We start from the raw sequence: 144,179 nt of genomic DNA on the forward strand, positions 1-144,179 counted from the left end.
TGGAATCCAGCCAATCGGCTGTCGGTCTGCGAAGAGTGGACGTAGGCTTGAATCAAGCCGAACCACTATAAACTGAGTGTTCAATTCTCTCTTTCCCTTACTCAGTCTTGTGATTGAATTTTCAACTGTTGCAAAGTCTCTAATTGTTTAAATATCGTGCAAACATCGAGAAATTTTTGTGTATACCTATTCACCCCCTCTAGGTACTCGTACTAGCTATCTCAATTGGTATCGAGCCTCGTGTTCTTACTTTGTTTGAAGTGTTTTACTTCGTAGTAAAAGATCCATGGCTAGTATGCTAGCACCGGGGCGATGGAGGGGCAAAGCAATACCAGACCTCCCTACTTCGATGGAAAGGATTACAACATCTCCGGAAGAACAAGATGAAAGCTTTCCTACGATCAAAGGATCCTCCGGAATGGGACGTAGTGGAAAAAGGAATCACTCCCGCTGCTGCATCAAACACCGAAAGAGGAAAAGAAACCGTTGAAACCAGCGGAATGTCTCAAGAAGAAATAAACAAGAGACAAGCACTCGATGCTAAAGCAATTTATTCTTTATATTGTGCTTTGTCACCAACTGAATATAACAGAATATCTTCTTGTGTCACAGAAAAGAAGTCTCGGGACAGGTTACATATCACTTATGAAGGAACAGACGAGTGAAGGAGACCAGAATTAACATTCTTCTTGGTCAATATGAATCCTTCAAAATGAAACCAGGAGAATCTATAACCGACATGTTTAGTCGTTTTACGGATATTGTCAATGGTCTTGAGAACCAAGGACAAAAATTTCTGATCCCATGAAGGTGAACAAGCTTCTACGTGGACTCTCCAAGGATTGGAATCATATAAAGACTTCAATAAGAGAGACGCAAAGAATCATGCCATTATCTCGTAGACGAACCGATTGGAACTCTTCATCTTACGAAGTGGAACGAATCAATGAAGACGAAGATCCAAGAGGTAAGAAATCTATTGCACCGAAATCAAATGATGATTCGATGATGCAGATTCTCAAGATGATATGAATGATGAGGAGCTCGCCCTCATGATAAGAAGATTCAGAAAACTGAATAGAAAAGGCAGAAGGTTTATCCCAAAGAAACAAAGTTCTCGAGACAGCAGACCAAGTCTCGGTTGATGATGAGGAACCAAACAAAGAAGTAGTTTGCTTCGAATGTAAAAAGAAGGGACACATCGGACCCAACTGTCCTCTTCGAAAAGAAAAGAGGAAAAGCTGAGAAATTTCGAAAAGCTCTTAAAGCCGAAACCCGGAGCGATACGAGTGTGAAGAGAGTGATGAGGAATATGCCAACCCGTGTCTAATGGCGCAATCGACTCGGACTGATCGAGACTCGAGACAGTGAATTTGAGGTAAGTAATTATAAAATCCCTGTCAAAGTCTCTAAATATATTAATGAGTTATGTTTTAGTCTTAAGACTTCTCTTAAAAGGATTTCCGAACTTAAAAAGGAAAACTCAGTTTTAAAACAAAAGGAAATCATTTTAGAAGAAAAGGTAAAAAATTTAGACTTGAATGTTTCTACTCTTAAAGAGAGTGAAGACAATCTTTCAAAAGAAAATGCTTTCTTAAAAACTGATTTATCAAATATTTCAAAGAAATTTTCAATAGGGTCCGAAAAACTTGAAAAAGTTCTTTCAATCCAAAGACCTTACTTTAATAAGTCGGGTCTAGGTATGACAGAAGAAACAATCCATTTGATTGATTTTCCGAAAGTAAAAGAAAGAATTAAGAAAAGACCATCGAGAGAGGCTTATAAAAATCATTTCAAAAGAGTTTTTGTAAAGCCTGTAGGTCGAAATGCTTTAAGGTGTTCTAAGTGTAACAATCGATCATTTTGAAAAAGAGTGTCCTATGGTTTGGAAGCCCGTGAAGAGAGTATGGCCTAATAATGCTTATCCTACTAACACGAAAGGACCCAAGAAAATTTGGGTACCAAAGAAAGCTTGAGACTCTTTTTTGAATGCGAGTCTCTGTCAAAAAGAAGGTAAAGTGGTATCTTGACAGCGGATGCTCAAGACACATGACAGAGACTCGAGTGTTTCATAAAGCTTATTAAAGTGAATGGTGGAAAAGTTTCATTCGGAGGAAATAGCAAAGGAAGTATTGTGGGATTCGGAATTGCGAAAATTGGAAATCTCACAATAAGCAATGTCTCTCTAGTGGAAGGACTCAACTACAATCTACTCAGCATTAGCCAATTGTGTGATACTCGGTTACAAAATCTTCTTTCAAGAAGGCATTTGTTCTGGAATTAGCAAAGATTCGACTCGAGTCTTTCATGGGTCGAAGGCATGGAAACATCTACCTCCTTGATGTAAAGCCAAATGAAGAACAATGCTTAATTTCAATTCAAGATGAAGCAATTCTATGGCATAGAAAGCTTGGCCATATCAACAAGAAGCAATTAGCCAAAATCTCTTCAAAGCAAAACTTGTTCGAGGTCTACCTAAACCGCCATACCAAAAGTCTGACTTATGTACTCCATGCATTCCGGAAAGCAGGTAAGAAATTCATTTAAACAAATAAATCATGTATCTACTAATCATGTAATACAGATTGCTTCATATGGATCTCTTCGGACCAACAAGAACCCGAGCATTGGAGGTAAGAAATATTGTCTAGTAATTGTAGATGATTACTCTCGTTTTACACAGGTATATTTTCTAGCAAACAAATCAGAAACCTTTTCGTACTTTGAAAAGTTTGCTAAAAAGGTTCAAAATGAAAAAGGATGTGCTATTTCTAGTATAAGAACAGATCATGGAAGTGAATTTGAAAATCAAGATTTTACGAGATTCGTGATAAATCTGGTGTTAATCACATGTTCTCCTCTCCGTATACTCCAGAGCAAAATGGAGTTGTGGAAAGAAAGAATAGATCTCTTCAAGAAATGGCTAGAACACTTTTAATTGAAAGTAAAATTTCTTCACGATTTTGGGCTGAAGTGTTTCAACCGCTTGCTATATTATAAATAGAGTCTTTTTAAGACCTATTCTTGATAAAACCCCTATGAATTGTTCAAAGGTAAGAAGCCTATTGTTTCATACTTTCACGTGTTCGGTTGCAAATGCTTTATTTTGAAAAATGCAAATGATCGAGTTGGTAAGTTTGAAGAAAGATCAGATGAAGGCATCTTCCTTGGATATTCTACATCAAGCAAAGCCTACAGAGTCTACAACAAAAAAAGCCAGTCTGTGGAAGAATCAATGAATGTCAAATTCCAAGACTCAGTGCAAGATGAATCCAGCCAGACTCAGTACGATGAGACTGAATCCGCTCTAGATCTTCAAATGTCTACATCTCAAGAAGCATCTCAGATTCTGGAAGTTCATCATCAAGACGCTCATGAAGAATCAAATAAAGAAAGAGATCATCAACCTGGCAACTGGAAACACAAATCCAGTCATCCCAAAGATCTTATTATTGGCGAACTTAATGAAGGAATCCGCACCAGATCAAAAAGGCATGAAGAATCTAGTGCTGTGGCTCTCATCTCTGAAATTGAACCAAAAAGCATAGAAGAAGCTTTATCTGATGAAAGCTGGATCGAAGCTATGCAAGAAGAGCTTAGACAGTTCAACATCAATGATGTCTGGGAATTGACATCTAAACCAAAAAGGTAAAACATTATTGGAACCAAATGGGTATTCAGGGAACAAAATGAACGAAAAAGGAAAAGTCGTACGAAACAAAGCAAGGCTCGTGGCCAAAGGGTATACGCAAGAAGAAGGAATAGACTATGACGAGACTTACGCACCCGTTGCAAGGTTAGAAGCTATTCGTCTATTACTTGCGTTTGCTTGTTACAAAAATTTCAGGTTATTCCAAATGGACGTCAAAAGTGCTTTCCTAAATGGATTTATCCATGAGGAAGTTTATGTGGAACAACCGCCTGGATTTGAAGACCCAAAGAAGCCGGACTCGGTCTTGACGAAAAAGGCTCAGATGGTCTAAAGCAAGCACCTCGAGCTTGGTATGACAGATTAAGTAAGTTTTTATTACAAAATGGTTTTGTCAAAGGTAAAGTAGACACTACTTTGTTTATCAAAAAGGAAAACAAAAACTTTTTACTTGTTCAAATATATGTTGATGACATTATTTTTGGATCTTCTAATGAAAGTCTTTGCAAGAAATTTTCTAAGTCTATGCGGGATGAATTTGAAATGAGTATGATGGGAGAATTAACATTCTTTCTTGGACTCCAAGTGAAACAAATGAAGGAAGGAACTTTCATCCATCAAGAAAAATATGCGAATGATCTTGTCAAAAGGTTTGGATTGGAAAAATGCAAAAAGATCGACATACCAATGTCATGTTCTCGAAGATAGACAAGGATGAAGAAGGGAAGAAAGTAGATCAAAAGCCGTACGAAGCATGATCGGTTCACTTCTTTATCTTACCGCTTCTAGACCTGATATTTTGTTTAGTGTTTGTATCTGTGCTAGGTTTCAATCGATCCTAGAGAATCACATCTCGGTCGTGAAACGAATTATCAAATACGTTGCTTCATCTTCAAGCATCGGTCTTTGGTATCCAAAGAGGGAGACTTTAATCTTCTAGGATACTCGGATGCAGATCTGGCCGGTTGCGAATCGATAGAAAGAGCACTTCGGAACTTGTCAACTACTTGGAAACGAACGGTGTCTTGGTTTTCGAGGAAACAAAGCACCGTAGCTCTTTCAACGACGAAGCGAGTATGTAGCTCTTGGAAGCCGCTGCTGTTCGCAAATTCTATGGATAAAACAACAAAATACAAGACTTTGGCATTGAAGACTCATGCACGAAATCGATGTGACAACACCGGTGCTATAAATCTCACCAAAAATCCAATCCTTCATTCAAGAGCAAAGCATATTGAGATTCGACATCACTTTATTAGAGATCATATTCAAAATGGAGAAATCTCGATTCAATTTGTTGATTCAAAAAGTCAACTAGCGAGACATATTCACAAAGCCTTTGGAGAAGAATCAGTTTGACTTTATCCGCTCAAGACTCAACATTTTGAAGCTTGAAGAAGTTAAAGTCTAGAGACTCACCAACTCTAAGACTCTGATCTCTTAGACTCTAAGTCCTGAGACTCAGACATTCGTGGATAAAGACTGTAAGTTGTATTTCATCTAAAAGGTACTAATTGTCATTTAGTCACAAAGGTACGATCTTTTATTTAATAATTTTGGCGCTTATCGATTTTGAAAAGAAGTAATCGTTCACTTTCCATTGCACCGATTGAACTTCCCTTTTCAAAAACTAAGTTATATATATATACAGTTTTTTCTTTCCCCAAATCTTCAAAACCCTAAAAAGCACTCTTCTCTCGATACTGTTTCTACTCTTTGTTCATCGTCGAGAAAGTGGTCATTTTTCTTGGGAAAGCAAGTGAAGGAATCCTCCAATAGACAAAGAAATATGTCGTCTTCGAGGAAATCATCAAGAATCGCAAACAGGGGACCACAAAGAATGAAGAAGGGACCGACTCATTTCGATCTCACTGAGGAAGAAGACTTATCTGGTCAGCGACAAAGTCCGATTCGCTCTCCTCCACGTCATTCAGCATCTCCTGCCCCACAAAGTGCAAGTCATAATCTGGAAGAAGAGATAATCGAGGATGCCGACCAAAGAAGAGTTCAAAAGCCCTCCTTTTTGTATAAACTTTATCGTGCATTGAAAAGCACAGTACTCCATTGAACTACATAGATGACTTCCTTAAGGACAAAAATTATGGGAATGAGTATCTTTTCAAGAAAATGGAGGAATGGGAATTGCCCCAAAAGGAAAAGCGAGGAAGCTCTTTAACATTCCAAGAGATCCTCGTATGCCAGGACAAAATCTGATTGACGCGAATGATGATGACAAAATGTTCCTTGAATTTGAACCTAGAATGGGTGTGGCGGCAAAGGCGAAAGGAAATCGGATGGATTTGTTTAAATCCAAGGATCAAGAAAAAGTGTATTACGGTGCCGTTGAAAAGAGGGGTAATCAACCCTAGAAGTGTCGATTTTGACTTCCCGGATTCCATCAACTTGAACCTAAGAGAGAAGTTGAATTTGCTTCAACTTGAGACTTTCTGCTCGACTCTACACGGGTATGATCATCGGCCGCTTATTTCTATTCAAATCTTAGCTTTTTGGATGCGAATAGAATTTCATTCATGTTCGAGACAAAGTCTATGTGGTAGATGTGAATATGTTGGCGGACATAGTTGGAGTTGAACGGGGACGCTATCTCCCAATTAAAGTCTCACCCGCTCGAACTACTCGGATCTTGTCAAAGATAGGGATGTAGATAAGAAAATTATCTATTCCGAATGAACGCTATCAACATTGTGCTTCACAAGATTGTGATCAATTGTCTAAGACCTAAGTCTACTTCAAAGACTTCGTGTCTCTTTCAAGCAAAGTTGATGTATGCGATCAACTCGGGATGGAAGTTCTCTCTCCCGCACACTATTCTTTTCCATATGTACGTAATCGTGTCAAAAGACAAAGGACAATTGCCTTATCCTGGTCTGGTGACCAAGATCTTCAGACATCTGAATATTGAACTGCCACATACTTTTTGTGTTCGACCGTGTGATAAGATGGTGGTAGGGCTGAAAATGTTGATGAAGATGCGTCTGCAAGAACTTTCTAAGGCAATGGAGAAATTCAAAGTGAAATCTCCAAGTCTGCTTCAAAAGGGAAAGGAAAGAAGGTCATTGGTGCTTCTTCGAAAAAGAGGAAAAGAACTCTTATTCGGAGGATGAGGATGAGGATGAAGATAATGAAGATCCCACTATTCCAGCAGACTACAAGAACAAAACGTTCTCAGTGTCTTATTCGATTTAACTTCAGCGAAAGCGAGAAGAAGAAGAACAGAGAGAGAAGGAGAAAGAAGTTGAGGAAGAAAAAGAAGAAGTAAAAGATCGGTCCTGGCGATAACTGAGAGAAAGGAAATCAAGAGATTGATCATCACTCTTCCCCTTTCGATGTCCTAGAGACAGGGGGAGTTAGCGAGCAAGAGAGGTCTCCACCTCATGCTGCTGAAGATCAAAGAAAATCTCCGTAAGACCCGAAAGACGTTCGGAGTCTCTCAATTGCTGAAGAAGATGATACGACGATTCCAAATCTGCGGATCGTTCGAAGCGCCATCGTCGCACACACACCATCTGAGAAAGCCAATGCCGCATACACGACGGATGATTACGTAGATCTTCGTAGTATCATGAATATTCTTCTGAAATGAGTAACCGTAAATATATATTCGGACTCGTGAAATCCAATCTTTGAAGCATGCTGGACAAGCATCTTCGATCTCTCGGAAGATAAATACAAAGACCTCGCTCTACAACTTCAAGCCAATGCCAAGAGAGAAGAGGTAGCTCATCCGCGAGAAGATCTCAAGAAGCTCGAAGGAGTAGTCCAGTCCATTGGGGATTTCCAGATCGTGCGCATTCCCAAGCAGACATGACTCCTTTCTCACCCTCTTTTTAATGATGACAAAAAGGGGGAGAACCAATTTGAACAAACAACATTATTTTAAAACTTTATTTGACTTTTGTGGTTATGTTTATTTTTGAGTATGACTTGAGAACTTGAACTTGAGTGTTAGACTGAATTGGTTGTGGATTTTGATGCTTGACTGGTTGCATTTATATCAAGTATTGTTACATGGTATTACTCATGAAAGACTAACCAATTTGCTGTGGATGCGAGTCCGGTTGTTTATTAATCTTTATGAGTTAGCCATATTGCTTGAGAAATGTTTTTGCGGTCAAAGTTGTTCAAATCTTCAAGAAAGTTTTGTCACCATCAAAAAGGGGGAGATTGTTGGAGAAATCTTTCCGAATATTTTGAAGCCGACAAAACATTTCTATCGATCCCAAGTCCGGATATCGATAGTTAAAGTCTCAAGATTTTATAGTCTCAAGACTTTGTTATCTCAAGACTCAAGACTCAAGACTCAAGACTCAAGACTCAAGACTCAAAGTTATTCTCACTGACAGTCTTTCTAATCCAGTGTTGAAGGAAATCCAAAGTCGAGGTTTATGATTGAGGATTTGATCCTATCCTCTGCGGATAGATTCTTTGGTTGGATAATCATTTCGGATTCTTTATATCTTATCTAAGAACGATTGAAGATCCGATGGTCGACAAAATAATCTTGGATTATTCTATTCTTGGAAACCGAGATCCCGATTGTATGGGCGAACAGATTGATGGGCTATCATCGATTCCTTATATAGCTCGGATGATCTTCTTGATTGATTCCGTCCAACGGGTAGATTGGAGGAATTCCTTTGGTAAGTGCCAACGGCTATGATGGCATGAAGGAGTATAAAGGAAGACGTTCTAGTTGTTTTAAGAGTGTGATCGATAGAAAAATTCCAGAGTCCAAGATCCTTTGATTATTAGTTGAGACTGAGCGAAATTGTATACCGAGAGTGTTTATACTTGGTGACGCCTTGAGCAAGTGTGGTAGATCATCTACACCTAGAAATCAAGGAAGATCAACACCGTAACAACTCTTTGATCATAGTGGAATCCAGCCAATCGGCTGTCGGTGCGAAGAGTGGACGTAGGCTTGAATCAAGTCGAACCACTATAAACCGAGTGTTCAATTCTCTCTTTCCCTTACTCGCTTGTGATTGAATTTTCAACTGTTGCAAAGTCTCTAATTGTTTAAATATCGTGCAAACATCGAGAAATTTTTTGTGTATACCTATTCACCCCCCTCTAGGTACTCGTACTAGCTATCTCAATGATGCTTGAAATAAGCCAAAAGCTCAAGGAGCCTCCCACTGTGGCTGTCACTGGAACATCCACTCCGGTGTCGACGGAAGGCATACACGTTGTTGATCCCCCTGGGAAAGAAACTGCTGGGGAGGCTCCTTCTGTCACGCCAATCATTGTCAATTTGGATCCCCCTCCGAAGGAAAACCCAACGCCCCGTCTAAGTGAAGAGAGTGAAAAACGCTTGGCAAAGATGGAAAAGCGACTGTGTGCCTTGCAAGGTTACGAGCTGAAAGAAGCTGATAGGTTGTCTCCATACACCAAGATGAACTTCCCTGAAAACTTCCAAGAACCTGAGTTCACAAGAAAATATGACGGAACGGAATGTCCCAAGACCCACCTCAGATATTACATGAGGAAAATGGCTCGCTATGCTGACAACATGCCATTTCTCATACACACATTTCAAGATAGCTTGGAAAGCATTGCTCTAACGTGGTTCATTGCGCTGGACATTGAAGAACTCACTAGTTGGGAGGATTTAACCAACGAGTTCTTGCAGCAATACCGGTTTAATACCGAGCTCGCCCCCACAAGAGAAGAATTGACCCGTATTGAGAAGAAGAGGAACGAATCATTCAAGGCCTTTGCGCAAAGGTGGAGGACCATGGCCTCACAAGTGAAGCTGGCCTTGAATGAGAGGGAGATGAAACAATTGTTCCTTAAGACATTACCCCCGAATACTTCCAAGGGTTAGTGTTCTCGGGTTGCCGACATTTTCGCGGCTAGTTGAGGTAGGTGAAGGAGTCGAATGGGCAATGGTCGAGGGAAAGATTTCAACCGAAGGCACGAAGAAATTCTGGCAAGAAAAGATAAGGAGGCCGCAGTTGAAGTAGCGCTTGTGCAGAGCCGCCTTTCCTCGACCGTCCTCAACACTGCGCATAAGCCCATAGTGGTCCAAGGTAGTTCGTCACGAGCATATGATAACGTCAAGAGGCCTTTTCGAAAAGATTTTCTCCACCGCCGCGCTCATTGTCAAAGCTGTTGCCCATGCTCCTCGAAAAGAGGATGGTCGCGAAGGAAGTACCAAGGGACAATCCCCCGAGGTTCACCGGGTTCGATATGAACAAGACCTGCGAATACCACATGGGAGAGAGGGGGCATGATGTAGATGATTACAACGTGCTGAGATATAAAGTTCAACAGCTTCTAGACAAGAAGATCTTGACTTTCAAGGAGGCCTAACCTAATGTGCAACAGAACCCTCTACCAAATCATGCAGGGGGAGTGAACTTAATTTCCAAGGAGACGCGGGCGAGTCAACAGCCTCTAGTGGTGGATGCTTCCAGGTTGTACAACTCCTTAGTGCTGGCGGGATATTATGAAGGTCGGGATGATGTGACTCCAGAAGAGAAGTTGAACCGCGTTCGCAAGATGGTAGCCATGGGGGTAATCCGACACGGAGAAGAGGAGGAGGGGGTCGTGTCCATGATAATGCCATCATCATTCCGCTATTCTTTCTGTAAGTTTGCTTGTATATCTCGGGCAAAGAAGGTTATGCCTGGAATTTCGAAAACCCCAGCTTTATATGAGGAATGGGTGATAGCTATGATAACCCTAATAGTGATTGAACTACCTGATGAGGAGCCCGCTGATGATATTAAGATGGAAATCACTGAACCCATGGTGATCGACCCTATGGTCAAGGAGATGTCGGCAATTGAAGTCACACGAGGGAACGCAACGCTAGTCACGATAGAATTGCCACCTTGGGAGAAAGATGGAGTGATAGTGTTGAAGAATCCTCCCAAATTCGATCACAAAGCTGTACCTTTGGACTACGGAACAACTGAGGTGGACACTGTCACGCGATCAGGCCGCTGTTACGCCCCTGATAAAGGAGTAGAAAAGAAGGCCATGACCGAGGAGGAGGCAAAGCAATTCTTGGCCGTAGTAAAGTCTAGTGAGTTCAATGTGGTGGATCAACTGCGGAAGCTGCCAGCTCAAATCTCCCTCTTAGAATTATTCAAATCTTCCGAGAAACACATGGATATTTTGCTTAAAGTCCTTAATGAGGTGCACGTGCCAGAATCAATCGATGAAGTCCAATTGAAAGAGTTTGTTGGGGCCGTTCTACTAAAAGACCAAATCTCCTTTACTGATGAAGATCTCCCCCCTGAGAGCCCTAATCATACCAAAGCGCTACACATTTCGGTGAAGCATGAGAGCACGCTTGTTTGCAGAGTGTTGATCGATAATGGTTCGGCACTCAATATATGCCCGTTGGCTACGCTCCACCGTCTTGGCGTTGATCTTGGAAGAATTCATACTGGCAAGTCAACTGTGCGAGCTTTTGACGGGATGAAGAAGGAGGTGATAGGGGAAATTGAACTTGAGCTGCTGATTGGCTCTGTACTTTTCCAAATCCCGTTCCAAGTGCTAGATATACCAAGCGCTTTTAATTTTCTACTAGGGAGGCCATAGATCCACACGGCAGGTGCTGTTGCCTCCAGCCTTCATCAGAAAGTACGATTTGTGGTGGACAACAGGCTTGTCACAGTCCATGGAGAGTCTGACTTCAAGATCTACCACGAGACAGCCATCCCTTATGTGGAGCCCGAATGTACTGAGGAATCCAGCTTTCAAACATTAGAGCTGGTGTCTGTGATTCATGTGCCTACGGGCTCTTTCACAAGGACTCCCGAATTGTCTAGGCCAGCTATAGGCATGGGGAAAATCATGCGGCAAGCGGATATAATCCTGAGGAGGGTCTTGGATCGCATGGCCAGGGTGTGCGAAAACCCATTGAAGCTTGTAAAAACTTCAAAAGAAAAGGCTTGGGATATATCGAGAAGCGGGGAGGCCATAACAACTGAGGAGGCCGTGGAAGGCATAGAGGCCGAGGTGGCCGAGGTGGCCAAGGAGGCCGAGGCGGGTACAGAGACCAGAGTGAACGCATTGCCCAGACTAAAGAGGACGAGGGCCATCAAAGCCCGTTTTCCCTATTGCTGGAGGAGACGTTTCCAGGACCCCCAAGGATGTTATTCGAGGAAGAGGAGAATATCTATGGTGTGACCGAGCTATTCGAGGAGGATCTCATATGCACCATCCTGGCGTGCGAGGAAGCCGAGTCCTCTGAAGTCATGGATGTCCCTCCAGAGTAGGGCAGCTCTTGTTTAGCCTAGTCTTTCGTTTTATGTCTTATCCCCTACGCGGGATCTCGTAGTTTTCCTTTCTTTATTTCTTGTTTTCGACATTTGTAACGTGAACTTTGGTCAACCCCGATCTTGAGCCGTTGGTCGAGGGTGGTGTGTGTTAAAATACGGCATTATCTTTCTTCATTCAATAAAATAGACACATGTTTTATTGAGGACATGTGGAAGCACATCAAACTAGCCCTATGATGGTCGCTGAGGCCTAGGCCTCCACATGCTCCCTTATTTGACTGTCTTGCAAGAACGAGGAAATCCGAGGATATGAGGACGAGTTCTTGAAATTTTTACAAAAATACTTCAAAATTTTTTCGAAAACGACATGCATCGTCTTTGTTGTCGACATTACTCTAACTCATTTCATTGCATCTCAGGCATTACATTATGCATAATCATGATAAGGACGCATGTGACTCAGATGTGCATGAAGAAAGTCCCTCAGGTTCTGATGACACCGACGACGATGATCAGAAGGGGATCGAGCGCGAATGGAATCAACACGAAGAATCGAAGCCGTTGACTAAAGAACGAACAATCACCATAAATTTAGGTGATGCAGAGAATGTCAAGGAGGTAAAGATCGGAGCATGTCTCTCAGAATCAGAAGCGGAAAGGATGACTAATCTCCTAAAAGAGTATCAAGATGTGTTCGCCTGGACATATGCCGACATGCCGAGATTGGATCCTGAAATTGTGGAACATGCTTTACCAACGGATCCCAATGTGCCACCTAAGAAGCAAAGACTCAGGAGAACTAAACCAAAGTTGTCCAAGAAGATTGAAGAAGAAGTGATGAAACTACTGAAAGTAGACTTTATCAAAGTGACTCGTTACCCTAATTGGGTAGCAAATATTGTGCCTGTAATGAAGAAAGATGGGCGAATCAGGGTGTGTGTCGACTATCGCGACTTGAATAGAGCAAGTCCCAAAGATGACTTTCCGCTCCCCCATATCGATGTCTTGGTTGACAGTACGGCAGGATTTGAGTTATTCTCCTTCATGGATGGTTTTTCCGGATATAACCAAATTCATATGAAGGAGATAGACAGGAGCAAAACATCATTCATAACTCCTTGGGGAACTTTCTGCTATAAAGTGATGCCTTTTGGTCTAAAGAATGCTAGGGCAACGTATCAGAGGGCTATGGTCACGTTATTCCATGACATGATGCACAAGGAAATCGAAGTATACGTCGACGACATGATTGCGAAATCGAGACATGGTGAAGATCATGTTAAAGTCTTGCAAAGGTTGTTCAAACGTCTTCAGAAGTTTAAGTTATGCCTCAATCCCGCAAAATGTGTCTTTGGAGCGAAATCTGGGAAGCTATTAGGATTCATGGTTAGTAGTAGGGGCATAGAGATTGATCCGTCGAAGGTTAAAGCCATTTGTGATTTACAACCGCCGACTACCGTCAAAGAAATCCGCAGCCTGATGGGACGGCTTAATTATGTGGCGAGGTTCATTTGTCAGTTGTTTGAAACGGCGAAGCCATTCTTCAAGCTCATGAAAAAAAAATGCAAAGATTGAGTGGAATACTGAGTGCCAGGGTGCCTTTGAGAAGATAAAACATTATCTCACTCATGCACCAGTCTTAGTGCCCCCACTTCCTAAAATTCCCCTGATTTTGTACTTAACCATACATGACGAGTCATTAGGAGCTATGCTAGCCCAGAAAAGACCAAATGACGGGAGAGAATGCGCAATATACTACTTGAGCAAGAAGTTCACTATTTCCGAGATGAATTATACGGAAGTTGAGAGAACTTGTGTCCCTTTAATTTGGGTCTTGCACAAGTGCTACGGCAAGTATACACTTCATCACCGAATCTTGTTGGTGACTCAAAATGATCCTATCGGTATCTCCCGGAGAAGCCTTTGGTTGGCAAATTGGCCAAGTGGCAAATCTTAATTTCGAGTTTGACATTCGAGCACGGGACGAAGTCTCGGTAAAGGTCGAGCCATAGCGACATGTTGGCGAAGATTCCGAGAGGTATAGAGCATCCGATGAGTATAGTGATGTAGAAGAGCAAATTTTACTTGTATCAAACGATAAATGGACAATGTACTTTGATGGTGCGGTTAACTTAGCTGGGTCGGGTACTGGGGCAGTTCTTATCTCCTCGGATGGACAACATTACCCCGTCGCCACTAAATTGACATTCCCTTGCACGAATAACATTACTGAATACGAAGCATGCATTCTCGGCCTCCAAGCCGCTGTTGATATGAAAATTCGAAAGTTACAAGTTTATGGTGATTCAGCCCTTATCATCTTACAGACTGAAGGCAAATGGCGAACACATGATTCTAAATTGATTCCGTATCATGAGTTCCTGGGGAAGTTGACGGAAGAATTCCAAGAAGTATTATTCGAATACTTACCAAGGTCTCAAAATCAGTTCGTTGATGCCTTAGCTACCTTGTCCTCGATGTTGCAAGTAGTTGGAGGCTTGGACATTGAACCATTGAGAATTGAAATCCTTAGGCGCCCGGCTTATTGTATGACGGTTAAAGAGGAACTAGATGGACAACCTTGGTATTACGACATCTTGAAGTATCTACAGAAGGGTGAATTCCCCGAAGGAAGTGAAGCAGCGGACATAAAGCATTTGATAAAGCTAGCATCAAAATTCTTCACCAGTGCAGATGTCCTCTACAAAAGGTCCTTCGACTCGACATTGCTAAGGTGTGTCGATGCTAAAGAAGCCGATCGGTTGATGAAAGAAATACATGAAGGAGAGTGTGGCCCCCATATGAATGGACACTTCTTGGTGAGAAAGATCATGCGACTCGGTTATTATTGGCTGACCATGGAGTCTGACTACATTCAGCACGTACGACGGTGTCACCAATGCCAGATTTATGGAGACAAGATAAATGCCCCTCCGATTGAACTTCACCAAATGTCTCAACCCTGGCCCTTTTCAATGTGGGCAATTGACGTGATCGGGCCCATTAACCCTAAAGCTTCAAATGGGCATCGATTTATCTTGGTGGTGATAGACTATTTTACCAAGTGGATTGAGGCCAGCTTGTATGTTAATGTTACTGCCAAGAATGTGGCAAAGTTCATTCGTCGTGACATTATCGCTCGTTACGGGGTGCCGGAGGCGATCATTACTGACAATGGCACTAATTTGAATAACAAAGTCGTGGATGGTTTGTTCAGTGAGTTTCGAACTAAGCATTTGAACTCATCACCGTACCGTCCTCAGATGAATGGAGCAGTGGAGGCGGCGAACAAGAATATAAAGAAAATATTATCAAAGACCGCTGAAAATTATCGTGATTGGCACGATAGGCTCCTTACGCGCTAATGGCATACCGAACTTCTATCCGAACCTCCACGGGGGCAACTCCTTTCTCACTGTGTACGGGATGGAGGCAGCTTGCTGTTGAAGTTGAGGTCCCTTCTTTAAGGGTCCTTTCCCAATCTACGCTCAATGAGACTGAGTGGATGCAGCAGAGGCATGAGCAGTTAAACATGATCGATGAGAAGAGATTGCAAGCTATGTGTCATGGTCAGTGCTATCAGAGACGAGTTGCAAAAGCCTTCAACCGAAAGGTGCGTCCCAGACACTTCGAAGTCAACGAGCTGGTGTTAAGGAAGGTGCTTCCGATCATACCAAATCCTCGTGGAAAATTCACCCTGAACTACGAAGGGCCATATGTCATTAAGAAGATTCTTCCTGGTGGTGCCATGATTTTAGTTGAAATGGATGGCAGTGAATTGCCTAAACCTGTAAATGCTGATGCAATCAAGAAGTACTTTCCATGAATGAAATCAAGGCCGAGGGGTCACTTCATGCACAATTCAAGTCGCATAGCATCATGCATAGCATTGTAGATATCGTGCATATGTTGCATACATGCGTGTCTATTTGTGTTTCAGGCACCCTACCGTCTAACGAGGGAATGGCAAGGGAAAGAATTGACTCAAGAATCCATCAAGTCTTCACACAACAGGTTGAATGTTTCTTTTGAGAGGTAAGTCGAGACGATAAAAAAAGAGGGCAAAACAAAACAAAACAAACAAACAAAAGAATAAGGACAAAAACAAAAATGCATGACATGATTCGCATGACCTATTCTCTGGTGTCACTATGCATGCTTCACGTCTGCGACCCTCAAGAAAAATGGCTCGTAAAAATGAATTTATTCGGGCAAAAGAGTGAAAGGTTAACCATGCCAAACAAGAAGTACTTAGGATGAAGAAAGGCAAGCCCATTTCCAAACACATCCTCCAGACAATTTTGAGAGTTGAGTGAAAATCGACCTTCTCTTAGGACGAATGATTCATTCGCATTGAGCACAAAGATCAAAATGATAAAAGCGTTCCCTTCATCAATCCCAAGCATTGCACTAATCTCCTGTTATCACTTTGGGCCGAAAAAAAAAAGATGATACTTCAAAGTACCATTGTCAAGAACAACCCTACATTGGGGCAGCATAGGAGGTTATGATCATGTTGTAGAACGAAAGATTGAGAAAGATTCTATTACTTTCACTTGCATCAATCTTCTGGTGATAGCTTCAGAGGAATTCTCATTAGAGCTTGACTCATCCCAAGGTGAAGAAGAGCATTTCCTTCTCTACCCAAACACTGATATCCATTGTTTTAACTAATTTGGGCCTGATTATTCATTTCTGAACCTCGAGCGGTGATCATCTCCCTTCACTAGGGCAAGGCATAAGAATTGACTAAATATAATTGACAGTCACGAAAAATGTGAAAAGTATCTCGAAAGTCATAAGAGCTATAAAAGTTCGTAGAAAAAAAAAGTTCGACAAACTAGGGGTCATGAAAAAGCAGTGTGCCTAGTAAAAGCAAGGTCAATGCCCGTAAAAAAAAAGAAGCCAAAAGGCTGCATCTTATGTGAAAACAAATTATCAAAGTCCAAGTGCCTGAGTAAAAAAATCATCGCAAGTGCAAAAGAAATTAGAGAAGAGCAAACCTCCATACAGAAATGGTTAATCAAGGGACTTTCGAGATGCGCTCTGTTTCAAAAAGCCAAGTGACTTCGAAAGATCGAATGACACGGTCATGATGCTATGATGATCACTGACTCTTAAAACCCCCTTGAGAATTTTAAGCCTTTCAAGCCTTTCCCGAGCCAACATTACAACCCTCTTCCGAAGTCTCTTCTGATTGGGATGGTTCGAGTGAAAATGAGAATGCCACAAAGAAGCTATTGCTTGAAGAAGTGGAAGTAATCATATCTTGTCTTATCTTTCAAGTTCTCGACTTGTAAACCCGACGAAGATAGCAACAAATGTTCCCCTATTGGCCTCAAAGCAATAATTCCTTTGTGTAAGCCCTAAACGAGCCTATATTGCGGTCCTTTCAAAAGACCTTTTTGATCGATCATATTGTGCTCATCGCGAATGTTTCTGAAAGCCTTTGATCCGGGTTATGTGAGATACCCTCAGCAACCAGTTATCTCCCACATGAATGGATGGGATCAAGCAGCCATTTTATCGAAAGTGCATGAGAAGCCCTTTCTGACTAAGAAGCTCTAGTTTGGCATGCTTAATGAACCTTTTTCATGAGTCGTGACCGTCTTGATAAGAGCTTGACTCCTAGAGAATTTGATGATTAATGGTATATCCACGAGCAAGATGACAATTTTGCGCCACGTGACACTGATTGAAATCAAATGTTTTTCCAAAACAGTTGGACTTAGCTTGATTAGTTGGTTCAATTAATGTTACAATATTGCCAATACGTCTCTTGATGACGTCTCTAATGACATTCACTCAAGTTGAGTTTGACAGGATTCCTTAGTGAAGCCATGCAGTTTTCGAAGGGTTAGCGGGTGCCTCCCTAAAAACCAAGGGTTCATGGTCAACCTTAAACCATATCATCTCCTTATGACCCGGTGAGCTTCTGTAGCCCGGAGTCTTCCTTCTCCCCATTTTTATGACCCAGTAGGCTTTCCGTAGCCCGGAGTCCTTCAATCCCCTTCTTATGACCCGGTGGGCTTTCCGTTCCGCTCGAGTCCTTCAACCCCCTTCTTATGACCCGGTGGGCTTTCCGTAGCCCGAGTCCTTCAACCCCCTTCTTATGACCCGGTGGGCTTTCCGTAGCCCGAAGTCCTTCAACCCCCTTCTTATGACCCGATGGGCTTTCCGTAACCCGGAGTCCTTCAACCCCCTTCTTATGACCCGGTGGGCTTTCCGTAGCCCGAGTCCTTCAATCCCCTTCTTATGACCCTATGGGCTTTCCGTAGCCCGGAGTCCTTCAACCCCCTTCTTATGACCTGGTGGGCTTCTGTAGCTCGGAGTCTTTCTTCCTCTTATTGATAAGACGTGCTTTCATAGTTATGAGACCATTCCATTGACCTGATACATGCATATGCATCAAGGGTTTCTTTACCGCCGAACTAATTTAGGTGTCTTCTGTCTTTGAAGGCAACCTCTTCGAGGCTACATTCAAAGAGGGGCAACTGTTGACACCTAATTTTTCAACTAAATTAATTAATTTAAAATAGTATTAAATGTTGGGAATTAGTCACAAAAGAAAATTAAAAATATATATTATTTAATTAAGTTATTAAAAAAATAAAAAAAAAATCGAATGAAATCGGTCGAGTCGGGCCGAATCCGCCTTGGCCCGACTCTCGCCCTTTCCTTTTCTTTTTCTTGCGCCTAGCCCGGCCCATTTCCTCATTCAGCCCAACCCGCAGCGAGCTGGTCGTCTCCCCCAAACCGGTCTTGGCCACAAGACTCCGCAAAGAGAAAACGAAACGAGCAACAACGAGAGGAGCGGGGATCAGTGGCAGGTGAGCGGCGTGATCCGCGAGTCGGGGGGCAGTTCGGCCGGCAAGCTGGCAACCGCAGAAGCCATGCGCGCTTGCTGGCCGGGCATAAAAACCGAGAGAGAGATAGAATCATAGGAGAAAGAAACACCAAAAAAACACCGGAGGCGAGAGGAGCGAGAGAGAAAGACCGAGGGGTGAAGAAGCCAAACCGGAGGCAGGAAGCTCGAGGGAGCAACTCGTCGTCGCCAGAGGTCTGTTCGTCCGTCCGTTCTCGCTGCCATAGCCCTTCCCCGAACGAGGTTAGCCTTCGAATCCCGCTGCCCCATTTTTGGAGAATGGGGCCGGAGCTCAAGGTCGATCGGTTCGCGTGAGCTCCGGTCCATGTCGCTTTTGCGCTTTGCCCCTATCTTCTTTATACATTATTTTCAAAGACTCTTAAAGCGTATTAGATGCTCGGTTGAGCTGAAATCCTTCGAATTTGGTAGCGCCCAGTAGCTATTCGACAAAATGCCTCACTGAAAGTGTCGAATCTAGCCCTCGACCAGTTCGGTTTTTGGTTTATTTTTGCATTGCTCCGGGTTATATTGTCGTCACGAATCATTCCTGTCGTTTTCCTAGCTTTTCGGTAGATTCATTCGTGCTGTTTGGTTGAGATGGAGCGCGCGCCTTACCGAGGTCTACCCAACGCCTCTCGGAACGCCGGCTGACTAGCAACCGGCGGTGCTCGGCGTCGGTCGAACAGAACCACCGACGCCAGGCGGTGGCCCGGCGACTTCATATAGGGCGCCAACACTTGCGGCGTTGTCGGCGTCGGACCCGGCGCGGAGGAGCCGCGAAGCTTCGGCGAGCCGCGGGCCGGGAAGAAGAAGGCCCGAAGAGGATGCCCTAAGGAAAAGGGGGCGAAGAAAAAAATAAAAATAAAGAGAGAAAAGAAAACACAAAATGGCTGAAACTAAAAAAAAAGGAAATGGGCTTCTCTTTGGGCTATTTTTTGTTTCGTGGGCGAATGGATTGGGCTGAAAATAGATATTAGAAAATGGACCCTCGGTGGGTGAAGTAAAAATTCAAGATGGACTTTGGGCCGAAAATTGCCTTCATTTCCTTTTCTTTTTTTAAATTCGTGTTTTTTTAGTGGGCCGAATCGGATCGAGTCGATGAACCCGACCAGGCTTTCGCCCATTTTTTTTAAAAACAAATATTTTTTAATTAAAATTTAAAAAAAAATTAAAAAAAAATCGGAAATCCTTTTAAAAAATCAAAAATTTAATTTTTTTAGAGAATTAAAAAAATCAAAAAAAAATCAAAAAATTAAATTCAAAAATAAATTCAAAAATTCAAAAATTTCGAAAATTCAAAATGATAGAGTTTGGTTAGGAAATGTTAGGTGTTGTCGTTTTCGGTGTAATTATGCATTTATTTTGATTACATCGCATGTTTAGATTGTATATCTTGTTATGTTCAATGGTATGTGTGTAGACTTATGGTGATTAGGACATTATTAGCTATGATTATTGGTGGATGTGTTTAATGGTATGTGTGTAGTCATATGGTATGTTTAATAGTACATGTTTAGATTACACTCGTATGATCACTTTAATATGTTTGTGGATGAGTAAAATCAATTCAAACTCGCTTGACAAAAATCATTTTGTTAAAATGAACAAGATTAGGTACCGGAAGGGCATTAACTCACCAATTAGTGTAATCATGTCCCCGACCCTAGATTCTCTAGTAGCGTAGGAAGTGAGGTACACTCACATGCCTCACTTGGTCTCTAGCCGACCCCAATAGGTTAGTGGCGACTCCTTTTTGTAAAATTCATAGAAAATATCCCAATGTCACGCGGGGTATGGGCTTGGGAGAGCCCACACCTAATCATGGGCCGGAGGCCCGTCGTTTAAGTAATACCCCTAAACCTGTTCCCTCCCCCCGAGAGTAGGTCGTGACACCACTGTCGCTTTCTCTCTCCACGTCTTATGACTTTGTTTGTTGTATAGTTTATTCTAAAAATGAAACCAAAAAAAAAAAAATTTGTTGGAACTTAGAAGCGACCTCAAAACCTGTGCTAGGTAAGTTTCAAGTTCTTGATTTTAACGGGTAGGTTTCAGGTTCCAAAAAATGAGGAACCTATACCCGAGGGTAGGTTCTAGGTTCCAAACGGAACTTGTGAGGAACCGAGAACCGCTCACCCCTACTAGTAGAGGCTCCTCCTGCGAGAGAGAGAAAGAGAAGCATATGCCGTTGGCCACCACCGCCGAGTCGTCTTCTTCGCAGAGATACAACCCGGTGCGTAGCGCCGACTTCGTGTTTCCAGGTTGATGGATTCGGCATGTCTTGGTTACAAGCTTCGTATTCAGCAGTCTTGCGATCAGTCCGACTCCGCGGCGTCATCGCCCCGCTTTTTTTTCTTTTTCTTTTTTTTGTCTTTTTTCAATTGCCTACGTATTGTTTTGTAAGCGCCCAGTCGGTGGCTCGCCTGATGATTCGTACATACATTCGGGTTGCTGAGCTCGGGCTGCTGGTGGATGAGTGCAATTGTCGATGAGCTCGTGGTTGTACTTCAATTTGTCGCCTTTTTTTCCTGTGCGGCAGAGTGCAGTTAGGCTCTGTTTGTTGTTACTGATCAAAACAGTAAACAAGAAACAGAAAACCAGAAGCTATAGTTTTTGATTGAGGAAGAGAAGCACAGAGAAAACATAACACAAACTTGCATACGTCAGTTTTCTAAAGAAATTGTCAAGTACAGGACAACTTAAACAAAAACAATAACTGCTTACAAATCACACACACACGTGCAACATATAACTGCATCTAAACGTGCTAATTCACTTCCTAGAAAATAGCAAAAACACTAAATGCATAACTAAATGAACTTGGCTGTTTTTAATATAAAAAAAAAAAAAAAAACAAAGGAAAACAGAGGAAAACATGACAGAAAACAGCAGCTGAACAATTCCAACAAACTCCTCCTTGGATCGCTTGCTGCTGCATTCCTATTTTCTCTCTTAACAACTCAAATCTTCCACTGAAGTGGTTTTGTGAAAATATTTGCAAGCTGATCTTTAGATCTGCAATAGACCAACTTAACTTCGCCACTTTGTTGCACCTCACGCGTAAAAGAAAAATTTGACTTTGAAATGCTTGGTTTTGCCATGGAAAACTGGATTCGTGATATTGCTAAAGCAGCCTGATTATCCACATTAACTTCAATGCAATCATTAGAATTCAACCACAGATCCTTCATTATCTTCTTCAGCCACAAAGCTTGATTTGCAGCTGCAGTAGCTGCTATGAACTTAGCCTCTGCTGTGGACTAAGCTATAATCTCTTGCTTTTTGGAAGACCAAGAGAAACAAGCAGAACCAAAACTGAAACAATATCCAAACGTACTCTTCATGTCATCTACTGAACCGGCCCAGTCACTATCAGAAAATCCTTGCAAATTAAACTTCTAACATTTCTTAAACTTCACACCAAAGAACAATGTTCCTTTGAGATATCTCAAAACCCTTTTTGTTGCAAAATTCAAATGTAACCGACTAAGACTACTCATAAACCTAGATAAAACACTCACAGCAAATAGAATATCTGGTTTGGTTGTTGTAAGATACATGAGACACCCAATCAGACTTCTATACATAAAAGCATCTACTGCATCTGTTTCATCATTCTTCTGCAGCTTCTCTTTAGCAGCCATAGGAGTGCTTACACTTCGACAATCTTCCATCTGAAATTTCTTTAGAATTTCCTTCATGTATTTTTTCTGACAGATGAAGATCTCATATGAAGCCTGTTTGACTTCCAGACCCAAAAAATAAGCCATCTTTCCTAAGTTTGACATCTCAAAAACTGCAAATAGATCTTGCTTCACCTTCTCTATCAATTCCATATCATTCCCCGTCACTAATAGATCATCTACATAAAGTGACAGAATTACAACACTGTGATTCACCTTCTTGACATAAAGAGTGAACTCACTTAAGCTTTTTACAAAGCCAAAGTCTATCGATCTATCTTCCCATACCAAGCTCTTGGAACCTGCTTCAATCCATATAGAGCTTTCCTCAACCTGTATACACTCTCTTCTTGGCCTTTGATACCGAAGCCTTCAGGTTGTTCAACAAAAATCTCCTCCTCAAGCTCTCCATCCAGGAATGCAGACTTGACATCTAATTGAAATATAGGCCACCCCTTCTCTGCTGCAATAGCTAACAGTAGCCTTATTGTATCAAGTCGTGCAACAGAGCAAATGTTTCATAATAGTCTACTCCCCCATATTTGTGCATAGCCTTTCACCACCAGTCTAGCTTTGTGTTTATTAACAGAACCATCAGGATTAAGTTTTGTTCTAAACACCCACTTAACCCCAATCACATTCTTATCAAATGGTCTGTCAACAAGCTCCCATATGTGGTTTTTCTGGATCATTGCAATCTCCTCCTGCATTGCTGCAATCCACCTCTGATCCTCCTTAGCTTCCACAAAGTTAGATGGTTCGAGCATTGCCACATTGCTTCTTTCATAGATTTCAGCAAGTGACATTGTGCCTCTTACTGGTAAATCATCCACACTGTCTTCCAATCCATCTATAACTTCATCAATCTCTACATCTGTTGCAAGTTGTTTTTCGAATTGCTGCTGTTCTGCACTATTTCCTTCCATCCAATTCCACTCATCTTCCTCTAGAAAAACAACATCTCTACTTACAATCACCTTCCCTGTCATAGGGTGAAAAATTCTGTAAGCCTTTGATTGGAGACTGTACCCGATGAAGATTCCAAGCTCTGCTTTCTTATCCAGCTTGTCCCTCTTGACCTCAGGAACATGAGTGTAACACAAACACCCAAAAACCTTCAAATTTTTCACATAAGGTTTAACACCATACCAGACTTCAAAATGTGTTGACCTCTCTAAGGCTTTTGTGGGCAACTGCTTCAATAGGAACACTACGATTAGCTGCTTTAGCCCAGAACTTCTTAGGTAACTTCTTCTCCCGCATCATACATCTAGCCATCTCCATAATGCTTCGTTTTTTTCTCTCACCGACCCCATTCTCGTTGAGGTGAATAGGGAGCAAAGAACTACCGCACAATTCCCGCTTGCTCACAATTCAACTTAAACTTGTGAACAAAGTATACTCGAACCATTATCAGACCTGAGCATTTTAATTTTCTTCCCACTCGATTCTCAACTAAGGCTTTAAACTTCATAAACACATCAGCAACTTCAGACTTGGCTCGAAAATAAATCCAACTCATCCTAGTCATATCATCAGAAGGTAATGAAATACCTGCTACCATTGAGAGAAGACTCAAACATAGGTCCACATAGATCTGTGTGGACTAATTGCAACTTCTCACATGCTCTCCAGCCTCCTCTTTTGAAAGGAAATCTGGCTTGCTTGCTAAGAAGACAAGTTCTGCACTGTGGAAATTCCTCCTCTAAACTTGGCAAGTCATCTGCCAAGCTATTTCTCTGCATAAACGACATGCTCTTCCTATGAACATGCCCAAGTCTTTTATGCCATAGCTCTGCATTTTCTTCTTTGCACTTTAAAGCCATTTGTTGCATCTCTTGTGGCTTGAACATGAAACTCTTGTCCCTCATTGGGATTATTAGCACTTTTTTGCTACCTGCATTATTAATAAGAAATTCCTTCCCTTCGAACTTCACTTTATAGCCCTTCTCAACTAATTGACCAACACTTAACAGATTCTGGTCAATGTTTGGCACAAAAAGAACATCACCGATCAGCTTCACCTCCGATTTCCTTCAATAGCCACTGCACCCTCCCTTACACTTCGATATACTGTCCGTTGCCAATTCTGACTCTGGACTTGACTGACCTGTCTAAACTCCTAAACAGCTTCGAATTGCCAGTCATATGATTAGTACAACCACTATCCACCAGCCATGCATCATTCCCAATAGAAGATTTAGAAAAAGAAGCTACAAACAAGTGCTCTTCCTCGCCATTCACCGCTACTCGTGCTTTTCCCCGCTTGCTGATAATTTTTTTCTTTGCAGATGGCTTCCATGTGACCCAACTTGTGACATCTTCTGCATCTAGCATCAGGCTTTCTCCAACATCTCAAAAACCGATGATTAGTTCCACCACAGTATTGACAAGGCTTTTTGTTCATCTTCCATTTGCTAGACCCACCAGAATTCCCTTCTTTTGCTACAAACTTGGAGTCACCAGCATTTTCTCTGGACTGAATCCTTTTCTTCCCTTTGCCTCCATCATTTGACTTCACTTTAGCTTGTAGTGCACCCTCTACAAACTCTTCTCTTCTCATCAGTCTTCTGTGCTCTTGTGCCTGCAGAGCATTTAACAATTCTGCAAGCTTTATATCAGGTAAGTCTCTTGTATTTTCCAGAGATGCTATGGTGGCTTCGAAATTCTCTGGAAGAGACACCAGGATCTTCTAAACAAGCCTTTCATCCTTCAAGTCAGTCCCTAAAACTCTGATTTTTCAGAGTTTTATCAGCTATCCCCACTAGCCTATCAGAGTATTCCTTCACTGACTCAGACTCTTTCATCTACTGTCTCTCAAATTCTCTCAAGAGATTCAGCACCTTCATACCTCTTATCTTCTCATCTCCTTCATATTCTTCCTTCAAGAAGTCCCATATGGCCTTTGCAGAGTCACACTTCATAATTCTGGTAAAGATGGTAGGCGAGACAGCAGCATACAGGCAAGATTTTGCCTTGGCTTTTCTTGTGGTTCTCTTTTATGAAGTTTGATTTGATTCATGGTCGGATTATTTGGAAGTGGAGCAACTTCATAATCATCCTCCACAGCTTCCCATAGATCATGACCCTCCAAAAATGCTGTCATCTTAACAGCCCATGCTTGATAATTCTCTCCAGAAATACTGGAGAAGCCATCGCAGAGAAACCACTCGACCTGTCTCCATCACCCTTTAACTTCTTTACACTTCGATACCTGCTTCACTTCATAGTCCCTCAAGATCATGAATGCTCTGATACCAATGTTGTTACTGATCAAAACAATAAACAAAAAACAAAAAACCAGAAGCTATAGTTTTTTATTGAGGAAGAGAAGCACAGAGAAAACAGAATACAAACTTGCATACGTCAGTTTTCTAAAGAAACTGTCAAGTACAGGACAACTTAAACAAGAACAATAACTGCTTACAAACCACACACACACGTGCAGCATATAACTGCATCTAAACGTGCTAATTCACTTCCTAGAAAATAGCAGAAACACTAAATGCATAACTAAATGAACTTGGCTGTTTTTAATTTTTTTTTAAAAAAAAACAGAGGAAAACAGAGGAAAACATGACAGAAAACAGCAGCTGAACAATTCCAACACTGTTCTCTTTGATGTTCCTTCTCAGGGTTGAATATGAGAAGAGTCAAAATTTGCCCGAATCCGATGCCTATCGACTAGTAATAGTTAAAAGGGATTGTAGTTGTCGGGTTGTCGCTCCATTTGCAAAGCTCATTCTCAAGGACTCTTTCAGTTGCTTGCGGAGCATCCCGATTGTGAATTGTGATTATGAATTGGATAGGATACACTCGTGAATTTTCACCATTTTGTCCTTATTCCGTTGTTTGCTGCATGTAGCTTGACAAATGACTATTTGATGGTGCAACCTTGAAAACGAAGGATAGCTGATATTTGTTGTTTCGACAGTGAGTGCAGAGAAATGGGCGGGGAAGAAGTCGAGGCCATCGTTCCCGAGTCGGTATTGAAGAAGCAGAAGAGAAATGAGGAGTGGGCATTGGCTAAAAAGCAAGAGCTTGAATCCGCCAAACAAAAGAATGCTGAGAACAGGAAATTGATCTACGATAGGGCAAAGCAATATGCCAAGGAGTATGCCGAGCAGGTATAGACATAGACATAGACACTAGTTTTCATAAGGTTGTTGGACAATTCTGTGTTTCCAAACATGGAGCTGACCTTTGGGTGTTGGCTTTCCAGGAAAAGGAGCTAATTCAATTGAAGCGTGAAGCAAAGTTGAGAGGAGGATTTTACGTTGACCCGGAAGCTAAACTTTTGTTTATCATTCGCATCCGTGGGTATGTCTTCTGCGTCTAACAAATATGAATATAACACATTTTTCCCAGAATTTCTTATGCGAGTATCTTTCACTTTCAGTATCAATGCCATGCACCCAAAAACAAGAACGATCTTGCAGTTATTAAGACTAAGACAGGTAATCTTTCCAAGTCTTGAATCACTTATTGAGATCAGTCTTTGCATTGCCGGAGGCATTTGAAGAAGTTATTTCTCCACTGAAAGAGCCTTACGTGAAGGCTCGGTTGTTGTCATGGCTTAATTTGATTTGATGTGGTTCCAGCGGTTTCTTTTTTACTAGAATCTGATTGTCGATTGGTGTTTGCTACTAAGTAATCTGTTTTTAAATGACCTTTCTATTCTTTTGGCTATAAAGTTTATCTCTTATTGTGCGGTGGCTAGAAGCAAAGTGTTTTTAATTAACAAATCTATTTGTTACCTTGTCTTGACTTATTTTTCTTTGTATATAGATCTTCAATGGGGTGTTTCTCAAAGTCAATAAAGCAACCGTGAACATACTTCACAGGGTCGAACCCTATGTGACTTTTGGGTATGTGGTTCTCTTCCATAATTTGGATTAAGATCAATGTCGCCTGTCAGGCCACTGAGTGAATATGCTTGTTTTCATATATCCTAACTTGAAGAACGTGAGGGAACTGATATACAAAAGGGGCTACGGGAAGCTCAACAAGCAGAGAATTGCTTTGACGGACAACTCCATCATTGAACAGGTCCATTTTTGTTCTTATCTCATCTCGTGCCTTATGACGTCTATGCTTCTCCGGACTTATGAGAGACCTGGTTCATTCTTTTCGGTGAGCAGGCCTTGGGTACTTATGGAATTATCTGCGCGGAAGATCTCATCCATGAGATAATGACAGTGGGACCTCATTTTAGGGAAGCAAATAACTTCCTATGGCCCTTTAAGCTCAAGGCACCACTGGGTGGACTCAAGAAGAAAAGGAATCATTATGTTGAAGGTGGAGATGCTGGCAACCGTGAGAACTATATCAACGAATTGATCCGAAGAATGAATTAAGCTTTTTTATACCGTGATCAAATTCAATGTGGAATTTTGAACGTTTGGTTGGTTTTACGTCGTTTTTGAGTTAAGACTGCTCAGTTTTGAAATCAGAGAGTCTCAAGTTTGGAGATCCTATCCTATGACAATTGCGATACATCCTTTGCTTTGCTTTTGGCTGTTACATGTTTTCCTTAGTCCTTAATGGTAAGTTGCAGATGGTTTAGAGGATTAGAACTGGCACACAATATATCGGAGAATTATCGTGCTGAGTACATATTGGATGGTTTTCTTAGCCGCGACAGGATGCTCTTTGGTGGCCTCATCTGTCATCCCCAATTTCACGAATCCCTTAACTGGGTTTATTGACCCTTTTGCAAGCTTGCCACCAATGTGTGCATAAGCATGACCGACTTGTTCTTTGTCCTGATGAGACAGACCAAAGAGTGAGCATTGCAAAGTTCTCATTGCTTGCGCTAACAAATTCACGAAGCCATCTTGTGGTAACCAGATTTTTGGGTACATTCTCTAGCCGTGATGAAGTGTGGGAGAAAAATCTTCAGCTCCTTGCTAGTGCCTGCTGCCTAGTCTTCCGAACCATATGCATATAAACCGCTAATTCCAGAATTTATGCCGTCACGTATAAGCTTTAGTCAATATTAAGTTCAGACTGAGTAGAAATTGTTTTTTCGGTTCTTGGTTTTCTGCAAGAAAATTTCCCCGCGGCTAGCTTTGTTTCTTTTTTAATCTTTTCTTTTCCTGAGTAAAAAGGATGGGGGCGGCAACACTTTTTTGGTGTTACCATAAAAGTTCCATTATGGCGATCGAACATTTGATTGGAGCCCTTGCTATAATGCATGTTGAGTGAGCTTGTCACCACCGCTCCACCAAGTTGCTAGTGTGCTAGTGTGAGTAAAGTCAAAGTGATTTGGGGATTTAAACGAGTGACTTGAGATCCAAATCATTTGATAGTAACCCCTAAATAATTGTTAGCGATCCTCGTCAGTGATAGGATAAGTATAGCTATCACTTGAGTTTTGCTTTCAAAAAATCTCTCAATATATTTTAATTATTTTGGGGCAGTTGTGATTTGGATTTGACATGTATATTTCAATTTTTGGTTTTGTTATAGTTTATAATGACGACCGACAAGCATACTCAAATACATAATAGTGTGACATTTGATTTATTTCAACATGTACTCATGGTTCTTCACTAAAAAGAGCAACGGACTAATTACGAATTGTTGCGCTTAAAACTACACAAAAAAAAAAAAAAAAAATATCTCTGTTTATCCCATCACATACGCATTCGAATTTAGATGGTCAAATGTAGTCAAATAAATTAGAAATGCACAAATAGAGACCCTCTCCAACAAATAATGCATGATTATTCTACAATCCATAACTTAAACATTCCAGAGTTACATATGCATTATGACGGGAATGTGAACAGATTATAGTGACATTAACGAGATAGATTAGCCATAAATTTCCAAATCTAGTAAGAGAGATAAATATGATCACTCACTATGATGATTTCAAAAAAAGATAATGTCTCAACTTTCTTCCTTTTTTCGTGAAGCTTGGACATGAAGCAAAGATGCACGGATGAGAACGAGCTTTAACTTTCCCGTTGCTTTCATGAAGTTTCAACATGATCCAAAAAGCTAAGCATGAGTCATTAAGTTTTAATGTGAACCAAAATTACAAAATAGAAGAAAAGGGAGGATAACTTTTATATTATAGACATTAGAAATTCTTTACACCTTTATCTAATTTCTACCAAAGTGAGATCTTATCTTGTTTTGGATAGCTCCAAACTTAAGACGAGAATGGAGGGGGAAATGTCCAATCAGTCTTAAGTTTATTGCACATATGTTAATTTAAATATAATTTTCTTAATTTTGTCAATTTAGTTTGAGATATATGTACAATATTTCAATATAATCATTTCAACCAATTTTTAAAAGAAATCATCGATATAGCAATGTAATACATAACATAAGGCAAGTAGCGATAACTAAATTGAATTTGTTTCCATACAATAGGCTGATGAAATAATCATATCTTGAATACAAACATAGTATTGCTCTTTTTTACTTCGGCTCTGTTACACTCTTTTTGACCTTTGTCTCTTTGAGTGTTTGTTTTTTGGGTCGATTTTAAGTACAGTTGATTAAAGCTTTCAATGTATTCGTACCTTTACTAAAAAAAAAAAAATAACATAGTATTGCTCTCTAAACAATTTGTCAAATTTTTTCCCCTTTCTCTTTATAATGATTTACTCGTGCTCAAAATATCACAAGAGAGAACAGACATCAATCAAGGAGAATCGCATAACATGAAGTGAGCCAAGAAACTTCAAAAAAGGGCCCAACTTTTCTTATATTTCAGAAAACCCTATAAAGGGGAGGAGAAATCCCAGCCCTCTGATTTCATCAGCTTCACCACCTGCATCCGGCAGCTGCGCAACTCCCCTCTGGTTTCTCTCGTAAGCAACCGTGTTTACCTCTTGCAAAAGAAGCCATCTTGCTCATTCCATTTCCTGTCACTGAGCTGAATGGCTGATCAGTTTGCTACCCTCTTTGGCTGATCAGTTTAGTTAACATACTGGACATGAAGGTGATTCTGGCAATGCGGGTGTGAAGGAGGAGCCTTGCCTTCGATGCATCTAGGGAAGGAAGGCTGTGAAGAAACATGGACGGGTCTCGTGGGGGCGATGATGGGATGGATGGTGGGGATCCGACCCACGATCAGCATCCCATGCAACCCCACTACCGGCATCATCATGGGTTGCGGGCGCAACCGCATTTGAGCAATGGGAATGATAAGAACGATGATCACGATCAGGCGGCGGCGGCGGCGAGGGCGTTGAAGGGAATGTCCCCTCTGACGCCGGGAACGATTCGGACAATCGCGGAGGAGGCGATGATGCGGACCAGCTCACTCTTTCTTTCCAAGGCCAAGTTTATGTTTTTGACTCCGTGTCGCCCCAAAAGGTAGGGACTTGAGCCCATCCCTTGTTCCCTTTTCCTTTTCGGTTAGCCTCTTTTGGTCTGTCATGATGAGGCTCGGTTTTCCATGTTAAAATAGCCTCGTGTAACGTTTTTCGACAGACGATGGTCCTTTGTGACTGCACGTGTTGAGCAAACATAGAGAGGTTGCGGTTGTTTTGCCTCTTGTTCATTCTTTATTTGGTTAAAATTTGAACTTTGAAGTAGCTGCCGTGGTTGACATGAACTCTTTGGATGTCCAAAGCTAAGAACTTGTAGTAAAAGAGAAGTCCGAAACATTCTGGCTAATGCCGTCTTTGACAGCTTGTATTGGAGTTTTTCTGCAGTAGCATAAGCATCCATTTTCATTAAGCTGCCATCTGTTCTATAAATTCTTGATTGAGGTCATGCATTAGTTTCTTTTGCACACTTCAGGTACAAGCAGTGCTGCTGTTACTTGGCGCGAGAGAAGTGACGCCTAATCCACCTGCAATCCCAGTAGCCACCAACCAAAACCAAGTATCAGAACTTGTCCGAAGAATACTTATTTTAGCGGTCTGTCGCCTTTGACATTAATGAAGCATTTTACCAGGATCTTATGGGTACTCCTCAAAGGTCGAATGTCCCACAGAGGCTGGCTTCACTGATTCGATTTCTTGAAAAGAGAAAAGAACGAAATTTTGACAAGAAAATTCGCTATGCAGTCCGTAAATAGGTGGCACTTAGGTATGACACAATTTTTGATAATTTTTTTTATTGTTACTTTCTCTAATCTAACTTTTGGTAGCTGGCCTCAGATTATTTTCACATGCAGAAGTAACAATCCTTCTACCTTTCCTACTGTCTTTTCTGACATGGTCTTAGGATGCAAAGAAATAAGGGTCAGCTTTCATCTTCAAAATCCAACAATGATGAATCTTCTTCAGCTGTGACGACATGGGAATCAAACCAGAGTTGGGGACCTGAGAGTAATGGATCCCCGCATCAAGAGATCCTGTAAGGTACGAGTCTGTAATGTCGTCAGTGTCTGGTGTCTATAATAAAAGATCATGCCTCTCATCCCTAGAAACAGTAACACCCGAGGATAAGAAATTTCACATTGAGTCTGATCTCTGGACATGCATACCATTAGTTTCCTGAAGCATGATAAGGTACTCCATAGAAGATACTCCTCTCATTGGACAACTGAATTAGGATGGGGTTAAGTGGTGAGCTTGCAGCTGTCTTCAGGTATTAGGCTAACCAGAGCTTCTGCTCTTCTCATTGATGAATGGAGCAAGAGTGGACTCAGAAGAAGAAACATAAATGTGAGAGAATTAAAGAAGAAACACAAAAAAAAATTATGTGAAAAACCCTTCAAAATGAAAAAGGAAAAAATCACGGTGTTGCACACGACAATCTTTTTACTATCAATATTAAGTTACAATTACAAGAGAGATTCCCTTATATATAAGAGGAGTTCAGGGCGTACAAAGTTACAGTAGAAATTCATCTATACCCTTTTTACATAATTTTTCTCTATCAGACTCCACGACTTTGTCAATCTCCCACTTAGAGGCTGACAGTCTTTCATAATCTTCTCTCGTCTTTATGACCCAAATTGTTCAAGTGCAGTGGCACCTTTTTATCACTAACCATGGAGGCCAATTAAGACAACACACAACCTCAGTTTCTCCATTAGTGACACCCTTGGTTAATTTATCTATTGGATTCTTTGCACCAAGGATTTTCTTCAATTACAACGTCCTAGCATTTGTCAGCTCAAATATATGATACTTCAATCAAATGTGCTTTGTTCTTGAGTGAAATACCAGATTCTTTGCTAGACAAACAGCACTGATAGTTATTGAAAAGAACACTTCTATCCTTCTCCTTGCTTATCTCTTTCAGAAGATTCTTCGACTAGATCATCTCCTTATTAGCTGTAGATACAACAACATACTCTGTTTTAGTGGTTGAGAGGGGCACACAGTTCCCAAAGTCTAGACATCCAACTTACTGTAGTGCCTCCTAAGCTAAATACATAACTGAGGTGCTCTTGCTATTGTCCATGTCAAAACCAAGATCTGCATTGACAAAGCCTTGTGACGTCACATTGTTTCCATGAAACGTGTAATATCTAAGGTGCCTCTTAGGTATCTTAGTAGTCACTGAGCTTCGCAATACTTAATTCTTGGATTAGCCATGTGTCCACTCACAACTCTCACTAGATGAGCTACTTTTGGTTTGGTACAAACTACACACCACAACATACATCAAACTGTTGACAACTGACAGATAAGACACCTTAGCCATGTAATCTCCGCTCTTGATTTTTCTTTGGTGATTGCTCCTTCGAGAGGTTGAAGTGACTTCTTAAAGGACTTCTTATGGACTTCGTATTCCAAACACTGAGCTTGTCTACCGCTTCCTCAATGTACTTTTCTCGAGACAACTTTAAAATTCCTTATGTTCTATCTCGCATGATCCTCATCCAAAAAATTCGATTTCTACTCCCAAGTCCTCCATGAACTCCTTTGGCAATTGCTAGTTCAGTTTGTTGATCTCTTTCGTGGTAGGTTGTGTAATGAGCATATCATTCACATACAACGTCAAAATAAATGTTTAGTGGACCCATTAACACAAATAAATGTGTCAAATTTCCTGTACCACTTCACTCAAGTTTGCTTCAAATCATACAAACTTTTCTATAACTCACACACATAGTTTCTTTGCCGGGAACTTGAAAACCTTCTAGTCGTACATTGTAGATATCCCCCTCCAAGTCACCATATGCAGTCTACGCATTAAACTATTCTAGATGTAAATTCTCAGCAATTCGAATACTCAATACTAACCTAATAGTGGTCCACTTTACAAAAGGACAGAAAATCTCTGTGTAGTGAATTCCTTTCTTTTGCAAAAACCTTTCAGTACCAATCTTGCTTTGTACCTCTTTCTGCCATCGGGTTCTTCTGGCTCTATACACCCACTTTTCTACAATGCCTTCTTACCATCCAGTGACTAAGTTAGCAATTGTAACATGTTCTTCTTGAGTGAACCCAACTTATTCAACATTGTCAACTTTCACTTAATAGAATTTATATCTTGCATTGCTTCTGAAAAATATTCTGGTTCCCAAGCATCAGTCAAAACCATCACTGGATATGGTTCTGATTATGACCTTATTAATTGCTTCTCCCTCTACCTTGAGTACTAAAGGCAGTGCCCGAAGATTCACCATACTCTTTTCTGTGAATTTTCATACCAAGAATCAAATCTCTCTAAAGCTTCAACCTCTTCTGATTTGACGAACTAATCCCCACAGTCATAGTGTGCTTCAGCTGAAGTAGAGGAGATAATGGAATCGAAGCTTTTACCTCATCATTGAATTTGATTTCCATTGAACTCAATTAAGTCGTGATCACATTAGATTTGTTGATGTGTAATGTCACAGAAGCACCTCCATCAATCTTTAGATTGAAGAGACAATGCATCAGATATACCTTGTTTAAGGCAGCTTCTTGTACATGTTGCAAATTGCTCGTCAATTCAGCTGTCGTCTTCTCATTGGCAATGTTGAAGGCAATGTCCGACGCCAGCATGAGACAATTACGCCTAGGACTTGCTGATCTAACAATTCCCAGTCTTCTTGCTTCATCAATTCTAGTTTTACTCTCAATGGAGACTAATGGAGGTTCTTCTAATACACCAGAGTCCTCACCGTTGAGTTGATCAATCTTCACCGTCCATTCGTCCATCTTCATTGCTTCTGCTATTCTGTTGAACCAGAGCTCTAACTACCATCTATTAAGAACGAGAAATGTAAAAGAGAAGAAATCAGAGAAGAAAACACACAAATTTTTACATTGAAAACTCTTCAAAATCAGATATACCATTTTTACAATACTTCCCTCTATCAGACTCCACAACTCCATCATCACTAAATTGCCTTAAACTCACACTTCATAATGGGAGATAGTCTCTTTGTTGCTGTTATGTCAGAGCCATTATTTGAATGTTGTATTGGCTGTTTAATCGTCATAATCTCCATTAATACTATAGAACCAACAAATATTGATGTGTCAGATTCTAACCAGCCTTTGGTAAGCTAAACATAATGATACTTACGTTAGAAAGTTACTCAAGTTAGTGCAACCTGTGTATACTTATGACAAGTGATCTAGAAAAGTTTGACTGTTGCGAAGAATTTTACATGCATAATTTAACAGAGTTATGCTGACTATTCCGCAATTTGAATTGACCTGTTCATGATAATTAATGGTGGATTATCTCATAACTTTCTCAAAGTGGGAGCAAATTCTTTCTCTAGGATTTAATCTAGGGACATGGGAGAAGGGAGGCGTATGTGCAGTCCCTTCTGATTCTTGAAGCACTACCTTATCCGAACAACGGTAGCCTGTTAGCTCTTCATGTCTATATGTTTTCATGATAGCTTAATTGCTGCCATCAGGTAACATACATTGCATAAGTTGAGCCTTGCATTGCATTTAGTTTTTGATAAATCTAATGCTTGTCTGAAAATCTGTGCAGATGTCATCACTGTGGGATTAGTGAGAAATCTACTCCTATGATGCAACGTGGCCCTGAAGGACCAAGGACCCTTTGCAATGCATGCGGATTGATGTGGGCAAACAAGGTGAATGCTAGAGTCTAGTTGTGATGTGGTTTTGAGTTTGTTCAAATCATATTTTTCCTGTTCTAATTCTCAAGATACAATGTAAAAAATGACTATGGCACAAATACCATGTTAGGAAATATTTTACTGCTATAAGATTTAGTATGTTATAGCTGATCCTGTTTAGAAAATTAGGTGATCTACTTGATTTTGTTTATTTGCCACATTGGTGAAGCAAAGATGACTGATGCTGTTTGTGGTAATGGTATTCTTTTGAGACTTTACCATTGGCTAGGGTAGACACTAGACACTATGATATTGTTTGGGAGGTGTTGGTGCAGTAAAAGTGATGCCTTAGATTCGTATATTTTATATTAGTATCCGCATGTTCACTTGCAATTACTTGACTAAGTTTTTGCTTTTTTAACGAGAAGAAATGTCTTGACTTGTCTCTATGGCTTTTCAGTCTAAAAGATTTTGAAAGGCATATGCTTACTGCAGAAATTTCTTAATGATCTTTAGGGAACTTTAAGGGATCTTTCGAAGGCAGCCCACCCAGGTGGACAAGTTTCTTCCTTAAACAGGAATGAGGTGGGCAACCAGTTGCTGCTTCTGCTAAATTATCCGAGTCCTTTAGAGTTGTTGTTTTTCTACTTGGGGATTGTGTTCACTTGTTAAATCTCCTCTCTATGTTGATAGATGCAGAGCGCAAATCTGGGGGCTGATTAAGTGGTCCTTAGAATCACCGAAAATGCTAGTGATTCATCATAACTACAGTCCTTGGCCCAACCAGCAAAAAGATAACGATGGTAGACAATTTGAGGGAGCACACTCGGAGGTTTATAAGGGCGCGCATGAAAAAATTTCTGTTTTTCGATTTCTCTGTTTCTCTGTTCCCTAGAACAGGTTTGGAACAGAAATGCATTTGGTAACGCAATTTGATTTCTCTATTTCTGAAACAGATTTCTATTCCAGAAATAGAGAAATTGAAGAAATCAGAAGCTGAAATTTTTAACTTGTCAGTTTCTGAAATAGAAATCAAAAACTAAAATCAAACCATATAAAAGAACCTTGTGCTTTCTTACTAACTTAATTCACTCATAACCACAACTTTACAAATTATTGCTAATTTTCTTTTTCTTATTTTGCTCGTGTTTTTTTTTTGTATTTTTTTTTGCATTTTTTTTTATAACTTCCTCTTTAGGATGAAAGGCAATCGAATGGGTCCTCAATTTTCAAAAACGACCAAAGTTCTTAAATGCTTACTTAAAAACAATGGGGCTCTTTTCTCTTAGAAAAGGCACACGCATGGCCAGTTGAAGAAAAAATTCTTACGTAATAGATGAATAAAAAAACGTGCCTAGAAATTTAACCTTATTTTTTTACGGATTCAAAATTCTTGCAAAATCAAAATAATTAGATTGTTACACAATCTTGAATTTTAATTTGAAGGCAAGAGATTCAAGAGAATCTCTCTTTGCTATGCAAGGGCCATTAATGGTTTATTGAGCAACAATAAAAAAAAAATTAGGGATGAGCAACTGGACTAATTCAATTCAAGAGTCAAAATAAACCGACCTTCCTCCGATTAGTTCCTAACCGTAAACGTTACTTTAAGGTAGAATTCTCATATATTCATTTACACCATTAATTTTATTTTATTGATAATCTTATATAATACTAGTTTTTAATAAAATGACAAGGCTGTATAGACGCCATTGATGGCACCCATATTCATGCTTCTACAGTATTTATCTGAACCTACGTAGGATGAGCTTACAAACGATACATTGACCGAGGAGGGAAATCAAATAAATACGCTTAGGAAAACAATTGCTAATAAAATGGCAAGGGATAATAATATGCCGAAAATTCTATGAAATTGTATTTTCAATTTTTGTAATATATTAGTATTATTTTGATTATTATTTTGTATTTAAGGATTTCTTATGTTGTTTTAATATTATTTCGACTATTATTTTGTATTTGAGGAATTCATACGTTGTTATCTAATCAATTTCTATTCCTAGAAATAGAAATTTTGTTCTGTTATCAAACGGATTTCTGTTTTAAAAATATAAATTTTGAATCGTTATCAAACGAGTTTCTTTGCTCAGAAACTTGTCTGGGGAATAGAAATTAAGAAATTGATTTCTGGTCAAAAATCAATTTCTGTTTCAGAAATTTTGTCATGCGCAGCCTAAGAGACTTCCTTTCTGATGGTGACATACTCAATTTACTGCGTAGGATATGTCCTTTCTGGCTTTCCAGATGGATACAGGTCTTGGGAAATTTCGCCATACGCTGGCCAAGCAACTGCTGGGTTTTGGGATGGTTTTCCTGTTGTTAGGTTTCAGAGGAACTGCAATTTTCCCTCGTTTTGTAAATCTTGACCTAAACTGTGTATAAATAAGCGAGATGGTTCTTCGCAGTCTTATCTAGAGTTTTATTACTCGAAAGTGCTCTTTTGTGTTGAATGGCTGAACAATAATGTTAATCACTTCCCGATCCTACGCATTTACTTATAATTCTTGATCTCTCGTTCTTTTTTATTGTATATATTCCGAAACCAGCTGGATGAATAGTTTCTATCTGACTGTTTTATTTTTGTAGTTATCTCTAGTGTGGAAATGTTTGGATTTGATCCTTGGAACTTCAATTTCATAGGTCAAGTTTTACTACTGAGAATATTTATATAATGCTTGCAATTGACCCTGTCAGTTTGTTCTCAATTGAACAGAGAAGCAAGAAATGAAGGACAGCCTAAGAATATTTAGAAGCCAAAGCAACGGCATCAGACTTTTGTTAGAAGATCAACTTTCTTTTTTTGATTTTTTTGCAGCCATTATGAAGGGCTACTTGACACCAAAATAATTCAAGTCTTGACTCAAACCACGTAGTTATCTCGAATTCGAATGGGCATTATCATTTTTAAATCTAAGAAGCGAATATTAGTCCTAAGTGCGAGACCAAACATGGTTTCGACCAAACATGATTTGATTACCCATGTCTCCAATATTCAGATGGGCTTGTGTTTCAGAGAGGCTAACAAAGTTGCTGATTTGATCGCTACGACTCAGATAATTTGTCTCCCACGAAATTGGCTCTCTAGCCCACCAAAGCTTTATGGGTGTTGCACTGTTCTGTAATGAAGCTTCTTCAATGGGCTCTTTTGCTATTTCGAATAAAGTTTTATTCCGACCAAAAGAAACGAACAGATGTGAATATCAGTCCTTAAACATGGGATGGAACTCCATTGCTGATGGATTTCATATGGCCAGAGAGGGTAAGGCCAATTTGAAACGGATTGACGTATTCCAGACTCTTCACGTGCCTCGGACATCATCAGTATTAACTGATATGATCAGGTGGGTCACATTTCCTGGCTCATCTCCTGTTCAGAACATCCCCGGTTCGGCCCAAGACCCAGGACTCGCCGCAACAGTAAATCGGACTCAATCGATCCCCCACCACGACAAAGTCGGCTTGAAAAAGAAGCGATCAGAGCTAGGCCCAGAAAAGAGGGAGAGGGACCAACTTGGAGCTGCAAAATCCACAGATGCGCTCCTCAAATCATGCCAGGCCTCTTCCAATTTTCCTCTCGCCAAAAAAAAAAAAAAAAAAAGGGAAATTGAGAAACTCTACTTTATGGGGGGTATCGTCAGATCTTTCTCATGAGCGCATTATAAATTCTGTCTCTGTCCCCGTTTCCCTTGTCTACACCTGCCCCAATATCTAGGGGTGAGCGGTTCCCGGTTCCTTACAGGTTCCGCTTGGAACCTGGAACCTACCCTCGGGTACAGGTTCCTCATTTTTTGGAACCGGGAACCTACCCGTCGAGAATCGAGAACCCGGAACCTACCCCATCACAGTTCCGGGGTCCTGGTTCCAGTTCCAACAGTTCTTTTTCTAAAAATCTTTAGTTAAAAAAAAATGAAAATGAATGCAGCAATAATACACAAACTGTCATTCATCGAAGATAATATAACATAAACAGCAAACAGCATTTTAGAAGTAATAAACAAACTGTTTTTACACTCATAAACAAACTGTTTTTACACAAAAGAGCTCAATCACCTCGGTGTCAGCTTCTTGCTGCACATTTTTATCCTGGTATGCTTCATGAGTGGACTCATTTCATTCATAAACTGTTAAATCAGGATTAGAAGGAAGAGCCGGCTGAAGAACAGAAGCAGCTACACCCTCAGCAACATTTCAAAGATCTTGCTTGATGAGATCCTCTGCCGACCTTCGAAGAGAAATTAAACAACCAAAAGAAGCCACTTGACAGTATCAATTTGGTAACAGAAGATGCACATGATTCAGAATTAAGTAGAAGCACTCTCCCATATAAATATATTAGACAACACAAGCTCACCTTATGATACGCTGATCCTCTCGCCGACACCCAAAGTAGTTCAGGACAGCAGAAGTTAAATAGCGCCCATAGTAGTACAAGAGAGTATTGATGGCATCCTGGAAGGTATGGCTCTTAGCTGATCAAACTGTGCATTGACAGAATGAAGCTTCTCACTTAAGATCAATACCTACAGTAGTACAAGAGAGTAATTAACAGCAAATTAATCCACCAGAAAATGCATGTCCCATGCCACAGAAACCACAGTGTAAACCTGAGTATCCTAATCAAATCGATAAGATAACGGGAAGCCGAAGTCCTCTCTCTCTCTCTCTCTCTCTCACGTGTGCACGCGTGCCCAGAAAGAACCTGAAAAAGCAAATCCCTCTCACCAAGCACAGGAAATTCATACCAAAACAGAGAAAGGTAAATCTCCAGCAACCTTATAGCATTAGACATGTTACAACATGAAAGAACAGAACTCCTTTATGCGCAGAATGATTCATCAAAATCAGCACCATACATGTGGATCTCAATTTTGTTCTAGTGCAATGCAAAAGTCCCTCCAATTGCTTCTTTAAAACAAGAAAATAAAAATGGTGAAATATATCTGTGCTAGGAGAAAATTCTTCTTAACAATATCTTATTTAAACAGCAGTCTCCAAGGCCCATACGAGGCTTAATCATGAAACATCTCAAATAACTCATAAAGCATTACAACAAACTTACGTCCTTTCTATGGAATCTAAAGTCCTAAAGCATTACTTCTGTTTTTCTACCCAAAAAAAAAGTCCTAAAGCATCTCCAGCCTCACCAAATTAATGTTATATGTTTCAATCTAAATAAAGAGTAACTGACAATTAGTTTCCTTAAAAATCATAATAAGATGAACACACTTTTTAACAATCATTTTCAAAGAAACAAGCGAGCCAACAAAAACAAGCAAAATTTTCATGTTGTGCTTATAGATAGCCGCCAATGTGATCAATATCAAACAGCATGAAGAAACTACACTATCCCAGCCCGATGACAAATCCTCATTCAAAAGTCCCCCAAATATCAGCACAAAAAGATTCTCTCCACAGCCCAACATCAGCCACAATAGAGAGAAGGTGCCCAACAATTCATCAACATTGTGCAACACTTCCCATAAGTCAACCACAGCTCTCACTAAGCAGCACGAACAATATCAATCTCCACGCAACATAACCAATCTAGAGCCTAAAGCGGATTCCACATAAATCCCAATTCCCAAGGAGAAGCCGGAAGAACATAAAACTCACCCATCTTGCGAACATTAACCTTCCGCTTATTGGGCTGAGGCTGAGCAGGCGCATCATTCGCCTCGCGAGCCGCTCTCTTCGCCAAGTTGGTCTGATGCCTCTTCCCCTGCGTGTGCGCCAAGTAGTTCCCCTCGTTGTTGTGCAGCGTCAAGCAAAGCTTACACTCGTAAATCGCAACCACCGAAACAAGCCGGTGTCGTCGTCGCCCCGTAAAAACATCAAATTGACGTGAAAGCCCGGTTACGGGGATCGATTACGAGGGGGAAAGGAAGGGGAAGTCTCGAACCTGCCGAGGTGGTTGTGCATGAAGTAGGGGTCCTTGGCGAGATCGATGGTCTCGAGGGCGCGGCGGCGGAGGCGCTCGCGGCGGTCAATGGCTTCGTTCTAGGCGGAGGCGGCGCCCCCGCTCCCGGGCTTCGAACCTCACTCCCGATCCATTCTCTCGCCGTTATTGCGGCATCGCGGCTTTGGGCACGGCCGGGCGCGACTTCGAGTCACGGCGAAGGCAGAGCAGTGGCGTCGCGGGCTGCAGGCGAGGTGCGGCGAAGGCAGCAGTGGGCCGAGCAGGAGCGACGTCGGGGCATGGCGAAGGCACGGTAGAGCAGCGGCGTCGCGGGCTGCAGGCGAGGCGCGGCGAAGGCAGCAGCCGGCGGAGCAGGAGCGACGTCGATGCGGGGCGGGGATGCTATTTGGTGGCGTCGAGCAGAGGGCGAAGAGAGAAACAGACTCGTGGGTGAAGCAAAGCAACTTAAAAGAGGAAGAAGAAGAAGAAGAAGAATGGAGGGTTTCGGCCGAGAGAGGGGTAAGAGGAGAGAGAGAAGAAAAGAAAAGTAGGGGTAGGGGGCGGGAAGTGACGTGTGAGAAGGAAAAAGAAGAGAAAAGAAAGGGGAAGGAGGGAAAATCGAGAGGGAAATCACGCGGGGGAAGGGGGAAGGGGAGATTTAGGGTTTTTTTTTTTTGAATTTGACCGGTTCCGGTTCCGGTTCCGGTTCTTGTTCCAGGAACCGGAACCGGAACCGAGAACCGCCGGTTCCTAGGAAAAAGGAACCGGGAACCGGAACCGGTCACTTCAGAACCGGGAACCGAACCGGACCCTCCTCCGGTTCGGTTCCGGTTCCCGGTTCTACCCGGAACCACGCTCACCCCTACCAATATCTAAATAAACAAGAGAGCACGTGTTGAAAATATAGAAAATTTGAGAAACCCTCTCGTCTGCCACAATAATAACGGGGCCTCAAAAATATAAAAAGCATAAAAAGAAGAATCGAAAACACTAAACAGGAGATCACGTGATGGACCCGGAATTCATATGACCATCTGGTCCACGCCTTTGATGGATGTGTTGATTGATTAGTGATCTCTGCTGAGGTCTTGTTGATCCACCATGGGTTTCCTTCTTCCCCTTCATCAATCAAATTGACGAAGAAGGTTGAGCAGTCTCGGTCCTCTAACTCCCACTGACATTTTTCTGATGGATCGTTTTTGGCCTGTAAAATATTTGAGCAGGAAGGGATAATGCCAGTAGACAAGAAGTCCAAGTTCCTTGATTCAGGAGGTTCAAAATATGAGAAAGTCATCGACTACTACATATGTTCTCAAAGTGACATTTTTGTACCAGCGATCTCAGGCTTGTTTTACGCCAATGTAGCCGGTAACAGGATTGCATCTGGAAAGACTCAGATACTTGTTCCAGCTAACATTGAGGGTTCGTCTGCATCAGCCGCCAATTATATCTCCACCTACGTTTCGAAGAAGAACCATTTGGCTTATTCATGTTTTTGCTAGGTCTCTGTAAAAAAAGAAGCCACGAGACAGAAGGAAGCCCTTCAGACATGGTCTTTTTCTGCGTGTGCCTCATCATTTTTTCTATAAGCAGAGAGAATGACTGGTTATACTGTATGGTCCCCTACAATTGTACCAAGATACCCTTCTGAGGTCTTTGTTAAGGTGATTTATCAATATGATCTTCAAATATTTAATGATTCCCAATGACTGTGCTCCAACTCTATACGATGTGCCAGAGCCTCTTCCGTGGTTATCTCTGGCACCAACCATTATGTGATTTGAAATAGAAAGGGGACTTACAAGATGCCATTTCTTCGATTACTTGGGAGTTGAGATATTACCAAGGATTGTGCCATTTCAGAAGAAATAGCTGGAGCGTAGGGCCTTGCAATCTGACCGGATTAAACCATCCTCGAGCTTTTTGAATACTTCATCTCTCAAAAGTCAAGCTTAGCCCTACTCTTACTACAAATCTTCTTACCTTAAGATTGTGAGGGCATCTTTGCTCATCCGGAAAGGCCGGTGATATTTTGATTCCCTCACGCATCGATATGTACGGTGTAGCTTATGTTCATCCACTGGTTTGAGTCATGTATATGCTTTACTTTTGAAGCAAGTCGAGGTCCGTATAGCTAGAATGAAATAACTATTTCACGTGACTAGCAAGTAGCGACTCGAAGTAGCTTTTATTTTGTACATATTAGTAAAGAAATAGCACTCCCGTTGTAGGTTAAGGCAATCTCTTGATTCAACCTTTTTTCTCTGGCCATGGCTAAAAACTCACATCATGAAATGCCTCTGGGTGGAGTTCAAATATGAGCGTCTGCCACACTTCTGCTTCTCCTGTGGAAGGATCGGACACTATGCTACTGACTGTCTTGAAATTCCATACGCAACATCACCCTGGGCGTTGAACAAGAAAGGGCCATATGGACCCTGGTTAAAGGCTGAAACCAAGTGACCACGGCCCTACCGGGATGCTTTCTACGGCAAATTAGAGGAGTTAGTAGTGGAAGAAACTCTACCGGTTCCGTCATCTGAACCAGGGGAAGGGAAATCCCTTGAGCAAGAACCAACTACTGATATGCAACTTGTTGTATGTAGCAAGAAGCGACCCGAAAGCTGTTCAGAACAGATGACACATCCAGCAAAAGTTCCTATAGCAGGAGAAGACAGAGACCGAGGAAAACAGGTTATAAACCTTGAAACTCCAAACCCACTGTTATTGAAAATTGGTAAAAGTAGTAAGAAGACAATGAAAGTTCATAAAGCAAAAAAACAAAAATGCATGCCAGAAATATCATCTCTCATCCCAGATGATGGCGATCTAATGGAAACCCCAGTGAATCTGATACAGGAAGGACTAAATTGGGCTTTGGTGGCTAGCCCTAATAAGCCACCACAAAAGCCATGAAAATTGTGAGCTGGAATTGTCAGGGGCTGGGTACCCCCCTGACAATTCAAGAATTAAGAGCTTTGATAGCTCTCGAAAGGCCCAATTTACTTTTTCTTATGGAGACGAAAAATACAGCTACCAAGGTGGAAAAAATTTGTAAAAAGCCCGTTCCAGCAACGATACTTAGTGGAGCCAACAGGTATAGCGGGGGGATTGGCAATTATGTGGCAAGAGGAAATCAGTCTAAAGGTGCAACACAGTTCTAAACACTTCATTGATGTACAGTGCATCGATCCAGAAAGTAAACAGAAAATGCAGATTACCTTTATACACGCATCCACTGATTTTGGAGAGAGGATGGCATTATGGCAACTACTGGGAACCCTTAAACCTTCAGCTTCCACTCCCTGGATCTGCATGGGAGATTTCAATGAGATACTGTATATATGGGAGAAAGTTGGGAAAAAGGAGGCAGATAATCGAAGAATTGCAGCTTTTAGAAACATGATTAACGATTTATCTCTGATGGATGTCGAGAGCCATGGATGTGCATTTACATGGGCTAATAACAGGGAGGGGGCCGAGCTGGTTAAAAAGCGACTTGATAGAGTACTATGTAATATAGAGTGGCGAATCACCTTTCATGAAGCGAAAGTACAAGCCCTTCCCTCGCTATCGGATCAGACCACGCCCCTAATTCTTCAACCGTATCCTAAAGTACGAAAGAAAGAAACAGCTTTAAATTGGAAACGTTCGGACCGAACATGCAGAATATCGTAGTTATCAAGCAAGCCCGGGAAGATAAATCAACTCAACAATCTCTATTTCCAAAGAAGTTAGGGAGGGCATCGAAAGAATTAATGAAGTGGAGCAAAGAAAAGTTTGCAAACGCCTATATACGAGATCAAAGAGCTTAATCAAGCTTTACAAACAATCACGAATCAAAAAACTCAGCACACAAGCAGACAGAAAGTGCAGCAGATTATCAGCCAAATAGCCACATTAAGAAAACAGGAAGAACAATTCTGGGGAATGAGATCACGAATCAAATGGCTACATTGGGGAGACCAAAACACCAGATTTTTTCATGCCACGACAATCCAAAGGAGACAAAACAATCGAATTACCATGCTACAATTAGAAGATCAAAGCTGGTGCAGAGAACCAACAAGGATACAGCAACACATCAAAGCTTTCTATGAGAATCTATACAGCTCAGATGGTCCCCGACACTACCAACCGATCCTAGACCAATGTCCCTCACCAATAACAGAGAGGATCAATGAAGAACTAGTGGCTATACCTCTATGGGAAGAAATTAAGGAAACAGTTTTCCAGCTGGGAGCTCTCAAGGCTCCGAGCCCGATGGCTTTCACGGTGTTTTCTATCAACAATCATGGGAAACTATTAAGACCGACTGTTGAAGCTTGTACAGAGTTTTTCGAGACTCGTGTTCTTGACCACGACTTAACCAAACACATATCGTGTTGATCCCAAAAGTCAAAAACCCTGAAACAATCAGCCAATCTGAGACCCATTAGCATGTGTAACTTCAGCTACAAAGTCATCTCAAAACTATTAGCAAACAGACTCAAGAAATGGCTGCCACTTATCATTGAACCAGAGCAGGGAGCTTTCGTCTCGGGGAGGCAAATCCAGGACAATATTTTCATAGTCCAGGAAGTTCTGCATCAGCTGCGCATAACCAAAAAGAAGACAAAACATTAGGCGATTGTGAAGCTTGATATGCAGAAAGCATACGATCGTATCGAATGGGATTTTGTGAGAGATCTAATGTTGCATATGGGATTTGATGTAAAATGGGTCTCCCTAATTATGCAATGCATAACAACAGTCTCTTTTAGCTTAAAGATCAATGGCGAACCAACCTCTCTCTTCCATCCTTCGAGGGGACTCAGACAAGGGGATCCACTTTCACCCTATATCTTCATCCTCATATCCAATGTCTTAACCTGGATGATGAAGAAAGCATTAGCAGAAGGCACACTCAAAGGCATACAGGTAAATAAACATTGTCCTAAACTATCACATTTGCTGTTCGCCGATGACGTTATATGTTTTCTAGATGGAACCATTACAGAGTAACAGAACCTTCACCTCATACTAAACCAATACTGCTATGCTACGGGACAAGCTATTAATTTGAATAAATCAGGGGTTTATTTCAGTGGGCACTGTCCAGAAGTCCTGAAACACAATTTGGCGATGGAATTGAGAGTCCCTATCCTACAAAAAACAGGAAAATACCTGGGCATACCGACTGAGTGGGGCCAATCCAAAAAAGAGATGTTTTCGTGGATCCTGGCCAGAGTAAACTCTAAGTTAGCAGGACGGAAAGAAAAAATGCTTACAAAGGCAGGTAAGGAGGTGCTAATCAAAAGTATCGTGCAATCCTTACCTACCTATGCCATGTCCATATTCAAGCTGCCAGTATCGATCTATCGAGCTATAGAACAACGTATTGCGTCTTTTTGGTGGCAGAATGGTGATGCTAAAAGAGGCCTGCATTGGAAAAGCTGGGAAATGTTAAAAACTCGAAAAGATGCAGGGGGCATGGGGTTTAAGGATCTGATTACCTTTAACCGAGCCATGTTAGGCAAACAGGCCTAGCGATTAGCTTCCTCCCCTCAAGCCCTATGGAGTAGAGTGTTGAAAGGGCTTTATTTTCCCAACGGAGATATCTGGCATGCTTCTAAGTGTAGTCGACCATCATGGGGATGGCAAAGTATCCTGCTGGGCCGCGACACTATAAAGAACAAGATGAAATGGTCAGTAGGGGACGGGACATCTATTCGCATAAAAGAAGATAGATGGCTGTCACAAGGAGTAATTGGTGGGGCAGTAAACCAAACTGAGCCTAAAATTGTGTCTGAACTGATCAATCCAGAATCAAAAGAATGGAACCAGCAACTTATATACCAACTTTATGAAGAAAAAGTTGCAAACGAGATCATCGCCATTCCCCTTACCCAGCAACCACAGAAAGACACGATTATATGGACAGGGAACAGCTCAGGACAATATTCGGTCAAGAGCGGCTATAACAAAGCAAGAAAATCCACCAGCAATACAGATCAGAATCGGCCCTCCTGCTCTTTCCAACCACCACGCACCTTATGGACACAAATGTGGAGTCTCGAAGTGCCCCCAAAAATTCGCTCCTTCCTCTGGAGTATCTGCCAGAACGCCCTCCCGACGAAGGAAAACCTATTCATAAGGAAAATTGTTAGTGACCCTCGATGCCCTATCTGCTGTTCGAGTACAGAAACAACAGAACATTTGCTGTTCTTTTGTAAGTGGACAAAGAAAGTCTGGCAAGACCCAATTTTTGCAACGATCAAGCCAGATCATAGCCTCAAACGCACGGATCAGTGGCTTACAAGTGCCTTTCGAAGAGACATGAACTCACCCGAGCGCGAGCTGGTCAGTCTGGTTATGTGGAACATCTGGAAGGCGAGAAACAACCGGATCTTTCGTGCACAGGAACCCCGACCAGCGGATCTGCTGCTTGCAGGCACATGAACAACAAGATCGTTCGGCAAGAGCACATCAAACGAAGTGAGTGATCTCCCAATCGAAGCAAACCTGGTCCATGGAGGCCTCCTGAAGGGCAAAATTTGAAGATGAACGTAGATGCATTGTGGCGACCCGGCGATTTTCTCTGCTCTGTCGCCGGAGTGGTACGCGACGCGGATGGTAGGGTGATCGAAGGTTTGCGGCCACGGCTAGGGTTTCCTCCGCAAGTGAAGGGGAAACTCAAGCACTCTTACACGATTTCGTATATGCACGAACTCAACTCCAAACACATGCGGGACTTCGGAAACCGAACAGGAAAGTGTTTCATTGAAAGCGATTGCTCTGTGGCGGTAGACATGGTTATGGGCCGGGCCGACCCTCCATGGGATCTAAAAGAACTCGTTCAGAGATGCAAGAATGGGCTTCAACAGGACAACAATATTATGGTGACCTATAGTCCACGCCACACAAACGCAGCGGCAGATTGGATAGCACGGCATCACCAACTAAATGACCTTCCTCGTAATTGGGTCTCTTCTCCCCCTGGCTCCTTATGGAATATTTTATGTGCAGATCTCTCACCTTCGGTGGTTTGTAAGACTCCTATTTAATCAAGTAATAGTCATTCCTTTGTTGACCAAAAAAAAAAAACTGACAAGCGCCCAAGTCAATGTCCTTTTCTTGCTCGAGGGAATGCACTCGTCTTGGTTTTACCGTTATATCTCTCTAAGTATACAATGCACCTGCCTTGGTATGATTGGCTTATCAACTTTCATCATTTGGAGGAATTTGTGTCAAATTGCTTCCATTTCCTCACCACTTTCCATACATCTGCTGAGGATCTTTCGAAAAAGTAGCCGTTTTCACCTTCCATGTTTGCATCAGAATTCTAAAATGACCAAATCATGAGATGGATCCTACGATGTTCAGTCTTAGCATTATATACAGTAGAAGATCTACATGGTCCCATCAGAATCAGAATTCGGTTGTGATTTTCTGGAGACTTTTGGTGTGCAAAATCTTTTGAGAATCTCAAATGTCGAGCTTTAGTAGATGTGCCGGGTGCAATTATCTGAGAAGAAAATGTCCTCAAGATTGCATATTGGCTCCTTATTTCCCTTCCTCGAATCCACAAAGATTTGCTTGTGTCCATAAGATCTTTGGTGCCAGCAACGTCACTAAAATGCTTCAGGTCAGTTCATATGCTTTTTGAGTATTAATCCCCAAAAAACAAAATGTTCGAATCTCTCTTTCATACAAGGCAATGTCTCAATGGTTTGTCGACAACTTCTTCAATACAGCTTTTCCATATATTTCATAGATAGTTTAGAAATGTTGGCATCCGTATCTCTAGTGGTAATTATGCCGCGCGACCAAGTTTTCTGGCTAAAGAAAAATGAAATCAAGTCGCACGTATTGAACATGCAAAAGAGTGGTAGTATATTTGCTGCTTTTAGTGTACTAAATGAATATGGTACTTAAACAGAAGCTCACGGAAGTTAATGGTTGTCCGTTGTTTCTCTAATGATATCGTTCATGCTCGAAATTCCGGTCATGTACTTCAAATTAACTAGTCCTGTTTGCCGTGGGAGAGGATAAAGGAATCTATAATAGCACGAAGGTGGGGGATCCTTCCTGCATCTCTTTGAATAACAATTTGTCCATTTGTTTCATGATTTTTGGTGATTAATTGTAATTCCATGGCAATGATGGAGCAGCAAGTCCCGGGCATTTACGGGCGGAAGCAGCAGAGTGCATTTCATATGAAGCAACAGCCAGGGTTCAAGACCCTGTCTATGGATGCGTTGGAATCATCACTCAACTGCAACAACAAATCACGCAGATTCACAGTGAGATAATGAAGATTAAGGGTGAAATGGTTGCCCATCGATCTGCACACCCACAACACCTCCCATCACCACAGCCACAAGGTGAACCTTCCTGGTTCAGTTCCACTCATCGGCAGGAGCAGGACAACTTTCAATCGGACAAGCATCTATCTGGAAACTTCTAATCTAGTCAAATCGATGCATTCTGTAGTTTCTCTCTATGCATCTTCGAACTGTAATCAATTTTGCATATCTGGTAGCAGAGACCCGGTTTCCTAACTGCATCATCGTATGGAAGAATAATTCCTGCATATGTCAACTTCATCTTGAAATCCCATCTACCCTCGGATTCTGAGAGCACTGATCCCCCAACTTTCGCTGTCTACAATACATCATCAGCTTGCACACAAGTATTCAGATATCATCTCGTACAAATTTGACTAGAAATTGTACAGAGAACCCTCAGCACAGACTAAACATGCATCTCGCTCCCACTTGCTAAGATGCCAACACACATCTTTTTCAGGTTGTATTTGTATAGCTTCATAAAAGATACTAACATTCCGCAGTCACGGAGCACCTCCATCCCTTGCAACTGCAAAAAAAATCAAGTCGGGTAAGCAATGCGGTAGATTCAGCTAGGCAAGCTCTACACTTTGCACTTATAAGCTTCTTATTTACACATAGTGGATAGTACTACTGTGACAGCCTAGATTTTTGACCCGATAATTATAAATGGACCGGTATGGGCTTAGAATGTTGAAAGTGGACCATATGACAAGCCCGCTGGGCCGTAAGGAAGACATGAACTTAAAAATTTAATGGTCCGTGCGAAGACAACGAGCGTGGGCTTGACAAGGCAAATGATGGGCTATAAGTTGGGCCAAGCATGGGAATGGCCGAGATTGAACTCGATAGAGATGGTTTAGGGCTGGTGGATCATGAAATGAGCCCAGTGAAATCAATAGTGCGTATGTGAGGCTCGAATCGAGCGGAAAGGACTCTACTTTTATGACTAGAATTTTAAATTAATCATGTACGAATTTGACTTAGGATCCTATTAAAAATTTACGCGTGACTATAATCCTTTGAACACTAATCTTAGTGTTTTCTTGTGATTCTTTCTTTGTTTTCAGTCATAGATTAATGTTGAGATATTAGCGTGTTAATTAAGCTCATATGGGCTAATAGACCCTCGTAATTTTAAGGGGACCGAAATTTGTGGGGTTCGGGACAAACCAAGTGGAAAACATTCAAAACAAATTATTTAATCATGACAAAAATTAGGACTTAACCCCAACCTTTCCCATGAACGCCAAGTGTAGTGCATGAAGGAAATTTCATGCAAGAAGTAGTCTACTTCATATTCTCAAGGTCTTCTTTAGTACCAAAAATCTTCATGGGAATCACCACACCATCATTGCCTTCTATCATCATTGTTCTTCATCGGGATTCATAACTAAATCTACAAACATTCTTATAATAATTTCCCCCCAGCCCACACACTCCCTCCGACCCACATTCTCTCTCTCTCCATTCTCCTTCTTCCTTTTCTCTCCCTCGGCTCAAGCAGAACAGCCGCTCGTCGTCCCCAACGTCTTCCTCCTCGGTTTTGAGTTGTGGGGGCTGTTTCTTGGAGAGCGAACAGTGAGCAAGCAAACCCGAACCACCAGATAAGGAAACGGTGGGGTGCTAAGCTCGACTTACCCGTCGGTTGTTGAGAGAGGTGCGGATCGAGCAGGTCAAGAGCGATTCTTGTTCTGATGATTTTGTTTTTGGCTCATTTGGGTTGGTCGCGGGGTTGAATGGGTACTCAGTGACTTGCATGTGAGGCTCATGGACGGTTTGGTATAGGTCAAGGCGAGAGGGAAGCTGTGGTTCGTCGTTGCTGGGTTGGACAGTCAGATGAGTTGTGAAATAGGTTTGCATGTTGGCTTGGGGAGGCCGTGGGTTCGGTCATGGCTTTGGGTGAGATTTTCGAGTTGTTCATGAGGAATAACTAGTGGTCAAGGCTCATTTTGGTGTTGTGCATGTGTGGTCGAGGCTCAAAATGTGGTTTGTAAGAGAGCTAAATAAGTAGGAGTGGCCAAATGTAGACTTTGGAGTCCACGGGTGGTCTATTCGGGAAGGAAAGCTCACAGACGTTGCTGGTTTGTGGATTTTCTGTCATCAAATGTGCTAGTATTTGGACGAACTTGTCTCCTTAAAGTTGTTCTAAGAATCTTAAGCTACAACATGCCATTTTTGTGGAATTTTCTTGTAAGAGTTGGCTCGTGTAGGAGCGAAAACTGGTTGAACTAGTTTTCTGTCATAGGTTTCGCATCCAAGGCTTAGTGTGTTCTGTGTTCTTTTTAGAAATTTCAAGACACTTTAGGTCTTACTCATTTCATGAAAGTCGTAAGGCACATTCTTGGGGATAACATAGTCTGACCTAGTCTGAATTCTTGTATATGTTACATAGTCCTCTTGTTTAGACTTTTGGCGACCCTTTGGAAGTCTTGTAACCTCTCATACATTGCTAGTTGGTGTGTGTCTATATATATATATATGTCTCTCTCTTCCTTAAATGACCACGAGTTGTTGTTAGTCGAATCTCATGTGTGCGGTGAGTGAATTACACTATAGATTGTATGTACAAGTATTGGGTTTTGGTTTAGAGTGGTTTTGTGCATTGAGTGGATAAGCATGCTACTATGATGTTATAATTTTAATGTGACGCATGAAATGTGTGAAATAAACTGAATATAAGATATTTCCATCAATTTTGTGATACCAATGATGCCCCTAAGGAGTGGGATGCCCATGCCATGTGATTTTGAATGTCTCGGTTGAGTGAGAAATCGGGATGTCTCGAAATGAGATGTCATTACCGTATGATTATGGAATGTCTCAGTTATGTAATATTGAGATATCTCAGAGTGAGATGCCCATGGTAAGGAGTCCATGGAAGTCCGGATAAGAGATTCCAAAAGTGACTCGATCAAATCGACTTATGATCCCATGGGAAACCAATTCGAGGGTGGATATTGAAATACATGATAAACTAATTTCACTTAGCATGTGCATTTATGTGTGGCTTGCATCATATCCCAATTTTGGTTAGTTGCATGAAACTTGTCTGCTGATATGGGTATGCTTTGTATGTGGTGAATTGGAATATGAATCTAGGTGACAATGAAGTGGTCTATGTGATGATTTTGATCTAGTCTATGTATAATGTTATGTGTCACATCTTACATTTCCTTAAAGACTAATGGATTATTTAGTTTAGGACCTATTGTTTTTTTAGTGGGCATTACTCATTCTTTTATCTTTTTAAGATTGTTAGAATAGATGTTGCCCCAATGGCACAGTACGGGATCATGACTTACATAGACGTATTTTTCCGTGACTTGTATAACCCTAACATCAAGATGACCTACCCCCAATACGAAGCCACACTTTGGGTGGACGATGGATGTGTCAACTGGATATCGATAGGTTTGAAGCCCGGTTCGTAAACCACGAAGGGGAATTGTTCAGTCCTCTTCAATTTGGCAATGGCAGATTTGGCGTAGGGACGGTGGTGCTCAGAGCACTGAGTTCCTGTGGCAGCTGAAGACTTTTTTTTTTTTTCAAAGACGTGGATTAGTGTAAAGAATAGAGAAGCTAGGCTCCCTTTTGACCTACTTTCCCAGGCTAGATGCGTACACCTTTCGGCGATGTCATGTAAATATTTCTTATGTATGCGCTGTACATATAAGCTTCCAGGTCGATGTAAGGTAGAAGCCAGTATGACTCTCACAGGAAATGAAACGATGCACTTTCATGACCTTTGGTGTATGTTATAGTTAAATGGTTGATAAGGTAAAGACAGGATAGGACAATCATGCCTTAGAAGAGTCCAGGACAATGTAATATTCATATTATACATGCCAATCAATTAGGTCAGAATACCTTATCATAAATATTGATTAAGACAGCCCCTATTGTGGTACTAATAAATAGCTTCTGCTTGCGTATATTCATATTATACATGCCAACCAATTAGGTCAGAATACCTTATCATAAACATTGATTAAGACAGCCCCTATCGTGGCACTAATAAATAGCTCCGCTTGCGTTCAGTATATGACATTGCCAGGCCTTACAACCACTGCACCTTTAAGTTCACTTAACAATTGGCACGAAGGCTAAACAGATACCAACATAATGCCAGATAAATATGAAAAAGGACCATCTACCATGTCTGCTGTCTAGAAAAGCACAAGGCTTCACGCCATGCACAAGGACCAACAAGAACAAATTTCACCGTTTCAAGCACGCCTTAAACGGCGGAATGGCCTAACAAAGTACTTCGCTAGAGGAGTCTCGGGAACCGGAATGAATTTCCCGACTATAGCGAGTGGCCAGCTGTTCGTTGACAATAAGATATTCAGTGAAATGAACAGATATATAGTTAATTTTACTGAGAAAGCAAAGACGATGAACTGGAATTCAATTATCTAGCACGAGAAGGACAAGTGAAATTTCCCAGGTCCCTAATGTTAAAAACTCAGGACAAAAATTTTAAGTTACTCAAAATTGGCCTGTCTTAAATATTTATTAACTTCTCTGAAGCATGTCCGAAATAGTAAGAAGAATGTTCAATCTCCATCCTAATGGTCTACAATCACCGAGCTTTTGATAAAGCCTATGAAGAGAATAACATCCCAAGCTAATCCGTGCAAGATTTTGACAAATAATGCATTTAAGATTTCGACACCTATACTTCGAATACCTTCCACTCTGTGAACTTCATTGGTCAGACACATACACGAACTCTTATCGACAGATTAAGGAATGGAACTTACCTGATAAAGCCGATCCCTACACACACCAGCCACTGCTTCCAATCCAATTTCACTGTTGTAGTGAATTTACCAAGGAACTCGATAATGATTATCTAGAAAACAATCAAAACCGCACTATCAGTTCACAGTATTATCTGTATAAAAATAGTGAAAAAATGACACAAAAATGCCACCCACTTGAATTATTAAGGTAATTCCTACAATTCCCATGAACAGGTGGTTTGTAGTTACTCCACTGAACACATTGATTTCATCAGGCTTCCGAGCATTAAACTCATTAAAGATCTGCAATCAATAACAACCCACCAATTTGAGCTTTATGGCTAGAAATATAACATATAACAGAAAATCAAGATAGCAAATGCCATCCTAATTATTTTCCCAAGTTAAATGGTAAGTATAAACCAAAGGAGTTAAGAGCATGGAAGTATCAAACTGTCGGCATACTTACTTGACAAAGGACAAATGCATTAAAGATCACAGAATTCTTCACCATGGTAGCGTGTTGCGTACTTTCATCATTCAACTTAAGTATACTTTTCCCCGAGAAATTCAGCACGAGAAGTACGCAAACTTGATAAAATGCCTGCCAAAATAAAAGTTAACTTCAATGTAGAAAATCAATATTATCAAAAGACAAGTGGAGAGAAAATATACCTGTATGATTAAATTTCTCCACATAATGTTGGTTATGAGGGGTTCCCTGAAAGAAAAAAAAAGTGGACATCAATGAATAATCTGTCAAAGTAAAAGTCAACCCAAAAAATATATCCCTAAGTTTTTCCTGCTAAGCATGTTGTTCTCCCTTTTTGTGCACCCATTTGCACATTTGACACCCCCAAGCATCTCCGTGTGTAGAACATATCTTGCAAAACCAAAACGACATGAATTTCCTTTTTCTTAATAATCCAAAAACACAAGTGTAGTGGCCCTGGCTACCTAGAGACTCATGAAACATCCTGCAAGTCCCACGAAACAGTTACATCCAGGCCTTTAGCATGGTGAATCACCTCATTGCCAAATGTGTGTACGCTTATAGAAATGACTGATAAGCTATAAAGCACCAACACTCTCCACGAGCCTTTATGTCGTGTTGAACACTTCAACACGTGTCCGACACTCTCCGACATTCGGTTAACACATGTCGCAAAATTTGACATCTAGTCAACTTTCCCGACACTCAAGTCGGAATTCGACATACGAGTTTCCAACACGTGATTCCAATATCGAACTCAATTTTAAAAATTCAATAAAGGAAATGTTAAAATATATATATGTGAAAAAATAAAACATAATAATTAAAATAATAAATGGAAAAAGAAAAAAAAAACTTAGTCTTCTCTTCTCTTCGACTCTCACTTCCTGTGATACATAATTCACCCCATAAGTTTTTTTTTCTCATCTTCTAATATATCTAACATGCAAGTCCAGAATATCAATTACTTATTTTTTCTCCAAATTTTATGAATTATTGAAATAGAGTTGAATTTGTCAAATTGAGATAATGAATGATATTAATAAATGACGGATTAATGTTTTTAGTTTTTAGTGTATATTGATTCTAGGCTTTTTTTTTATTATTTATTTATTTATGAATTTGATTCAAATTAATTTGATTGAAATAATTATAAAATGATAATTTATTATGTATATATAAAAATATATATTTAATATACAACGCGTCCCAACACGTCGGAATTCTCTATTTTTCGAGAAACAATGTATCGGCGTGTTGTGTCATGTCATGTCGCATGTCAATGTCAGTACTACTTAGCTAACAGGTGCCACGGCAAACATAAAGCACTCAGCAAAAAATTCAATATCCATGATAATAAGAATGATAATTTAAAATCAGCAAGAATAAAAGGTTCAACCATAGCAAAGTCCAAAAGCGCTGACTAGTGCTTTGCATATTGCCGCTAGGACAAAGAAAAGGTACGTCACAACAAATTGCCAAGAGCAATTGTCTTTATCAAAATTCTCAAAGGGCCTCTTTTTTACCCAAGTATGGCACAGCATTGACCGGTAAAATAATATTTTTCAACAGTTTATATGCGGTTCAGACTAAGCAAGAGTACCAGAAGGCATATTACATGAAACACAGAAACTGCCAGATTTTGCATTTCCCTGTTTATTCATATGTAACAGCATATTGGAATTGGCCAGAGAGAAAACCTTCGACCAACTGGAGTTCTATGCATAAGATGATCTGTTGGAGGTTCTGTAGCCAAGGCAAGTGCTCCAAGAGTATCCATTATCAGGTTAACCCACAGAAGCTGCATTGAGAAGAAAGGCATAATGAGCACCATAGGTCAATAAACTGCATTTCCAGTCAAAGGAATTAGTCAACGGCCATAAAATAGAAGTTAAAGGAAATAGTGACACCTTGTCAAGTTGCCCCTTATAGTTGTTCAACAAATTCCATATTTATTTGCAATAACAGAATCAAATACCCAAAAGACAAGGTCTCCTGGTATGCAGAAGAAACAACGTCGATTTGCACTAATCCTACAGTTCTAAAAAGAGAATAAGCATCCTTTTCCTTCTGTCCATTCTATACACAAAAATTTCAAGGCACAAGGGAATTGTTCATCTCATACATGTGAGAAGGAAAACGAAAAGGAGTGCTTTTCACTTTATAATGTAGGTTTAGGAATACCAAGGAAGTAAGCTTCCCTATAGCTAGAACGCGAGACGCTAGCTATGTCAGTCAAAGAAAAATAGCAAAAACCTCAACGCATCCTGTGATTCTGCTTTAAGGCTCATAGTGGTATGTCGACTAAAACAGAAGGTTTTGAGATGGATGAGTAGTAGGCATAATGCTGAGGGCCTTGACTGCCTGTCAACCTCAAATTTGACAGCTTCTTTCTTGTCTATCCTTCCCCCTATTTCATACCCCAATTCCAACATCCAAAATTTCCAAAAGAAGCAACTTTAAGGGCTAAAAATTTATGCAGTTCTGACAAATGTTACTAGTATGGACATAGTTCATGGTAAATAAACAGCAGAGCTACAGACCTGCACTGCATTTAAAGGAACATCACCAGACGATATCGATGCCACAACATTGATAACCAGTGCTGCAACATTGACTGTCAGTTGAAACTGGATAAATTTCTGAATATTTGCATATACAGAACGGCCCCATCGCACAACCTGCCCAGAGAAAATGGACGTGATATATAATAAATTTGGTGTCCGCCTAGGTTGAAAAGACTTGAAATTAACTCAACCATAAAAGTCAATCTAGGGCCAAGAACAACTATAGAAGTTAATCTTTTGAAATTCTAGACAAAGTCCTCCATCATATTCCTCAGCCTATTACACAAAAGATGTCAAAATTACAATATTAAAAAGTTATCTGTTGATGTAATAATTAAATCAGCCAAAGTACAAAAATCTCAATAAGAATTACTAGATGTAAATATACAACGATCAGCACTCATTCATATATAGTTGAAAGTACAGGTGCTGAAAACCAATAGGTATAGCAGTCAAAAGAAACCAGTAGTACAGGGACCCCATTTCTGTAGCTGAAGATTGTCTCAAAAGCACATGTAGAGGAAGGTGCTCTTACCTTGCCATTTCAGATCTATGATGACTCAAAGGCCACATTTAGAGATGAGAACACTGTAATATTTACTGCGGATAACCTATGCTAGTATCCTCAGGCCAAGAGTGAACATTTTGCTAACCTTAACGACAGAAGCGAAATCATCATCCAAAATTATGATGTCTGCACTCTCTTTCGCAACTTCTGTCCCTTGAATGCCCATGGCAAGACCAATATCTGCCTAAACAACAATATAGTAAAAATGCAATCACTAAGATAATAAATTACTGAATGAAACAGAACATTTCAAACTCAATAAGAAAGTCCCACACAATAATGCACCGAGATGCAAGAGAGGCAAGATTAGGATTAGATCAGATGACCATATTCATCTGTATAAATTCTTCCACAGAGAAAAAAGACCATTTCACACCAATCAGTTGTCCAATTATCCTAATTATTGTTATGGAACATACTTTCGTTTTATAGAACAGGTATTCACCCACATGGCTTAAAATTTATCATGTTTTAGACCTCATCCAACTGTTATCATCTCCCAAACTAAGAGCCAATAAGCAGCAACACACTGGCCCATAAATGACATGTTTTATCTGAATATTAGTACATGATTATGTATGCAAGCATGCACGCAGGCTTTTTACATCAAGTTGCCTGGTGTCAAACCTCATGAAGAGCAGGAGCATCATTGGTTCCATCTCCTGTTACAGCAACAACATCGCCTCCTTTGCGTAATGCTTGCACGAGTAACAGCTTGTCACTAGGAGAAGACCGCCCCATCACCTAAACACGAATATGGAGTTAAAATGCCCTTACAACCTTACTAGAGAATCTATGAAGTTATCCATACCGTTATTTCTTTCGCACGTTGTTCTTGGTCCTTCTCAGACAATGCACGAAATACACTTCCTTCAATAACATTAGGTTCAGAGAAATCATCGCGAGGACCAAGTATTCCACACTCGAAAGCTATCGCTTTTGCTGTTTGGATATTGTCTCCTGTTACCATGCGCACCTATTAAACCACATGTATATGGTTACATTAGGTCTCACCACAATTAGGTAACTGGCACTTATATTCATTAATTAAGGATCTCATTCTTCATGTATACAAAGTACAGATATCCTATGCCATGATATATCACTAGCTTTGTGGATCAGGAAGGTGGACCACCGCTAGGCCAAATCTTGTTTCTTGCGTGATTAGTGACAGAAATACTCAGGGTTAAAGAGTTCTCTTCTGATCAATTAGATAAGGGATTCCCAAGAATCCAGATAATATATGACACTCCTAATTTTAATAAAGCGGCCATATATATTAGACTTGCCTTGACTCCAGCTTCTGTGCAAACTTTCACAGCATTTTTGACCCCTGGACGACAAGGATCCTGCAAGTGACATCACAGTCAAAAAAAAGGCATTGAAATTAGGGATGAGCGGTTCCAAGTTCCATATAAGTTCCACCTAGAACCTAAAACCTACCAATTGGAATAGATTCCTCATTTTTTAAACTTGAAACCTATCCTACATACAATACATTGAAACCTGTGAACCTACCTATCACAGGTTTCAGGGTCAATTCTAAAGTCTACTTGGATTCTACCTATATTATTAATTGAACGATACAGTGAATTATCACATTTAATAACTATCACTTATTGCTACAATTCACTTATGAAACATTATCATAAAATGAAAGCTCGGACTAGTGATTCCAAATTATGCACTCATCATCGGACGTAGCAAAATACCGTAGGATCACATGAAAATATAGACCAAGAAAAACAAAAAAAAAACTTGCTCCAAGTTCTAAGTTTTAGGTTCTAGGTTCCACTAATTTAGAATCTGGAATCTACCCGTCGAAACAAGTTCTCCAATTTTTGGAACCTAAAACTTACCCTACATACTTTTAAACCTAGCCTACAGATTATGTACTCATCATCGAACATCACAAAATATCACAGGATCGCGTGAAAATATAGATTAAGAAAAACATAAAAACTTGTTCTAGGTTCCAAGTTCCACCAATTTAAAACCTAGAATCTACCCATCGAAATAAATTTTTGGAACTTGGAACCCACCCACATACCTTTGAACTCGGAACCGGACAAGTTTCCACAAGTCCGGTTCTCGTGTTCCTAGTTTTATCTTGGAACCATGCTCACCCTAATTGCATCAAAGTTGAAAGCTATAGAAAAGTTAAATCTATTAAATGGCATGCAAATGTGCATAAATATATAACTACCTAATCGACAAAGGATGGAAAATCTAGATTGGAAAAGGCAAAGTGATAAGCTAATGATATGATTGTATATGCTATGATATGCCTACATGGTCTGGTTCCCACCAAAAAAAATGATGTAACAATACCGAAAACAAAGCAATGGGGCTACATGGTAACGTTCTGTTCTTTTTTTGTTCCGAGGAACAGAAAATAAAAAAGTGTTTCTTTCCGAGGAATGACTTTGAACAAAAGAACACATTTTGTAACATTTGTTCCTAGAATAAAAAATTAATAGAAACACGTTTGGTAAATTTTTTTTTTTTTGTTTCGTTTAATTTTTAATATTTTTATTTATTTTTCATTTTTCCTTTTTTTTTTTTTTCTTCTTTCGTCCGGTCACCGCCTCCGGCGACCGACCCAGAAGGGGCCGACAACCTCGCCCGGCCACGGCGAGGCTCGCCGAGGCCACGACGAGCTCGGGCTCGCCCGATCCGACGAGGCCGAGCTCGCCCAACCATGGCGAGGCTTGGCCTCGCCGGGGCCGACAACGCTCGCCTTGCTAGATCCGGGCGAGCCCGAGCTCGCCCAACCAAGGCGAGGGCGAGCCTCGCTGGGGCCGGCGACCCTCCTGGCGAGGTTGCCGACCCTCGATGGCGTCGCCCAGGCCCTCGACGGCCGTCGCCGGCCCTCAACGACGGTCGCTAGCCATGGTCGAGACCGCGACCGGCCAAAAAAAAAGAAGAAAATAAGAAAAGAGAAGAGAGAGACACTAAAATTGTTTCTAAAACAATAAATAACTTTTATGTTTCTTTTTTTTGCTCCAATTTTATTCTCGGGAACATAAAAATAAAAAAAGTGTTCGAAACGAAAACGAAAACGTTTCTATGCAGCCCAATATTTCTACTATTAGAGTATAAGGATAAAATAGTCATTAGGAGCTTTAGAGTTTATTTTAGGGATATGTGCAATACAAGTCCTAAAATTTACAAGAAAAGAGCAATCGAATCCTAAAACTTCTCAAATTGGTTCAATTGAGTTTTAAAATTAACACCTTCGATTTATTAACGGAAAATACGACGTGGCGCCGACGTCATATCTTAAATAAATTTATATTTTTCATGTGGCTTTTTAAATTATTTTTTATTCAAATTTTTTAAAAATTAGATTTAAAAACTAAAAATGAAAAACTAAAATTTATTTAAAAAACAAAACTATTAAAAAAATAAAGAAAATGTCACCGGTGGGCATTTACTGCTGCGCCGCCGCCCCTCACCGGAGGGGCCGACGACGATCGCCGAAGGAGGCGAGGCCGGGCGAGGCCTCATTGGCCCTAGGTGAGGCCCGACCACCCCGACAAGTCAGGCGAGGACGCCCACGGCACGCCGGCCCCGTGAGGGCCGGCGACCTCGTCGCCCTGCGGGAGGCCTCGCCAACCCTCGCCTAGGGTCAGCGATGCTCACCTAGATCTGGGTGTTTCGATTCAGCTCCGTCGCACTCCTGATGCCATGCCCCGACGCTGTCTAGATCTGAGTGAGTGGGTTCCGGAGAGCAGGGGTTTCGTCGTCGTTGCTGCACCGCATTGCTGCCAAGCCGTGCCGCCGTAGCCCCAATGCCGTCCCCGCCGGACATCGTGACCCTTTGCGGTGGCTTTGGGCCCACCGTTCCAGACGTCCCTACCGCCGACCCTGACGCCATCGCCGCACCGAACTACCGTCGCCGCCCGGTTGCCACTAGTGACTCCACCCGATCCAACGTCGGGGACGCCCAGATTTAGGCGTCCTCGCCCGACCTGGCGAGGGTGGCCGGCCCTCGCCTGGGGCCAGCGAGACCTCGCCCGAGCAAGGGCAAGCCACCCCGCTTAGGGCCGGCAACCGTCGCCAGCCACTCCGAAGAACCGTCGCCGCCCACTCCGACGATGGGCGATGGCGGAAGCACCACCGGTGCCTTTTTATTTTTTTGCACGGTTTGTTTTTTTTAAATAAATTTATCTTTTTATTTCTGTTTTTAAATCTAATTTAAACAAGAATAAAAATAATGTTAAAAGCCAAGTGTATAAAAAAAATCATTTAAAATGCCACGTCAACATTTTCCATTACTGAGTTTGACGGTGTAAACTTTAGAACTCAATTAAACCAATTTAACAAATTTTAGGAGTCGATTGCACTTTTTATAAGTTTTAGGACGCAATTACACTTTTCTTATGAGTTTTAGGACTTGTGTTGCACATATCCCTTTATTTTATTTATATATATAGAACATTACTAAATGAAAAACAGCAGTTTTCTCTCATATGATATCAGAGCTTAAGGCTTAACCCTAGACGCCAGAATAATCGCCGTTGCCACCATCGGTCACTTGCTGAAACAATTGCCGTTACGGCTAGGTCTCCATCGTGTGTCCTTTTTCTCACACGCTACTTTTCCTCAAGGGAGTTTTCCCTCTCGTGACCTTATGCGATTCGCGCGGCTCGCTCAGCCTCGTGATCGCACGGCTCCCCGGTTGTGGCTCATTGCTTACTGATTTTGGTCATTGGGATGCTAGGTCACCTCCAGTGTTGATGTTTGGGTCACTGATTTTTAGTCATTGAGATGCTGGGTCATTGATTTTTGGGCCGTTCCCGTTGATTCTTGTTCACTCAGTTCCCTGGCGCGATTCTCATGGATGCTGGTCGCTGATTTTAGTTATCTCCAGCGTTGATCATTAGTATTTGGTTGCTGACTTCTAGGCGGAGGTTTGCTGATTGTGATTTCTGGGCTGCTGTTTCTTGGTGATATATTAACAATTTTGTTACGTTATTGATTTGTTTGGGCCGAGTTATTTAAAGAAAGCTATTGCGAGAATTTTCTTCTTGGTTCTTGGAGAATGGGTGATACTTCGAGGGATAAAAGAGAGAATGATCTGATAAAAATCATTCTATGATGACTACGATTATTTCTTCATCCAATAGAATTACGATAAAAAACTTGAGGGCAGTTCTAACTTCCATAATGGAAGAAAATTGTGAAGCTTGCTTTGACAGATAGGAATCAACATAGACACTTAACTAAGTCTAAACCCAGAGATGATGAAACTTGGGACTTTATAGATGCATGTATTATTGGTCAAATATAAAATTCTATGGAAAGTAATGTAGTTGCTTTAGTAACACATATTGACATAGTTAAAAGATCTGTGGGAGTATTTGGATGTGTTATATTCTTGTCAAAATATCCTATTGCGGATTTGAGTTATCGCAGAAGTTTAATTGATCTGAAAGGAAAGGATGCTCTATCACACAATACTTTGCGAATGTTATTCTCCCAATTTCAACTAATGTTCAGCAAATGCAACTTCAAAGAGAACAATTAGCTGTGATAGGATTTTTAGGAGGTCTAGGCCCTAAATATGAAACTGTTAAGTCTTAGATTCTTGGAGGAGAGATTGTTGCGTCACTCATTGATACATTTGCACGGGTTCTTCAAATATCTCATGAGTCTTCTCAGGGTACATCTATGATAGATAGTTCAGCTCGTGTCCCAATCTAAAATTGGCAATGGTATTAGGGGTGATGAAGTCATGGAGGATATGGTGGACATGGTGGCCGAGGGGGAGGCCGAGGCATAGGAATAGGAAGAGGCCAAGGTTAGCAGAATAATAACGGACAATCTTATATGTTTGCCGATACCTCGGGGGCCACACAAACATGTCATTATTGTGGCAAATTTGGTCATATTCAAAAATTTTGCTACAAATTACATGGAAGACCAAGGCAACAGCAATAGTTTGCGTACACTGCATCTAGTGCTAATCCTTCTCTACAATCTTTTGAAGGCAAGGTAATTATTATGTCTGAGGAGGAATTTGCCTGATATAACCAATTTTAGATTTCATAACCTGCTTCTTCCACTGCTAGTTTGGTTCAGACAGGTAATGCCACTACATGTCTTTCAACTGTTTCTCGTCCTTGGGTCATTGATTCAAGGGCTCTTGATCACATGTCAAGCCTTTCAAGTATATTTTCCTCTCTTACTCCATCTTCATCTATAGTTACCTTGGCCGATGGATCATCTACACGTGTTATGGGGGTTGGCACTGTCCACCCAACTCCTTCATTGCCATTTGTCCTCAATGTTTTATCTTCCACAATTTCCATTCAACCTCATGTCAATCAGTAAATTAACCAAAAAATTTTAGTGTTCAATGACATTCTATTCCAATTCTTGTATTTTTCAAGATTTGGCTACGAAGAGGACAATTGTTAGAGGACGAGAGGTAGAGAGGTTGTATGTGCCGAAAGACACTCCATCAACCGCTTGCCCTAGTGTTACATCACTACATCAGATTCATTGTCATCTTGGTCATCCTTTTTTACATACTCTTTAGAAGTTAGATTCTAATTTTCGTTATCTTTCTAGTCTAGAATGTGAGTCATGCCAACTTGGCAAATTATATCGTATTAACTATCCGCCTAGAGTCATTAAACGAGCAGCATCTCCCTTTTTGTTAATTCATTCAGATATTTAGGGTCCTTACTGTGTAGTTTCCAATTTAGGTTTTCGATATTTTGTTACTTTTGTTGATGACTACTCAAGAATTATTTGGTTATATTTAATGAAAAGTCGTTCAGAATTATTTTCTATATTTCATGCATTTATATCTGAAATTCATACTCAATTTGGTGTACATGTTAAAGTTTTGCGTTCGATAATGCTAAGTACTTTTACGCACCATTCTCGATTTTATGACTCAACATGATATGATTCATAAATCTTCTTGTCTTGATACACTTTAATAGAATGGTGTTTCTGAAAGAAAGCATTGACATTTGTTGGAAATTACTAATTTCATGTTATTTGAGATGAAAGTCTCTAAAATCTTTTGATTTGATGTTGTTCTAACTGCTATCTTATTAATCACAACCCTCTTCTATATTGCGAGGTGGCATCCCATTGTCTATTTTGTTTCCGAATAAGCCATTGTTTGTCGTACCACCTCAAATTTTCGGTTGCGTTTGTTTTGTTCGTGATCATCAACTTGGAATATCAAAACTTGATCCAAAGGCCATCAAGTGTGTGTTTATGGGTTATTCTCGTACTCAAAAGGGATATCATTGTTATTCTCCAACATTAAGAAAATACTTTATAATTGATGATGTCTCATTTTTGGAATCTACTTCTTAACATGATGTTTCAATTATTATGCCTACATTGGATGAAGACTTATATATGACTACCATTCGATCTACTACGTCAATAGTTTCACCAGTATCTCCACAGGAACCGCCTCCTTACTAGATTTATACTCGACATCTTCAAGTAGCTATTCCTCCCCCCCTTTCTCCTATCGCTACTACATCATCTTCTACGTCAAATCCGTCATTAGACTCTTCTCCTATATCTAATCTTTGATCTTCCTATCACTCATCGAAAAGGTACACGAGATTGTATTCAACATTTTATTGCAAATCTTATCTCTTACTCTTCTATGTCTCCTTTTCGGTCATTTTTATCTACTATTGAACATCCTATCCCTAAGTCTGTAGCTGAAGCATTACAAAGTTCTGACTAGAGGACAGCCATAGAAGAAGAATTAAAGGCTCTTAAAATGAATCAAACTTGGGATTTGGTACCTCTTCCTTTAGGCAAAACTACTATTGGTTGTCGATGAGTGTATGCTGTGAAGGTCAATCCTGATAGTTCTCTTTGCTTGTTTAAAAGCGAAACTTGTTGCTAAAGAATATGCCCAAGTGTATGGGGTTAATTATTTGGACACTTTTTCTCCTGTTGCCAAACTTACTTCTGTTCAAATTTTGATCTTTCTTGCTGCCACAAATAACTAGCCCTTATTTTAGCTTGATATTAAAAATGCGTACTTGCATGATACTCTTAATGAGGAAGTTTATATAGAGCATCCTCCAGGATTTGTTGCTCAGGGGAAGGGGGAGTCTGGGAGACTAGTTTGCAAATTAAGAAAATCTTATATGGTTTAAAGCAATATCCACGAGCATGGTTTGAAAGATTTTCTAAGGCCATACTTTCTTTTGGAATATCGAGATGTGAAAATGATCACTCTTTCTTTTATAAACATTCAAGAGGAGGCAAACTATTCTTGATTGTATATATTAATGATTTTAACATCACGGGAGATGACTTGGTTGGTATAGCTAAGCTAAAGATCTATCTTCAGCACCAGTTTCAGACTAAAGACTCAGGAAAATTGAAGTATTTCCTAGGAATTGAAGTTACACAGTCAAACAAAGATATTGTTTTATCACAACGAAAATATGTCTTGGATTTGCTTACTGAGACAATTATATTGGGATCAAAGTCTCTTGATTCACCTATAGAACAAAGAGCTAAACTGATCGCTGAGAATGGGGAGATCTTTGATAATTTCGAGAGATATAGAAGACTAGTGGGTAAGCTGAATTATCTTACCGTTACTCATCCAAATATTGCTTTTCCAATCAGTATGGTAAGCCAGTTTGTCTTCCTCCCGAACATCTCATTGGGACACAGTTATTTGTATATTGCAGTACTTGAAGAAGACTCCAATGAAAAGGATTATTTATCAAAACCACGGTCATAGCAAAGTTGAAAGATTTTCTGTTACTCGCTTTAGTGTCGAGTCAGAATATAAAGCCATGGCACTAATGACGTGTGAATTACTATGGATTCAATAGTTATTGACTAAATTAGGTTTCAAAGCTTCAACACCTATGACCCTATGGTGTGATAATAAAACTACAATGCATATAGCTTCAAATCTCATGTTTCATGATAGAACAAAATACATTGAGGTCAATTGTCATTTTATTCGAGAGAAGTTACAAAGTGGATTGATTCTTCCAAGTCATGTTCGAACTAGTGAGCAACTTGCAAATATTTTTACTAAACCTTTGGGTAATAGAAGGATAGATTATATTTGTAACAAGCTGGGCATGATTAATATCTATGCTCTAACTTGAGAGGGAGTGTTTATAAGGGTAAAATAGTCATTAGGAGCTTTAGGATTTATTTTATATATACACAACATTACTGAATGAAAAACAGCACTTTTCTCTCGCATCGACCTTGAGGTACTCATCCGAAACTGCCAAAGTCCACTCACATGGTGGTACATACTCCAAAACATATATTCAGAAAACAATGCAAAGGGAAGATCCCTGTATGTAGAGAGATAACTGTTTGTGCATACCTTTATACCAACAATTGCCAGCAAGACAAGGTCATCTTCAGGGAGCACCCATTTGTCAAGACTCTCCTCATCTGCTGGAACGCTGTCAAGATCATGTTTCCTACAAGCAATGGCAACACAACGCAAGCTTCTTGCCGCCATCTCATCAATAGCTCGCTTGAAGAAATCCTGCAACAATAGGAATTAAAAAGCAAAAGTAACCAATGAAACTCCGTGCACATTTCATTGCTTTAAACATAAAAAGGTAACATATGGATAAAGCATCACTATTAATCCTCCATTCTTAAGCAATAGAATGATGGAACGGCTATTTGTCCATCCAACCTTGTGACATGCTTTCATAGAGCACAAAGGCAAAAGCCTAAACGTTGTTACTAAAGCATCACATGAGATATCGAACAAACTACTAGTCTGAAGCTACCCAAATAAATTTTCTCGCCACTCCATGACATGCACAGACAGGCTCAAAAGTAGCTCAATTTATGCTGAAACAAGATAGAAAATTTTGTTACATACACTAATCCACGCTAGTCATTTACCCAATTAGACAGCATCTACAAAGAAGTGACTTAGTAATTGATGTAAGAGAAAATGATGAGGTAGAACAGCAAATATAGGTAGATCACAACCAGAAGATTAACCAAAACTTGTCTTCCCCATACCGTAGTAACTTAATGTATCAACTTGACTAAGGGAAAAGGACCCTGTTTCAACCTTTTCATTATCGATGGGTTGGAATTGACCATTTGAGTCAACATATCTCGTACAAGAATCTAAGACCAGTTCTGCTGCTCCCTTCCAATGTATAAAAACTTCAGAGTTATTCTGCAAAAAGACAGGGATGATGGAAATAGAATCTCAATAGGTGAGTCACAAAAGTAAAACCTACACTTCCAGAGATTTCAAAACAGCATCTAGTTTCTAACAGACATCTTGAACAACAACTTTCATAAGCAAATTTTTATTAAAAAAAGCAGGAGAACAGACTCGTGGTTTCTCTTAATCTCTAGATCTAGATACTGAGTTCCCGATTGATGCAATCTCAAACATGCCTAAACTCAAATGCACAAGTCAAAAGCACAAAACAACATAATTTGCACCCCACTAGCTCCAAAAAGCCAGTATACCCAATTTGCAGGAAAACAAGTCTCTTTGGTCAAAGAATTGTTGTGCCATTTTGGCTCAGGAAAATGTCATGTCTTTTGTTTCACAAAGGATCATGTTCATGTTGTTAGATTTATTGATCAGAATGTGACAACATTTTAACAAAACTTGCAAAAAGTTACAGTATCTAAACTCAAATTCACCTGATTGATTAATCAACATTAGATAATTACTAGATCAAGTGTTTGTACCAACATCAACATCACCAAGGATCATGTTTATGTTGTTAGACATATTAATCAAAATGTGACAACATTCTAACCAAACTTGCAAGAAGTTACGTTATCTAATCTTGAATTCACCTGGTTGATTAATCAACTTTAGATATTTACTAAATCAAGAGTTTATAGTAACATCAACACAATCCAAAAAAATATAACTTAATTGATGAGTTTTGGTTACATCAAGTGTTAACCGCACGATCAAATGCAATAGACTCGAAATCCTAATTCTCCCAAATTACAGAATATACCAATATTATGAATATAAACTCGTGAACTTGAAACAATAATTCTGATTTAGAAGAGTCTAAAAACACCATTGTACACTTCATCAGTAAGTTTTAGAATTGCTAATGACATTAGGATGGAAATAGTACTGTTAGTGTTGGAATAACTAAATATTAAATCACGCCCTCATCTAATGGCTTAAGCTTTTAGAACAATCAGCAGTCATCCCAAAAATCTTACATGGTATCATAGCCGGAAGTCCTGAGTTCAAATCTTTCCAAACCCCATTTACCTCCCCAATTAAATATGTCCATGTTTAGTACTAAGCAAAAATACTAGACTAAGCATGAGCCCAGAATCTAATTCATTCCACCAAAAAGAAAGAGAGACCAGATCAAGTGCTCTTTCACAAACGAAGAAAAAACATGAAGAACTGTACCATGCTGGCTAGTATAACTATAACAAATGTAATCATACAGCAGCTGATGGAAAAAAAAAAATACTAAATTTTCTCATGTGTTGGATGAATGAGAAATATTATTTCTGCTTTTCAAAAGGCAAAATCAATTTCTTCTCTCTTATATACTCTTCAAAGTTTGTGCTAATGAGTGCAATAGTTGCAGAAATGCCTCCTCAAATGACAATAACTCCACGACTAAAAGAATTTCTACATAACCCCCCCCCCCCCTGGCTCAATAGTCATATCTGAAAAGCACCTCATGCCACAAGGCCTGACATAATCCCAAGGGAAGATATTTCGATGCTTTAGCCAGCTAACATTCCTGGATCTATAATATTTGAGAAAAAATAAGGAGCAGGAACCACACACAGATTACCAAGAACAAAGGGTAACATCAATTAAGGAATACCCTTTTGATGGCAACACCTCCGCATTTTTGCGCGAGTTGAATGGGACAACACGGAGAACTGTAGACTCTGATCTGCTTACATCAAACTTCATCCCCAACTGCACCATAAATACAGACAACCTCAACAAACTCCCAAGTAAAGCATAGCAGAGACAAAAACTAAAATGCTAAACATCAGTACCTTAACTGCCCACAAAAGAATGGCTTTTTCTGTGGGTGATCCAGAAATCTCAACATCCTCTCCACCCTACAAGTAATGAGCTTGAATATATCAAGTTTGCTGATGCAAAGTTACACACGGGATGCTATCTCCTCTCTAGACTGTTCCTCTCTGGTTATTTTTTAATTTCAACTCAAAGTAAATTTGGCAAAAGGTCCCTCTCAAATACTATACAGCATGAGGAAAGCTTCATTTCTCTAGTACAATAATACTGGCCCCTCTTAAATCAATCTACATACAGACAACAGAAACGCTGTAGCATTTTCAAGAAACCCAGACCCAGAACGAAACATTAATCAGCTGTCAATGCTTCAGTTAAAAAATAAAAAAATAAATAAAAACCTTTAATTTTGGCTAAAGAAAATGAAAGCAGAAGGATGTTGTTGCAAAGTAAAATGGAAAGCCATTGTCTCATAAGCACTTCCAGAAGCAAGCATAAATCTTTTTTCTTCACAAGTAATGAAAATCTAGCTCATGCCCATATCACAGTTGTAGGACTTTCTTCACTTACATGAACAATATTGCTTCTCCAAGTCTCATGTATAAAAACAGGTTTTTCACCAGTCATTTCAATTCCAGCTTGTTTAAGATTTAACAAATGTAAGCATGTGTTTGTCTGTCGACTGGGCAACACTTCCTATCATGTCATTAGAGTAAAACCAGACATGATAAGCTAAAGGAAAGCTCCACAAAAGACATTAACGGAACAAGGAAATGGGACAAATTGAAAGACGATATTGCAAGTTTCTCCCAATTCCTTCTTAACCCAGCAAATTATAGCTAACACCAGAAAAACAAGAAGAGAGAAGAATAGTCATAAATGATTGGCCATATTTGAATAATTATTAAAGTGAAAATGACAAATAGAACATGTCAAAAAAGTTAAACAGCCTGATAAAATTCACAAGCAATGATTTTGTGGAATTAAACTACCTTGAATAAGGGGGAACATCTCATTGTCTATTACAACTGGTTCCAGATAAATAGCCATACCTTTGGTACAAATACATTGGCTTGAGTATTTTGTGCAATACCCTCGTGTAACAGAGATGTGACCACTTCATGCAATTTTGAGGAGTCATTTGGCGGATCCAATTTCTTTTGACCAGCATAAGCTTCAACCACTGTCATCTACAATAACCAAACTCCATATTAATCCTCATATTATACATGATAAGGAAGCTGAAGATTACTCAAAATGTTCTGATCATCAGAGAACAAAAGTGTGAGATTTTGTGGCAATAACCAAACTGCATATTAATACTCATATTATACATGATAAGGAAGCTGAAGATTACTCAAAAATGTTCTGATCATCAGAGAATATAAGTGTAAGATTTTGTGGGACTACAACCAACCGTTCTAAAAGCTTAAATTGTTAGATAAAGGCGTGGTTTAATATTTAATTATTCTAACACTCTCCTTACACTTAGTCTGGCCTTTTTTGCCTAGTACTAAGCATGAAAATTTTAATTGGAGAGGCAAATGGGGCCTGGAAAGATTCGAACTCATGCCAGCTCTAATACCATGTGAGATTTTGTGGGACCACAACAAACCATTCTAGAAGGTTAAGCTGTTAGATGAAGGCATGATTTAATACTTAATTATTCTAACAAAAAGAAAGGAAGAGGAACACAAACAACCCCTGCTCCCAAAAAAATAATGAATAAATAAATAAAGAAGCAAGAAAAAACTCACGCATACACAAATAAAAAATGCACCCTAAAGGTAAAGGAGGACAAAATTTTGAGGAAATAAGCAGATGGCGTCAAAAGAAGGATTCCAAAGCTAACCTGATTTAGGGTCAATGTCCCAGTCTTGTCACTGCAAATGGTTGTAGCTGATCCCATAGTTTCACAGGCTGAGAGTCTACGAACCTATGGATATAATACTGTTTATAACTGTACTATTGAAGCAGCACTCCCATCTATAATCATTAAGAAAAGGAAAAATCACTAGTGTCCCAGGGAAATTGGACTTGCCAGGGCTTTGTCAGCCATCATTTTCCGCATCGAATACGCCAATCTGATATACAGAATCAATTGTGCAATAAACAGTAGTGAGAATTTAAAATACTAAAAGTAAAAGGGGAAAAAGAGGAGCGACAATCCCTTCTTGCTGATAAGTTTCTATATGTCTAATAGCAATTCATACTTACGTCAAGGTTACAGCCAAGGGAAGTCCTTCAGGAACAGCGACCACCACAATAGTGACCTGAATACAGTTTGTCAGTGAAGTAACTAGACAGAAGTAATGTATATACATATATAGATGTAGAGACAACTTGTGTATAAATATGAGTGTATTGATGAACAAAAGAAGAACGAGGCATTGTACTTACTGCAATAGTAACAATCTTAATGATGTCATCCACAACATGACTGATGCTGGTGTGTCCCTTAATAAATTGGACATTTCCATAAGCATCTTCTGTATTTCCGGTAAAGTACCTGAAAACTCATATCATATTAAAACCAGAAAGTTTATGAAAACTTGATATTTCCCAACTAAATTAAGAAATTTGACAAACTATAACTGACCTCACCACAAGGATTACAAGCACAGAAAGAGCTACTGCAAGACCAACAATGCCTATAAATGTTGCAACACCATTCAAGCGCACCTAGTGAAGGACATTTAAAAAACACATTAGGATGGGATACAAGTATATTAAAATAAAGGGATTGCTAATTTGCTAAATTAGGATAAATGCTAGAAAACCTGTAATGGGGTCTCTTCACCAGTATCCTCTGAGATACTTGCCATTAACAATCCCCATTCAGTATTGATTCCAACACTAGTTACCTGAAGACAAGTTAAAGGTCAGAAACGAAAAAAAGGAAGACCTGAAAGAATATCTAGTGAACTTATCTTAGAAACATGAATGAGATGATAGTGCAAACAGAACCTACAAATACCACATGCCAGTAGCACAATAAGAAGGCAGGTACATTACCCAATTCTAAGATAAAATAATTGTTATTGCAAGTTCAAAATGGTTCAACAACAATAAAAACAGCAAAATTGTTTCTGCCCAAGCTGGCCCATATATTTCGGTTAAATCAGCAAATAGATCTGTTTCAATTCATTAGTTTAACTGAAAAACAATCTTCACGGAATCTTGTGTAATAAATATGACTCCGTCTATCATTCTATGGCACAGGAAATTGCCCACGCACACAAATCTCACTCGCATGCACACGCGCACTAATGCACGGTGCACATACAAAGTAATGATCAAAGTGACTGCTAATGATGAAAGGGTGAGAAAAAAGGCACTTGGTCTGGCTTATAAACACTACTAGAACCAGTAGATGGAAATGCAAGCAACAATAAGCCACAGCAAACTTGTAGTTATAAGTAGGGGTATGCGCTATTTTGAGCATATTGTTAATAAAGAGGATGATATCTGACCATTAAACAGACTAAAAAGAATTTATAGGGCAAAGGACCCATAGTTAAATCAATAGTCACCGGACAAAGGAGACTGAAATTCATTGCAGACCACCTTGGCCAGTAGAATGAATAAGATTGGCAAAACAGATGGTACTTGCAACAACTTCCCCCAAATGAAATCATTAATAAAAAAAATTGTGAAATATGTCATTAGGTTGAATAGATCTCCAGTTAATTCAATAGCTTGTAACTTTAAAGCCAAGACAACATTGAGAATCTGGCACTTCAACAAACAGCATGACTTGTCAATCCTATTCTTGACCAAAATTTTCAAACTTCTACTTGTAACAGATCGAGGGGAAGCCCGAGAGCTTGGAGCTCCAGAATGCAGTAAAGAAAAATCTGCAAAACTAGTGCAACGCCCAATTCATACTGATAATGTGAGATTCAGAAAAGCTTTACCCACTCTGAAGAAACTCTTGTACGATTTCACCAATGAAGCTAAATGAGAAAGAGCCAGACAAACATGAATGTAATCAGCAATTTCTCTGCAGCAACATAATCATTCAATAGAAATTTTTCATTCTCGTATTTGACAAGCTTGTTAACCAGTCCGCTTTGGATTTCCGGATAAACATTCTAGAGATAAATTTCTCATTTTATTCCCAATACTCCTATCCATCAACCACTTCATGACCATAAAAAAGCATCATGGGTATTGCAAAGAGGAAATTGTTACCAGCATAGTGCCAACACCATCAGCTACTTTGCAACCGGACATCAAGAAAGGTGCTTTCTGATCCTTGTGAACCTGCCAAAACAACACATTTAGAAAAATACACTACAAAAGTTCCTAAGAAAATGCCGAGATATGCATAGCTCACATATTCGCTTTCACCAGTCATGCTAGATTCATCAATTGCAAGAGAGTGACCACTGACTAAGATTCCATCAGCGGGAACCTGGAAAATCCAGAGACAAATTGAGTAGAAATTAAAGGCTCATAGCTGAAGGATGTCATAGATGCACCTAAGGCACTCACCTGATCACCTGTGTTCAGAGGGACAATGTCACCAACAACAAGGTCATGTATAGAAACCTTGATCATCCTACCACCTCTCATTATCTGTGAAATTTTCAAAGTGTATATCAACCATCATCAAGAATAGAAACAAAAAATTATAAAAATTATAAAAAAAAAACAAACAAATAAAATAAAAGAGTATAAAATGAAAGATGTATACCTCTAATTGGATATTCCGTTTCTCCTCATTTAGATTTTGAAACTGTAGAGATTGTCGATAGTCACTGACAGCTGATTTAGAAAACATTGAAATGACCATTAGACAAGTGTACTGCTTTAATGGTAAAATATGCTGTGAAAGCCAAAAACACTCATCTTGGGTAATTAACAAACTGCAATACCATAATCAAACATACTGACACCCTAAAACTCTAGTCCAAAGAAGAGTTTCCACACCTGTTACAGCAATTACAAGAAAAACAGCAAAGGCAATGCTTCCTCCATCATACCAGCCTTCCTTTATACCCTGTCAAGAGATCATAATGAGGAGCACGTACATGGGTGTAACCACATGTGCAGGAAAAATGAAAAAGAACACATTCCATACATATGGGGGCCCAAAAAAAAAAAAAAATCCCTTACAAGGACCCCATAGACAGGAGCAAAAGAAATCGATTTTTTTAAACGGTTTACACTTAACTTCTGTAGTAGGATAAACTGGTGGAAACATCTAGCATAAAGCAATACATAAGAACAAAGAGAAATCAAAACTCCCTATGCAGTGTCATTCCATATTAGCAATAGACTGTTTTTTCTTGACATTCATCAATTGTTGCCCCTATATTATGCCACAACATAGAAAGTTCCCAAAACCAACGCAAAACCTTGAAAGACAGTTTTGACCAAAAAAAAAAACCTTGAAAGACAGTTCTCTATGATAAAATATGACAATCTGTTTAATGAAAAATAATGAAAGGATCATAATAAGTTCACCTCCCATCTTCCGATACTAGACTACAGTCCATATTGATGTAAAATATCTCCAAGAGAAAAATAATTCATCTTTTACAGAGTCCCATTTAGTGTACTCTCATACCAATTACCCAAAGCCATGAGCATTGTCAAGAGTATGTATTAGCATGCGAAAAAAATCAACAAGAACACAAGAAACCTGCAAATAAATAACATGTAGTAGAATATGGTTCATATGGTCACCATAATAAGAAAAAGGTTTATCGTATAAAAATTACCAAGCTCCTAAAAATAGAAAATATTGCCGTAACATCTATTCTAGGAAAAGCAAAAAGACCAAGTTTACCTCGGTCTTTATTCCAAGCGCCAACGATGCTGCAGCTGCTACTATCAGAATGATGAGAGTCAAGTCTTGCCAGGCTTCCCAAAGGAACCTCTAGAGAAGAAAACAAATGTTATGACACTCTAAGAGGCGAAATCCACTCCTCATAGAAGTCCTCAGGAAAATGTAAAGGATAAGAACCACAAGCGAAAGTACCAGGAAACTCCGTCCCTTCTTTTGAGGATATGTATTGGAACCAAATGCATTCCTCCGCTTCAATATATCAGTCTCATCCCCAGAAATTCCTCTCTCTAAATTTGTCTTCAACATATGGGATAAACCCTTAACCTGATGAAGTGGCAATTGACACATCAACAAACTGAAAATATTGGCTTCAGAAAGTAAGAATTGTAAAAGATGAACTTGCCCCCCCATATTGCTGCAGAGCTGAAAATTTGTGGTCACGAGTCATGGATGCAAGTTCCTCAAGTCCAATTCCATAATCACCAATTGCAGTAGGAGGTGTCGCATTTGGACCTACCCCTGTATTGCAGTAGATGAATGAGAGGATTTCAGCAATCACAAGGTGTACAGAAGAAAAGCCATGCATAACTGTTTAGATTTTAGGATCACAAAAGAGAGGGAGCAAGAAATCACAAATGACTATGTCTTTGCTTAATCAACTTAATGCAAGACTAGATAGCTCTTGTTATAGAGCACAGAGGGACACATTTGATACACCAAATCCTAACTACATTAATTAACATTGAGGTACCAACTGATGGCTCACAGAACTAAATAAATTTGCGATAAAGAAAGTTTTCAGTCTTGGTCCTCTGACCACTTTCGGGCAGGAGAGGAAAAGAGAAGCAGAAAGCCTTTCAGGGGCATACAGCTTGATGCATCTTGTCCTAGAACAGTTGGCCGTCCACAGAACAGCTGGCTGTCCACACCATTTGCAGTTCTGACACGCTGAATAGCTTTTTTATAACTGAAGGAGCTATTTTCTGACTAAAAGATCGTCCCGAGGTAGATGATTATTGCGAAATGCTAGGTGCCTCATTCAACAGCAGTAATATATGTGGAAAGCCCATATTAAAGTCAACACAATACTTCATATAGATAGCCACTATCTTTCACTGAGAATGGCTCAGAAGACATAATTCTTATTTAGAATAAGTCTGACCAGTGACTGCCAAAATGTCGTCTTCTCAATTACCAGCAAATTCCAGTTGAACCACATACAAAGTCAAACTTGTTAACATAAAACCTTCAGAAATAGATGTGGGGATAAGCAAAGAGAGACTTATTTACCAATCTGTCGTTCCCCTGCCAATCTGAAAAGCACAGCTGCCTAATGCAATTTGTAGTGGATGGTTAGAACCAAAATCCATTGCACACATCAAAGGAAACGTTTGTACCAAATTAATCTTACTCTTATGACTTGTGCATGGGCTCTAATCATCCTTCGCCGTTTCTCTTTGTCTTCTTCCTTTCTCAAGTCTAATGTATATCGAAACCGCCGGGATGCATTCAACACTAGAGCTGCTTGCTGCAAAGTTGAAGGACCTTCAGTTCAAATCTGTTCATCTCAAATCAACTCATGTAACTCATTTACGGATTATATAATGATGCATGTAGTCTCCCTTCAGCTAATGGCCTTTAAGCTTGGTTACACTAGACTTGACCGGTACAATTTCTTTTTATTTTCAAAAAAAATGTTTAGCCGGTTGGATTGAGCAATTTCTTTTTTGTTTTCACTTAATTAATGAAAATCATGCAATATGCAATGCGCTAATTCTAACGACATGTGATTTCTAATTAAATGGGCCTAGCAAAAATATCAGAGCATCTCGCAATGTTAAGTTAAAAACCACATTAACAGCCATAGATATGGTTTCTAATTAATACGCAATTTCTTTTTTGCTTTCACTTAATTAATGAAAATCATGCAATATGCAATGCGCTAATTCTAACGACATGTGATTTCTAATTAAATGGGCCTAGCAAAAATACTAAATGACATGCATCTCGGTGAATCTAGCCCTAATGACGTGCATATAACATTTTTTTCTTTTTCCTAAAAGAATGCATTTTATCCTAAATAATAAAACTAATTTAACCTATGACATTTTTGTATTTTTCATGAACTTCGAAATTTGGTGAAATGTGAAAATTACCTAATTAGACTAAGATCCTATTTAATTTATATTAGAATTAGGTTGAGCCTAATCCTAATTTAAACTAAAACATTATCTTAACCTAAATAATCCTAAAATGCAATATATCTAAAAATGCCTAAACTTATAATAAATTAAGAAAAAACATTATCTAAAATTAAACTAAGTGCGATTTAACTCTAATATGCGATGATGTACAAAATATGCCCTAATTCCACATGACATATGCATGATGATTTTCTTTTTGTATTTTTTTTATATGAAAATTCTTAATTAAAAACCACTCAAATCTAACTAAAGTGAAATGATATCTACTCTAAATACCTTCTAAACATGTATTCTAAAATAACTAACCTATCGTGCAATTAATTCTAATCTACATGATGCAAATGCAATTTTTGTATTTTGGGATAAGTAAAGAAATAAAAAGATAAGTACCATATCATTCATGGTCATCAAATACATTATCCATCATTCGAATTTGGAAATGATATCTAATCAATGTGATTATTTCGCTAATAAAATCGATAAATTGATCTTAAGCCTTAAAGATCAAGATAGCAATTTTATTTCCGCGTGATTAATTATTCCATCTAAAGCCTTATAGATGGAATAAAAATTGGTGTGTGGTTGCGAATTAGGCAATAAACCCTACTGGAAATATGCCTATCATATCGAAAATGCACGTAAGATATTGAAAAGCATGTATTATGCAATAAAACATTCAAATCAAATTTAGATAAGATAATTACCTAATTCCGCAAATAATATTACCAAATTTGAACTCAATGGAATTGACTCGATGGATGACCGGCGGTGGCTCACGACGTATCGAGGGTCACGGCCCAAGGGTCAATGGCGAGGGTAGTGCTCGGCTCCTGATCTCGAGGCAAGGCAGCGACAGTGGGAGGCTCAGGGAGTTGTAGCTCGCCCGAGGAATTTGTGAACTCAAACCTACAAAACAGAGAAACCGCCCCCTTGGCTCGACACCGGATCCACAGTGACAGCGACAACCGCAACTTGATTCGTCGGTGGAAGGGGCAGCGAGCACGCTAAGACGTCTGTCTTGATGTAGAACAGATTAGAATAAAGCAGCAGTGGTGGCATGGGTGAGGCAGGTGGCGGTTGATGATGGATCGGCAGCCGCGGGCGTTGAAGTTGCGCTTCACACTTTAAGACCCCCACCGGAAGAAGACAACCCCAACTTTTTTAGTTTTTTCCTCTTTCACGTGCTCTCTCCATGCACCTTGTCAGAGGAAACCCCACCCCTTTGTTGACCTATTGACCCAAAAACATAAAAGAACTCTCCCTGCTCTCTTTTACGAATCGTATTCCCTTCACGTCTCTATGCTGAGCGGGGGTTCGTCAAGAAACAGCAAACGTCTCGGGGGAAAATTGCTGGCGCCAATGTGCTTGGTTCATCTCAAGAAACACCAGGCTTCGTCAATGGGGCTTAGCTCAGATCGGATTTCGCCGAGGAGGGACGTGGCAGCTCTTCGCGTTGTTGACGTTGTGGGAGTTCGGAATCAAAACATACGTCTTCCACTTGAAGCGGCTTTGGAACAGGCGTGTGGCAGCAACAAGGGAACAGCAGCAATCGTGGGGAGCGTGATGGCTACGTGCAGCTCACACTCGAGATCATCGAGAGCGGAGTCAATTCATGTGCGGCGGACTAATTGCAATAGCACCGCCCAAGGAAGAAGACATCTTTGAAGGGTGAGTGTCTATAATGGCAAGAAACCTTTATTGGCTCTCACCTCTTTTCTTCAGACGTGTGGATGTGTTCCTTGCTTTTTGATCAGCACACATCTTTGTAGTTTTTTTTAATGTACCCACCGCCACGTATTGCTTGGATGAGCGTCAAGGCGGAGCAAATCGTGGGATTGAACTTGGGCGCAAGCTGGGACTCGTGGCTCGCGGATGCTTCGTCAGAAGGGATCACGACGCAGCTGAGGATGCTAGTGCAACAGCTCGTCCCGGTGGCGGTCTCGCAGTGTGGGGGCAGCGTCGTGAGCATGAGAGCGCAGTGATATGGCTGGCGAACCTCGCATGGCAAGGGACTCTCGACCAAGCTTGGCGGAGCACTCTATCTCTCTCCTATCTCACGTGTATGCGTGCTTTGAAATTCTGATTTGCTGGCCTCCATGATTTCTTCTTTTGGCTCTTTCTCTCTAAAGCTCTCTCTGCGTGCCGAAGTCCTCTTTTCAGAATTGTGGCCGTATGTATCGATTGTGTGGCCTACCATTTTTTCACAAAATTTGGTCTCTTTTATAGTGGTTCCGAGCACCATCTTCCATGGCAATTTTTGAGCTTTCTTTCTTCGTTGCCTCAATTTATGGTCTGCAAATTGGAGCAAAATCTTGCAATCGGCTTGATTTTTCCTTGGATGTTTCAATTCCTTTCCTTTTATCAAACTCATTGCTTTTTTTATTTATCAAATTTATTTGATCGAGAATTTGCTTCCACATTTACTATGATTTGAATATTTGCCGGAGCAAAGATGGCTAATCAGAATTTCCACATTCCATTCATAACCAAATCAGACTGATCGTCCCCTCATTTTCCTTTTATTCATTTTATTTGTTCTGATTCCTTCTTTTTTTAGGGGTTAAAATTAACTCCTTTTTTTATGCAAAAAATCCATGACTAGGTCGTCAAAATTTAGGTGTTAACACGGCCTAAGCTTTTTTATTGGATTTTCTAACAAAGCCATTAGATGGAGGTGTTAAATGCACGTTATTTCTGCTATCAACTACTTTTGGTTTAACCACTCTTAGGAAAATTGATATTTTTCAAAATAGAAGACCTATTTGAATTGAATAAAAGAACAAACTTTGCTCTCATTTATTTGAAGGTGCTAAGACATGTGGCCATAAGGGTTGGTCATTAGGGGTGTGCAAAATAGACCATTCCCAGTTCCTTAAAGTGGAAACCAATGATCTCCTCGGGAGGTAGTTCCTAAAAGTGGAATCAATGTCTGGGCAGTCCTGTTCCTAGTTCCAAGGAGAACCGGACCGGACCAACTAAATATACTTTTTTATTTTATTATTTCTTCAAAAAAAAATTAGTAAATGTGAACTAAACACTATTTCAGTCCAATTCCAAGTAATGGAAAAAAATAAGTGATTGATTCCATTGGACCGATCCAGTCCCCGGTTCCAGATTCCACCTTGGAATCAGACTCGACCAGAAACCGATCACCCCTATCGATCATGGCCTAGAAGTGAACAAGTAACTTAAGGTCATGGGGTCAAGGTGATGAGGCCATAAAAAGCAAGAGAAATATTTTGACTGATTTTTGAGATTGGAAAATATAACAAAGTTTTGCATCAAAGATTCGTTGATTTACTAGTTATGGCCCCCACCAACACTACCTTGGGTGTCTCTGGCGCCATACTAGGAACTTATAGAAGGCAATCATTCGATGTCGCTTCGCCTCTTAGATTTTTCAAACAAAAATATTATGTAACTTCAATAAATTATGCAAAAAAAAAAATTCTAAATGACTCTACTTATCACTATTTGTATTTTAAGGATTTTGATTTTTGAAGTTAATACAAGTCAAATTTTAGACGATACAAGAAAAGGAAAAAAAGAAAAGAGCAAGAGATAGAAAACAAAAGTGTCGCCACACACACCCTTAATCCCCGACATGAAGGCAATTAAAAATGCTTCTAGTCTAGCTACTATGGTGTAGTACTATGCGTGTTAAAAGTACAACCAACTTCTTGCATTCTATTTTCCTTCTCCCCAATGACAAAATTCCACTTACACACAATTTCGTCTAATTCTCAACTGTGGAGGATGTATGCAAGTTGGCAGTAACACCCTTTGATTATGGTTTTAGCTAACCAAGGAAAAAGAACCAATGTGCACTTCAATCCACAGCTATGGCAAAAGAGCTATTTTCTCACTTAGTTAGGTCAAGTACTTGGATCTAATTATGCCATTGCACTTGGTCCTCCATCCAAGTGCTCAACCATCTTTTCTTAGAGTATCCATCCACATATTTTTCGACTTTCTCCAAACATCTCCATCGTGACATCACATCATCCTCCCAAACCCTCCATTGTTTCACATCTCCCAATCTAGCCCTCCATTGTTTCACATCTCCCAATATATCTTACTCGGATGAGTTTTTTTATCCTCAATTGAAGCCATGCCAACTTTTCTTCAGATGCAGTCATTCCATCGTATGCCTTTTCGTGTATGCAAATCCAATGGAGCATTTCTATTTCTACTAACTCATTTTGTGCACAAATTGATACTTGACAACTCAAAGCTTCAAACTGTACAGCATTGTCAACCTTTATTATTTTGGGATAAGTGTATTGAAAGTCCTAAAATTTGTCATGAAAATGCAATTGAATCAAAAACTTTCAAAAAATACAATTAAGTCCTAAAACTTGTCACAAAATGCAATTAAATTCTAAAACTTTTAAAAATGTACAATTAAGTCCTAAAATTTGTCAAATTGATCCAATCTAAGTCTTTTTATTGATTACACTTTTTGAAAATTTTACAATCCGATTATACTTTCAAGACAAGTTTTAGAACTTAATTGAACTTTTTGAAAGTTTTAAAACTTGATTAAACTTTCGTGACAAATTTTAAGACTTAATTGCATTTTCATGACAAGTTCTAAAACTCCCAATGCACTTATCTCTATTATTATTGACTTGAAAAATTTTCTTCATGTGTAATTGAATTGATTGAATTCAATTCACTACTTAATGAATCGAATCTCTTGAACAAGCTCATAACAAATTTGTTGGAATAATTAAATATTAAATCACACCTTCATCTAATAATCTAAAAATAGTTTTTAAAATCCACCAAATTCTCACATAGTAACGAGCTTGTCTTTCCAAGCCTCTTTTACCAAATTCTCATGCATAGTAATTTTTTTGGGTGTCGAGAGCTAGAGATCTAGAATTCAAATTTTTCCAAGCCTCATTTACCACCCCAATTAAATATGTTTATGCTTAATACTAGATAAAAAGACTAGATTAAACATGAGGAAGATTGTTGGAATAATTAAATATTAATGCCACCCGTTTTCATCTAATACCACTCTTTTGAAGCCTTTAGAATAGTGTTTTTGGTTGAAAGTTAATACAAATCTTATCTTACCAAAAAAAAAAAAAAAACATGCTTTTTATCTCATCAAATTCTCACAAGATTGAACAACATCTTGAGTTGGTGTAAAACCAATATGTTTCATTTAATCACTTTGAAGTTCATGCGTAATCTCCGGTACCTCTAACCAGTCCATTTGGACAATGCCAACTACAACAATGAAATGAATTCGTTCCTAATATTTTTCTATGTTCTTATGCTCCAGAGATCTTGTTTGGAATTTGCATGGATACTTCAAGGATCTCCATCAGCCCAACTCTTTTTCCACTTGAGTCAATCTCATAATGTTGCAATTTCTTGTTGTGCAGCAAAAAATCTGTCATCTTACATGTCCAAACCCCTTAGAAGATGTCCTATATCTTAAACACATAAAGTGACACACCAACTTCCAGATAGAGTCACTGACTGATCAAATCTTGCATATTTCCCAAAACATACTCATTTTGGCTATGAGCATGGTAACATGCATGGGGAAAGAGAAATAAAGGAGGCACAAAGATGGTCCGTACATTAACACAAAATCAACTAGAAGTCTAGTCAATTGTGCAACATTGATCATATACTCCTTTAGATTAATACCTCACCATTAAGTTTCATAGAGTCTATGAGACTTATAAGTAAGACTCATAGTTCCTAGATTTGGTTTGTGCAATGCTTATGTGCAAATACTTAAGGATTTTTGAGCTAATCCAACTCAGCCCTCATCAGTTCCCTCAACAACCAAAGTGTCTTCATCTAATTTTTGCCCATGGAAACGTTTGCATTCCTTCTACAAACACGGAGAACTCAAAGCTAAGGAACAAGTTCTATACAGACGCTCTTCAAAATAATCACATGTCAAATTGCAAAATAACCCTATACAATCATGTTTTCCTTTTTCTCTACCGAATGGATCGGGTCCCCTGAAATAGGAACTACAGCAACATGTCAATAGGTTCTTCAATACAAAGGCCGATGACCCCACAAGTACCTGAACATTTATCCATTTTACAATCAACTACTTGAACTTAGTTTTTGTTCAATCATGAAATTTGACTCAATATGAGGCCTTTTTAAAGTAAACCGTGTCATGTGATTTTGCTGAGGTGGCTCGCTTTACAAAGGTTAAGCCCCATTACTAACATGGCTCGCCTACCAAGCGAATATGATTTTATCTACATATACATGTTGGGTGATGAGGAGAGATAGAGAGAGATAGTGCTGACTTGGACGATCTTCGCCATCCAATATGTCCCTAATGACATGGCATCGTTCCAAGAGACCACATCAGACATGATACATACAGTCAATGGCGGCATTCCTTCCGTGGTTTTAATAGGAGTTTCCATATTGATCCACATTTGAAAAGTTGAGGTGCTCGATTAAATTAAAGAAAGTTTGGGTGATCTATCGTAAGATGGGCAAAATTTGGGGTGCTTGTGGTGTCATTAACCCCTTAGCATTCAAGCAAACAACGAGTGTTATATCATAATTCGCACTTACTACATGCCCATTGCGTTGTGAGACATTGCAATTGAATGAAGATGGTATTGCATTAGCCTGAAATAGCAGTAACCTACATGCAGTGTACTGAGCATGAGGAGCACAAGTAGCGATTCATACAAAATGTAAGCAAATGAATGAGTTTTGACCATTTGCCGAGTCAGGTAGATTGGCTATATAATCGTAAGTTTCGCATTGATCGGACTGCAACCGTTGGGAAGGATTTCTCATGGCACTCTCCAGCACAATAGCAGACAAATAATCATCGAGACAACGGCATATAGAAAAAACACGTACACGTGATGTACATCGACAACCACCACGAATAAAAGAGGAGCAGCAAAATAAGAAATGAGGGGTTACCCTCCATCTTTTGAGAGTCTCTATGGAGGCATTCTTGGTATGCGTGATGTCGAAAGGACCAGGCGAGGACGAAACTCTGTCTTCGTCATCATCTTCTTTGGTGGAGCACCGGCCCGCCTCCACATCATGCTTCAGGCCGGAGGCCGGCAAGCCGGGCAAGGGCCCGTTCGACGACGGGGTACTCATAGTGATAACGAATCCGAAAGCTAAACACTGTCGCAAGGAGAGATGGCACGCCCCAGTGAGAAACACTAGGGGCTCATCCAGGGCCACCACCTCGTGACGAAAGAAGCACGAATCAGGATCAAACGCAGACAAAAGATAGAGAAAAAGAGACTAGTACAACTACAGACAGCAGGAGCAGAAGAAACAACGAGGCCGACGGAACGAGCACGGCAAATGCGCAACGGCGCAGATGTCTGATGATAACAAACGAAGGTGATAGCGGTGCAATCGGGCCAACATTTGGCGGCAGCGACTTTAGGGTTCGCAGCGAAAATAGGAGCAAACAGACTCTCGAACAAACACACGCAGGAACAGCAGATAAAAACCGAGCTGAGCTGCCGCGAGGCGGGGACAAAATCACCGCCGACGAGAATAGCGGAGGACGAGGAGGTGGAGATTACCGTCAACGGAGGAGAATTCCAGGTCTCCGGATCGAAGGAATGGTTGGCCAAAAGAGAAGACGATCCACCTGCTCTTCAATTTATCTCCGAACGCGCTTGAATGAAAAAAGAAAGGACAGCATTTTCCTTAGCTTTGCAGGTGGGCGGGGGGGAGTGCGAGGAAGCTTCCGCGGCAAATTATCGTGCGTCCCTCCATGTTGCATTGTCTTTTACTTTTTCTATTTTTAAATCATCTCCGTGTCTTGTATCGGAATCACGACGTTTTAATCAATAAAATATGTGTAGTATAAAATAGGTTTAAAACGTCGACATTCTTGGCCTTTTCTTCTTTTTTTTCTTTTTGTAAATGTGTTCTGGAACTTAAATAATACGGGGCTCTTTGTCAAAGGTGGGTCAAATGGGAGACCTTAGTGTAGAAAGTCCATGCAAGAAGAATTACGTCGTCGACCTCCCCCAGTTGGAAACAACAGTAAGTACTAAACTGATCCCGCAACCTGCGGTGTTGAAGAGCCCGGGCCCCTTTCGTCCCTAAATCGGGCCGCGTTTCTAGAGGCCAACATCAGATTTTCCGCGCGATAATAATATATACTTCTTAAGACACGGTCAACAATAAAACCCGTTGAACGGGTGGATCGAGTTGAGCTTGGGTTGGTTAGGTTGGTTGAAAAATGATCTCATTGAAGTTGACCTATTTCAATTTGTTTTGACAAGTAACTCTTACTCAATACATACCCCATCCAACCCATGTAATCAAAATATATATTATCTTAATCGAGAAACACTTAGATCCAAATGAAAGTGAGCAAGCGCAAATTGAGTAAGGGAGAGATAGTCATGAATATAGGTTGGATCTAAGTAAATTATAAACACACTTGACACTCGGTGTTATTTTTGGTTTCATCATTTTAAATCCATTTAAGACCCATTTACATAATATAAATAACTCATATAATAACTCGGCCTATAAATTCATGACCCATATTGACAAGATTAGTTAACAATGATGTGATTGATGGTAATGTGCAGTGAGAACATGAGAAAAATGCTGCTTGATTTTAGGTACATTCATGGCAAGTAATTTGGTCGTAATAGTTCAAAACTAATAATCAAACCAACTTGTCATAAAGCGAGTCAATGTCTAAGGACCAATGTTTTTATCTTTTTTCCACGAAAACTTGTAACTTGAAAATTTCTTCAAACCTCATATTCTAAAGGGAAAATGTCACAAATAGTCCCTATATTTTCACTCAATGTCCAATTTCGTCCCTGAACTTTCGATCGGGTACCGATTTGGTCCTCGAACTATTGATAAAATGTCATTTCTAGTCCCTAAACTTTCGAATGGCTCAATTTGGTCTTTGAACTATTAATAAAATGTCCGATTTAGTCCATGAACTTTCGATCGACTCAAGTTGGTCCCTAAACTATGATGAAATGTCCGATCTAGTCCTTCGTTACTATTTTTCTTTTTTTTTCCTTTTTTCCTTTTTTTCCTTTTTTTCCTTTTTTTTTCCCTTTTTTTTTTTTTTTTTTTCCTGCCTTGCGGCAGAGGGCTCCCCTGCGAGGGAGCCCTCGCCGGATCGGCGAGGGCCCCGCCGGCGTCCCTCGCAGCGGCGAGTCCTCGCCGATCTTGCGAGGGAGCCTCGCCCGACGCCGGCGAGGGGCTCTCCCCGCAGATGGGCGAGGGGCCGTCCCGCCGGCGTCTGCAGGGAGAGCCCTCGCCGGCGTCGGCGAGGGCGAGGGCGAGGGGCTCGCCTCGCGGCGTCCCGCAGCGGCGAGGGCTCTCCCTCGCAGATCCGGCGAGGGAGAGCCGCGCGACGCCGGCGAGGACGGCCCCTCGCAGATCCGGGCGAGGGCCGTCCTCGCCGGCGGCCGCGAGGGAGAGCCCCTCGCCGCGTCCCCTCGCAGCGGCGAGGGGCTCTCCTCGCAGATCCGCGAGGGAGAGCCCGCGCGAGACGCCGCGAGGACGGCCCTCGCCGGAGATCTGCGGGGACGCGGCGAGGGAGCCCCTCGCCCTCGCCCTCGCCGACGCCGCCGAGGGGCTCTCCCTCGCAGACGCCGCGAGGACGGCCCCTCGCCGGATCCGCGAGGGAGAGCTCGCCGGCGTCGGCGAGGGGCTCCCCGGATGCCGCCCCGCCGGCTCCGGCGGAGGGAAAGCGAAAAAAAAAAAAAGGAAAAAAGGGAAAAAAAGAGGAAAAAAGGAAAAAAAGAAAAATAGTAACGAAGGACTAGATCGGACATTTCATCATAGTTCAGGACAACTTGAGCCGATCGAAAGTTCGCACTAGACGGACATTTTATTAATAGTTCAGGACCAAATCGAGCCATTCGGGTTTAGGCCTATATCGACATTTTATCAATAGTCAGAACCAAATTGAGCCGATCGAAAGCAGCTCAGAACGAAATTGATATTGAGTGAAAATATAGGGACTATTTGTGTAATTTTCCTATTCTAAATAATGACGCGTGAAATAAATAATTAAATATCAAATTTCCATTAATAATGCCAAATCAATTGTGTTGCTTAATTCTTGGGATTTGCCTAAATGGTTACCATTTTCACAGAGAAAGAGAAAAAGAGGTAGAAAGTTTAAATCTCTATTTTTTAAGAGAATCGAGATAAGGACAATTTAGCATCCAGCGTAGGATTCTGACTTCTACACCCCACAATGAGGTAGAATAATTAGACTATAAATAGAGTAGCATCGACAAAGATTAAGAATAGAATATGATCGCCAAAAAAGAAATTCGATTTGTTCTGGTCTAAGGAAAAAGGAGTTATGCTCAAGCAGCGTCCAATTCCCGCCATAAGCAATCTCAGGATAAACCTCGAATCGAATCTGATACTGTAAAAGAAACTGAACGGTCACACTTCGCGTTGGAGGACAAAAATCGCAGTACTAAAAAGAATTAACGACAAACATAAAAACATTAAAAAGAAATAATAAAAAGTGACAAAGCAAAAGCGCGTGAATCTTATGGATGGCGGTTGATGAAAGTAAGTGCAGGCGCACGCCTCTCTGACTTCACTCGCCGGCCGTGGGCCCAGTCCTAATAAAAAAAGCTTGCGTTTCCCGCGTGAAGCAAAACCGATGCTTCACGGGGGCGGGGCACCGAAAAATTTCTACGCGCTTTCTTCTATTTGAATCCCCCGCGTTCCATTCGATGAGTAGGAAAGCAAAGTTGACAGGGGAAAAAAGAAAGCGTCCATCAACTCTAAAAGCTGCCGGAGGCAGCTTGCATTGGGCTGCGAGACTTTGAAGATGACAATTTTGAATAGAACACCTCGGCTCCATTTCAAAGACATTTGGAAGCCCCAAGAACCTTTATGAATATGGAAACAAATGCACCGAAACGAAAGAGGAGAGCCATAATGGAGTAATTAGAACTCCCTAACAGCATGTAATGTCGACACCCTTCATTTGGTTAATTCTAGTGAATAAACATCCCGATGTAAAAAGTAACTTTTTGTAACCTTTTACAAGGGAAAATAATACATACGCAATGCCAAACATCGCAATAATTTAAAAAAAAAAAAAAAAAAACTGAGTTTGTTTGAAGCAATCGAAATAAGGCAAAAAGTTACGAATATCACATCGATTATTCTTTGATCAACTATCTTTACAAGTGCTCCCGGGCACCCATTAACGAAATCCAAAGAAAATCACGAGAGTTGGGCCACAGAAGGGAATTGATAAATTCGCAACATAGCAACACTAGCAAAAGCCCCTCCACGGAGTTTGCACCACCGCAAAACCCCTCTTTTCCCGAAAGAAAGGGACCAAAAGGGGAAACGTTCTCTTTAACGGGAAGCCTTTGAATTGGGCTTGAGGCCCAAATCGGGACACAGGGCAATCCAGAGCCGTCCGATTACTGACTTCCCCCGACCTCATAAAAACCCGCTGCAAAAATCCTAGACGTTCCTCCTCCGAAAGAGAGAGAGAAGCATCTTGCTGCTGGTGCTGGCCACCACCGCCGAGTCGTCTTCTTCGCAGAGATACCACCCGGTGAGTAGCGCCCACTTTGTGTTTCCAGGTTGATGGATTCGGCGTGTCTTGCTTACAACCTTCGTGTTCTGCAGTCTTGCGATCAGTCCGCGGCGTTATTGCCCTGCCTTTTTTTTTTTTTTTTTTTTGGGTCCTTTTTTCAATTGCCTGCGTATTGTTTTCTAAGCGCCCGGTCGGTGGCCGAGCTCGGGCTCCTGGCGGATGAGTGAAATTGTCGATGAGCTCGTGGTTGTAGTTCAATTTGTCCCCTTTTTTTGGCGCGGCAGAGTGCAGTTAGGCTCTGTTCTCTTTGTTCGAATCCGATGTCTATCGACTAGTAATAGTTAAAAGGGATTGTAGTTGTCGGGTTGTCGCTCCATTTGCAAAGCTTTTAGTTGCTTGCGGAGCATCTGGATTGCGAGTTGTGATTATGAATTGGCTAGGAACGCCAAGTACGTGGACCAAAGACGCCGGAGTTCCTAATTTTGTCCTAGAGTTTTTTTTTTTTTTGCGGTAATTTTGTGGAGTGAGTTTATGTTCAAATAATTATTTTGAGTTTGAGCTTAAATTTAATCGTGGAAAAATTTGAGAGTGATAAGCAATTATAAACTTTGATTCTTCAATTATAATTGATTGGATATAAATATCAATATTCGATCGAACTACGTAAATTTCCGATCTATTACTTTTTGTAATTTCGCGTTGACATAAATTTAAAAATCATCATTTTCGCGTATTATATTCCAATAGAACCGAAAAAAGACGGAAAGGAAGGAAGGAGGAAAAAAATTGCCCCGAAGGAAAATGCCTCATCATGGTTGGGGAGTGACATGTGAGATGCAAGTGCTCATTGATAGGCTGGCGAGTCAGGACCTTATTTGATACAGACTTACTTGATAACTTCAAAGACCTTTGTTATTTTGGAAGAATGACTTGACTTTGAATCCTCACATAGTGCTTGGATGGTTACATGAAATTCCACTGTAGATACAATCAAATAATAGTGTTGACAGCATTTCGCACCAAAACAAAAGACAAAAATTTGAAATAATATTGTGTTGACAGCATTTCGTACCAAAACGAAAGACAAAAATATGATTTCTAATGCGAAACGAAAGTGATCAAATCTCTTCAGCACCGAAGAGAATACCTAGCCAGACCATAAAAATGCACACGTTGACCCGTATGGTCGAATTTGCACCTGCAAATTCAAGAAACAGAGCATGAGATCAAAACCCGAGCCGAAAGGATCTCAAATTTTTGGAGCTGTTAACTAAGAACGAACCGCAATTAATGTGATTTTGAGAGGAAAACAAAAAAGTCCAAGACAAAAGACTCTTTTAACACTAGAACTTACTAGTGACCAGAAGATCAAAAGGAGGAACAACAGAGCTACTGCGAAGATTCTGGGTGAAGCCATTGGGTTAACAAATCTAAGAATTCTGGATCGAATTCTGGGTGAAGCCATTGGGTTAACAAATCTAAGAATTCTGGATCGAATAAAAATATAAAAAGTAAGACAATGCAACAGACGCACGATAATTTGGCGCGAAGCTTCCCCGAAGCTTCGTCTGCCTCCCCACCTGCAAAAGCTAAGGAAAATGCTGTCATTTTTTTTTTTATTGGTTCAAGCGCCTTCAGCGATAAATCCGAGAGCAGGTAGATCGTCTCCTCTTTTGGCCAGCCATAGTATCTCCTATTGGAATCGCACCGCTTTAATCAATAAAATATGTGTAATATAAAATATGTTTAAAACGTCGACATTCTTGGTCTTTTTCTTCTTCTGTTTTTTTAAAATGTGTTTTAGAACTTAATTAATACGGGGTTCGTTGTCAAGGGTGGGTCAAGTGAGAGACCTTAATGTAAAATCCATGCAAGAAGAATTACGTCGACCTCCCCCAGTGGGAAACAGCAAGTACTAAATTGTCCCCGCAACCTGCGGTGTTGAGGAGCCCGGCACCCTTTTGTCCCTAAATCCGGCCGTGTTTCTAGAGGCCGACCTCAGATTTTCCACGCGATAATAAAATACTCCTTATTATGACATGATCGAGTCAAGCTCAGGTTTGGTCGAAAATGATCTCATTGAAATCCGTTTTGACAAGTGACTCTTACTCAATACATACCACATCTGACCCATATAGTTAAAATATATATATAACTTAATCAAGAAACACTTAGACTTGAATGGAAGTGAGCAAGTGCAAATTGAGTAAGGGAGAGAGAGTTATGAATGTAAGTTGGATCTAAGTTATAAACACATTTAACACTCGTGTTACTTTGGGTTTCATCATTCTAAATCCATTTAAGACTCATCTACAGAATATAAATAACTAATATAACAACTCAGCCTATAAATTTATGACCCATATTGACAAGGTTAGTTAGCAATAATGTGATTGATAGTAATGCGTGGTGAGAACATTTGACAAATGCCGCTTGATTTTAGGCGCAATCATGGTGAGTGATCTAGTCCTACTAGTTCGGAACTAATAGTCAAACCATCCCGTCATAGAACGAGTCAATATCTAAGGACCAATGTTTCATCTTTTTCCATGAAAACTTGTAACTTGAAAATTTCTTCAAACCCAATATTCTAAATAATGACGTGAAAAATAAATAATTCGACATCAGATTTCTATTAATATTGTCAAATTGTACTTAAGTCAAATCAATCACGTTGCTTAATTAATAATCACCATTTTCACAGAGAAAAAGAGAAGTAGGGGATTCGAATTTGGAATGGGAACAATTTAGCATTTGGTGTAGATTTTGACTTCCACACTCCACGATGAGGTAGAATAATTAGACTATGAATAGAGTAGGATCAGCAAAGACTATGAATAAAATAATATTAACAAAAAAGAAATTCAATTTTACAACAGAACTGGTCTAAGGGGTTGGATTGACAATTCTAATTGCAGAAAAAGGAATAGGGTTGCGCTCGAGCAGCGTCCAATTCCCGCCATCAGGAATCTCAGAATAAACCTCGAATCGAATCTGACATTGTCAGAAAACTGGACGGTCACACTTCGCTTGCCTCGTGCATGGAGGACAAAAATCGTAGTACTAAAAAGAATTGACGACAAAAATCACACGCCGCTGTCGTTAAAGAGAAAAACATAAAAATAAAAAAAAGTAAGAAAGCAAAAGCGCGTGAATCCTCTTATGGATGGCGGTAGATAAAAAGTAAGTGCACGCGCATGTGCTGCTCTTTGACTTCACTCGCCCCAAAAAAACACTTGCGTCTCCCGCGTGAAGAAAACCGAAAGTTTTGACGCGCTTTCTTCCATCTGAATCCCCCGCGTTCGATGAGCAGGAAAGCAAAGTTGACATGGAAAAAAGACGTCCATTAACTCTAAAAGCTGCCGGAGGCTAATGTTAGGTGTAGCTTGCATTGGGGTTGGGAGACTTTTGGGGGAAGACTTTTAGAAAAGGTCATTGAAAAAAAATGTAAAGACTCTTGACTTAAAGATTTTTCAAAATGTAAAGTGTGTTTGGTAAATCTATTTGTAAAAATCCATTGTGAAGTATCTTTAAGTAAAGTAGTGTTTGGGTAGATTAAATTTGCAAAAAGCTTTTGTTATTAAAAAAAGAAGAAGAGAGAGTTGGCTGGCCAAGGCTTCGTCGATTATTGCCGACCAAGAGCTTTGCCGGTCATTGCCGACGAAGGGTAGGCAATCCAACGAGGGGGAGGTGGCTCGGCAAAGGGCAGTGTCCGGCTAGACTCACCATGCGGCGAGGGTCGTGGCAACCCTCGCCGTGTCGCGACCCAGGCAACCTCCACAACCCAAATCTAGGTTGCGATGAGGTCATGAGTCACCTGGGTCGCCATGACCTTCGGCGACCTCCGTGACCCAAATATGGGTCGTAGTGAGGTCGTGAGTCGCCGGAGGTCACGACGACAGACCTCTCCGCATCTGGGTCGATGTGACGTTATAGTGGGTGGCCTGGGTCGCCACGACCTCCGCAACCTAGATCTGGGTTGCAGCGAGGTTGTGGGTCGTTGGAGATTGCGGCGACCGACCTCATTATGACTTAGGTAACTGACACGACCCAGATCTGGGTTGCGACAAGGTCGCGCCACCCAAATTTGGGTCGTGCAATTGGTCGGCGACGGTTGCCGGGGTGCCACGACCATGCCGACCTCTCTCTAGCCCGTCACTGACCAATCACAACCTCGCCGCCTGACATATGAGATTGATGAAGAATAAGATGAACAGTGACATCGAGCCTTCCGAAAATGCCAAAAGCCCAAGGCAACAACCTAGGACCTATCTTGGGCTTTCAGCCTTTGGAAGGCCAGCATTCTTTCAAGGTAGGTCTAAAAATATTCCCAAACATCAAATATTTTGGCAAATGGGCTTTTGACACTCAAAGCTACTTGGCAAAGCTAATGCCAAATGCAGCCTTTTTGAATACCTCAAACTCCGTTTTAAAGGCATTCAAAAGCCCCAAAGACTTTTGTGTATGTTGAACTGAATGCGGCCAAAGCGAAGGAGGAGAGTGATAATGGAGTTATTAGAACTCTGTAACAGCATATGATGTCGACACTCTTCATTTGGTTAATCGTAGGGAATGAGCATCCCAATGTAAAAACTAACTCTTCATAACCTTTTAGAGGGAAAATAATACACATGTAATGCCAAGCATTGCAATAAAAAGGAAAAAAAAAACCGAGTTAAATTATAAATTGTCCCAGAAGGATTTGTGAAGCAATCGAAATAAGGCAAAGTTACGAATTTCACATCAATTATTCTCACGACAGGCAATCAATATCTCAAAAATCGAATTATTTATTGATCAACCGTGTCTATAAGTGCACATTAGTCATGAACGACACCCAGAGAAAATTATAAGGCGTTGAGCCACAAAGGGGAATTGATAAATTGGCAACATAGCAACACTGGCAAGCCCCCTTAAAGGAGTGCTCGGCCCAAACTTCCAGAAATTGCAGTTTGCACCACCGCAAAACCCCATTTATCCCGTAAGAAAGGGACCAAAAAGGAAAACGTTCTCTTGAACAGGAAGCCTTTGAATTGGGCTTGAGGCCCAAATCGGCCCTCAAACCAACGTACGCACAAGATAGGCCTTCGGAACACAGGGCAATCCAGAGCCGTCCGATTACTGACTCCCTCCGACCTCATAAAAACCCGCTACAAAAACCCTAGAGGCTCCTTCTGCGAGAGAGAGAGAGAGAAAGAGAAAAATCTGCCGTTGGCCACCACCGCCGAGTCGTCTTCTTCGCAGAGATACCACCGGGTGAGTAGCGCCAACTTCGTGTTTCCAGGTTGATGGATTCGGCGTGTCTTGCTTACAACCTTCGTGTTCTGCAGTCTTGCGATCAGTCCGCGGTGTTATTGCCCTGTCTTTTTTTTTTCTTTTCTTTTTTGGGTCTTTTTTCATTGCCTGCGTATTGTTTTCTAAGCGCCCGGTCGGTGGCTCGCCTGACGATTCGTACGTGCATTCGGGTCGCCGAGCTCGGGTTGCTGGTGAATGAGTGGAATTGTCGATGACCTGGTGGTTGTAGTTCAATTTGTCCCCTTTTTCTGGTGCGGCAGAGTGCAGTTAGGCTCTGTTCTCTTTGATGTTCCTTCTCTGGGTTGAATATGGGAAGAGTCGAAATTTGTCCGAATCCGATGTCTATCGACTTTTAATAGTTAAAAGGGATTGTAGTTGTCAGGTTGTCGCTCCATTTGCAAAGCTCGTTCTCAAGTACTCTTTCAGTTGCTTGCGGAGCATCCTGATTGTGAATTGTGATTATGAATTGGATAGGATACACTCGTGAATTTTCACCATTTTTTCCTTATTCCGTTGTTTGCTGCATGTAGCTTGACAAAATGACTATTTGATGGTGCAACCTTGAAAACGAAAGGATAGCTGATATTTGTTGTTTTGACAGTGAGTGCAGAGAAATGGGTGGGGAAAAAGTCAAGGCCATCGTTCCTGAGTCGGTATTGAAGAAGCAGAAGAGAAACGAGGAGTGGGCATTGGCTAAAAAGCAAGAGCTTGAATCCGCCAAACAAAAGAATGCTGAGAACAGGAAATTGATCTACAATAGGGCAAAGCAATATGCCAAGGAGTATGCTGAGCAGGTATAGACATAGACATAGACACTAGTTTTCATAAGGTTGTTGGACAATTCTGTGTTTCCAACCATGGAGCTGACCTTTGGGTGTTGGCTTTCCAGGAAAAGGAGCTAATTCAATTGAAGCGTGAAGCAAAGTTGAGAGGAGGATTTACGTTGACCCGGAAGCTAAACTTTTGTTTATCATTCGCATCCGTGGGTATGTCTTCTGCGTCTTACAAATATGAATATAACACATTTTTCCCAAAATTTCTTACGCGAGTATCTTTCACTTTCAGTATCAATGCCATGCACCCAAAAACGAGAACGATCTTGCAGTTATTAAGACTAAGACAGGTAATCTTTCCAAGTCTTGAATCACTTATTGAGATCAGTCTTTGCATTGCTGGAGGCATTTGAAGAAGTTATTTCAGCAGTGAAAGAGCCTTACATGAAGGCTCGGTTGTTGTCATGGCTTAATTTGATTTGATGTGGTTCCAGCGGTTTTTTTTCACTAGGATTTGATTGTCGATTGGTGTTTGTTACTAAGTAATCTGTTTTTAAATGACCTTTCTATTCTTTTGGCTATAAAGTTATTCTTTTTGTGCGGTGGCTAGAAGCAAAGTGTTTTTAATTAACAAATCTATTTGTTACCTTTGTCTTGACTTATTTTTCTTTGGATATAGATCTTCAATGGGGTGTTTCTCAAAGTCAATAAAGCAACCGTGAACATGCTTCACAGGGTCGAACCCTATGTGACTTTTGGGTATGTGGTTCTCTTCCATAATTTGGATTTAGATCAATGTCGCCTGTCAGGCCGCTGAGTGAATATGCTTGTTTTCAGATATCCTAACTTGAAGAGCGTGAGGGAACTGATATACAAAAGGGGCTATGGGAAGCTCAACAAGCAGAGAATTGCTTTGACGGACAACTCCATCATTGAACAGGTCCATTTTTGTTCTTATCTCATCTCGTGCCTTATGATGTCTATGCTTCTCCGGACTTATGAGAGACCTGGTTCATTCTTTTCGGTGAGCAGGCCTTGGGTACACATGGAATTATCTGCGCGGAAGATCTCATCCATGAGATAATGACAGTGGGACCTCATTTTAGGGAAGCCAATAACTTCCTATGGCCCTTTAAGCTCAAGGCACCACTGGGTGGACTCAAGAAGAAAAGGAATCATTATGTTGAAGGTGGAGATGCTGGCAACCGTGAGAACTATATCAACGAATTGATCCGTAGAATGAATTAAGCTTTTTTTATACCGTGATCAAATTCAATGTGGAATTTTGAACGTTTGGTTGGTTTTACATCGTTTTTGAGTTAAGACTGCTCAGTTTTGAAGTCAGAGAGTCTCAAGTTTGGAGATCCTATCCTATGACAATTGAGATACATCCTTTGCTTTGCTTTTGGCTGTTACATGTTTTCCTTAGTCCTTAATGGTAAGTCGCAGATGGTTTAGAGGATTATAACTGGCACAATATATATGAGAATTATTGTGCTGAGTACATATTGGATGGTTTTCTTAGCCACGACAGTATGCTTTTTGGTGGCCTCATCTGTCATCGCTAATTTCACGAATCCTATAACTGGGTTTATTGACCCTTTTGCAAGCTTGCCACCAATGTGTGCATAAGCATGACCGAGTTGTTCTTTGTCCTGATGAGTTAGACCAAAGAGTGAGCATTGCAAAGTTCTCATTGCTTGCGTTAACAAATTCACGAAGCCACCTTGTGGTAACCAGATCTTTGGGTACATTCTCTAGCCGTGATGAAGTGTGGGAGAAAAATCTTCAGCTCCTTTGCTAGTGCCTAGTCTTCCGAACCATATGCATATAAACCGCTAATTCCAGAATTTATGCCGTCACGTATAAGCTTTAGTCAATATTAAGTCAAGACTGAGTGGCAATTGTTTTTTCAGTTTTTGGTTTACTGCAAAAATTTTCCCTGCGGCTAGCTTTGTTTTTTTTTTTTTTTTTTTTTATACTTTTCCTGAGTAAAAGGATGGGGGCGGCAACACTTTTGGGTGTTACCATAAAAGTTCCATTGTGGCGATCGAACATTTGATTGGAGCTCTTGCTATAATGCATGTTGAGTGAGCTTGTCACCACCGCTCCACCAAGGTGCTAGTGTGCTAGTGTGAGTAAAAGTCAAAGTGATTTGGGGATTTAAACGAGTGACTTGAGATCTAAATCATTTGATAGTAACCCCTAAATAATTGTTAGTGATGCTCGTCAGCGATGGGATAAGTATTGCCATCACTTGAGTTTTGCTTTTAGAAAATCTCTCAATATATTTCAATTATTTTGGGGCAGTTGTGATTTTGATTTGACATGTATATTTCAATTTTTGGTTTTGTTATAATTTATAATGACAACTGGCAAGTATATTCAAGAATATAATAGTGGAACATTTCATATATTTCAACATGTATTTATCATTCTTCATTATTTGGGGCCCCAAGTCTGTCGGTCGGATACTATTGCCAATTAAATGATTCCCAAGATTATGTACAATTTCATCATTGTTTTTGTATCTTTCAACTATGACAGACTCATTTTATCACTAACTAGAGGAACGGACTAATTATGAATTGCTACGCTATAAATTACCAAAAAAAAAAGAAAAATCTACTTTTGATAAATAGAGGATATTAGGAGGATTTATGATCTCAGTTAATCCCATCACATTCTCATTCGAATTTAGATGATCACATGTAGCCAAAGAAATTAGAAATGTACAAATAGAGACTCTCTCCAACAAATAATGCATGATTATTCTATAATCCATACCTTAAACATTTCAGAGTTACATATGAATCGTGACAAGAATATGAACAGATTATAGTGATATTAACGAGATAGATTAGCCACAAATTTCCAAACCTAGTAAGAGAGATAAATACGATCACTTGCTATGATGATTTCGAAAAAGATAATGTCTCGACTTTCTTCCTTTTTTCATGAAGCTTAGACACGAAGCAAAGATGCACGGAGGAGAACGAGCTTTAACTTTCCCGTTGCTTTCATGAAGTTTCAACATGATCCAAAAAGCTACGCATGAGTCATTAAGTTTTAATGTGAACCAAAATTACAAAATAGAAGAAAAGAGAGGATAACTTTTATACTACGGACATTAGAAATTTTTTGCACCTCTATCCAATCTCTACAAGCGAGACCTTATCTTGTTTTGGATGGCTCCAAACTTAACACGGGAATAGAGGGGGAAATGTCCAATCGGTCTTAAATTTATTGGGCAGATATTGATTTAGTCATGATTTTTTCGATCTTAACAATTTAGTCCGAGATATATGCGTAATGTTTTTTTTTTTTTTTTGTCCTACTCTAATCCTATTATAACGATTTACTGGTGCTCGAAATATCACAAGAGAGAACGACAACAGTCAAGGAGGAAAATTGCATAACACGAAGCAAGCCAAGAAACTTCAAAAAAGGGCCCAACTTTTCTTGTATTTAAAAAAACCCCATAAAAAGGGAGGAGAAATCCCAGCCCTCTGATTCCATCAGTTTCACCACCTGCATCCGGCAGCTGCGCAACACCCCTCTGGTTTCTCTCGTCAGGAACCGTGTTTATCTCTTGCAAAAACAAGCCATCTCACTCGTCCCATTTCCTGTCACTGAGCGGAATGGCTGATCAGTTTGCTACCCTCGCTGGCTGATCAGTTCAGTTAACGCTGGACATGAAGGTGATTCTGGCAATGCGGGTGTGAAGAAAGGCTGTGAAGAAACATGGACGGGTCTCGTGGGGGCGATGATGGGATGGATGTGGGGGATCCGACCCACGATCGGCATCCCATGCAACCCCATTACCGGCATCACCATGGGTTGCAGGCGCTACCGCATTTGAGCAATGGGAATGATATGAATGACGATCACGACGGCGGCGGCGGCGGCGGCGGGGAGGGCGTTGAAGGGGATGTCCCCTCTGACGCCGGGAACGATTCGGACAATCGCGGAGGAGGCGATGATGCCGACCAGCTCACTCTTTCTTTCCAGGGCCAAGTTTATGTTTTTGACTCCGTGCCGCCCCAAAAGGTAGGGACTTGAGCCCCATCCCTTGTTCCCTTTTCCTTTTCGATCAGCCTCTTTTGTTCTGTCATGATGAGGTTCGGTTTTCCATGTTAAAATAGCCTCGTGTAACGTTTTTCGACAGACGATGGTCCTTTGTGATTGCGCGTGTTGAGCAAACATAGAGAGGTTGCGGTTGTTTTGCCTCTTGTTCATTCTTTATTTGGTTAAAATTTGAACTTTGACGTAGCTGCCGTGGTTGGCATGAACTCTTTGGATGTCCGAAGCTAAGAACTTGTAGTAATAGAGAAGTCCGAAACATTCTGGCTAATGCCGTCTTTGACAGCTTGTATTGGAGTTTTTCTGCAGGAGCTTAAGCATCCACTTTCGTTAAGCTGCCATCTGTTCTATAAATTCTTGATTGAGATCATGCATTAGTTTCTTTTGCACACTTCAGGTACAAGCAGTGCTGCTGTTACTTGGCGCGAGAGAAGTGACGCCTAATCCACCTGCAATCCCAGTAGCCACCAACCAAAACCAGGTATCAGAACTTGTCCGAAGAATACTTCTTTTAGCGGTCTTTGTTGCCTTTCACATTAATGAAGCATTTTACCAGGATCTTATGGGTACTCCTCAAAGGTCGAATGTCCCACAGAGGCTGGCTTCACTGATTCGATTTCGTGAAAAGAAAAAGGAACGAAATTTTGACAAGAAAATTCGCTATGCAGTCCGTAAAGAGGTGGCACTTAGGTATGACACAATTTTTGATAATTTTTTTATTGTTACTTTCTCTAATCTAACTTTTGGTAGCTGCTCTCGGATTATTTTCACATGCAGAAGTAACAATCCTTCTACCTTTCCTACTGTCTTTTCTGACATGGTCTTAGGATGCAAAGAAATAAGGGTCAGTTTTCATCTTCAAAACCCAACAATGATGAATCTTCTTCAGCTGTGACGACATGGGAATCAAACCAGAGTTGGGGACCTGAGAGTAATGGATCCCCGCATCAAGAGATCCTGTAAGTTACGAGTCTGTAATGTTGTCAGTGTCTGGTGTCTATAATAAAAGATCATGCCTCTCATCCCTAGAAACAGTAACGCCTGAGGATAAGAAATTTCACATTGAGTCTGATCTCTGGACATGCATACCATTAGTTTCCTGAAGCATGATAAAGGTACTCCATAGAAGATTCTCTTCTCATTGGACAACTGAATTAGGATGGGGTTGAGTGGTGAGCTTGCGGCTGTCTTCAGGTATTAGGCTAACTGGAGCTTGTGCTCTTCTCATTGATGGATGGAGCAAGAGTGGACTCAGAAGAAGAAACGTAAATGTGAGAGAATTAAAGAAGAAACACAAAAAAATTTTACGTGGAAAACCCTTCAAAATGAAGAAGGAAAAAATCAGTGTTGCACATGACAATCTTTTTACTATCAATATTAAGTTACGATTACAAGAGAGATCCCCTTATATATAAGAGGAGTTTAGGGCTTATAAAGTTACAGTAGAAATTCATCTATATCCTTTTTACATAATTTTTCTTCATCAGACTCCATGACTTTGTCAATCTCCCACTTAGAGGCTGACAATCTTTCATAATCTTCTCTCGTCTTTATGACCCAAATTGTTCAAGTGCAGTGGCACCATTTTATCACTAACCATGGAGGCCAATTAAGACAATGCACAACCTCAGTTTCTCCATTAGTGACACCCTTGGTTAATATATCTGTTGGATTCTTTGCACTGAGGATTTTCTTCAATTACAACGTCCTATCATTTGTCAGCTCAAATATACGATACTTCAATCGAATGTGCTTTGTTCTTGAGTGAAATACCAGATTCTTTGCTAGACAAACAGCCCTGATAGTTATTGAAAAGAACACTTCTATCCTTCTCCTTGCTTATCTCTTTCAGAAGATTCTTCGACTAGATCACCTCCTTATTAGCTGTAGATACAACAACATACTCTGTTTTAGTGGTTGAGAGGGGCACACAGTTCCCAAAGTCTAGAAATCCAACTTACTGTAGTGCCTCCTAAGGTAAATACATAACTGAGGTGCTCTTGCTATTGTCCGAAAAAAAAACCAAGATCTGCATTGACAAAGCCTTGTGATGTCATATTGTTTCCATGAAACGTGTAATATCCGAGGTGCCTCTTAGGTATCTTGGTAGTCATTCAGCCTCCCAATACTTAAATCTGGGATTAGCCATGTATCCACTCACAACTCACACTAGATGAGCTACTTTTGGTTTGGTACAAACTACTCACCATAACATACATCAAACTGTTGACAACTGACAGATAAGACACCTTAGCCATGTAATCTCCGCTCTTGATTTGTCTTTGGTAATTGCTCCTTCGAGAGGTTGAAGTGGCTTCTTAAAGGAGTTCTTATGGACTTTGTATTCCAAACACTGAGCTTGTCCAGCACTTCCTCAATGTACTTTTCCCGAGACAACTTTAAATTCCTTATGTTCTATCTCGCATGATCCTCATCCGAAAAATTCGATTTCTACTCCCAAGTCCTCCATGAACTCCTTTGGCAATTGCTAGTTCAGTTTGTTGATCTCTTTCGTGGGTAGGTTGTGTAATGAGCATATCATTCACATAAAATGTCAAAATAAATGTTTAGAGGACCCGTTAACACAAATAAATGTGTTGAATTTCCTGTACCACTTCACTCAAGTTTGCTCCAAATCATACAAACTTTTCTATAACTTACACACATAGTTTCTTTGCCAGGAACTTGAAAACCTTCTAGTTGTACATTGTAGATATCCCCCTCCAAGTCACCATATGCAGTCTACGCATTAAATTATACTAGATGTAAATTCTCAGCAATTTGAATACTCAATACTAACCCGATAGTGGTCCACTTTACAAAAGGAGAGAAAATCTCTGTGTAGTGAATTCCTTTCTTTTGCAAAAACCTTTCAGTACCAATCTTGCTTTGTACCTCTTTCTGCCATTGGGTTCTTCTGGCTCTATACACTCACTTTTCTACAATGCCTTCTTCCAATCCAGTAACTGAGTTAGCAATTGTATCTTGTTCTTCTTGAGTGAATCCAACTTATTCTACATTGTCAACTTTCACTTAATAGAATTTATATCTTGCATTGCTTCTGAAAAATATTCTGGTTCCCAAGCATCAGTCAAAACCATCACTGGATATGGTTCTGATTATGACCTTATTAATTGCTTCTCCCTCTACCTTGAGTACTAAAGGCAGTGCCTGAAGATTCGCCATACTCTTTTTGGTAAATTCTTACAAAGAATCAAATCTCTCTAAAGCTTCAACTTCTTCTGATTTGACGCACTACTCCCCACAGTCATAGTTGTGCTCCAGCTGAAGTAGAGGAGATAATTGAATCAAAGCTTTTACCTCATCATTGAATTTGATTTCCATTGAACTCAATTAAGTTGTGATCACATTAGATTCGCTGATGTGTAATGTCACAGAAGCGCCTCCGTCCATCTTTAGATTGAAGAGACAATGCATCGGATATACCTTGTTTAATGCGGCTTCTAGTACATGTTGCAAATCGCTTGTCAATTTGGCTGTCATCTTCTCGTTGGCAATGTTGAAGGCAATGTCCCACGCCAGCATGAGACAATTACACCTAGCACTTCCTGATCTAACAATTCCCAGTCTTCTTGCTTCATCAATTCTAGTTTTACTCTCAATGGAGGCTCTTCTAATACACCAGAGTCCTCACCATTGAATTGATCAATCTTCACCGTCAATTCGTCCATCTTCATTGCTTCCACTATTCCATTGAACCAGAGCTCTAACTACCATCTATTAAGAACGAGAAATGTAAAGAGAAGAAATCAGAGAAGAAAACACACAAATTTTTACATTGAAAATTCTTCAAAATCAGATATACCATTTTTACAATACTTCCCTCTGTCAGACTCCACAACTCCATCACTAAATTGCCTTAAACTCACACTTCATAATGGGAGATAGTCTCTTTGTTGCTGTTATGTCGGAGCCATTATTTGAATGTTTTATTGGCTGTTTAATCGTCATAATCTCCATTAATACTATAGAACCAACAAATATTGATGTGTAAGATTCTAACCAGCCTTTGGTAAGCTAAACATAATGATACTTATGTTAGAAAGTTACTCAAGTTATGCAACCTGTGTATACTTATGACAAGTGATCTAGAAAAGTTTGATTGTCGCGAAGAATTTTACATTCATAATTTAAAACGGTTTTAACAGAGTTATGCTGACAATTTCGCAATTCGCATTGACTTGTTCATGATAATTAATGGTGGATTATCTTACAACTTTCTCAAAGTGGGAGCAAATTCTTTCTCTAGGATTTAATCTAGGGACATGAGAAAGGGAGGTATATGTGTAGTCCCTTCTGATTCTTGAAGCACTACCTTATCCAAACAATGGTAGCCTGTTAGCTCTTCATGTATATATGTTTTCACGATAGCTTAATTGCTGCCATCCGGTAACATACATTGTATAAGTTGAGCCTTGCATTGCATTCAGTTTTTGATAAATCTAATGCTTGTCTGAAAATCTGTGCAGATGTCATCACTGCGGGATTAGTGAGAAATCTACTCCTATGATGCGACGTGGCCCTGAAGGACCAAGGACCCTTTGCAATGCATGCGGACTGATGTGGGCAAACAAGGTGAATGCTAGAGTCTAGTTGTGATGTGGTTTTGAGTTTGTTCAAATCATATTTTTCCTGTTCTAATTCTCAAGATGCAATATAAACAATGACTATGGCACAAATACCATGTTAGGAAATATTTCACTGCTATAAGATTTAGTATGTTATAACTAATCCTGGTTTGAAAATTAGGTAATCTACTTGATTTGTTTATTTGCCACATTGGTGAAGCAAAGATGACTGATGCTGTTTGTGGTAATGGTATTCTTTTGAGACTTCACCATTGGCTAGGGTAGACGCTATGATATTATTTGGCAGGTGTTGGTGCAGTAAAAGTGATGCCTTAGATTCGTATCTTTTACATTAGCATCCGCATGTTCACTTGCAATTGCTTGACCAAGTTTTTGCCTTTAAACAAGAAGAAATGTCTTGACTTGTCTCTATGGCTCTTCAGTCTAAAAGATTTTGAAAAGCATTTGCTTACTGCAGAAATTTCTTAATGATGTTTAGGGAACTTTAAGGGATCTTTCGAAGGCAGCCCACCCAGGTGTACAAGTTTCTTCCTTAAACAGGAATGAGGTGGGCAACCAGTTGCTGCTTCTGCTAAATTATCTGAGTCTTTTAGAGTTGTTTTTCTGCTTGGGGATTGTGTTCACTTGTTACATCTCCTCTCTATGTTGATAGATGCAGAGCGCAAATCTGGGGGCTGATTAAGTGGTCCTTAGAATCACTGAAAATGCTAGTGATTCATCATAACTACAGTCCTTGGCCCAACCAGCAAAAAGATATTGATGTTAGACAATTCGAGGGAGCACACTTGGAGGTTTATAAGAGACTTCCTTTCGGATGGTGACATACTCAATTTACTGCATAGGATGTCCTTTCTGGCTTTCCAGATGGATGCAGGTCTTGGAAAATTTCCCTATACGCTGGCCAAGCAACTGCTGGGTTTTGGGATGGTTTTCCTGTTGTTAGGTTTCAGAGGAACTGCAATTTTCCCTCGTTTTGTAAATCTTGACCTAAACTGTGTATAAATAAGCGAGATGGTTCTTCGCAGTCTTATCTAGAGTTTCATTACTCGAAAGTGCCCTTTTGTGTTAAATGGCTGAACAATAATGTTAATCGCTTCCCGATCCTACGCGTTTACTTATAATTCTTGATCTCTTGTTCTTTTTTATTGTATATATTCCGAAACCAGCTGGATGTATAGGTTCTCTCTGACTGTTTTATTTTTGTAGTTATCTCTAGTGTGGTCATGTTTGGATTTGATCCTTGGGACTTCAATTTCGTAGTTCAAGTTTTACTACTGAGAATAGTCATATAATGCTTGCAATTGACCCTGTCAGTTTGTTCTCAATTGAAAAGAGCAGCAAGAAATGGACAGCCTAAGGATATTTATAGAAGCCAAAGCAACGACATCAGACTTTTGTTAGAAGATCAACTTTCTTTTTTAGTTTTTTTTTTCCAGACACCAAAATAATTCACGTCTTGACACAAACCATGTAGTTATCTCGAATTCGAATGGGCATTATCATTTTTTGCGAGACCAAACATGGTTTTGGCTTAAAGATACAGGACGCATATTCATACATTCATATTTCTATTTTCACTGTCGAGGTAGGGTTCATCTCTCCATTCGAAAGCATCTGTATATGCTTGAATGTTATTGAAAACTACATCCTTATACTTGAATGTTATTCATCGGATGAGCATAAATCACATGGTACGCTTCCATGCAAGCTTCACCGAAATAATTTGTTTTTAATAGTTATTTAGCCGTGCTCTAATCCTAGAAAATCTCTAATTTTGCATCTAATATCGATGCATAATTTGGTAATTATTTTTTTATCGATATGTTTTACATAATTCAGTAGAATAATGAAAGTTTTGGTAATAAATGTTTAAAGATAAATTATTACGTATATTTGATTCATATCTGAATTATTACATAATTCTATTTGAAAGAGTTTGATAATGTAAGGATAGCCATCTTATATTTGACAAATAATATATTAGAAGACAACTATATAATATCAAAATCATATTTGAGAAATAATAACATTAGATGATGAATCTCATATTCGACTCATATTTGACGAATGAATAATATTAAAGGATCAATAAATAAATCTCTCATCACAAAAATTTGAAGGTATGCTTTATAATAAATCAAAAGATGAATCTACACGATGGGATTCGGATCTTTTAGATAAAGCTCTATTTAAATTCTATCGGAAAATTGATTAATAGGAATATCTATTATGTTATGATTTTCCACGTACGTTTATCTCTCTTTGTAAAAATGAATGTCGACACAAATATTTAGAATAATATAAAAGATGCAGTCTTAGAAATATTCAACGCCCAAATATCTTGCTAGCCACCGGTAACTCCCTACAAAAAGTCATCCTTTGTGCGGCTCAAAATCAAAACCTTTCTATTTATCAAACTCTCGTTCAACTGACAAAAAGAAACTGAAGGTTCAATCAGCAGAGGTCAATTCAAAAAGAGATGTGGCTTAATCGTCACTCTTCTTCGGTGAAAATGTAGATGCGGAGCAGGCTTTGCAATGGGTTTCCAATCGAGAAACTAAGCACAGTGCACAACTAGATCAACTAGATAGGGGGGGAGTTTGATGTTTTAAAGCAGTACAGGATGCTCACAAGTGGAGCTCAAAGTTTCAGAAACAGGACAAAACACATGGGAGCCCCCCATCATCCATCCTGTCCAGTAGGAAAGTTTTCACCATTCTTTGTCATTGTTGCTTTGCTTCTCGACAATATCAGCCCACCAGCTTCATCACTTGACCTCCCCTTCCACCAGAGCATCCCAATGATTGACTCTCCACAACTCTTGCACAGTGCCCAGTAGCATCCAGAGCTCCTTTTCATGGCGGAGGCCAGGACCAGCACCAGCACCACCACTGATGGATCTCCCATAAGCAATTTAGCCCCAGACCATCTTTTTTCAATCTTGCTCCTCCTACCGTTTGATTCAATCGTTTGTTTCTCCATGACTTGCAAAAAGTTAAGGACTTTAGCATGCTCCGATGCTCTCTGGGAGTCCATATGCAGGAGAGACTGGGGACCCACCTTAGTGGATGCCCTCAAATCCTCGTATTATCGAGAGGGTGAGTTCCCATGGATGAAGATTTACAACCATGTGCTTCATCTTGACTCCGTCGCATGTCATAATCTTTCGGAGACCGGTGGTGGTGAGATGGTGTTGCCCAGCCCAAGGGCCTCTCACTCTCTCAACTTCGTGTCTGATTGCTTGGTTTTGTTTGGCGGAGGCTGTGAGGGAGGTAAGTCTCTTATTGCTCTTGGAACTTCAAGTATTCAATAAACTGTGCTTTTTATGACCAAAATAAATAAATAAATAAAAATAAATAAATAAATAAACTGTGCTTTCTATTTCCTGAATATGATGATGATCACTGTCAATATGTTTGTAAGATGATGGGTTTTCAGTGAGCATATGCATACTTCCCAATTAGTTAAGTTCTCTGGGTTTCTGTTGTCTTCAGCAGAAATACACTACCATGGTCTGCCTAGAAAGATTTGTAGGATTTGGATTGTGTTTTCTGGCCACGTGATTTATATCTGATTCTTCTTCTTTTTTTTTTTTTTTTTTTGCCCCCAATTCGGAGCTCCCTGTACAAATGGAGCTTTTGTAACTGCCTAAACTTGCCATAATTGATGGGCCTCCAGGCTCAGGATAGAGCCCAAAGTACATTCTTTAAGTTTCCGTAATTGATGCTCTAATGCAGGCTTACCTAATTCGTATATATGACTGACAAGGCATGAATATGTCATTGCCTCGATCATGCCTTTTTATACTCCCAATGCTACCGATAATTGAAAATTGACAATGATCGTCACACCATCAAAACAATATAAAGCCATGGATGAGAAGTGTAATATTTGCTGTCTGAGAAGCATTTGAAGTGAACTAGCTTAGGCATTGGTTTAATATAGAGAGTCCTTGTTGCTTGGTATTGACAATGACCACCATGAATATTCCTTAGCTTGCTATTGTCCGTGACCAAAATGAGTACCGCTCAGCATTTTATTGAGATGAAGCTGCCAATGGAAGGGGTAGATCATCAGAATAGCTCTTGCAAACTTGTTTGTCTCCCAAAGAAAATAGACTGGCACTTTGCCTTTCTGAGACGAGGTTCTGTTAGCATCATCACGGTAACTTTTCTTCCTCCTAATAGCATTGTTTCAATGGCTCAAACCATTACGAAGATAGCCAGAGAGAGAATGTGGAATTGATATTCACGGGTGACCATCAGTCCTGAATTCTTTAATCATGATCGGAGGGGCACCAAAAGCGTAGCCTCCGTCCTTTCATCTTTTGGATACTTAGTGGGGAGAGGAGGATTGCTTTTGGTTTTCTAATCTGGCCCTATCAGTATATGAACACTCGGATTTGCTGATTCACGAGAAATCCTTGCTGACTGACCTCCTCATGGAATGATATTAGATGTGGAATTGTTCACATTTATCTAACAGCTGATGACTGTCTTCCTGTATTCAATTTTTGATGGTTTTGCCATACAAGCGTTTGCATCATAGAAATCCTTTACCTTCTAACTCTTTGCTCAGTTTTGATTCTCTTTTCCTTGGTGAACGTGCTTCAGTGATATGTCATTTCAATGCAAAGTAGTTTCTGTTAGACCAGCTTTTCTTATGTGGATGTTAATCATTAATCCGGTATTATTTGCCTCGCATCTTCGTATTGCCCCACCCATGTAGCTCTCCGCATTATTGCTTCGATCTTTAGTCCGTGGTCTGATTGCTGGTGTGATAAATTATCCTAGCTTTTTCTAACCATTCTTTTTTAAGGATCTTTTAATTCAGGAGAGGAGTGACATAAAAAGTTCATAGCTTTATTAGCAAATTGCTTCTTCAAGGATGTACCTCATGCATCAAGCTCTGTAAGAGTTATACAGGATAAGACTGGTCCCAAATGACAATTCTGAAAAACCGAAAAATGATCTCTTTATAGTTTGTTTCCTAAAAGGGAGAGTATATTCTTATATCAAATGGTTCTTGGAGCTGAGCATCTGTTATGGTTGGCTTGAGCAAGTGGTTCATTTGCATTCAACGGCAGAGTAAAACTTTTTCGGCCATAGTAGATCAGCAAATGCATGATTTCATTATTGAATACTGTTCTCTTTATCTAATATCTTGATCACATTAGGACGTCATCTCGACGACACTTGGGTGGCGTATATTGGACAAGATTTTAGGAGGAGATTAAGATGGCAGAGGGTGAATTCAGGCTCTCCAAGTGGAAGATTTGGGCATACATGTGTGGTGATTGGCGATTTCCTTGTTCTGTTCGGAGGAATCAATGACCATGGGAACCGCCAAAATGATACGTGGGTGGGGCAAGTCGCAGGGCATGAGACTCTGGGCATCACGTTATTGTGGAGGCTACTTGATGTGGATTCAATCGTACCACCAGCCCGTGGAGCACATGCTGCATGCTGCATCGACGACCGGAAGATGGTTGTCTACGGAGGAATAGGGTTGTATGGCGTTCGATTAGGAGACACGTGGGTATTGGAACTGTCTGAAAACTTCTGTTTAGGAAGATGGCATGAGGTTGTGACTCAGCCATCACCCCCTGCTCGTTCAGGTCACTCACTGACTTGCATCGGGGGAAGCCTAGCAGTGTTATTTGGAGGGAGAGGATTGGGCTACGAGGTGCTCAACGATGTGTGGCTCTTGGATTTGTCTGAGGGCAATGGGACGTGGGTGGAATTGTTCTACGAGTTAAGTGATATACCCGATGGCGTTTGCCTTCCAAGAGTCGGCCACTCGGCTAACCTCGTCTTAGGAGGTCGCCTGCTAATTCATGGGGGTGAGGATTCATGCAGGAACCGAAAGAATGACTTTGGGTGTTGGACATTAAAGCAATTCCATCCATCAGATTCCAGCCAATTGAAGGGAAGTCGTGGAAAAGATTGAACTCCAAAGGTTACAAACCCAACGGTAGATCATTTCATCGAACTTGTGCTGATCATTCAGGAAGATACCTGTATGTATATGGGGAATGATGGATGGCTTGATTCAACCTGCAGAATCATCCGGCCTCAGGTTTGATGGGGAGCTCTTCCTGGCAGAACTAATGCTTCGGCTCTGAAGACCAGTAGAATAGGTGCAGTTTATCATTTTGTCTCGGTCGCTTACCTGGTCCTGTATGTACCGCTGACTCTACGATTAAATGATATCCATGCATCTAATAAAAAAGGAATTAGACACGAATCTACTCCTATTGGCGAGGTTGTTTTCCGTGGGATACCCTAGAGCATGGAAAGATAAAATCCTTAAATGGCTTATTCCTGACCATAGTCCTGGGGTGTTGGTAATCACAGGGGGAGCATTGAATTGCATTGACCATGTTTTTTAGAGCTCTTGATACTTGTTATAAGGAGACCAGAAAGGAGACACAAGTATGCTGCGCCCAATGCGTCAAATTCCAATGGACAATTTCATCACGAAGTAGTTCATACCAGAATGGTTCCTCAAGAATCAATGGAGATATAACACTAGAACTTAAGACAGTTACAGTATTGGTCCCGTGAAGCCTGCATTTCTATACATGGTTAGGGGAGACACCATTCCCGCCCCTTGTTCCCACTGAACTAGGCATAACGCATCATAACCAAAAAATTGCATCCCAAGTACCCAATAAAAGAATCAGTCGGAAACAAAAAATTACAATCTTAATTTGGTTCTCCACATCTCTCCGATGACCTTCTTTGGTGATGGATCAGCCGGTCCTTTGTCTCGCTGTCCTGATGTGAAGTAAAACCACCCATCCCAGAACCCAACAAGTGTAGTCTTCACACGGTAAGGAGTTTACCAATCACAGACCATTTCTGCATCATTTCGGATATGACAGAAGTAAAAGGCAAAAAGTACAATTAGTGAAGTGTATCAAATAAACTGAGCTCTTCTGAATGATATGAAATTATCAAGGGGTCTGTCCATTAGCTGGAGCAATCAAAGTTTATTTGTTGTATTGACCTAGGAGAAAACATCTATCTCGAACAGGTTAGTTCTTTGCTGAGTAAAATGGGGAATGGGAAGACAGGCATGGAACCTGGTGATGATAAACCATGTAATAGCATCGTAGCTGAATGTACTTAAGCAAAGGCAGTGACATGACCAGAAAAAGGACATAACAGAACCCAAAAAAGGAATGAGAATGAAGATCTTTGACCTGAAAAGGTAGTACCATCTTGTAAAGCCCCCAGAAACCAAGATTCACAGGATGTCAAAAAAATAAAAATTTGCGAAATGTGTTTATGCTTGAGATTTAACAAAAAACCAAGCTTCACAGGATGCCAAAGGAGAAACCTCGTAAAATATGTTTATGCTTTAAACTTTGACAAATTAATCATTCAGAATTGTAAGCAATGCAACAACTATACTCAGTGCATGATAAGGGACAAAGAGAACCAAATGGCCCTGAGATTCAGGAAATATCATGAATTTGTAGAGCAGGATAACTTGAAAAGTGTTTAAGTGACCTGATGAACAATGGACCAATGGCATACAAGGAGAATAGGCAAAGAACCATACAAGCAATGTTGACAATAAAATATGATTAATTAGGCAGAGCTTCAAACCATGATCAGTGTTGTAACGGTGAATACGATGAGCATGGTTAATTATTTTATCTACCCATCTACGTTCCAAGGCAAGTGTAGACACAGTTATGGGCATGTCTTCTTTCCAACTATAATGAAGAAAGGAGTTAATACCAGTGTATCTAAATTAAACTGAACCAGTTCCCCGTTAAGCACCATCTTCTTTGTCACGGGATGCTTCTCCGTTGTGCCTCCAGCAATGATAAGAGAATTATTAACATGAGCCCAAGCAAACTCGATGTGGGAGTTTGGCTTTATCATTGAAGGTAATACTTTCCACTTGTTCTCATCGTCCAGCATGTAAACATCGCCGTAAACAACCTGACAGAGTGAACAAAGCATTGCCTTGGTTAAGCAAAAGCTAAATTTATCAAATAGATGCTATAGGTAGGCAGTCCCCTCGGAACACAAAAAACAACAAAAAGTATACTGTAGAAGACACATGAACAGATGAACTGAGAAAACCACGAAGAGATATTAAGTTATATAACAAGAATCCAATGACGTCGACCAGGTCAACAACATAAGTTTTCCCGTCTCTAAAGAAATTTTGAGAGGGACACTAATCAGGCTACCTCTTTTCTACGGGAGCATTTGAAAATAGGCGATCCAGGTTTTGCCATGAAATCACCTTCTTGACCACCTATAACCATCAATCGGTCACAACCACAACACAGGCCCTGCATGGAAATAATTTCAAGGTGAAACAACATAGAATTGATTAAACGTCTTTTAACATTTCGGAAAGGTGATGATGCTCATGCGAAAATCCAATAGAATGCTTATGTGAAAATCCAATGGATATTTGGAAATGGAAATGCCTCTAACAAATCGCATGGGATAAAGGTCCTCCAAGTAATCTTGAGTTTCTTCTTTCCAAGTAGTCAATGTTTTTACACTGAATCCATACATTTCTCAAAGATTAAGGGAAAACCATTAAGTAGATGTCTGCATTTATGAGAGTGATTCTACGCCTACAGTGATCAAGTGCTCCTTGTTGTACAAGATTGTTACTCAAGATATATAAAATTTTCAAGTGAGCATCCTTAAGAGCAGCAGAAACAACTATAGCAATGGATAACCATGCACTGAAATAAATTAGAGAGGATATCTCCAAAAAAGGGGAAATGAACCTATGAGGTCCTCCACGGGAATTGTTATTTCATTCCTCCATTCCGTCTCCAATGCTTTTCCATCCTTCACAGCAAGACTCCAGTGCTCAACTGCAGGCGTATGCCTATTTTCTTTGCTGCCTCCCATCACATGAAGTCTACCTCTCCAAAGTTGGGTTGCAGGTGCATACCTAAAATTCGCAAATTTAAAAACGTCCTTAAAGGAGAGGCAAGAACAATTCCACTGATTTCGACAGGAGTAAAATCCAATTGGAGCCATTTACAAAGAAAAATGATAATTGCAATAAGGAAACAAGTTGGGAGGAAAAAAAGAACAAACGATATAGGATCTCACATATTCAGTATGATTTGTAAAAGCTCATCATGCTCATAAAGATTATTAAAGTACTCCCACAGAAAATTACCCCAGAAAACAAGAGTATGATGATAAGAAGTTTCTCTAGAAGGCCTAAAACTTAAGATTTGGAGAACAAATAATGTACCTAGGAACCGGTAAAGGGAGCAAGTCATGCCACTGCTTGGTCTCAGTATCTAACACGAAATTGTGTGCTGTAGGTCCACGACACTGTGGACCATATTGTCCTGTGACCACATATATATATATCCCATCTGTCACCATTCCCAAGTGTGAATGAGCCATTTCTTTTGGCATGTCAAATCTTCCTCCCCAAGTATTATCTGAAAAGTTGAATATGTCAACATGAGAATGCACCTGTTTGGCCAACCAAAAATTAAAGCAAAAGAGGAAGTGTCAGAACCTCCAGGCTCAGATACAGTACCATACAATGCAAAACACGCCAACTTTACATCCGTGGTTAGATATGTCTCCTAAGTGAGAAGGCAACATGGCCGAAGGAATACATGATAATACTATGAGAGCACTCGCGATTAGCATAATAAGAATATGACATGAAATATCTCATGAGGAATTTAACAGGGGAAACAAGGTATCCAACTCAAGGTGATCACACATAAACTCAAGTCTCACCAGTCCAATCCCAAACATCGCTCATTTGCCTCAGAAATCAACTCACATGGCTCACAATTACTGAAGTAATGATGCTGATCCAAGTACTTTAGTACTACATACTCCTGGCACGTTTGCATGTTCTTCATATAACAATTCATGACACTAGACAACACAAGCAAGGAGGCTGGTCCAAACAGCATTTCTGGGAATTAAACCAATCTCGAGTCATGCTTCCGTGGCAATATATTTGGGATTTAGCTGACTGAGCCCTTCATTATCTACCCAAGGCAAAAATGAATAAATTTCTTGCTTTTTGTCCGGCATAGTTCTATTTATAAGGCTTAACATAACAGGGGACGCAAAGTTCACCACAATGCATCATTAGAGTAACAAAGCAACAACAAGAATAGAAAAGTTCCCAGGAGGAGCAGCAAAGCTGCCCAGTTAACATAGTACGAGAATGATATAGACATTTAAGTTGATAGCTTGCTTCCTAGTCCAGATAAAACACGCCAAACCAAGGAGGTCGGTGGGGTGCTTACAAAATCAATAGTGCTGTATCCGGCGAACACATAAAGCAGATTCTTTATCTGAATTGCTGCCCCATCTAATCGAGGCACCGGCGCAGGAGCCATCCTCTCCCATTTCAGCTCCGGCCCAGGTAAATCTGCAAAAGTTGCAGACAAGACTCTCCCAGGAGCATCATCCCTCGCCGCAGGTCGTCCCTATAAAAGAACACAACCCTCTTGGCCTTCAATTACGCAGGTCAACGAGAAAGCATTATTCATCGTAAATCCCGAATGAGCAAGTCTCTCCCAGCATTTGCAAAAGCCAAAATCGAATCGTGGGCCATCCTTTCCCCAGTAAACAAACAAGAAAGTGACCGCGACTAGCCGAAACAGGGAGTGCGCAAGAATGGGTACCTCGAGGGAGCTCCGATCAGGGGTGCTGGGCACGGTTATGCTGGAGGGGGGATTGTCGGCAGCCCAATTGGAGGAAAGAAAAGAAGAGGAAGAAGTGAAGCGCGGAGAAGCAGCCCAGAAATAGTCGTAAACGAGGCCGCACCCTAGGAGGAGGACGCATCCGAACACCAATCTGGCAGATTTATGCTTCCCCACCGGCCTCCCCATCTCCCCGATTGGGCCGGAGATCTGAGCATGTGACGATGGTGGCGCGGCTCGGATCGGAATCTACGGCCGCACCGATGGATCCAGAGCTCGAAAGGCGAGCAATTGCATTCACACTTGCGCAGGAAGGAGAAGGTGAAGAAGAAGGAAGATCTTGCTTCCCCAAAGTGTTCGTCTTCCACCTCCCCTGCTGGGGTCAGTTCTTTTCACGTCCTCTCTGTCATGGTCATGGAGATTTTAGTATTTTTACTACAATTAAAAAAGAAAAAATATATACGTCATAACACGCAAAATCTCAGAAAATAAAGATGATTGTTTTACTAAATAAAAAATCAGAGGATGAAAGCTAGCGCCCGGCCCCCGAAATCGAAGCGTTCGAGGAAGAAGTCGAAATCGAAATCGAAATCGAAATCGACATGGAAAGGGAGAGAGAGGGAGAGTGCCTAGGAGGAGTGGGGCTCTGATTGGCGTCTGACCGACAAAGGCGACGCCGCTACCCGCGAGACCGAGTGAGACGAGGCGAGACGAGAGAGAGAGAGAAATTGTATTAAAATTCGAGAAGACTTCTTCACTCTCCTCCTGCCTGTTACCTCGAATCACATTCTCTCCATAAGACTAACGCGTTTGGAGTCTTTTATCTAACAAAGACAACAGAGAAGGAGGAAGAAGGTCTCTAACAATGACAATAGAGGAGGGAAATGGCTTCTCGTAGCAACGGATTAACTCCCTGTGCATGTCTTGGTATCAAAGAACAAAGTGTAGCTTGACCAACACTAGGTTCCAACCTAATACTCCATGTGCCATTGCTTCTTATCATCCCCTTTTTCACGCGCTTCGAGGCTTTACGTAGACATGACCATACCAAGTATGCTTGCCCATGCCACTTCTTAATGAATTAAGAGCCCGTTGCATCTATACTCTAGGTGAGTGGTTGTAGCCCTGTCATGATTTTGAATGGACTCTTGCTTGTAGATTTGCTTAGTCGCAAGTTATGGTTGCCGTCTCGTCACAATCTTGAATGAGCTTTGGCTTGTAGACTTGCTTCGTTGCAAGTTATAAGAGAACTGGACTACATTGATCAACTTTACTTAATTTGATTCTAGCATTGTGCTCACATAATGTCCAAGGCACAACTCTAGGAGCGTAGTCATATGTTCTATTTGACCATCACTTTGGGAATAGATACTTGTGAAGAAGTTGAGATATGATCCCAAAAGCTTAAATAGCTCGGTCCAGAATCTCCTAATGAATTGGGGATCGCAATCGCTTGCAATCGATTGTGATACTCCCTAATACTTGACGACGTGCTTCATAAATAGTTTGACTACCTCATTGGTCGAACAATCTTCTGTTGCGGGCACATATGTCACATACTTAGGAAACCCATCCGCCATGACTATGAGAGTTCACCACGCTTTAGACTTGGGCAAGTTCACAATGAAGTTGATAAAGACATCCTTCTTTGTCTTGGCACCTTATTGCTTGGTAGCCTTCCATTCCGTTCCTCAACGGCTTTCTCATCTCAGTTCTTCTCACCATTGGCGGACGTGGATCCATTGTGATTAGGAATGACTTGCTGTGATACTACTTGTCATGGATCGATTGATCTAACGTTTTTCTGTGTGATCTTAGGAATTATTTTTAGGTTGGCATTACTTGCTTACACTCACAAGAGTTTTTAGAGAGAGAAATTTTGGAATACCATTACTTGTGAGATGATACAAATGAGGGGGAAGAGATCTTCCCCCTCATTTATACAAGCCTAACCACAGTTATAAATCGCTCCTCAATTTAACAATAGAAATTGCTTCTTCCAATTTACAGGATTTATTACAAGAGTGCACAAGTACAATGTTGTCTACCTTCAGGAGTATTTTAGAATACACAAGAAAATCCTAGGACTTAAAAGCTTCGAGGTCTAACTGTTCTTCGTGGATCAGCCAAAGTCCTTCGTTCGAAAACCCTTTAGGTCATGTCATTTCTATAGGTCGTGAATATTGCCTCTATAGTGGGTTTGCTTTCAACCAGACTCGAAACTAGTACATGGCTTGTTCTCCTAAATTGACGGTTTAGGCCATAGCATAAGAAACTGATCAAATTTGGTTTCTTAATTTTTTCCTTAGGAACCGAATTGGTCCCTACGTAAATCTACCTGAAACCAATCGGTTTGATCCTTGATGAAATGAGGCTAGTCAAATAGATGGGTGGGATTGTGTTTGGGTCAGATTGCAAATGTTTTGACCCAAATTGACCCACTTATACACAATATATATTCAACAATCCACACCCGACTTCGCCTTTACCTAAATCATATGTGATCTAGATCCGTATTTTGTAGTTTTTCTTATTAAATTGTCGCATTTGAAGAATGGATAGTTTTTTGACCGAAAATAAAAAAGACTTGGTGACTTCATGGACCGACTCCATATTTAATTTGGGTTGTAAGTAGGCGACTAAATGATCCATTAATATTCGTCCTTTTTGGACTTTACTTCTCAAAACCCATCCATGACCCATATATTGAGTTTTATGTGACTAATGTATGACGGGCCAATTCCATAAAAAAACACGAACTTTAGGGTTTGGGACAAATCTGCCCAAACTTTATTTTGTCTCGAAAAAAGTATCAACTTTCACCCGTGTCCCAAATCTGGCCTGCCGTTAACTCTCCTTCACGATCATCCGACTGGCATTTCCACGTCGAGATAATTCTTCTCCTCCTTCTAACTCGGTAAAATTCTCCGACGAGACCGTCACCTCTTCTTCGTCCCGATCGTGCGCCTGCTCGCTCACCTCCTCCCACTCGAGCTCCGCCGCCAGATTCCTCTGTGATTCCAAGTCGAACAAGCACACGTTCTTGGATTCTAGACACTCCGAATCCGAATCCGAATCGATGCTCACCACTCGCAATCCCGCGTGCCGCAGATTCGCCTCATCAGCCCGTGGGCGCGTCGGGTGGATTCGAGATCGATTCCCGCCGATCCGAATCGATCCTCGGCCTCGATTCCGCACCACCACCAGCGGCGGCTCCAGGTCTGACCCCGACGGCGTCTTCAGCATCGCAGGCTGAGCCGGAACCATCAGATCCCGAATCGGAATTGGAATCGGAATCGCAGGCCGACGAGCGCGCGGCCGCGGCGGGGGCGACGCCGGAGCCTCCGGCGACGTAGAAGGGTGAGGGGAAGGTGGGGTTGATGTACCACTCAAGAGGAAGCTGGGTTCTAGGGTTTCGGGATCTTTAGGCGGGCGCGCCATCGGGCGGGGGCAAATCGGCTGATCGGAATCCGCTCCCGGAATTCCCTCGGACGAGGATGGCCACGAGAAGATCACGAGGCGGCCATTGACGGACTCTCTCGTTTGTTAGTGATCCAGCCATTGATGTTCTTCTGGTTCAAGAGGCGTTCGTGTGGAGGGAGGGAGGGATAGGCAGGGGAGGGGCAGGAGACGTTTTCGGATCCGGTCGGATGACCGTGAAGGAGAGTTAACGGCAGGCCAGATTTGGGATACGAATAAAATTTGGTGCTTTTTTTTGAGACAAAATAAAGTTCGGGCTAGATTTGTCCCAAACCCTAAAGTTCGTGCTTTTTTATGGAATTGGCCCAATGTATGACTCATTTTAACAAGTGTAAGTGAACATATGGATTTGTGATTCATTTTGACAACTTTACGATAAAATGACCCGATTATTCGCCCTTGATATTGATAGTCACTAAGGGGCTGTTTGGTAACGTTCCGGGGAACACACGTTTTTGTTTTTTTGTTCCTTGGAACAAAAATAGAACAGAAATGCGTTTGGTAAATTTTTTGTTCCCGAAAATAGATTTGGAACAAAAACGAGAAACAAAAAAAAAAAAATCGTTTCTTGTTCTTAGAAACAACTCAAGAAACAAGTTTTTTTTTTTTCTTTTTCCCTTCCTTTCTTCTTCCCTAGCTGGTCATTGGCTTGGCAATGGCCGGCAATTGGCCAGACAAGGCTCGGCAACCTCGCTGGAACCTCGTCGGCCCTCGGCGAGGTTGCCCTAAGCTTGCCGACCACCGGCGAGGCTCAGGGGAGCCTCACTGTGGCTGGGCGAGGCCCCTCGAGCCTCGCTGTGGATGGGCAAGGTTGAGCCTCGCGGTGGCCGAGCGAGGCTTGGCCTCGTTGTGGCCGGGCGAGGCCTGACCCCGCCCAGATTTGGCAAGGCCGAGCCTTGCCGGTGGTTGGCGAGGCTCCCTTGAGGCTGACGACCTTGTCTGGCTGGTCGCCAGCCGGCCATAGCCAAGCCAAAGACCGGCTAAGAGGAAGGAGAAGGAAAAAAAGGAAAGAAAAAGAAAAAATATAATAAAATTATTAATATACTAAAAGAAATTTTAAGTCACAAAATTTTTGGGATTGTACTAAACATGTTTCGTTCCCTAATGAAATTTTTTATAGTTACAAAACGCCTTAAAATACTCAAACTGTTCATGAGAACAAAAATAGAAAAAAATGTTTATGAAAAAAAAACTATTTCCAGGAACAGAAACGTTACCATAGGCACCCCTAATGACTCATCTCATAGCCCCCTAAAGTCTCCATGCCCCAAAAGTCTTAAGCGCATCCTCACTCCACCAATCATAAATTATTTCTAATTTCCCACTATTAAACTCTTTTTGGGGTAGAAAACCCAATTTTTCATCCCATCCGAATTTCCTTTTCCATTTTTTTTTTCCGAAAATCATTTTTCCGCAAAATTTCGGACTCATCGAAAATTCATTGAAAGATGAGACGATGTCCAATAAATAAATCGTGACACACTTGACTGTCCGATTCCCGAAACCGAATTAAATTTCGTGGTTAAAATCGATCGAACGCGACTTTAGTACGACCTAACCTATCAGGTAGCTTTTAGGGATTTTAGCCTGTTTGATCCATGGTCGATAATTTTCGATTCACGTTTGTGCATCTTTGAATCGTAGACAGCCCTCGGTCATCATAAAATCGCGAGGGTTCAATTACGTGTCATGAATATAATATCGATAGAAAATCAGGTTATTGCCATTCGACGCGAATATCGCAATCGTGCAGAACCACCCACAATTCAACTACGTATTTCCATCGAATCGACCTATATCCGTTCGTTAATCGATTTATAACGGTATCGTACTGACCCTTGCTGATTATTATGGTCGAGCGGTCGATTTCTGATCAAATTCTCTAGTTTGTCACGTTTATATCCCTTAACGGCCTCATCTAATAAATTAGTTAATTCGTGAGCGATTAGTTCCGAGTAAAATGACCATAAGCGCGTCAACGAAACAACCATTTCACATATATCGAAACGGGGCCAAATTTCGGGATGTCACACTCACTATCATGTAATCAGCATGGATTTGAATTTTACTAGGCTCTCAAATGCTGTTAGTGAGTGTTCCTCGAAGGGTTGGCTGTGTTTGGCGCATTTTGATTATAGCCATTGTTGTTTTCCATGAACCTGGCTCATACAAGGGCAAGTCATGGACGCTTGTTAGGTGTAGAAAAATGACGTGTCAACTTTCCGGAGAGCGATTGCTTCACGCCTCACCTTTTTTTCCCTCCTATAGTGGCTTTGTATCCACATCGTATCTACGTTGAAATTGACCGTAATTAAGGAAATTAGGCGAAACAAATGTAACTATTATCCTGACCATAGGAATCTCTGTTGATAAGGATAGTCTAGCCAACCCTTCAGAACATAACTCAAGCCCAATCATATAACGGCTAGTGATCTGGTTTGGATTCCACATCAAGATTGATTTGATTGATTCAATCTATTTGATTGACAATTGGATCTTGAAGACAAGATCTTTCTATACGAAGAAACTTTACTTATGGAAACCAAGATTCCGTTTGTATGGGCGATCGGAATCAATTTGGGATTCTACCTTTGTCACTCAACGGCTACCAAATCTTCTAGATACAGAGCTGTCCAATGGGTATATTGGAAGACGATTCTCCGGGATGTTGTCCAACGGCTAGTTTGGAAGTGGAGAAGTATTTAAGGAGATGAAGGACCGATGAGCAAGTAAGAGACAGAGCGTAGAATTTATAATTCCAAAGTCTGAGCGACTTTCGATTATATACTTGTCTCTTGAGAGCTTAAACGTTTGTAATCGTGAGAGAAATACCAAAAGAGTGACTTAGTGAGATAGTGTGATCTACTACTAAGTATTTGCACTCGAAGTTGTAATCTCTTGCTGATTGCATAGTGGAATCCAGCCAAGAAGGCTGTTAGCGTGGGAGAGTGGACGTAGGCTTGGATTAAGCCGAACCACTATAAATCTTGTGTTCTTATTCTCTTCCCTAACTCCTTTATTTTACTCGAAGTTTATTTTATTCCGCATATATTTGCCAAGGTTTATTTTATACACCTATTCACCCCCTCTAGGTGTTCATACTAGCACTCTCATCTACACCGTAGATGAACAGTGTAGCTGATTCACAAGATTACCACTGCACGTCGCCAAACTGATTGAGTGCTTCTGTTTGTCGCATTGCTTGATTCAGAACGTAGCTAGGATGGTAATAAACGATATAGGGCCATTAGCATCAATCAAAAGGCAAGTTGATTGACTTATATACCAAGCTACTGGCTGCGTAGAGCATAAGAGGCAAAATATGGCCCGACAATATACGAGGAAATAGTAACGTTTTAAGTGATGATAGGGTATTGTTGTGGAGAAACGTTAGTTAGGAAATAATTAGTTACCTCAGAAAATCGTCAACCGTATTATAGCCAGGGTTAATCAACAGGTAACAATTGTGGAAGCAGCCCTCTTCTCATTAGGAATCCAGAAAAGGAAAAACAATAGACATCGAAACAATATTGCTGATGGTTTTCCACGACTCAAGAACCTAAAGGTTAGTAAGTTGCAGAACTTTCCTGGATGTCCAAAGCTATAATGACCTGTTCAATGCTGACAATTTCATCCACGCCGCCAACTTCTACCTTCCCGGTCAGTCCAGCCTTTCTCAAGCCTTATAAATACCTCCCACTCGCGGCTTAATCTCCAAATAATCGAGCCACACCCACCGTCTCATTTCCAAGTTAATCCCCATGAGGGCTTCAAAAGCTCAATGCGTAGGGTTTCTACTCTTCCTCATCGGCATTCTCCAATGTAAAGCTTTGGCTCGTTATACTTTCGTCGTAAGTTCAACTGAGTGTTATACTGACATTTCCACATTGTCATATGCATGCAAACATTGGTTGGACTGCATTGCTCAAGTGCGTAAGATATTACAGGTCGAGGAAATGCCATACAAGAGATTATGTAGCACGAAGAACATCCTGACGGTGAACGGGCAATTTCCTGGGCCGACTCTATACGTGCACAAAGGCGATACCATCATTGTTGATGTCTATAACAAGGCTAAATACAACATTACCATTCACTGGTATGAATAGTGTTTCTCAGCTTTCACATTATGAAGCATTGTCTAGAAGATGATTCTGTCATTAGCATCTAAGTATAATAGCCGTGGTCGTTAGATAGAATTGACCTTCTATATGTGAAAGTAATTTATGCGTCTTCCTTATCGCCATAGACGATCCACAAATTTTGAGAATATAGGCACTCAAAGGTCATCAGGCATAGCCCACCCCATTTCAAAACATATGGAGAGCATGACCTATTTTAGTAGATTTCTATGTTCATTACTAGCTTTCTTCAACAACTTTTCATTATTTTGTTAATATAGATATGGTTCTCGAGAACAATTTCTCAACGTCATTCCATGGTTGCTTGAAAATTTGTCCTAATTGAATGTGGACAATCTTACTGTAGGCATGGCGTGAAACAACCAAGATATCCGCGGTCTGATGGACCAGAGTATATAACCTAATGTCCAATACAGCCAGGAGCTAAATTTAGTCAGAAGGTGATATTCTCCATGAAAGAAGGGACCTTATGGTGGCATGCTCACAATGACTGGTCAAGAGCCACTGTGCATGGAGCCATTGTTATTTATGCCAAAAAAGATTCAAGCTATCCTTTTCTGAACCTAATGTTGAAATACCTATTATATTAGGTAATTCACAAATTTGGTTGAGTAATTAATATGTGCTTGTTGGCTATTACATTTTCATAAAAAGTATAGCGCAATCAAACATAATTGATCTTTGATCATTCAAAATTTCAAACATAACGATATATCTTCAGGAGAATGGTGGAAGAAATTGATAATGGAGGTCGATCATGAAATGCTCAGAACCGGGGGAGATCCAAATGTTTCCGATGCCTATGCTATCAATGGTCAACCTGGAGATCTTTACCCATGCTCAAAGCAAGGTTAGAGACGCCATGTCTAAACTCTTCTTCTTCTTCTTGGCCTAATTTTATTTCATTGTTCTTCCACTTCTTACATGGTTTTTGAAAAATCATCAAGTAAAGGCAATAAGGTTGCCTAGTGTGATAGAAATTAATGGTAAAATTAAACTACATCTCCTACACCTATGGTTTTTATATTCACATATAAATGTCAAGATGCTTACTTGCTTTGCAAGAGATTCCCATAGTCTTTAATGCATGCGTATACCAACATGTAAGGATGTGACCCTGCATCTACTTGCTTTCGAAAGCCATATAACATTTTAAAAGCTGGACGAACCATAGGGTCGTCCTAAAATGAAATTATATGCACCGTGTAATTTCCTAATTGTCAGTTTTTGGGGTTAGCAAGAGCTGTTGCCATCCTCTTATTATAATTTTCTGTTCTTTAATATGAAAAATGCCTGTCTCATTCCTGATGCAGACCCATCTCCCACCCAAGGCTGTTGAACAATAAGTTATAATAATTATGCTATAAATTCAACCAACCATCAAAATAAGAAATGTTGGTTTACCATGCTCAGATGGATAGTTCCCCAAATGGAATATTCAAACGGTGGGACTTTGTGCTTAAACTAATTTTGGCTTAGACATTAAGTATGGTATCTTGTCTACAGTTTTTCTTCCGTATGTTTGTAATTATTTACAGTGTAATTTTGTTTCAGACACTTTCAAATTAAGGGTTGAGCAAGGCAAGACGTATTTGCTGCGAATAATCAACGCGGCCATGCAAGACCTCTTCTTCTCCATTGCCAACCACATCCTCACCGTCGTCGCGACGGACGCGAGCTACACTAAGCCCTTAACGAGAGATATCATCAAAATATCTCCCGGTCAAACCATCGACGTCCTCCTCAAAGCCAACCAAAACGCTGACCACTATTATATGGCTGCTAGGGTTTACTCTAGCGCTCTTGGTGTGGCTTGCGATAACACAACCGCCACAACCGTGGTGGAATACTCTGGAAAGTATGCTCTAACCTCGCCAACTCCTTTGCCGCAACTTCCTTATCACAACGACACTTCCGCGTCGGTCAATTTCACCGGCAGCCTCCGAAGCTTAGCGAGCGACGAGCACCCCATCGACGTCCCCAAGAATATAACCAATCATTTCATCTTCACGATCTCCGTTAACTCATTCCCGTGTCCAAACAATTCCTGCGCGGGCCCCAATGGGACCCGTCTTGCTGCAAGCGTGAACAACATAAGTTTCACGAACCCCTCGATCGACATCCTCCAAGCTTATTATTACGACATCAATGGCGTGTCGGAACCCAGCTCCCTAGCTTCCCACCATACATCTTCAATGTCACGGCCGATGACTTGCTGCTGGACCTGAACACGCCGAAGTGCAGGATGTTATAGATGAAGCCAAATATTTTTAGGGGCTTTTTTGTCTTTTTCATCAAATTTGTTTTTAGGTTAAAAGTGATATCTTTATATTAGCGATGGCAAGATGCTAGCCAAAAAGACGCTGAAAAAGAAAATAGAGAGGCAAGAAAAGAGAGAAGAAAAAAAGTGAGTTTTTTTTTTTTTTAATTTTATTTTATGAAGGTTCTCAATCTCTTTGTGCCTGATCTTGAGAGAAGATCATCGTTGCATTCCAACTTTTTTTAAAGTCTAGTGGATTCACAGAGTGCCTCGCGCGGAGACGTAGCCTAGGTTTGAGTGAACTTCGTTAACAAATTTACTGGCGTGTTCTTCTGATTATATTATTTTAATATTATATTCTGTTTAGTGAATTGTTTGCGAGCGTTATTTTTCTGGAATTGACGTGCGATTTCGTAACAATTGGTATCGGAGCCTGCATTGGCTAATCGAGAACATCGATGGTTTTTCAGTGATGTTCAATTGAAGGCAAACAATATGACAGGAGATAAAATCATAATCGATAAGTTCGATAGGCAAGATTTCGGATGGTGGAAACTACAAATCGATAATTATCTTTATCAAAAAGATATCTATGCACCACTTGAGGGCTGGAAACCTGAGATGGCGGAAGTGGATCCGATGCGAAGCCGGATAGAAAATTCTTGATCGAAAGGCATTAGGTGCGATTCGTCTAGGGTTGACGAAAAGACATGGTACCACATCGCGAAAGCGATGGATATTCTAACAAATATTTATGAGAAGCCGTCCACATCAAATCAAGTATTTTTGCTGAAGAAACTGGTTAATATAAAGTTATCTGATAGAGGTTTTGTGGCAGAGCATATTAATAGTTTTACGCAGGTCACTGGTCAATTGGAATCCACAGGCATAAATTTAGATAAGAAGCTTCAAGCTTTATTATTTTTATGTTCTCTTCCAGAAAGCTATAATACCATAGTGCAGGGAATTTCGAGCACCATGAAGGATGATTTAACTCTTGATTATGCTTTGAGTAGTATCATGGATGAAGAGATGTGAAGGAAAGTCTCAGGTGGAGATAATTTTTTTGCATCTACATCTCAACAGTACTCACAGTGGAGAACCGTGGAAGAAGTAAAAGTAGAGGAAGATTCGGTGAGCGTGGCAGATCACAACCAAGGGGTAAGAGATAGGTTGCAAAAGATGAGTGTTGGTTTTGTCACCAAATCGGACACTGGAGGTTTCATTGTGAAGCCTACAAAAAGAAGCAACAAAATGAGAATTAATGAGCTAATGTGGTTAACGATGAATCTTTGCTAGATAACTTGTGTTTGTCTGCAGGGTTTGATTTGATGACAGATAAATGGTTTATTGATTCTGGTGCTTCTTTTCATTACACCTTGCAAAGAGATATATTTGATGATTATGCCAGTGGAGATTTCGGACAAGTGGTTGTGGGAAACGGTGACATGTGTCCCATTGTTGGAAAAGGAACTGTGACTTTGAATATCTCAGGTGGAGGACGTCTAGTTTTGCGTGAAACTAGACATATTCCAGAATTAAAGAAAAATCTGATTTCAACCAGTAAACTTGACCAAGAAGGTTTGGTAACAACCTTTGGATGCGGAGAGTGGAAGATAACCTCATGGGTAAGAGTAGTAGCAAATGGAAAGCTTACGGGTACACTTTACCTTCTCCAAAGAGACAATATCAGTGATATGGTTGCAATTACAATGACTACAGGTAATTTGTTTACTTTTTGGCATTATCGTTTGGAACATCTTGGTGAAAAATGTGTAAAACAGTTACACTCGAAGAAATTACTTCCAGGTTTGAAAAAAGTTGAGTTAGATTTTTGTGAGAGTTGCATTTATGGAAAACAAAAGGTTGTTAGTTTTCAATTGAATGCACTACAAAATAAAAGCCAGAAGTTAGAGTTGGTTCATACTAATGTATGGGGACCTGCTCAGAAACTCTCTTATGGTGGTAAGAGATATTTTGTCACATTCATTGATGATGTGACAAGAAAGACTTGGGTCTATACTCTTAGAGAAAAGTCAAAAGGATTCAGGATGTTTAAAATGTGGAAGACCATGGTAGAAAAAGAGACATGTTATTAGATTAAACCTTTGAAGTCTGAAAATGGTGGTGAATACACGAGTAAGGAATTTGCAGAATATTTGAGTCAAGAAGGCATACATGGGTTAAAGACTGTTCCTAGAACTCCTTAAGAGAACGGTGTAGCTGAAAGGATGAACATGACTATTCTAAAACGTGCGAGATGCATGAGGCTACACGCAGGTCTCCCACTACACTTATAGGCTGCCATAGTTGATGCAATTATTTATCTTATTAACAAAAGTCCATCTAGTGCGTTGGATGGAGAAATACTACAAGAACGGTGGTTAGGTAAAAAGATTAATTATTCTACAAGAAGGCAGTGCGGCAAGGAGTCAGCTGGTGGAGGCAGGTGGTGCATGAAGGGAGTTGCTAGTTAACAAACCGCTGAGGGATCGTTGAGTTGACCGAGACGTGGGCTAGTGTGGCTTCGTGCGGCTTGCGGCCGTTCGGTGGAGACGTGCGGACGAAGAGCAGCTTCGGTGAGAAATCTTTGGGCTTTGCTAGTGTGAGGGTATGCGGTCAAACGAAAGCTTTGGTGGAGTGGGCTGTTGACCAAGAAGCAAACGAAGATGGCTGGCAGAAGCGGTGGAGTGAGAACTCGGTGAGCTTCGGTCGTGGGGAAGACGCATGGCAGAGGAAGTAGTCCGCTGGCGATCGAGAGATGGGGCAGAAATGAAAAACTGTCGGCCGAAGGAACAATTAAAGAAAAGCAAGAGTAGCTGGCTTCGTGGAGGCGTCCGCTCGAAGAGGATGGAGGAGGCAACAAGCATGATGAAGAAGCCGGATGAAAGTGGAGGAAAAGTCCAAGATAATCTCTCAATTTAATCAATGCTTGGTCTCCCTTATTCCACATGATTATCCTTCTTGTCCCCCCAATACTTTCTAGCTAATTAAATCCACCATTTAATCCAAATTGAAGTCATAATTGTAATCCCTTCCAAAATTCTGAATTTCACTAATTTGGCTTCAATGTCTTCACTAAATTTCCAAATCGAGGTCTAATTTCGATGGAGAAAAATCCTGTACAATTTTCTACAAGTCCCCAGCACTCAAAGGCTCGGCTTTGAAGTCCAAATTTCCTTTAATTTGGCCAATCCGAATTCTCACTATTTTTCCGCAACGTCCGAAGCGATTTTCCGTAAAAATCTCGGAAATTCTGAAAAATCTTCAGAGGATGAGTCGACGGTCCTAAAATAGATCGTGACACAACAGAACTTTCAATTTCTGAAATCGGGTTCAATTTCGCGGTTAATTTTAATCCTATGCAATTTTAATGTGACCTAGTCTATCGGGTGACTTTTAGGACTTTTTGGTGCAATTGACCCGTGATCGATTTATCTCGAGTCACAATATACATCTCTGACACATTGGCGACTCTCAGTTGTCGTGAAAATATCAAGATTTCAAATACGAGCACCGGGTACTAAAACGATAGAAAAATCGGTATAGTGCCGATCAACGAGTATTTTGCAGTCAGGTGGAATCACCCACACTCTAATCACATATCTCAGTCAAATCGACCTATCTCCGGTCTCTGATCGATTTCTAATAGTGCCGTAATGACCCTTGCAGATTAGCACGGTCGAGCAGTTGATTTCTGGTCGAATTCTCAAGTCCATTGCATTTAGATTCCTTAATTGCTTCCCCAGATAGTCCAATTATCTCGTGAGTGATCAGCTTAGAGAATAGCACTATCGGCGTGTCGATGAAAGACCCGATTTATTTAATCGAAAACGAAATCTGAAAATTCAGGCTGTCACACATTATTTGTGTGGAGAAAGATTCCAGATCTTCATTGACCATCAAAGTCTCAAGTATTTATTCTCTCAGAAGAAGTTGAATATGAGACAGCGTTGTGAATTAGAACTTCGGAAGAACTGTGATTGTAATAACTTGTATTACCCTGGAAAGACGAATTAAGTCACAGATGGGCAGAGTAAGGAGTTTTCAGTTGCGCATATACTGGTTAAAGAATGGACCTTACTTGAGAAAATTCGAGATTCGATTTTCAAATTTGAGGTAGACTACCTTCCAAATCTTATAGCCACCCTCAGAATTGAACCGGATGCTCAAATTAGAATCGAGGAACTTCAGTGGACAGACCCAGAGATTTAGAAGATCCTGCAAGAAACATCGATAAGAGAAAAGCTGATTTTCAGATTTCTGAAGGCGGAACATTTAAGCTCCGATGATGATTGTGTGTACCTGATGATGTAACACTCAGGAAGAGATCTTGTCAGAAACTCATCGTAGCAATTGCAGCATTCATCCTAGCAGTACGAAGGTGTATAAGAATTTGTGTCAACACTATTGGTGGTCCTGTATGAGGACGAACATCACCAATCATGTCACTAAGCGTCCGACGTGCTAGCGAGTGAAGGCACAACTTTGTAAGTCAAGAGGACTCTAGTAACCTCTCGAGACCCCATAGTGGAAATGAGTGCACATCACGGTGGACCTTGTGACGGGATTATTAAGAAATCAGAGGGGTAATGATTCCATTTGGGGTAGTGGTCGACAGATGGACGAAGTCAACTCACTTCATTGCAGTACGAAAGGACCTCGATTTGAATAGATATGCAGAAGTGTATGTGTGCCAGATAGTTCGTTTGCATGGAGTGCTAGTGACAAATTTATATCAGATCTAGGCCCGAGGTTCCCAGTTTCAGCAGAATAGTCAGATGGTTCCTTTTGAGGTATTGCATAGCAGAGTGTACAGAATTTCAGTTTGTGGGAAGGAAGTTAGATGACGAAAGATCATAGCCCAAAGTCAGTTCAACAGTCAGTGATTGTAGTTGCTGTGATTAGAGACAGATTAAAGACTACTCAGAGTCGCTAGGAAAGTTGTCTTGTTAAGCGTCAAAGGCTGGAATTCCAAGTTGGTGATTGCATCTTTCTGAAGGTGTCACTAATGAGGAGTACTTCGTGCTTTGGTAATAAAGGAAAGCTGAGACCGAGGTACGTAGGTCCCTTTGAGATTCTGGAAGGAATCAGGATCCTAGCGTATTGTCTTGCATTACTACCAAGGTTGGCGTGAGTGCATAACGCCTTTCACGTGTCGATGTTGAGGACGTATGAGCCTGACCCGACCCACGTGCTGAGTCTTGAAGAATTAGATGTGGATGACAGAGTGTCATATGTGGAAAGCTCGGTTCAGATTATGGTTAAGAAAGAACATATTTTGTATACCAAGATGGTCCCCTTGGTCAAAGTGGTCTGATAATACAATGGGACTGAAGAAGCAACTGGGAAAGTGAAGACTCGATGAGACGATAATATCCCCACCTTTTGTTCAAGTTGGTAAATGTTTAAATTTCAAGGACGAAATTTTTATAAGAGGGAAAGAGTTGTAACATCTTGAAAATTCAGTTCTGTTTTTAATTGAATGAATCGGGCTTTTCATTGATGCGACTATATTATTTTTCTCTGAGATTGCCACTTACGAGATAACTGGCCTATCAGGTGAAGCCGTTAGGGATTTTAACGTAATAGGCATGAGAATTTGACCAGGAATCGACTGCTCGATCGTGTTGGTTTGCAAGGGTTAGTACGGCACAGTCGAAAACCTATCAGAGATTGGAGATAAGACGGTTCGACTGAGATGTGTGGCTAAACGTGGGTGATTCCACTAATTTGCAAAATTTTCGTTGATCGGTGCTAGATTGATTTTTATGTCGTTTTGGCGCCCGTGTCCGTATTTGAAACATTGAGATTTTCACGACCACCGAGAGTCGCCAATGTGTCGAAGAGGTATGTTGTGGCTCAAGAAAATCGACCACGGGTCAATTGCACCAAAAATTCCTAAGAGCTACCCGGTAGGTTAGGTCACGCTAAAATCGCGCTAGATTGAAATTAACTGCGAATTTGAATCCGATTTCAGAAATTGAAAGTTCTGTCATGTCACGATTAATTTTAGGAACGTCGACTCATCTTTCGAGAAATTTTCAGCGAGTTCGGGATTTTTACGGAAAATCGAATTGGACAATTCGGAAAACGAACGGAAATTTGGATTGGCTAATTTGAAGGGATTTTGGCCTTCAGTATGAGCTACTTGGTGAAAGGAAATTGTGTGGGCTTTTTCTTCAACAAAATCAGACATCAATCGGAGAGATTTGTTATGAAATTAGATTCCAGGAAAAAGTAATTAGAATTAAGAATTGAGGGAAACTCGTAGGCTTGAGGGACTGTCGCATTTTGATCCTTATTTGGACTTCAATTGGGACAAGTTGGTGTGGAAATTGGCCATGGATGACCAATTGATATTGTTGTGTGAAGTTGAGCTAAAAATAATGGTGTTTCAATTATCTTTTCCCTCCCCTCCACCGGACCTCTCATGCCCACGCCATTCCCTCTCCTTCTCGCGCGTCTTCCCCTAGCTGACAGCCCCTGCACTAATCTTCATTTTCCTTTTTCCCCTCTTTGACCGTTGCCCTCTCTCTTATCCTTTCCCCCTCCCTCTGTCGACACGTTTTTCTCTCTTCCCTTTCTCTTTTATTTTTTTTCTCACGCATTTTCCCCCTCCCCTCTTCTTCTTCGTGGACGCCCCTTGCACTAAAGTCCCCCTGCTTTGGTTTCCATTTCCCCTGTAACCCACTGAGTAGCTCAGGTCTTCGCTGCTGCCACACGTTACCAACGCCACCACTCTCGGTCAATAATCCAGCAAATTCTTCCCCCGATGTTGACTTGCAGCTCGTTAGCCCATCTCGCCTTCTTGTTGGGCAGCGACGCCACCAATTTAGTCGCCCCGTCTCCACACATCCACGGCTTCTTCAGCAAGTCCACCGAAGCAACTGAGCAGCACTTTCCCTCGACGTTATGTTCGTAGTTCCTCCATAGCCGCATCTCAACGGAGTCAAGCCGCTAAGCCAACTCGCGGCCAGCCATGAGCAGAAACTCAGCTCGATCGTGGGCTTTGTGTGGTCGATTTTGGCCTGGTTCGGGCCCCTGTTGGTGCCGCCGCTTCGGAGTTTATCGGCTGCCGTCGCCATGGACCGGTTTTCGCGTGAATCCAATTAGTTTTACTCACTAATCCTCGCTTAGGGAGCTAATGACGTTTAAGGGTTGATTAGTTTAAGTTAAGCTAGGATTATGTGGTTAGTTAGAATGGATTAATGATTTAGTTAATCCTTGATGCATGTTAGGTGGTTAGATTAGTGCAATTAGCAAGTAAATAGGCGGTAGTATTTATTTAGTGAGGTTCGGGAATTTTCCGAACACGAATCGGTATTTAATTAGGCTTTACAGGCCTAAGTGTGCATTATTGGTATTTAATAATTAATTTTCGTAATTATTTAATTAATTATTATTTTCCGAAAATTAGGCCGGGATAATTGGTGACTGGAATTTTATGCTGATTGCAATGGTGTGATTGATTTATTTAATTGACTGCTATTTTGTACAAATTGAGTGTGAATTGTAATTTTGGGAATTTATCCCAAAATTGTTTAATTTCAGTAATTAATTTGAAATTACCGGAGTGTCGGTTTATAACGCCAAAAATATTTTCAGACACTGTATAAATAGTGGGATTTTCTAAAATAAAGATATTATATTTTTGGCTCAGGCCGACCGTGTATCCACGCATGATTATTTTTATCGGGTACATTTTTACACGATGAAATTAGACCAAATTGGATATTTAATTGAGGAATTGACATGCAAAGCACAAGATCCTTGGCCAGGAGTAATTTATCGTCGTTTAGCTGAGGTGAGCATTGATCAGCTTCGGGGTGCATTAACACCAATATAGATCTATAGCAGCTTCGGTGAGCACTATGGATATCAGCTTCGGTGAGCAAAGATTATCTAGCAGCTTCGGTGAGCAATTTAAACATCAGCTTTGGTGAGCAATGATATACGAATATATCTATTAGTTTCGGTGAGCTAGACCATCCAATTCAGCTTAGGTGGGTAGTGTTCGAATCGATAGAGTTTATGGATGGTATCGATGGTATGGAGTCGAATGAGTCGACTGATTGATGGTTGAATAGATTGACTGAGAGATGGTCTTGATGGTATGGAGTAGATCGGATCGATTGATCGGTAATTCAATTTGATTTGATTGAATTGAAATGATTGAATGATTGTATGAATTGTACTGACTTGTAGGAAGGAATTGACACAAAGGTAAGACTTGTGCTTTTACTTAAGTGGCCATTGTGGCGTATTTCCTTCGTAGTCGGAGCTTAGGGGGTGAACTTGCTGAGGCGTTGTCTCACCCCGTTGTGGGATAACATTTTCAGGTCCCTAGGGTGAAGAACCCGGGAGCTTGAGGGAGAAGGGTCAGGAGCGTGGATGGCTCAGAAGTCCATTTTGAAGATAGACTTCCTGTACTTAGACTCTAGAGTTGGCCTCCGTTTGTAAACCAGATTGTGGTTTTTAATAATGTGTTGATTTGAAATTTGTTGTTCTGCTTTTCTATCACACGTTTGTTATTGTCAGAGGATTAGTAATTCGCTTTCGCATGTGCATTAAAATGAATGGGTCGGCGATGCGTCTTGGAATGTCGTTATTTAATCGACCGCTGAGGGATGGGCACATGCTCGGAGGATCGGGGCGTGACAGTAGTGAGATGGATATTAAGATATTTAGCAGGTACTTCCAATTACTCACTTTGTTATGGTGGTATATCTCTAGAGTTGCATGATTATGTAAATGTAGATCATTTGGGTGATCGAGATAGTGGTAAAGGTACCATTGGATATGTTTTTACAGTTGCAGGTACAACAGTAAGTTGGGGATCTCAACTATAAAAAGTAGTGGCTTTATCGACAACAGAGACAGAATACATGGCGATCACAGAAGCCTCCAAGGAAATCATGTGGTTACAAGATTATATGAGGAGCTACATCGAAAATAGCCGCCGAAGACACCGTGAGTGATAGTCAAAGTGCAAAGCACTTAGCAAAGAATGCAGCTTATCACTCAAGGACTAGACATATCAAGAAGCGTTATCACTTTATCAAGTCGCATTAAAAGATAATGAGTTAAAGCTACGTAAGATTGATGGCTCGAAGAATCTAGTCTGACATGTTGACCAAGGTAATAGACAGAGAAGCATATTTTCTGTACTACTACCATTGGTATTACTCCATGTTGATTGATGAGGAGTATCGCAGAGGCACAAGTTTTTCAACTACTAGTTTTTGAAGAAGATAGATGCAAAGTTGCTTGGTGCTTGGGTATATTTGTCTTCAAGTGGGAGATTGTTATAGATGAAGCCAAATATTTTTAGGGGCTTTTTTGTCTTTTCTATCAGATTTGCTTTTAGGTTAAAAGTGATACCTTTATATTAGCAATGGCAAAACGCTACCCAAAAAGATGCTGAAAAAAGAAAATAGAAAGGCAAGAAAAAGAGAGAAGGAAAAAGTGAGTTTTTTTTTTTCTTTATGAGAGTTCTCAATCTCTTTGTGCCCTGATCTTGAGAGAAGATCATCATTGTATTTCAACTTTTTTCGAAGTCTAGTGGATTCACAGAGTGCCTCTGTGTGGAGACATAGCCTAGGTTTGGGTGAACTTTGTTAACAAATTTTCTGGCTTGTTCTTCTGGTTCTATTATTTTATTATTATATTCCGCTTGGTGAATTGTTTGCTAGCATTATTTTTCTGGAATTGACGTGTGATTTCGTAACACAGGACGGAGGTGAAGGTATTGAAGTATAACTCAACCGTGGAGCTCGTTTTCCAGAGGACGAACTTGGAGGTTGGAACTGATCACCCGATGCATCTGCATGGATATAGCTTTTATGTCGTTGGTTGGGGACTTGGGAACTTCGACATCAGAAGGATACCTTGAATAAGATGATCGCTTTATTTATCCATTTTAATGGGATCCGATCTCGCCTGTCTCTTTCGTGATGTTATTACATGAATTGTACCAAAACTATTTCGACCATTAATGAAATGGGTCGTCTAGCAATACTCGCAAAACTAATGTTTCAAATAGGCTTGATTGGCATGATTTAAAGATGATGCAATATTTTCTTGCCTCTCGTGTTTCAACCTCACTGCCGCGGTGACCGATGCCCATGGGCTAGGTTGCGATGAAGCCGAGCTTATTATTTCCGCTGTTGTTGGGTTTCATACCCATCCGCCGGACCTAGTTTCCTCTCGCCAGCCAATAGGTTCAGGTCATGCGTGTGCTTATTTATTCCCATGAAGTCTAACTGTTGAAAAGTACATACATCATCTCCCTCTCTAAGTAAATTGCACCAAGGCTTATACTAAAACGGTTCTTCGGTTCTTCTTCTTGCAACTCATCAGAACAAAAGGCAAAAGAAAAAAAGGTTCTCATATGCAAGAGATCATATTTTACTATTTTACTTTGATAAAAGAAAAACGGTTAGAAAATCTAAAAAAAGATAAGAAACAAGCGGAATAGAGAATTGTGAAATTTCAGTATATTTGATGTGTATAAAAGAGCAGCGAGCCTATTTATAAATTATATTAGATGATTATCTAGGATAACATATCAATCAAAGATATGCACGATCAAAGGGAAAAATATACACAATCCTAAGATAAATAAAAAAATCAAGAGATATATCCTAATTAACTCTAACATTGGATATTTAATTGTTTCTAACATCCTTCTCAAACTCAAGGTGCATAGAAGTCAACTTCAGTTTAGATAAAAAAATTAATCGAAAAACGTCATTGCAATTCAATGTACTGAAGAGAGATCTAGTTAACATTGACTTAGTTGCTTACCTATCGTGGGTTGTCATGCCTAGAATACAAGCTACATGTAGGAGGTTGTCATCATGGTAGAAGGCTGTCATTGCAGTAGGAGATTGGTTGTAATGACAGGCTGCCATAAATGTTGTGATGTCTCGAAATTTGGCCATATTTCGAAATATATGAAATTGTTATTTCATTGACACACTTATGGTTATTTTACACTGAACTGATCACTCGCGAGTTAACTAATCTATTTGGTGAAGCCGTAAATGATTAAAACATGAAAGATCGGAGAATTTGATCAAAGATCGACTGCTCGACCATAAGGATCAACAAATGTCAATACTACACTATTATAAGTCAATTAGTAAACGGATATAAATCGATTCAACGGAAGTACGTAGTCGGTTTGCGAGTAATTTCACACGACCAAAGAGAGTTATACTAAAGTGCACTTTCCATCATTGATCTAAATCACAGCACCTGCATACATTTAGTTCATTAGCAACATAACCACTTTACAGTTTTCTTTCATTTAAAATATTCAGGCTTCTCTCGCTAATGTGTCCCAAATGCATATGCTACAATTCATACTCTCGAATAAATGCATCCAACATCTTTGGGGTGAAATTTATCATTATCTCACCTTGAAGCTCATATAGGCCACTGAGCTTGATTCCTTTCATTATCACCAATGCACCTCAAACAACTTTCAGAACTCTATATTATGAAGCATATTGACATCCAGCTAAATCTAGGGTATTCCAAGAAATTAAGTTTTTCTTCAACTTTGGAACATGCCTTACTCCAACCAATGTTCTCACAATACCATAATGTATTTTGACTCTAATAATGCCAACACCTACAACATTGCACTTCGTGTTGTTCCCTAATTGGACTTTACTATTATCTATGCATTTGTAATTAGTAAACCAATTTCTATTTGGTGTAACATGAAAAGAGCAATTTTAATTCATAATCCATCCATCAAATGATGAATAATTAGTGATAGACAAGACAAAATCAATACTATCCAAATTACCATTAGTTACAACTGCAACATTATCTATAGAATCAACTATAATTCCCTTATCCTTCTCGTTCTTCAACTTAAGGCAATTCATTCTAAGATGCTCCCTCTTGCCAAAACTCCAATAAACAGCACCACCAGTCTTAGACTGACTAATTCTGTTCATGTTTAAACTACCCTTGCTAACACGTATACTAATTTTTCCTCTATTTTTGCGTACTAAAGCAGCATATATATGTTCATCAAATTCTCTTTTAAGGAGGTTCTCACTCAGAGCCCCATGAAATGTCAAATTTGTTGACCTAGAGGAATTATTTACAATAACAACGGTAGTATACCAACTATCGGACAATGAGAATAACATAATCAAAGCATGTATTTCATTTTCAAAGTCAATCTCAACTGAACTCAATTGACTAACGATCACATTGAATTCATTAATATGATTTGCAATTGACGCACCTTTGCCTATCTTCAAATTAAATAGACGTCACATCAAAAGATCTTGTTGATCATAGATGGCTTATCGTACATATCCAATAAGGCTTTCATTAAAACTGCAGTGGTCTTCTCCTTCATGATGTTAAACGCGACATTACGAGTCAACGTTAGCTGAATAACACCCATAGCTCATCTATTTAGCAATTCCCAATTAGCTTGCTCCATTATCTCTAGCTTCTCCCTAGACAGGGGCAAGTGTAGTTTTATCTGATAGAGATAATCCTCAATCTACATATTCTAGAAACTAAAATCATTCGATTTACTTTTACTCAGCCAAGTCTAGCTTTAATACCAATTGTTGTGGAAAGTAAGCAATCGAATAATAAAATAGATAGAATAAAGAAAATAGATTGGACAATAAATTTAAGTGGTTTGATCGTAGTGACCTATGTATAAAAGGAGAGTAATAGCAAATTTCACTATAGATCAAGCGATAAATCGAGAGAGGTGACGGGATCGGAGAGAGGCGACGCGATCGAAGCAAAGCGACTATAGGCATTACGACCAAAGAGAGGCGACCGAAGGCAACGGGACTAGAGGGAACGAAACCGGAGAAAGGCGATCGAGGCAACGAGACTAGAGGTGATAGGACCGAGAGAGGCGATAGGACCGGAGGTGACGCAACCGAAGCAAAGCGACCGGAGGCGATGGCACCAGAGCGAGGTGACCTAGCCGAAGGCACGCGACCGAAGCAAAGCGACCATAGAGAGGTAGCGACATGCTTGGAGAGAGGCAATCGGAGGCGACGGGATTGGAGGCTATGGGACGGGAGAGAGGCGATCGAAGGTGATGAGATCGGAGAGAGGCAAGTGGACAAAGGTGCAGGTAAGCTAAGAAGAGACCTTCAGGTGTGAACTGGAAATGGACAAGAGAGAAGAGACCTTAGCACTTCTCTAAAACAGAAGCTATTTATTGTTTTTGTTCTCGGGAACAAGAAATAACTTTTTTTAACTTATTTTTTCTATTACAAAACTATTCCCCGCTATTTTTCTATTCCGGGGAATAGAAAAATAAGTTGACGTTACCAAACGGATTTCTGTTTTTTTTTTTTTTGATTTGTTCCGGAGAACAAAAGAATAGAAATCGGGAGAAATAGAAACATTACTATGCAGACCCTTAGAGGTAGAATGTGGACAACTTGTCCGCTTCATCGTGCATTCCCGATTAAGAGAAAAGCTCGTTTCAGCTTATTTAGAAACGTACAAAAGTTACCTTCAATGCTCTAATGAGGAGATGTGATTCTGAGGACGAATGTTAAAAGGGGTATAAAAAACTAAAGGTTAAATCGGAAGGTGACTTCAGACGAGCCTTGGGGATCTAGGTCTTACTGGGGATTTGCTATGAAATGTAGCGCAATGACATGAAAAGTTTAATTGCTGTTGTTTCTGTCATCATGTCACTTACATATTCGAACTTGGAGGTTGATAGAACCAACTTGTTGATGGACAATGACAGAGTTGTGATGCGCTCATACCAAATCACCATGCTTGCGATTTTCTGCAACGATGAAATGACCTGCTTTGGAGATGGAACTTTGGTTAAAAATGCAAGAGTCTCCGATGAAGTAGGAATTCGAGGTACTTTTACTGCTGTGAAGCATCATATATTGTAGACTGATTCATTTTAAGGTGACCATAACAAGAGTTTTAGTAGATGTTGGTGTCCCCCGGTTAATAATTCAAGATATGTTTTTTATGGGGTAAAGATTGGGTAACGGTGCCGTTAGATTCCAAATTCTAATGGTGGGTTCTTCACCACAATTTTTTTATTTTTTGGGAAAATCTCAAATAAGGACCCAAAGTGAGCCTACTTTCTCAAATAAGGACCCGAAGTGATTATTGTTCCAAATAAAGACCCGAAGTGGCTAACAAGTCTCAAATAAGAAACTGAACCTGCCGGCTGGCGAGCGTGTGACATTTCCAAAGTGGCTGGAATATGGGTAATTTTGTCCCAAAAAAAGATAGATAGAAATTAACAAAACCCTAAAAACAAAACTCCCAAACTCTTCACGTTCTTCTTCTTCTACTCTTCATCTTTTACGTTTTTTGTCCCATCTCCTTTGGATAACCCAAATTCTCTATTAATGGAGTAAGATCCCTAGCTCCCTGAGTTCCAAAGGTATGTGCGTTCCCTCCCTCCCTCCCTCCCTCCCTCCTTCTCTCTCTCTCTCTCTCTCTCTCTCTCAGTTGGGTCCGTGGAAGTGGATTCGAATTGTGCCCGAGATGTGGGTACTCGAGATGGAGATGTTCTTTGTCTCAAGGTTGGGTCCGTGGATGTGAATTCGAATTGTGCCCGAGATATGGGTACTCGAGATGGAGATGTTCTCTGTCTCTTGGTTGGGTTTGTGGAAGTGGATTCTAATTGTGCTCGAGATTAAGATGTTTGTGGAATACTCTGTGTTACTTTCTTACCTCTGTTACCTTTTTTTTTATTGAACTTGTTTCCGGGGGGACTGAAAATCATTTGGTTTTAGTGAACTTGAAGAAAAAGGTAATGCAAAAACTTCACATCCTCTCCTTTCTACGAGTCTGCTAGATATACCTTGAAGAACTTACACAAATCTTATAGTTCATCTACCATTTACTTGTAGGTAATGCATGCACTTTAATTGTACTACCGTTTACCACAAAAAATGGGAACCAATTTATCCCTCTCTTTTGCTTTCAAATCTCTACAGGGAATTGATGGTTCCAGAGTTGAAAAGGTGACGGAATTTGTTCATATTATTGTGTTATAGGAGATGTATCTGCCATGTCTCCTGACGGTAGAGGCTTCTTATGGACTAGATTGTGCTTTTAGGTTCAAGGTTTTTATGTTAGTTACTTATGAATTTGTCCATCTTGTTGCTTTCTTGTTGAAGAGGACTTTGTGGAAGTAGTTGAGTTCTTTGATGCTGTCGTCAGTTGGGTAGTGAAATCAAGGTCATAACAAAAGGTGAATGGTTCTACCAAATTCTTTTTTTTCTCTCTGCCAATTATAGATGGTTCAAATCACCTAATGCATTCAAGCATGCTTAATGCTTTTTCTCTACTACTTCCTCTTTTTGTTCACACTTTCTTTATTCGATGTTAAATTTTTTTTTTTGTCTAGCAGAACAAAGTTGAAGGACTTCCTGCCACAATGCAGTCTTCCCTCACTTTCAATTAGAGATTGCTACAATCGGGTCCTAAACTTTGCCACGATGTCGAGGAGTATGCAAAGCAATTTCCTACAATCAAGTTTGAGAAAATAGCAATGAAGTACAAGAACTAAGGGACAAATCATGGATTAGTGTGGTACAAAATCAATTATAATGTAGAAGTGCGGCTGCAGATACAAATTTCGATGTCAAGAAAGTCTGTATCGTGATCTCCCTATCTGAAACTAAAAAGGATATTGTAAAGATGGAAATTTGAAATTCTCTCTTTCTTTATTGCACTATGAGAATATGTTAACTGAGAAACTCAAGTTATACACCTGCATTTCTTGGGCTTCAATGGACAGAGAAGTTTATTTCTGCTATGGTGATGAGTCTTATATAATAAGTTGATGAAGCATTAATATCAAAAGATTCCCCGAAATAGCCCAGTCTAGTGACATAGTCTATCTTCTACAATTAAATGATTATCATGCAAGGCTTTGATTTCATACATGATGCAAGGGATGCACGAAAAAATGAAAATGGTACAAAATTATGCTGTCTAAAGCATTTGGACATGATGTCTAAATGGCCATTGATAGATCAAGTTCAGTGGGCAGAGAAACTCGCGTCCATGGATTGATGAGCTTTGACTTATTCTCTAAGAACATAATGGTATTTCTAACTTGGAAAAACATAGCCATGGGTATTACTTCAATTTGAGTTTGGGAACCCAGTTTAGCCAAAGTTCAAGCAACAAGGAAGTCGTGCTTCCAGCGTGCTAAATGGAGTCAAATGATATCAACAGATTCCATAATTCTATCAAATTGATGGATATGTAGCAAAGGGTAAAAGCATCATAGATATCAGGAACATAAAACTTAGATACATCAACCACGAGACTATTCTGTGAAAGAGAAATATATACGAGATTAAAAAGGAAAGTACCATTACAAGAGGGCACAAATCATCAATTTCTTTTTTGGTCAAAACACAAATCATCAATTGAAAGGGTCTCAAAATCTACATAGGACCATCGGATGAGAGACACAACAGTAATAGTGGGGTAACCCTCCAGCTTCAAAAGTGATGGCCCAAAAAAATAAATTCAAACAAACTTGAGAAATAAAACATCAACTACACGGTCAACGATTTAGTCTATTCATTAAGGGAGCAGCAACTCAATCTGTTCTGTAGTATGACAGACGATTCTTCTTAGATGAGTTACAATATGAAACATCATACAATAGAAGACGTATTTCATAATGTAATTTAGATGGCATGATTCAGCCTGAGAATGTATAGCAAACAAGTTCAAGAGCAGCCAAGAGCAACCATTTGTTCAAAGCATTGATCAAGTCAATGGGCATTAAAGGGTACTTGTGCAAACTGAACAATACCATAACAATGCAGGACCTAGATCAGAGAAAAGCAAACCTTCTTCAACACAACAACCAAACCAGCTATTGTGTGGATGTGTGGTCCTCCTTGAAGACCACGAAACACGGCCTGCATGATGGAAAAAAGAAATATACCACAAAAGAAATCTTCCTAATGAAGTAGACCTATACATATTTATACTTTAAAATGCTCCCTAATAGACCAAAATAGACTCATCCACATCAACTAACAAGAAGATAAATTGTGTTGTTGGTCTTGCGTTTCTCCAAAAAAAATTGCTCGTCTTCCAACACTTTCAAGTTGAGATCCTTACATCATCCTCTTTACCTACGATTGAATCAAAAAATAAATTAATTATTCAAAAGAAGTAAAGTGCAAGTAAGAACACTTCTAGGACAAAGTCAAGGGCAAATGGATACCTGTATCTTTGTCCTTCCTATAGATGTTGACGAGCTTGAGATGTTACCAAAAGTTGAAGCAAGAAATTCAACTATCTCAGGTTGTGATTCTAATGGGGCTAAAGGGGCTGAAGATGCTGATGCTACTGTTGTCGTTGCCGCTGCCATTGATAGTATTGATGGATTATTGCAATGATACCTGTTATGGCCTATGCCGCCTCATTTCCCACAAGCGATTGCAGTATTTTGTCTCTTCAACTTTGTTCCCCCGGGCTCTTGCACAACTTTCTTCTTTCTTCTCTTCAAATTTTTATTAGTTGTTTCATTCACTGATTTTGTTCTTTGTTTCTTCTTTCTGCCAACTTGCTTGGGCACATCTAGTGGAAGTAATGGCTCTCTAGCAGGCCATGTGTCCGTAGAATCTACAACATGCACAACATGGCTAAAAGTTTGCATGAATGTTTCCTTACTAAAACTTGTGTGAACCCATTTTTCAAGCTCTTCTCTCATGTATATAAGAGCTGCCACAAAGATGACAGAAGGGATTCCGCCGATGTCCCATCTTCTACAACTACAAGATCTATGTCTAATATTAACAACTCTCTTGTCACCATATGGGCCACTCGGTTCAAATTCATCCTCCCCATTCCAGCTAGGAATCCATGATGCTGGAAATTGTTTTTGTAGATCTAATATCTTTTGGATATTAGGACATATCACACCAGTGTACTTAGCCATCCCATCTCCTTGCTTATGAATTCTTTCCATTAGTTGCACTCTTATAGCTTCAAGCATTGTGATGATAGGTTTGTCCCTTGCGTCAATGATGCTTTTGTTGAAACTTTCACACCAATTGTTCAAGGACATATCACATTTTGAGCTTGTCATGAAGTAGGACTTGCGCCATTGCACCGGAGGCCTTTGAGACAACCATTCATAAGTTTTCTTATTAATTGCCTTTAGCTCTTCCATTGCCAAGTCAAAATCACATACCCTAGTTGCCATGGCAGCCTTCCAAAGGAGCTTCTTAAGTTCTACCCCTCTGTGATGCAGCTTGAAGTTTTCATAAAGATGTCTTAAGCAAAATCTATGTTCTGCTTCACGCATTAGATTTGCTAGTGCTTGCACCAATCCCTTCTGTTTGTCACACAAGAAAGTCCAATGCTTTGAATGTTCAGGGTCGGTAATCCCCAAGTCTTCTGCAATCAAACTAATAAACCAATGCCATGTCTTGTATGTTTCTTGTACGACAACTGCCCATGCAAAGGGATAAATTTGATTGTTGCCATCTATGCCCACTGTTGCTAGAAGTATACCTTTGTAGCCTGATGATAAATGGCAACCATCAAAACCCATAAAGTGCCTACGTCCTTCTACAAAGCCCCTCCTTAATGCATCCAAACAAATATAGACTGTCTTAAACTTGCATTGGTCTTGATATTGCTTAGTTTTGATTGTACATGTGGATCTCAGGTTGGCATCAAGAAGTGCTTGACAATAGCTCCTGAGCATCCAAAATTGCTCTTCCTCATTTCCAGTGATCATACTCATTATTGTTGCCCTAGCTCTATAAACCATTGTCCTTGACTACTTTAAAACATTCTCAGACTCCATTATTTTATAATTGAAGCACTTGGCCATGTAGGATTGTTTCTCAACCTATCACAGTACTTGTTTGCTAACCATTTAATGCTTATTCGAGGAACATGTAGAGCTCTATTACATGTATGTATGGGGTTAAAGGTTTTGACTTGTAAAGTATGATCCCTTTGCACTTTGGAAGCATATATAAGCCAATCACAACCATTAGAACACACTGCCCTCAATTTATTAGGTGTATTCTTAACAAACCTCACCTTTCTCCCATTTTTTATGGCATGGTTCCTAACGGCCTTTCTAAACTCCTCAGCATTACTAAAGCACATTCCTAACTTGAAGACATGATTTTCCATATCAACCTCAGCATTAAACTCGGGATGTATATACTCATTTTCGCCATTCATATTCAAGAAATCTAGATTATCAGCTAACACATCTAC

The 144,179-nt window shown here is 40.3% G+C and overlaps 7 protein-coding genes and 1 pseudogene across 8 annotated transcripts; 6 read left to right on the forward strand and 2 right to left on the reverse strand.

Annotated features, from left to right (window-relative positions):
• The first annotated feature begins 14,015 nt into the window (after nucleotides 1-14,015).
• Nucleotides 14,016-14,832, forward strand: LOC120294421 (uncharacterized protein Mb2253c-like). The gene is made up of 2 exons (XM_039314496.1): nucleotides 14,016-14,641; nucleotides 14,787-14,832. The coding sequence occupies exons 1-2, from the start codon at nucleotides 14,016-14,018 to the stop codon at nucleotides 14,830-14,832; spliced, it is 672 nt and encodes a 223-aa protein (XP_039170430.1).
• Nucleotides 14,833-26,389: 11,557 nt separating this feature from the next.
• Nucleotides 26,390-28,025, forward strand: LOC104428816 (60S ribosomal protein L7-2). Its single transcript, XM_010041754.3, has 6 exons — nucleotides 26,390-26,579; nucleotides 26,675-26,772; nucleotides 26,852-26,909; nucleotides 27,241-27,320; nucleotides 27,399-27,501; nucleotides 27,594-28,025. The coding sequence occupies exons 1-6, from the start codon at nucleotides 26,400-26,402 to the stop codon at nucleotides 27,807-27,809; spliced, it is 735 nt and encodes a 244-aa protein (XP_010040056.1). The 5' UTR covers nucleotides 26,390-26,399; the 3' UTR covers nucleotides 27,810-28,025.
• Nucleotides 28,026-30,186: 2,161 nt separating this feature from the next.
• Nucleotides 30,187-36,281, forward strand: LOC104428815 (annotated as a pseudogene).
• A 17,192-nt stretch (nucleotides 36,282-53,473) lies between these two features.
• On the reverse strand, nucleotides 53,474-85,735 carry LOC104424212 (calcium-transporting ATPase 9, plasma membrane-type). The gene is given in 35 exon segments (XM_039314840.1): nucleotides 53,474-53,983; nucleotides 54,424-54,515; nucleotides 54,601-54,708; nucleotides 54,875-55,009; nucleotides 55,081-55,126; nucleotides 56,599-56,699; nucleotides 57,442-57,579; nucleotides 58,119-58,217; nucleotides 58,661-58,777; nucleotides 58,845-59,009; nucleotides 59,323-59,382; nucleotides 67,395-67,562; nucleotides 68,109-68,219; nucleotides 69,877-69,899; nucleotides 69,902-69,974; nucleotides 70,058-70,123; nucleotides 71,090-71,227; nucleotides 71,890-71,973; nucleotides 72,079-72,121; nucleotides 72,255-72,310; nucleotides 72,438-72,546; nucleotides 72,637-72,719; nucleotides 72,818-72,901; nucleotides 74,232-74,303; nucleotides 74,377-74,454; nucleotides 74,535-74,618; nucleotides 74,737-74,807; nucleotides 74,973-75,042; nucleotides 75,835-75,924; nucleotides 76,027-76,158; nucleotides 76,238-76,353; nucleotides 77,125-77,164; nucleotides 77,246-77,362; nucleotides 84,975-85,250; nucleotides 85,601-85,735. Coding segments are annotated over 34 exon segments (3,252 nt in total). The 5' UTR covers nucleotides 85,161-85,250; nucleotides 85,601-85,735; the 3' UTR covers nucleotides 53,474-53,886.
• Nucleotides 85,736-89,576: 3,841 nt separating this feature from the next.
• LOC104428813 (60S ribosomal protein L7-2) lies at nucleotides 89,577-97,161 on the forward strand. The gene is given in 8 exon segments (XM_018866382.2): nucleotides 89,577-89,607; nucleotides 95,486-95,678; nucleotides 95,774-95,819; nucleotides 95,822-95,870; nucleotides 95,950-96,007; nucleotides 96,337-96,416; nucleotides 96,495-96,597; nucleotides 96,690-97,161. Coding segments are annotated over 7 exon segments (732 nt in total). The 5' UTR covers nucleotides 89,577-89,607; nucleotides 95,486-95,498; the 3' UTR covers nucleotides 96,906-97,161.
• Nucleotides 97,162-99,153: 1,992 nt separating this feature from the next.
• Nucleotides 99,154-105,478, forward strand: LOC104423265 (GATA transcription factor 28). Of its 2 annotated transcripts, none has more exons than XM_039314750.1 (7): nucleotides 99,154-99,707; nucleotides 100,138-100,221; nucleotides 100,297-100,430; nucleotides 100,568-100,699; nucleotides 104,231-104,336; nucleotides 104,829-104,897; nucleotides 105,009-105,478. In XM_039314750.1, exons 1-7 carry the CDS (start codon nucleotides 99,402-99,404, stop codon nucleotides 105,030-105,032), a joined length of 855 nt encoding a protein of 284 aa, XP_039170684.1. In that variant the 5' UTR covers nucleotides 99,154-99,401; the 3' UTR covers nucleotides 105,033-105,478. The 2 variants fall into 2 exon arrangements, with proteins under 2 accessions (XP_039170684.1, XP_039170683.1); XM_039314749.1 differs by having other exon boundaries at nucleotides 99,155-99,707; nucleotides 105,003-105,478.
• A 1,329-nt stretch (nucleotides 105,479-106,807) lies between these two features.
• On the forward strand, nucleotides 106,808-110,579 carry LOC104423266 (F-box/kelch-repeat protein At1g51550). The gene is given in 4 exon segments (XM_010035776.3): nucleotides 106,808-107,622; nucleotides 109,527-110,222; nucleotides 110,225-110,377; nucleotides 110,380-110,579. Coding segments are annotated over 4 exon segments (1,359 nt in total). The 5' UTR covers nucleotides 106,808-107,207; the 3' UTR covers nucleotides 110,475-110,579.
• Nucleotides 110,580-110,799: 220 nt separating this feature from the next.
• LOC104423267 (kelch repeat-containing protein At3g27220) lies at nucleotides 110,800-115,714 on the reverse strand. The gene is given in 10 exon segments (XM_039315662.1): nucleotides 110,800-111,192; nucleotides 111,195-111,213; nucleotides 112,102-112,308; nucleotides 112,563-112,651; nucleotides 112,654-112,667; nucleotides 113,121-113,136; nucleotides 113,139-113,290; nucleotides 113,603-113,832; nucleotides 114,633-114,815; nucleotides 115,014-115,714. Coding segments are annotated over 10 exon segments (1,260 nt in total). The 5' UTR covers nucleotides 115,221-115,714; the 3' UTR covers nucleotides 110,800-111,049.
• Nucleotides 115,715-144,179: the final 28,465 nt, after the last annotated feature.

Source organism: Eucalyptus grandis, chromosome 6, assembly GCF_016545825.1.
Source record: "Eucalyptus grandis isolate ANBG69807.140 chromosome 6, ASM1654582v1, whole genome shotgun sequence".
NCBI classification, from domain to species: Eukaryota; Viridiplantae; Streptophyta; class Magnoliopsida; order Myrtales; family Myrtaceae; genus Eucalyptus; species Eucalyptus grandis.

Bases quoted from the DNA above. Each gene is read 5' to 3' on its own strand.
- LOC120294421 (XM_039314496.1), top strand. From the start codon at position 14,016: ATGTACTTTGATGGTGCGGTTAACTTAGCTGGGTCGGGTACTGGGGCA. The intron at 14,642-14,786 runs GTGTGTCGATGC...GACTACATTCAG, and splicing joins TTCGACTCGACATTGCTAAG to CACGTACGACGGTGTCACCA.
- LOC104423265 (XM_039314749.1), top strand. From the start codon at position 99,402: ATGGACGGGTCTCGTGGGGGCGATGATGGGATGGATGTGGGGGATCCG. The intron at 100,431-100,567 runs GTATGACACAAT...ACATGGTCTTAG, and splicing joins CGTAAAGAGGTGGCACTTAG to GATGCAAAGAAATAAGGGTC. The intron at 104,898-105,002 runs GTGGGCAACCAG...CTATGTTGATAG, and splicing joins CTTCCTTAAACAGGAATGAG to ATGCAGAGCGCAAATCTGGG.
- LOC104428816 (XM_010041754.3), top strand. From the start codon at position 26,400: ATGGGCGGGGAAGAAGTCGAGGCCATCGTTCCCGAGTCGGTATTGAAG. The intron at 26,910-27,240 runs GTAATCTTTCCA...CTTTGTATATAG, and splicing joins AGTTATTAAGACTAAGACAG to ATCTTCAATGGGGTGTTTCT. The intron at 27,321-27,398 runs GTATGTGGTTCT...GCTTGTTTTCAT, and splicing joins GAACCCTATGTGACTTTTGG to ATATCCTAACTTGAAGAACG.